This window comes from Sturnus vulgaris, chromosome Z (genome assembly GCF_052056855.1).
Source record: "Sturnus vulgaris isolate bStuVul1 chromosome Z, bStuVul1.hap1, whole genome shotgun sequence".
Classification (NCBI taxonomy): Eukaryota; Metazoa; Chordata; class Aves; order Passeriformes; family Sturnidae; genus Sturnus; species Sturnus vulgaris.
The window spans coordinates 46,953,517-47,074,929 of NC_142283.1; the positions used below are offsets into that span (position 1 = coordinate 46,953,517).

At 37.9% G+C, this 121,413-nt stretch overlaps 2 protein-coding genes across 4 annotated transcripts; both read left to right on the forward strand.

The window, feature by feature from the left end:
* Window positions 1–6,027: 6,027 nt before the first annotated feature.
* PIP5K1B (phosphatidylinositol-4-phosphate 5-kinase type 1 beta) lies at window positions 6,028–104,312 on the forward strand. 3 transcript variants are annotated; one of them, XM_088156853.1, is made up of 17 exons: window positions 6,028–6,208; window positions 9,316–9,502; window positions 10,027–10,133; window positions 41,843–41,924; window positions 42,653–42,721; window positions 54,098–54,228; window positions 64,178–64,295; window positions 67,794–67,946; window positions 69,668–69,967; window positions 78,091–78,302; window positions 79,923–80,006; window positions 80,119–80,167; window positions 80,695–80,779; window positions 85,580–85,735; window positions 86,478–86,622; window positions 93,815–93,932; window positions 103,575–104,312. In XM_088156853.1, exons 5-17 carry the CDS (start codon window positions 42,653–42,655, stop codon window positions 103,575–103,577), a joined length of 1,623 nt encoding a protein of 540 aa, XP_088012979.1. In that variant the 5' UTR covers window positions 6,028–6,208; window positions 9,316–9,502; window positions 10,027–10,133; window positions 41,843–41,924; the 3' UTR covers window positions 103,578–104,312. The 3 variants fall into 3 exon arrangements, with proteins under 3 accessions (XP_088012979.1, XP_088012980.1, XP_014725399.2); XM_088156854.1 differs by lacking the exon at window positions 54,098–54,228; XM_014869913.2 differs by lacking the exon at window positions 6,028–6,208 and having other exon boundaries at window positions 6,737–9,502.
* Window positions 104,313–108,881: 4,569 nt separating this feature from the next.
* On the forward strand, window positions 108,882–119,895 carry FXN (frataxin). Its single transcript, XM_088156855.1, has 5 exons — window positions 108,882–109,025; window positions 110,371–110,453; window positions 111,797–111,917; window positions 115,339–115,436; window positions 118,105–119,895. The coding sequence occupies exons 1-5, from the start codon at window positions 108,897–108,899 to the stop codon at window positions 118,256–118,258; spliced, it is 585 nt and encodes a 194-aa protein (XP_088012981.1). The 5' UTR covers window positions 108,882–108,896; the 3' UTR covers window positions 118,259–119,895.
* Window positions 119,896–121,413: the final 1,518 nt, after the last annotated feature.

A 121,413-nucleotide genomic window follows, 5' to 3' on the forward strand; every position in this document is an offset into this window, starting at 1 on the left:
GTATCTCTCTACATGGAAGATCTTGCAGTGGCATTCGATTCCCCTGAAAGACAGTCTTGCTCTGCCAGATAGTAAACTGGGAGTCGTATACTTTATTTTCAGAGAAATAAATACTCAGATCACTGGACTTCAATTCAGTGTCTTTAAACACAGCTTTGAGAAGGAGAAAGCCACAAAAAGCAGACAAAGTCTGCAGGGTGCATGCTACACGCTAATACCTGCTTTTGGTTGCTTGGTTTGTGTCATAATACGTTTCTTAGAATTTAAAGATGCAAGCATGTATTCTAAATCTCATTTTCCAGATTACTTCAGATACGAAGCAGAATTCTTATACTCCAAATAATGCAACTTATTGTGAATTAATGACTGTGTAATTACTGAACATGTAAAATCTTTATAAATGCAATCTCACTTTAAATTTGATAGTTTTTTAAAACGGTGAGATCAAATAATTCTTCTATCTAAAACAATATTTCTACAGTTACACTGTAGAAATACATTGTTATTTTAAAGAGCATGAAACTAGAAGACTAGTCAATAAAACATTCAGACAACATTTACTCTAATATTTTACATATTTCTTTCCCTTCTCTGAACCCATTTGCATCTATATATACTAAGCAATAAAACTGGCAGAAAATGAAAGACTGAGGAATTTAGAATTTCTCCATAATTGTTATTTTGCAGGAATTTCTAGTGATTAGATCACTTCAGGCGCATGTCCTGAGCTGGGAAGCAGAATTAATGTCACCCAGTTTTTGACAGCTAGGAGAGCTCAACACTGCTCAGTTTTCAAGCGAACCTGTGGCAAAAAATAACTAATTGACTGCCAGAACTCTGTATGGTCTCTGTTTGGCAGTGCTGCAATTTTAACTTATGTGGATGCTTCTCTCTCTCTTTCACCTTCAGAAAGGTTTTTACAACCTCTTTTGTCTTACATTCCATTTCCTTTGGGGACCTGTCTTAGATTATGTAATTTTCTTCAGGAAAACAGGAAATAGTGGCAACACTCAGACTGAAAGTCCTGTCTGCAAGTTGTCAGCATGCTCTGTAACCTCACAGTTACAAGAACAATAAAAAAAATACAGCTTATTGCAGAACAGTTCATTAAGTAGCACAATGCAGGGATATATGGGTAGCTAAAAGGATGAAGTCTTGGGCAAGGAACCCAGAAATACTGAATCTACTTGTAATCTTAGTTGCACTGAAAGCTGAAGGAAGGACATTCAGGGAGGACACAGTTTCCCATCTTTCAGAAAAGCACATCTGTTATGTTTAGAATAATAATGCCAAGAGTACAAGGATGATAGTTTCGTTCAATGGAAGAGATCAAGATGATAGATTTGTCAGCTTGTAGATGAAACTTGTTTAAATGACTGTGGCTCATGTGAGTAGCTGTATGAAGAGCTCTCTTATTTCTACAGCAAAACTGAGTGCCTAGTTCTGCTCAGTTATCTACAATGTTTGTGGAGTAAAAAAAAAGCAAATGTAAAAGAAAACTGGGGAACGACAGGATGACACAAGTAATCAGTTCTTAGATACCAGATTCATTATCATCTGAAAGCAGTCATCAGAAGTCTAGGTAATCTCTATAACGTGTGTTTTCTTAAAAGTGTTCAGGACCCTTTTTAAAGGCCTTGTGTCCTGCTTTGTTTTCAGCAAACAAAAAAATTCAGGCTTAGTGTTAACATTCTGATATGACATAACTCACCTCTCCTTGATAGTATGTAAGAATATAAATCTGTAATTACTAGACTGAAAGGAGAAAATGTCCTTGTATATTCAGACAAATATAAGAAACTAATACATTTTGACCCCCTGTAAAATGTATCCTTAATGAGCATGCTCAATATTATTTTAATACATACCCTTTTATTATATTCATAAGCTGATCAAATCAGTAGAAGTAGAAAACTGTGTTTTCTGGTTAATATAGTCTTGCTTGCTTGTGGTGAGTGACGAACACAGTAAAGAAAATTGCTTATTTTAATTAAGAGAATAAATAGCAGTCTTTGTAGTTCTATACATTTATAGGGAAAAAAAATCTCACCAAATTAACATATCACAGGACTATCTCTCTTGAAACAGCATGCTAAGTTTTACCACCTGCATAAATTATATTCCAGAGAGAGACATTTGATGCAAAAGATTTCATTACCCACTGCTACTCAGACTCTAAGCAGCAGCTCTTACTGCATTTGCAGATTTCCAGAAATCTTTTCTGATTTTTTTTTCCCCAGGCTGAAGAAAGTAGATCTTCCTATGTGTAACTTTACAACTTTTCTTCAAAAAATGATCCATGCTTACTGGATATATAAAAACAAAGGAAAGCAAAAATGAAATTACTAATGTGGGTCTAAAATATTATCTGTGTGTCTGCTGGACTCTGTACTCTGAACTCCACAGTTAGTAGCTCTGATCAACACCAGTTTATGGATTTCAAGGCAAAAAAATTATTTGGATTATCTGATCTCACTCCTCTGGTAGAGACAACTAGAACTCTAGTATCCTGCAGTGACTGAGCACTCTGTACTGCCATCCTCATGTAAAAGTTTTGACAAAGTGAAGACGCATGAAAAATGCTAAATAATCTGCATTGGCAAAATGATCCAGCTGCAACAACTGATGCTTTCATTAAAATTCATCCCAGAGCTGTGCACCGCTGGCTCTCCCGATAGCATAAACTTGTTCTGGCTTAGACATGACATAGAGTTAAGCTTCTCACCACACCATCAAGAATGTAAGTTGTGCAGGTAAAAAAAGGTAAAAAACTCATCAGCATAAAGGTAATTCCTACAAATTGTCTGAAGGAATACCAGAAAAATGTGCTTATACCAGATCATCAATCTGACACAGTGTTTTTGATCTGAAACTATAAGTCTCTAAAAACTGACTTCAGTATTGTTAATTGTATTGTTAATACATGTCTTCAGACACACACACATAAAAGTAAATAATAGTACTTCTTCTATCTCAGATATTTTGTGGAATAAAAACATTGTTATGGGATGTCATAAATGTCCTCTATAAAAAATCATCAAACCCATCAAACAGTGATTATACAAAGAAGAAAAATGTGTTTCACTACCCCCAAAGCTCCAGATTTTCTGCAATTGCCTCACTAGCTCGTATGCTATAAGCAGCAAACCATTCATTATGGAATTTTGGCTGGGGAAGAGCTAATGTTCTTTAAAGTAGTTAGATTTGTGCTGGAAACAGGTGTTGATAATTCGGGGATGTTTTTATTACTGCTGAGCAGCATTTAGACAGCATCAAGGCCTTTATTGCTCCTCACAGAACCCCACCAACAAGATGCACAGGAAGCTGGGAAGGGACACAGTCAGGACCACTGACCCAAGGGATTCAATATACCATGGTATCACGCTTGGCATATAAAGCTGCGCGAAGACAGGGGAAGCACTTGGGATGTTGAATGTGATGGGGTTTGTCTTCCCAAATCAATGCTACACCTGTTGGAGCCCTGTTTTTCTGGGATGGTTTAACACTCACCCGCCCATGGGAAATGAGTGCATTTCTTGTCTTGTTTTGCTTGCATGTGCAGCTTTTGATTTACCTATTAAACTGCCCTTAGCTCATGAGTTTTCTTACTTTACTTTTCTGGTTCCATCCTCCCTCCCGCTCCAAGGGGCACTGAGTGAGTAGTGCTTGGTTGCCAGCTGGACATAAACCATGACAAGGACAATCTACTAAAATGATAATTGCAGAAAATTAGATTGTAACAAGCAATCTACTACCATAACTAGTGGCAACTTGTGTCCTCTCTGTCTAGTTTTTGTACACCTGCGTGCAGCTGGCAGACCCCAGAATGCTATGAGGAGACCCTGGGAGTATGAGGAGAAAAACATGGTCACTGAGATTCATAATTTGTCATTTACTGAGAGTTTACTCAGATCACTGTTTACTTATAGCACTGTTACAGAGTATAGGCAGGAGTGCAAGAAAAATGTTCAAGCACCTGTTTGGTTCGGCACAAAGAAGAAAGAAGAAACTTTCTCTTACTTTAGGATGCTTAGCAGAGTAGTCAGGGGATCTGCCCATTCTTGGAACAGGGCCTAGGACTGTTCATCATATATAACCAGTGTCACCACTATCAGCAGTTCTTAAAAGTTCCTTTGCAAGAGTTCTGTGAGAGAGTTTAGTTTTGCCCATTGAGGCAAAATATAACATAAAGCAGTTCACTTTAAAAATCTGAAAGGAAATTTTGAGAAGACCTGATAGTATTAGATCATTCTCATCTTCCATTTCTCTATCTCAAAAATACTCATATAACCAGAAGGTAGCTAAAGCTGCAGCTTCTGAATACATTAAAAAAAATGCCATCCACTCTAAAGATTCAGAGCTGAGCCAGATGGCACATCTGACTGCAGTGTATATGAGCCACTGTACTCCTACTGCTGTGAAAAGCAGAAACTAAAGCATCAAAAGATGAAGCTAGTTTACCAGGAATTTCTCTTGCAGCTCTGACCTGCGGGAGACACTGTCTCTCAGTGGTGTGACCATTGCACACAGGTTTGAATAAATCTGTAATTAAGTTATTTTAGAAATACCATGGAAGATAAAAAACAGAGTGAAGTAAGGACCTTGAACAAAACAGAAGAAAAATGGAAGCATAACATTGAAATTCTATGTTATTTCTTCTCTTTAACATGCACGGGCACACAATAGTTCCTTCTGCACTTGGAATTCAATGTGCATGAGTCAGCCTGTCCGATATCAGCAATTACAGCTATAAATGCAGAGCTATTATGCACTCATGTTGTGTAGCTTGGGAGTAGTCTATTCTACCAGGAACAAAAAAGTCTTGAGCAGCTTAGGGTTCTTAACCATTCTCAAGCAGTGAGAAGGCAGTCAACTGTGCAGTCTTGCTTCACACAACATGAATCCAGCCCCAGCACTCTGCTCCCTGAGAAGAGCCCAGGACCCTGTAGGAGAGACACTCTCTTGTTCCTGAATTCCCAGTAACCTCCCATTTTCATCAGCAGGAAATCTTTGCACATGTTTTTCTCACAGCTTCCTTTCCACAGTCATTCATTTACACTGATTTATAGCCTTTCTCACTGTCCTCCTTCTCAACTCCTCCCCCTCAGTTTTTTCCTGAGGCCTGAAAAACTTAAACATGGAAAGTACATGCTGGGGGAATTTACAATCTGGATTTTTTGCCTTCTCAGCATGGATAGGAATGACCAGGTGGATGCTGCCAATGGCTATTCTTTTGTGGTCCTGCTAAGGGTGCATGTCTGCTGGTGGCTGGCCCAAAAGCAGTTTTATGTAAAATCAGAATTCAGAGTTCATATGTCACAAATGAGAAGAAACAAAGTCAGAGGCAGGGGAGGTGACCCTCTGGTCCAGGCCGACAGGCTCAGTCCTGCTCAGGGGTTGAGAAGAGGGCGTAGACAGGCCGAGAAAGCTGGAGCTGTTCAGCCTCAGGAGAGAAGGCGGCATGGAGATCTCATAGCAACCTTCCAGTATCTGAAGGCGGCCTACAGAGAAGCCGGAGAGGAACTCTCTGTCAGGAAGAGAGATAAGACGAAGAGTAATGGGTACAAATTGAAAAAGAGGAAATGTTCTTAGGAAGCAATTTTTTAGTGTGAGCAGTGGAGCCAGAGCCCCTCTGTCACAACAGGTGCCGTCACTCTCCATGCACCACCAGGACCCCGCACGGCCTCAGAGCAGCACGGAGCCCTGCGCAGCCCCTCGCAGCCGTGTCTCCTGCGGACCCGGGACCACCGAGCCCCGCTGCCCGCACGGCCCGCGGCGCAAACCAGCTCCCAGAGCGCCCTCATCCGCAGGCCGAGGGGCAGCGGCCGCTGCCGGGGCCGGGCGTTGAGGGCCCGCCGGACTCCCACCTGGGAGCGGTGCCACAGCCTCGCCCCCGGGCCGGGCAGGAGGGAGGAGCCGCTGGCGGGAGGAGCCGTCCCACGGCACCGCCTCCCTCCGTCATCTGCCGCTGGAGGGGAGGGAGCGCGGCAGTGCCGGCCGAGAGCGGCGGGGGCGGCGGGTCGGTGCGCCTGTCCGGCCTGGGTGTGCTCGGCCGGGCGCCGGCGGCGAGGGCACGCCCCGCAGGAGTGGCCCCGGTCCGGCCGCGGGCAGCGCCGAGCCTGCCCTGCCCTGCCCTGCCCCGCCGTGTGTCCCCTGCTCTAGGTGGGCGGGCGCGGCGTGCCCGGGGACTGCGGCGCGGGCTCTCCGGGTTTGTCTGATCATGTTTTTAGCGCTGTCCAGTTCTGCCCCAGGGAGAAGGGCTGGGGGGAAGGCGGGCGGCGCAGGGCGGAGGCCGGCGGGGCCCCGAGCTGGCGGGTGCTGAGCCGCGCCGGGGCCGGCGGGTCCCTGTCACCGCCGGGAGCCCCGCTGGCACCCGGGGCCTGGGGGACCGGCGGAAAACGTCTCTTTCCTGTGTTCTGACTGTGTGTGTGTATGTCGGTCTGTCTGTCTTCGTTTTGGGAGGGGGAGATTTTTTCTGTGAACTTCCACGGACTTTTAAGTCTCTTAATTGTGGGATTGCAACACTTTAAGGAAATAGGGCATCTAACAACATGTGGGGGAGTGGTGGGAGGTAGATTCTTGCATGCCTGAGGCGCTGGCCATTCCGGGATTGAGCTCTGCTGCAGCTGAAGGGCTTTTCCAGGTGTGCACAGCTCATCCCTGTGGAGGTCCGGCTGGGCGCCGCAGGGAGAGCGGTGCTGGACTGAGACGTTTCTGCCCAAGACGCTGATTTTGCTGAATAGAGTCCGATAACAGGAAAGTCTTTAAATAGTAAACTTACCTGTTAATATCTAAAGTGACTTCTATAAAGTAGCAATTTCTCCAATACCCTGCTTAAGTGATCAGAGGTTTTTGAGTTATCCTCTGCCCCTCTTTTTTCTCTTTAAAGATGTTGCCTCTTAAAAGCTAAGGTGTGGTACATGCTGTTGCTTTAGGAAAACTTGTTATCTGTCCCTGAGGAAGTGTAAACATTCTGTTTCATGTTGCTTCTGAAAGGATATTGCTTAAGGTGAAGAAACAGAGAGTTTGTTCCTTCTGTTTGGTTAGAGAGTCATGTGTTTATGTAGCTGATTTGACACTAACATTTGGATAATGTAAGGTGAAGAGGGCTTAGATCAATGTTAAAACCACAGAAATTTGTCTTAAAGTGAACCTTACATAAGTGGCATTGGAAGTTCTGAAATTTGTGAATATATTTTGTAGCAGCCACTGGGCTTTTTTATGCAGCAATATAAATCTATAGGATGTTTATCTCATGTTTTATTATGGTGGGCATGCTTTATAACGAAGTTCATAAAATTGTGTTTCAAAATTCTTCCATCTTTTTACTTTTGACACCAGTAGAATGGGCTAGAAACTATAAAAACTACTTTCTCTGTGGTCATGTAGTGTGCTCCATGTACTACTGAAAATGTGCTTACTAATTCTTCCAGTCCTGAACTTACTGTACCTAATCAGTGTGTTTATATTCTGTGTAACTAAGGCACATTAGGTGTGTTGGCATTCTTGGCTACTTTAGAGTAAAAACTGGCAACAACCTTTCCTGGGGCAGCTGGTTACAAGGCACTGCCTTCCCCTTTCCCCCCAGCTCAAGTTAAGTTTTAAGGGTAGATAAGAGCTGGCACAGCTTCCATGCCCTTTTCAGCCCTCTGCACAATACAGTGCCGTGCTAGCAATTGCTGAGAGCCTGCCTAAAGACTTGTCTTACACAGTGATTGAAGAGTATATGTTTGTTGGTGTTGCAGCGTGTTGGTGTTTTGTTATGTGATCACCTTCTATGAGAAGGTGACCTGCTTAGAGGATGAGGGAAAGGCTGTGGATGTAGGCTACCTGGACTTTACTGAAACCTTTAATACTGTCTCCCACAGCATTCTCCTGGAGGAGGTAGCAACCCATGGCTTGTCCAGCTGCTCTCTGCTGGTTAAAATGGCTGGATCAATGGCCAGGCTCAGAGAGTGGTGGTAAATGGAATTGCATCCAGCTGGTGGCTGGTCACAAGAGATGTTTCTCAGGGCTCAGTAAATCCTTAAGATTTTTATTGATGATCTCTATGAGAGGAGTATACCCTCAGTAAGTTTGCAGGCAACACCAAGCTGGGCAGGAGTGTTGATCTGCTTGAGGGTAGAAAGGCTCTGCAGAGGGATCTGGACAGGCTCAACTGATGGGCAAGGCCAGGGGTATGAGGTTCAACATGCCATACCAGGTCCTGAACTTCAACAGCTCTGTCAAGTGCTACAGACTAGTGCAGAGTGGCTGGGAAGGGATCCAGCAGAAAAGGTCCTGGGGTGCTGGTTAAGAACAGCTGAACATGAGTCAGCAGTGCCCAGGTGGCCAGTGGCATGCTGGCCGGCACCAGCAATAGTGTTGCCAGCAGGACCACGGCAGTAATAGTCCCCCTGTACTCAGCGTTGGTGAGGCCACACCTCAAATCCTGTGCTCAGTTCTAGGCCCCTCACTACAGGACAGACATTGAGGTGCTGGAGTGTATCCAGAGGAGGGATGAAGGGTCTGGAGCACAAGTCCTGTGAAGACTGTGGCTGAGGGAGCTGGGGCTGTTTAGCCTAGAGTAAAGAAGGCTCAGGGGAGTGCCAAGGAGGCTGAAATGAGGGTGTAGCCAAGTGGGGGTCGTTCAGTTCTCCCAGGTAACATGCAGTTGGGCAAGAGGAATAGGCCTTAAGCTGTGCTAAGGGAGGTTTAGATGAGGTATTAGGAAAAATTTCTATGCTGGAAGGGTGGTCAGACGTTTGAGAAAAGCGCCTAGGGGTCTAGTTGAGTCATCATGCCTGAACGCATTCAGAGTATGTGTAGACATGGATCCGTGGTGGACCTGGCACAGTCAGGTTAACAGCTGGACTTGATGACCTTAAGTGTCTTTTCCTGAATGATTCTATGATTCTCCTGCTTGTAGATGCCATATTTGAAATTTATGTATTGTTGAATCTAAAAAGCAAACTTCAATGATCAGGCAAAATAAAATGTGTATTTAGGAGCATATTGACGAGCAGTTGGGTAGGTTTTTTTGTTGATTAAAACCCCATATTGCTTAATAGCAAGCTCTATGTAAGTGAACTGCAATGGAATGCTTTTTAAGTTAAGTCTTTGTTGGCAGTAGCAAGCAGGAATTGGCAATATGATCTTCATGTCTTCTCTGCTGGATGTTCTGCCATTCAGTGCTAGGTACAGTTTGGACCATTTGTTCTGAGTGTAATTTGTATTTGAATCAGTTTTGTACTGTCACTACTTGTTATGGGCTCACACTACTGATACTCTGAATTTTATTTTCTCTAAATAGGAGTGTCTGATTTGTCATTGCAGATTCCTGTTGTGGTTATGTGGTCACATGTGTTGTCTTATTCTTCACATTTGTAAAGTCCAGAAAAAGTCTTTTTCCTCATATGTGAGCAAGAGCTTGAAGCCCTTCAGTGAGCTGGAAATTCCACTTTTTTATGTTCCCTCTTCATTCTACAGTTGTGACTAGAAAACCATATCAGCCTGTTGCAAGGTACAATTTACCATTTTACTGTTATTTCCTCCTTGCAGTAAAGCTGGTCTGTTTTATTTGTTATCAGTGAAGTAGGAGGAAGTTGCAAGTCTTGCAAGTGCCTTGTTTATTTTCACTATTACCTAGATGTGCTTGTGTTTTGTATTTTGAAATATGAAATTTTTAGAAACTAAAAGTAAGAGTAAGCTTGCAGTAGTTTTTTTCAGTGTGTCACAGCTATGATCTGCATCATAATCAAAAGCTAAGTTACTTGGAAATTTTTTTGTGGTGCTGTGCATTTGCATAGTCATATGCTTCTGTCTAGTAAGGCAGGTGCTGGATGATGGCCATTTTATTACCCGTGCTAATTTTTGTTGCTAGCTCTTGTAGCTCAAGATGCATTTACTTTGTGATTGCATATCACCTGCCAGCCCCCTGTTTAGTAGCCTTTGGTTTTTTATATGATCCTCTTTTATATGATCCTTGTTAATGCAGTATTTTAAATTCTATGGATAGTGATGTACCTTTCTAAATGTCTCTTTAAGACCAGAGAAAACACATGTTACACACCCTGGACCTGAGGCACAGAAGGTGAAAGATTCATTCAGTGCTGTATAAGAAGTGTGTGACTGCGGATCAAGACCTTGTGTTGGTAAGATGATTTTTATCTTCTTCTAAAGGAGACCAGTTCACTGTGAATCATAAAACTCATCCTATGAAAAAAAGTATCAGACTTCTGGAATCAGGTTCCACTTGCTTCCTTTTATCTTTGTGCAGACTTAGGAGTTGGCAGTATTTAGTCAAGAGAAAATATAAATTGAAAAGTCTGTCCTTTTGTGGAGCTTTTAGTTTATGTTCACAATTATATTATACATTATGAACACGAATACAAAGATCCTTTGATTGCACAAATACTTAAAATCAATACCTTTCAACAGTAGAAGTCTTGGTGTAATTTGCAGCAGCTGACAGTTATTAAGCATTGTTAACAACTCCAGAAACTTAACTGTGCCATTTGAACTGAAGAAAACTGCTGCCATTTAAGATTGCAGCTTGGTGAGCAGTGCAGTTTAATGAGATGTTGCTTCAGCACGAAACAAAGCTGACTAAAAATGCTACAAATGTTATGGCAGTTTGCCACTTTTTTGACTGTGGTTGCAGAACTGTTGGTAAAGCTTTGTGATAGTATCAGATCACTGAATGGATCTGAATTAAAAATAACTTTGCAAGAACAAAAGAAAACAATGTGAAGGGCAGTTGTCTTTCAGCTGGCTCCTTAACTGAGGCAATTTGCAGGCTCACCTTGCATTTGTGGGGTTGTGCTGTGGTGGAGGGGGTGTAAACGGCGGGAGACAGGCATGAGAGAAGTTGAATTCGTAGGCTGAGACCTGATAGTTTCTCTTGCTTATGTTTGATTATGTTTTGATATGTTTCACATTGATTCACATTGATTATGTGAAATTGCTCAGTGTTCATTTAATCTAGTCGAGAGAGAAAGTTGTTGCTTGGTTTTAACGGCTTGGTGTTGCCTTGTCCCCAGCCTGATTCTCACTTTCCGTGCCCATCAGGACGTTTTCTTCTTGTTGCTGCTACTGTGTAGCAAAATCAACTACTTTTTACTATTCTGTAGCAAAATTCATGGTCAGATCAACGCCTGCCAAGGGAGAGAATGGACTGGTTTCTCTTCACACTGTGCACAGAGATTCCCATCCTTCATTTGCTGGGAAAGTAATTTGCTTTTTTTCTCCTGGTGAGTTTGTTTTCACAAGAAGTTCTTGGCCTGAGTACCAGTGTGAATCAGCTAAATGCCAGAGGGTGCATCCATGCAGCTAGATGATAGCTTAACTACAGGAGAACTACAGGCCAGTCAGTCTCACCTGTGTGCCCAGCAAAATCAGGGCATAGATCCTCCTGAGAATGTGCTCGGGTGCATGGAAAATAAAGATATGTTGGGTACCAGCCAACATGGCTTCATTAAGGGCAAACTGTGCCTGAAAAATTTGATTGTCTTTTCTATAACAGGGTTATAGAATTGATAGTTAAGAGACTACCTGACACCACCTACCTGGACTTGCACAAAACATTGTCACTGTTCCTTGTCTCTGAACTGAAGAGACATGGATTTGGCAGGTGGACCACTTGTTGGATAAGGAATTGGCTGGATGGTCACACTCAGAGTGTTGTGGTCAATGGCTCGATGTCCAAGTGAGAGCAGTGATGAGTGATGTCCTCAGGGGCTGGTTTAGGACCAGAGCTATTTTACAGCTTTGTTGGTGACAGGGACAGGGGAATAGAGTGCACTCTCAGTAGCTGTGCCACCAACACTAGGCTGTGTGGTGTCAACATGGTGGAGGGCAGGGATGGCATCCAGTGAGACTGGGACAGGCTTGAGAACCTCATGTAAATCTCATGTAGGCCAACAAGTCCAAGTGCGAGGTCCTGCATGGGGATTGTGGCAATTTCAAGCACAAATACAGGCTGGGAGGAAAAGGGATCAAGAGCAGCTGTGGGGAGAAGAACTTGGAGTTGCTGGTTAATGAAAGACAATGTGTGTTTGCAGCCTGGACACCCAACCACATCCTGGGCTGCATCCAAAGCAGTGTGGGCAGCAGGGGAGGGAGGGGATTCTGCTCCTCTGCTCTGCTCTAGTGACCCCACCTGAAATGGTGCATCCAGCTCTAGGGTTCCAGCACAGGAAGGACATGGACCTGTTGGAGTAAGTCAAGAGAGGGCCATGAAGGTGATGTGGGAGCTGGAACAACTCTCCTATGAAGACAAGCTGAACAAGCTGGGGATGTTCAGCCTGAAAGAGAAGGTTCTGGGGAGACCTTAGAGCAGCCTTCCACTACCTAAATGGGACCTTTGGTGAGGGACTCTAAATGAGGACTCTCTAAATGAGGTCATTTAGTGATAGGACAATGGGGAATGGCTTTAAACTGAAAGAGAGTAGTTTTAGATTAGATATTGCAAATAAATTCTTTACTGTGAGAGTGGTGAGGCACTGGAACAGGTTGTTCAGAGAAATAGTGGATGCTCTGTCCCTGAAAGTGTTCAAGGCCAAGCTGGATGGGGCATTGGGTAATGTGGTCTGGTGGAAGGTGGGGTTGTGGACTGTGGCTAGTGGGATTGGAACTAGATAATGTTTAAGAATGCTTTCAATCCAAACCATTCTATGATTCTGTGATTAACTGTAGGAGGGGTGTGCCTATCACTCTCCAGGTCTCAGTGTAGTTATTCCCAACAGCAGCAGCTGGGGGAGCAGGGAGATACCACCAGCAGCAACCTAATGGTAGTTCCATGTCTGTACCGAGGCTGGCAGCCTGTGCTGGCCTCTGGTCTGTGTCTGTCTGCAGCTCTTGCTGACTGGCATGTGTAGAAAAGTTTCCCAGTCCTGGAATGGCATTGCCGTTTAGTTATGGAAAATCTTGTGAAGTCTCCTGCCATTAGCCACTGGACCATTAGAGCCAGTAAATGTTTGCTCTTGGATTCATTACAAGCTGTTGTTTCTTCCCCAAATCTAAGGCTAATTTTTTTTCAGTTTGTGAAGAGGCGTAACTGAACAAGATAGCACATCTCCAACTGTGGTTTGCTCATTACGATTGGCACTAATAAGCTTACAGGCTGTATGCCAAATGGCCTTTTGTTGGTTTTCTGAAGATTTCTGCTGGTTTGAGTATTTTGGAGGGAAGTTTGTAATCTGCTGGCTTACAAAATTTGGGAAATGTGGAGTTTTTGTTTGTCTTTTTTGTGCCCAGGTGAACTCAGTTGCTGGTAAAACATTTTAAGCACTCATGAGCCAGAAAATTTGGAAGAAGCCGTGTTTGTATTTGGGTAGTGTAAAAATCCATTGCAGCTACCACTTCTATCTCCAGTTAGAAGATTAATGAAAATATTTATTTTGGGTCAAAAGAACAGTCTTCATGACTAATATCATGAACAGTTTTCATGGCTAGTACCGTTCCCTAACCCAAGCTGTAAGTTGCATTATTAAAAGGGAGCTGAGAAATTTGTCAGGCTCCTATTAGAGCTATATTGAAAATCTTCAAAGGATGATTGAGCTAAATGTTAAGATTCTGGGCTTTCCTTTACTACTAAGATAACTTTCTGGTGTCTGCAGAAGTTCTCCCCTTTTATACCTAATAAAGTCTTGGTCTTAATGTGTCATGAGTCAGAGCTTTTTGACAAGAATAATGAAGAACTCTGTCAAGGGATGAGTCAGCTGTGTCGTGATCCTTTGTCTTTAGTGTCTGTTTCTCTTCCTCTAGGTTTTTACAAGTTTGAGAAGCCTTGCTACTGATTTTTCTGAATATGCAAATATTTTTATTTCTAACAATATGCTTGTATCTAATGAAACATCGCTAAGAAAATATATAGTCCTATTCAGCCTTTTCTCTCCAGTATGTTTGCTGACTGTATTCAAAGAGATTTATCTGAGGATAGAAGAGTGAAAATTGCCTTCTAGGCAGTTAGAGAGGTTGCCATGCAGTGTAGTCTTTTGGAGTATGAGTCAAGGTAAAGATCACTTTACCTTTACTCTCTTCACTGTGCAATGCTAATCAGCAGATCCACACCTGCAGGTGCTGATTGGGATCTCTGTATTTCTTTGTGACATGTTGTATGTGAGATTCTTCACTGAGTGGAGGGGATGGTCTGGTGTGGAGATTGCCTCTGCCTCTTACTCAGGTGACCCAGCTCCTGGTCACCAGGCTGCAGAGAGATTCCGTGGTGTTTGTGTCATTAAACAAGAAGCCTGCAAAGCAATAAGCTCATGTGTCTTATCTTGCATGAAGGAGAACACTCTTATGACAAAATTGAGTTCCCAGCTCCTGCCAAAACTCATGTCTTTGCTTGATTTTGGGTGATGTGGAAGTCAGTATGGTTAACTGTATAAGATATGTGGCAGTGCATGAAGGCCAGCACACAGAGAAGCCTTTGAGGGACTGGTACTTTAGCTCTTTACATTCTGCTCAACTTTGAAGAAAATAAACTTTCACATTCTGAGTGGTAATGGAAGCTCCTGGGAGGGAACAGAGATGTCCACCAAGTTTAGTCACTTTGTTCAACATGAAAACAAAGGAAGTATTGTGAAGAGCTTTCTGGCTAGAAAACAGTAAATCTTCTGATGGGAGTCCACAGTTTCTGGTTTTGTTTTTAGTACAAACATGATGATGTAACAAAGTCATCTTGTTAAATAATGATACTTGTATGTTTAATGTTATTGGGTTTTGTTTACACTATAAACTTTTTTTGCCAGCTATTCGCAGATTGCTGTAGTAAGACTCTTAAGTACTGCAATGGAAAGAGCATTAATATGTATTTCTTAGGGGCAGTAGAAATCTAGATTGGAAACTTACTTTTCTTAGAGGCTTTGCTGGGCTTTCCACTAGAAGAAGTTTTGAACTACTGGGAATGTGGATGAACAAGGGTCATGGTCTTTTTCATTAGTTTTTCTGTGACTGTTAGACTTCTGCTGAAATTTGTGGTGCTGCTTGTGTACAGAGATATGGTGCTTCCGAGACTAATCTTCAGCCTGTCAGTGTATGCAGAAAGCAGAGATGGCATTCTTAAAGATTTGTCTGTTTTCTAGGCAGAGCACCACACACAGGGTGTTACTACATGGGGTGCAAATAATGGAATCTAAGTATAAGATATTAAAAGTACCTAAAATTGAAGCAAAAATACCTGTGTAATTTTAAGAGATCTTCTAATATTCTGACATAACTAGACAAAACAATGCAAAGTTTTATTGTTTATTGATAATACAAAGGAGGAGTTTGAGACCTCTTTATTAAAACAATCCATCCAATCAAATGAAGGTCTTAATTGATAATGTGAATAGCAAGTTGCTTGAAATAATTTATAGAGGAATACCTGCTAAAATGTTCGCTGTTGAACACATTTTCTTTTTTAAAAAATATATAAATATATTTTCAGAGCCAGGTCTAAGGAATGAGTAGTTTAAAACTATAAATATTCAGGTTAATATGGTTCACATACTGCTTCTTATCTGAAGTGTATTTCTTATTCAAAGTTTTATGCTTAAGTTTTGGGGGAAAAAAGAAATTCCAGCAGTATGAGGGGTGTCCTACTTGTTGGCCTGCAAAACTTAATTAAGTCTTGGAGTGTTGTAAACTGTCATCTCTGCTCTGTCCCAAGCTCTCTGTCGGGAATTATGTAGAACACGGGCAACTAATTTTGACCTGTCCGTGGAGAAATATTTTAATTGTCTGCATATGAAAGAGCAGATTCAGTGCACTGTGGTGTTCTCATGTAAAATAGCCAAGAAACTTATGAGTGTCTAGCAGGACTGGGCGTTTTGGATGGTTGCCCCAGGCCTTTGTTTAGTCTTTACAAGGTTGATTCTCTTTCTTCTTTCTTTTCATCCTGCTAGAGAACATACCAGGTTTTCTTGTTTGTTGGTGTCTGTCTAGGTGTGACTTTAGTTGTGTTTTCGTACACTTATGATGGAGTCTGAAGTGTTACTGCTAACAGACAGACCCCGTCTAGGAGTGTCTGTATTATTTATTATTATTTATTATTAACACTGTCTGTGTTATTTGACTGCCTCTCTTTAGCAGAGTAGCAAAACTGGAAGCTTTGACCAGAAAATGAATACTTTGAGTCACCTACAGCCCATACAGCCTGCAATGAGGGCAGTGTTTCCTTCATTTTTTCCTTCTTACCTCAGCAGACCAGGTTGTTATTATTGTTATAATTATGTGAGCCCAGGCCTTCCTGTTGTGCTGTTACTAACAAAAGTGAGCACACAAAGCTTCAGCATAGAAGAAGAAACATATATGAAGTTATTCTTCAGTTGCTGGTTCCCAGCTTGAGATCATTGCGTTCTGCTAGCAGCTGAACTGATCAATTCACCTCCTCTTTCCAGTAGCAACCCAGTAAGTCACGAAATTAATACTTTGCTGGTTAGTATTCTGACTTCTCTTTATAGGCTTGTTTCTAAAGGGGAATCTGTGACATGTGCCTTTTCTCACTCCTAATTTTAAGAGATATTCTGCTTGGCTTGGGAAGGCTGATAGTGTTGTAAGACGAATGCAACACCAAATAAGGAGATTGCTATCTCTGTGTTTCAGCAATGTACAGTAGCAGTACTTTTGTACTATATAAATAATTTAAAATCTTGTTTAAAATGGAAACAAGAGCCATCATATGCTCAGTCTCTGGGAGTTCCAGTCTCTAGAATTAGCTGTACTTCTTGGGATCTGAGGTCTGTTGTACTAAAGCCCAAACAGAATATGTCTTGGATGTTACTGACTTCTGAGTTCATTAGTCTTTTCCTACTTTTGATAACTGTTTGAACCTACCCAGCTTCTGTTTTGTGTGCTTTATGTCACAAACGTAACAGAAGAAGCTCTACATGGTGGAGGATTGACATATCAAACTGATCATCCAAGAGCAGTACTCTCTTCACCATAGTTTCTCCAGAGGAAATATTGTGTAAGGATTTTTAGAGTAATTATCCTCTGTGGAACTCTTCTTTGAACTTGCTCAAGAAAAACTGCTGTGCATTTGTGATCAAACCATGACTTTGGTGCAGCCCCAAAAAGTTGTGTGTCATAGGAATATCCTACCTCCTATTTTTTGGTGCTTGAATTTATTTACCTGTCATGTAATAATGATAATTTTTTAACAGCTGTTTGACCATATGTGGAGGTTAATTATTAACTAGTAAGCAGCCATGACCATATGCACTATTACTAAGTGCAGTTACCTTCATCACTCGCCTAGACTCCTTACACTTTGTGCATATACACTACACAAACTATCGGTAATTCAAAATTGCCCTTAGCATCTTACCACTGATGCCACAAAGCTTTTTACTTTTTAGGCATATTTGTAACTCTGTAGACTACTATTACGTAGTTTTATAGCTCCTTAACTAACTGTAGTACTGTCCTACCCCTTCTCTTAGATTTTAGAACAATAAGCTAACCTTCCTGGAATCTTATTTAGTCTTGCCTCTATAGTGGACCAAGGACATCTCATTTTCTCCACGTACTATAGACATAATAAATGTGTGGTTAGGAGCTGGGGATGTGGTTTAAATAGGGGCAGAACCAAAAGTGGAGGATTAGTTAATAGTTAATTAACTATTTGTCTAATTGGATGATTTCTGTGAAGTATGCTATTTTTTTTTTAACTTATAAAATTGTCAAGATCCTGTATTACATGTGCATTTTACCATACTTACACCATGAAGGACCTCCATTAAAAGTAATCGCTTTTTATCATCTTAATATTGTTTGGCTTGTGATTTTAGGCATCACCACTTGGATCATAGTTCCAAACTTGGTATGAAGTGACAATCTGTGACAACAGAAATTTGAAACCTGATGAAAACCCTTTTGTGTGATCCCACTGTTGGTGTTCCCTTTGTTAGTTTGCTGTACAGGCTTATTCTCATCCACGCTCTGACCCTCTGAGATGTGTCGGAGCTGAAGGGGTGAGAACTGAATCTAGGTGTTCTTTGGACAAACAAGAGGGACCCTGCTGGGTGCAGGTGTGTGCCCTGATACAAAGGTTGAAATGGGTCTTCTACCTGGTCATGGCTTTTCCATACTTGTCTGCATTTCTGTTATGTGGGCAAGAATCCCTCCCAACCCTCACTAGCAGTTTTCCCAATGGCAGTCTTGCCAGTGCCCTAAATCAGCCTTGTGCACAGTGGTATGGGCAGATGTGCCCCAGGCACAGCTGGCAAAAGGGAGGCATCATTGCAGTGTTGATGCAGGTGGCTGATGGTGAGGAGCTTGGTGTCTGGGGGACATATTATGTGGTACCATAGAGAACTGGTGCACATCCATATTCTATGCCTGGTTTGGGTCTATGTTAAACTTTCTTTTAAAAGAGTAGTGAAAATCATCTGTGATTGAAGGACTATCTGATCTCTTTGGTTGTGATGTGACACTATAAAAAGAAATGTAGCTTTGTATGTTTCATTCTTCTCACATCAGGTTGTATTTGAGTAATTAGAAGCTCTCTTTGAACAAAAAAAGTTACTAGGAAGCAAATATCTTTTTTATTAATTAAGGCAGTGTGAATTGTAGGACAAAAACCCCATCTGTACTAATTGGTATTGGTAGCTAGTTTGCTTCACTTAATTTTTAAAAAATAGTAGCATATATTACCAAGTCATAATCCAGTTTAGATTGTATATTTGCCTTTTAATGATGATGCTCATGTTTTGTTTGGTTTTTGTGTTGTTTTTTTGTCACTCTGAGACAGGCTAGTAGAAACAATGGAGTAATTTATTTCAGAAATATAAGACATAGTAATTAAGATATCTTTTAAACTTTTTAATGCATGGCATTATTGCAGCTCTTACTGGAACTTCAGTTATTTTACCTGTTTATGACTACATCCCCTGTGCCAGGCTGATTTTTGTGGTCAGAAGGACTTTGGAAGTCATGGGGGCACAGCAATGCCAAGCAATGTCAAGCTGCTTATAGTTTTTTCCAAAACTCAGGGGGACTTCCCTGTAGTTGGTTGGGGTTCAAGGAAGAGCTTAAATCTGAAATAACCATATTCAGTTAATTTTCATCTGAAATTATCCAGTCTATTCATATGTTGTTCATCCATGTATTGTAAAACGTTGAATTGAATTTACGTAGTTAACAAATAACATCTGAAACCCCCTCAGTGTTGATGATCAGTATATTTCTGACTTAATGTGGACTATCAGGATATGGCAAGTATGAAAGCACACAAGTACATCCTCTGTTTAGTATGATTAAACTGGAGGTTAAAGTGCCAGTGACAATTTTAGATGAAGTTAGATGTATAATATCAGCCTGTTGTAGGAAGTAAGTTATAAGTTTTTGCTTGGCTTTGAGTTGTTGGTTTTGGGGGGATTTTGGGGTTTTTTTGGCTGTGGGGTCTTTTGTTCTGTTTGGATTTTTTTGTTTATTTTTTTTTAGTTTGTTGTTTGGTTGGGGTTTTTTCGTTTGTTTGGGAGCTTTTTTGGAGGGGGATTTGGGGGTATTTTTTGGCTGATTGTTTTGGTTTTGGGTTTTTTTTTTTGTCACAGCATTACATTAATGGAAGAATGTAGTTTATCTGTGAATAAATGGTGGTAAAATCCATGGTGAGAAATCATGGTTCATAAATGCTGAGTTAAAAACAAAAGATGCTTTAGGATATTTTTGTTGGCTGCTATTGAACAATTTCTTGATTTTTACATAGATCTTCAAAGCAGAAAGAGTTTAACTTCAAACTTGCGGCCTAATTATAGGGACATACATTTCTTTCAGTGGTTTAACTTGTTTGTTGAAATGTAAACATTTTTCTCTGTGTTTGCAATATTGTGCTAAAGCATCACAAGTGACATGAAATCTGCTAGAAATATGTATTTTTATGAAATACTTTGACAGAGCAAGTAGCTAGGTTTAGTAAAAAAGAAGACTTAATTTTTGCATTTGCAATAGTTTCTAGGGACCCTAGTGACAAATGACTGGCTGGAATTTAGTAACTGCTTGGGTTTAAACTTCATTTTAGTAGCAACCACATGAAATACTTGGATGTTTGCTTGGAGTGCTCTTACTATTGTTTATCTTTTTATGCAGAGTGCATGTGACACAGTGGGGATTATTGCATTTAAGGGCAGAAAAAGTTCGGCTGAAAAGGCTGGAAGAAAACAGAGTTTGGCTGAGGTGTTTTGGCTAATTGAAATGAGCAGCAGCTGTTGATACGGGGAGATGGATGTTCAGTGTCTTTCTGTGGGACCTCAGAAATACTCAGTATAAACGTTGATTCTGTGAATTTGTTACTTCCATCTATCAGCTGTAAGTGATATTTAGAATGGGTTTTCTGAACTCTGAGAAATTCTGAGTAGTATGACTCTACAAAATGAGAATGACAGTATGTCTTTAATATACTGAATTTAATATACTGAAGGTTGGGATTTGCAGGAGCATCCCCAAACTTGGAAGGGTGAGGAACAAAATCTTCAAAGCTTGTATGAGGTCTGCTGGACACAGTGTCTTCACCATTAAAATTAAATGTAAATTTTCAAACAAAATTTTTATAGAGCGCAAAACGCAACTTTGCATTTTGAAGACTTGAAGCTAGGTGTTACATGGAAATGAGTAGTTCAGCAAGATGCAACTGGTTCTTGTACCCTCAGTTGTGGTTGTGTAGCTTTGTTGTATAAGGCACTAGAGGTAAAAGCATTTCATGAAACACAGTGCATAAGGCCTGGGCTATATATGTTTTTGCATTTTATTAAAAACTTGCACTTAATTGTCAATCCTCTGCAACAAGCTGTCCCGTAAACCTTGGATATGAGGAGAGAATCAGGGCTAACTCCGTAAGACCCACTGAGTTGCTGCAGCTCCTTCTGGCAGAAGTGAGGATTCCAAAAGTCCAGCCTTTAATGTGAGAGACTCTTAAAGAGTAAATAAGTAAGTTGTAGGAGCTAACAGAACAGAAACACAGCGTAGTGAGTTCAGAGAAGGGTAAGATCCCATGATGAGGCCCATGTTCATGAGTGTTTCCTGTGATTTTTCACCGTGTTGCAAGAGAGCAGAGCCTGTTGCCTGTCTCTGTGCAGGGTGAGCAAACACAGTCTGTGAACCTCCTTGTGTGTTGTAGGGTTTCTCAGAGATTACAGCAGCACGCAGTCGGATTTCACTTGTAAAACATCTGTTATCTACTGGGCCTTGAATTTCCTGCCATATATTCTATTAGGTGGCTTTTTATTTCTGCCTGTGAAATATTGGAATATATTCTGTTCTGCCACCCACGTTCTCTTGACACACAACACTGTGCATGTAAGTGAGAATCAGACCTGGTATTCAGGGAATAATTGGCCCAGCAGTGATGCTGGGAAGTTAAAAGGTCATTTGTGATACTTCCATGTGTTCATTTTCCTTATCTTTGAGGGAATAGGGCTCTCTGCAAAAAGCAAATATTTTAGTGAACTTAGACAGTGAACCATCATTTTAGGTGTGTACAGTGAATATTAAATGTAGAGTGAGAAAAAGAATACAGTTTGTTCCAGTTTTAACTTTGTTGCACTGATAGCAGCTAGGAAAGGTGAGTGACAACAGTAGCAAAAGCCAATTTACAGGGAATATTACTCATAGGTATCCTGGGCATTTATTGTATGAGATAAAGTAATCTGAATTGTTGTGTTCTGCTGAATTAACACCCAAAAGCATCACGTGGTCATCTTTAAAAGTCAGTCTATAATGTCAGACTGTATCCCTGCATATCTGGGTTTCACTGGGAAGAGAAATTCTCATTCCTGCTCAACTAGAATTGGATTGATTTGGATGTGGCTCATAAAACATGGCTGGCACTGCAGCTCCTGTACCTCCCTATTGACAAGATTTTTTTTCTTTTTGTGTAGCAATACAGCTTAAGAATGCCAGTAATTGACAGTTATTTTGGCTTATCAAGGTCTTACAAAAATGCACGGAAAAGTAGTTTGTCTGCTTAGTTGATATGATATAGAGACTTGAAAGCCAGGAGATCACTCAGATCTAATAGTGTTGCCGTGCCACACAATAAAATTTTAATTTATTTGTATACAGTATAAGACTTAAGTTAAAATCAATTTCTCTTAATGAAAATTCACTGGTTTCCTATATCAACTATGCATTGGAGAGGCTGCCTGTTAATCACTGATTCATATTTCATATTATGCCATGAGTTAAAGAAATACAGTATTAGATTTGCTTTGATATATTCTTACAACATCTGAAATACGAAACATATCTTCATTATGCCTTATTTTATAGTGTCTTATTGCTTTTGATCCTACTCTTTAGTAAAAATCCTTTTTATTATAAGAGTTACAAGTGAACAAATTGTCCATTTCACAGTTCTGATACTATGTTCAGTTGAGAATTTTTTCAGTTTACCACTGCATGTTAGCAACAAATTGTATTTTATAAGCTTTATCTGTGTGCGTATATATGCACAGTATATGTATGTGTGCCATCACAGTCCAGTGGAAGGTGTTCCTGACCTTGACAGCGAATTAGAAATAGCTGAACTTTAAGGTCCCTTCCAACCCACACCATTCTATGATCATCATAATATAACTAAATGGTGTAGTATGTAGTGTATAATGTAGACAGAATACATAGTATACGTGTATACAAACTATATATGAATGTACAAAAGCATTCTTCAGCTTGCTTATGAAGGCTTTTCTGAAGTCAGGTAAGATTTACATTTTATGTATTTCCTTTCATCCCAATATGCCTGCCTAATGGCTTAAAAATGAGATTTTACAGAGATGGAAGTCACATCTGTTTACAAAAGTCTGCTCTAAACAGTTGTATTTTAAAATTCCTGGGTTTTTCTATTAAAATTTAAGATTGACCACAAGTTTGAGTATTTACAATATAGTTTTTTCTGTCTTGAATTAAGTTATTGGGGAGGGAATGGCTGGTAAGGGGTTAGTTTCAAGCAACATTTTTTTGGGAAATGTGTGAATTTGGGTGACTTTCCTCCCACCCCAGTCTTATTTCAATCCTACAATAACTCGAACACATCTTGCATGATTCTGTAGTATTGAATGTATAAACTTTACAGGTTGCTTGGCCTATAAATGTCTGTGCTTTCAACTACAGCAATGATTTTGTCTCTTGATACTTGTCCCACTGCTATAAGCAAATCTAGATGTTTTCGGTAAGATGCATAGTGCCTCCTTGAAGTTGTAGCTCAAGAAAGGAATTCTAACATGCTTACAACAATGTTGTACCTTTTGTGCAACTCAGACACTGAAATTGAAAAATACTCTTTCCAATTGCACTGTTGAAGCTTTAATAGAGCTTTGCTGTGCAGGCATGACACCAATAAGCACTCCCTTTTCAGATTTCCTTAGTTATCCAGAAAGGTGGGCAAAGCTGTACTCCAGATCTTTGCAAACACTGATGATTAAGCCTGACAACCAGAATAAGGAAAAATAAAGATTCCTATCTGTCATGGTGCTTCAAGAAGCATGCTTTGGTCCTGAAGCAATTGTAGTAAGTTAAAACTTCAAAATACACTGTTTTCATATGAGATTGTAAGAAACTGAGCTGCTTTTGTGAGTTTTTAAAATATATCTCCTCTGTGCTTATTGCTGGCCTCTCATAAAATGTGGTACAGTCCTATCTGGAGCTGCAGAATATTGCATATGCAGCCTCTAGGGCCTTCTCTTTTTACAAATCCATAATTTCCCAAATCCAGGACTTTGAGTCTATGCTAAATGCAGCTTCAAAAACTACTATTTCAGGACAAAAATAGTTTTTAAAAAGTTTCATGTGATATCGTTCTAGCTTTCTTTCTCAAGGAGCTTCCTTAAATGCCATTCAGAGATGAAGTGCCTGTTGTGTACTTCTGGTAACTCATGCATGTCATTTGACAATAAAAAGTTTTAGCAGTGGAAAATCTTAGAGTGGAGAGAGAGAGTACAAGGTTGAGGATGGTGGATGAAATACTTTCCATTTTCTAGTCTGTTGCAGAACCACACATCTTTTTTTCCCTGGCTTTTCTGCACTGCATAAAGATGCACCGATAACTCATTTGCCTGTACTTCATCTAGCAAGGTCGTTTTCTGGAGTGGTGAACCTACCCCACCTACTTCTTGAGTTTATTTTTGTGTTTTCCTTATTCTCTTGAAATTTGGATAATATACTTGTTTGGGGTGACATTTACAGACATCTGTGTGTAAGACGTGAAATATTTTGGGCTTTCATTATGCTCTAAAAATGGGGAAAAGAGAGGCTTCATGTATATGAGAATAAATACTGTTTTTATGTAAGTATATGTAAACATAAAATAAAAATATATTTTACAAATAAAAATGAGGGCTGAATTGTATCAGACTAGAAGATTTTGGAGTTGTACTACTTTGTGTTCTTAATAAGTAATGCAACAAAACTAAGATGTGCATTTACTAACAAAGTGATATGCTATTGCTTCCTCAGGGTTAGTTTTACTGTTCCTATTCTATGAGGTTAGTTCTGAAGCTACTGCAGTAGAGGTAGGGGTTTTGTCCAATTTGTGACACAAGTACTTCCACTTTTTTTTTTTTAATTAAAAAGAAAGAACCAGAAGGACCGGGTTCTGCAAGCAGCCAAGCACCAAAGCAATCTCAGTAAGGTTGTAGTAATGCAGGAAGTAAGGGAAACACATTTCTTTAGAAACTACTTGCTTGTCTTATTTTTGAGCCATTTCTTGTGATACTGAAACTTGTTCCTAGTTATTTTATAAATGTTGTCCAGAAACACACCTCAGGAGAGTAGATGCGGACCTTAGTAATTCTTGGCATTATCTTTGCTTTTTTTGAAAATATTACAGGCCAATGGAAATAATGGTGCATGGTGCCAAGTGATAGCAGGAAGCTATATTGGGAGAAGTGTGCAGTGACAAAGTTAGGGTGTAAGAAGGTAGTGGTGAAGCTTTCTCATATAGAAGCATGCATACTGCAGCATACTGTCAAAATAGCATTGATTTAATGAGCTGCAAAAGCAGCCCTTGGACTTGTATCCCAAATTTAACACTGGTAAAACGGTATGTTCTGCAAAAAGCCTACTTGGAATGTATTTATGGAATGTCTTCGTGTTCAAAAATATTAATACATTTCTTTTGACACAGGGTGTTGGTGGGGGGGGGGGGGAATCATTTTTTCCCCTTATTAATAAATATGTATATTCCTGGTAAGAATTATGTAACAAAAAGCTTCAAAGTGGGAAAAACAAATGTGTTTCAAGTTATCTTGAGAGCGTTAGTATAGTAAATGGTGAAACTTGGAGATTAAGCTAGAAAATGTCTAGCAGGACTGTAGATCATTTGAAATCACAAAGATAGTCTAGATTTCAAAAATAATTTTTTGCCAATTACACTGAGGTTACAAAGGAGCAAACCTGATGAATGACATATTTGTAGCTAGAAATTAGATCATCATGTCCCGGATGAGGCAGTGTGAAAAAAAATTCAGGCCTCTGTATGGTGTCTCCTCTTCTGTGAGATAAGAAACAGAGACCTCAGGCACTGCATGTTAAGTATGGTACTTCATGTTTACACCTTGCACCAGACAGCATGAGACCTGAGGTCTGTGCAAAAAAACAATAGGTGGACTCCTTCTCTTGTTCAATAAAGCATTAGTTCTGCTAGTGTAGGATGAATATAAGAGTGAGAGAATGCAAAGCTCTTTAAGTCATAGAAATACTTTCATATGAAGTATTTCATTTGTATACAAATAAGTTCTGTCAGTGGAGAAGTAGGAGGACAACAATTTCCCTATCCAGACTGCTACAACCACATCCAGTGCAAGATATGTAGAAAGATGATCAGAGGTCTGGGGCACCTCTCCTGTAAACACGGGCTGAGAGCTGGGATTTTTCAGCGTGGAGAAGAAGGCGGCTCCATGGAGGCCTTATTGCATCTTCCAGTACCTAAAGGGGACCTACAAGAAAGCTGGCAAGGAACTTTTGACAAGGCCATGTAGTGACAACAGCAAAGGCTAATGGTTTTAAACTGAGAAAAGATAGATTAGATATTAGGAAGAAATTCTTTACTATATGGGTGATGGAATTGGTTTCCCAGAGAATTTGCGAATGTCACATCCCTGTCAGCGTTCAAGGTCAGGTTGGATGGGGCTCTGAGCAACCTGGCCTACTGAAAGGTGACATGCCAGTGGAGTTGGAGCAGCATGATCTTTGAGATCTCTTCCAGCTCAAGCCATTCCATGATCCTATAAACTGCTATACTAAAATTGACACATGAATATTCTTTGCTGAAATTGTGGCCTTGAGATGTAAATCACAGTAGTGACAGCCTGTGTTTATATCTCAGGGCCTATAGTTAAGCTTGTATGTAACTTGGAAGCAAAACTTATGCATACAGCATTTACATTTTCTGTTTTCTTTAATATGTGATCTCTTTTGTGTGATATAATTGACAGAGGAAAAGAAAGGGTGTGTGAGCAGTAGGTGCCCATGGTAAAGGCTCTCTGTTAGAAACATAAAGAGGTGTTGTAAAGGTAGCTTCACACTCAAACCTTTTCTGCTTTATTGTGATTGGGCTTCTCATCCCCTTGAGGCTAATTTTGGACCCTGGTAACAGAGGTTGGTTGGAAAAAAATTCAAACTTATGCCTTTTCCAATTTACAAGGACAGTGTAACACAGAACTTTTGCCAAGTGGAGGTTGACATCTTGCTCCTTTGACTGCTTCCCTTAGTTCAGAGGTTCCTTTTGTAACCATGAAATTATCCAAACAGAGAATATGCATGTGTAACTTTTTGCTATAGATCAGCATGAACGTACACTTCCAGATGTCTGTTTTTCTTGGAAAAACACCATTTGGAGCTTCATCACAAATATAATAGTAATTCAGTCTTAATTACTTGACTGTCAGGTTTCTGAGTCTTCTATTTTGAGTTTTGCTTTCACACAACTTCAGAGAGTTTTCTACCTTTTCTCTTTCCAGAACCAGCATCTCTACTAAAGATCAATGTATTTGAAATAACCATTGAGGAGGATGTTTCCCAATATTGACAGCATGTACTTTAGTAGAAGCGGTGTTTAGTATCTTGCTGAGTTTTTCAATTTATATCATTGCTTTTGTTTTCACCAAAGCTATGCATAAATAGTTCAGATTGATCCATCTGCAAATATTGCAAGTACTGCCATACTTGATATATTCCTCACAGAGACACATTAAAATATGCCTGTGAGTTGTTTGGTTTTTGTTTTTTTTTCCTTAATTAAAGGAAGGGGAAAAGTTTGTTTTCTTTGCTCTCTTTCTTACAATATAAGTATCAGCTCTTTATTGACTTTTAAAATATATTTTTTCCCTTCCCCTCAATATCCTTTTGACCATTCAAATTTAATAGCACCAAAGGCCTGTTTTTAGCAGACCAAAGCAGAAATAATTTCCTATGCATGTTTCCTGTTAACATGTATTTTCCTTCTACTTTGATTCCCTTGCTCTTCATCTACTACTGCTTCCCATTCCTCCTTCCTTCCCGTTCAGATGTGCACAATCTCTTGTTGAGTGTCTGAGAAGCCTTCCCTTCTTACCTTTTCTGTGCTTTATTATTTTGTATCCCATCCCGAATTGCTCCCTGTGTTCACTTGCACCCTTCCTGTCTGTTTTATGCATGAAAGTCTTCAAAGTGAAAGAAAATGCTTTTTAGCTAGATTTAGTTTTCTTCTTGCTGTGAGAACATAAACAGTGCAAAGAAAATGAACAAAGTGAGAGACAGAGAGGCTTCCAGGAGTCTTGGCTGATTTCTGAGCAAAGAAAATACACACCCTCACAGAGATACATGCCATGCCCCTGGAGATTTCTATTCTGTCCTCCAGCCTGATACATGTCAGTTCTTGGGAGCTGTATTTGTTAAGCAGAGTACCTGTGCTAACTCAATGGTATGAAAGGAGATCTCTCTAAACCCATTTAAGTTTGTAATCTTGGGCCCACTGGTGCAAGAGATTTTTCAGAGATAGGTCTACAAAAACAGGCACCTACTTTAAATTTCTACCAACATTTTTTGGTAGAACAAGATATCAAGGATTAGATATAAAATATTTTTTTCTAATTAGTTTATTAGAAAATCATATCGTCTTTGCTATGATTTGGAGAAACTCCCAAGAGAAGCAACTACCAAAAAAAACATTGCTTGACTACTGCCTTACCCCTGTGACGGGAGATGGATTTGCCATCTGCTACTGTGTTCATTCTCTGCATCTTCTTTCTCTCATAGCCTCACTTCACCATCACCTAGCAACTCCTTCAGTCTCTCGAAAAAAACCTGCAAGCTCAGATCTGTAGCTCCAAACCAATGCTCTTCACTGGAAACCTTTTTCTTTGAAGGGAGATATGGATAACATCCAGTTTTTTCCAGCTTTTATGCCAGACCATTGTTAGTCACTGCTTGTTAACAGCAGCTTTTAAAAATGTGATTACACCTTCAGAGTGGCCTTGTGAGGCATCTTAGTGTCTAGCCTTCCTCTCTGTCACTCTTGCATGTGCACATATTAACTCACATACAGAAGCTCAAACACACTGGCCAGGGCTGGTAGACCTCAGGAAAGGGTTTTAGCTGATCTAAAACTAAAGGTTTTCTTAAGCTAATGGCTGCCTTTTACAAGCATTTGAGTAATACCATGCTCCACAAGAAAGTTGTTCAGGCCACCATCACCTTTTGTGACGACCTGTTCCTGCAGTGAAGGGACAGTCTGTCTGTTCTCTGGCCATCCTTGCTGGTAGAATGAGGATGAAGGGTAAGCAGGCAGGCTTGTCTGGCTGGCTCTTGTCTCACAGTATTCTTGCCCTTTATTTGGCAGTCCTTAGTTACTAATGCTGGCCTACAGCTCAGTGCTGTAATAATGCTGTGATATTGCAAGCAAAACTGAAGATTGGTTTATTTCTATAAAATAAAAGCATAGCCAGCTAGAATGAAATTTTAATGAATATTATTTTTCTCTTACATAGCTAATCATCAGGCTCCCTATTTCAGGAACAAGATAGAAGACAGAAAGGTTCAGAGACTACACACTGTTAACGACAACACTTGAAAGGCAATTTCCTGTAAATACATTTAAAATATGTGCTGTTGAGCATACCAGTTTTTTTCATCTCAGACTAAGAACCCCCAATTCAGTAGCCAGTAAAATCATAGGCTGAAAAAACATAATTAATTTGTTTAATCAGATGTTCCAGCAGATTAATGCCAGGTAAGGAATATAATAAAATAGGCTATTGTATTGTACACCTTAAATTGTAAGAACACGCTGTTCCTGGGAGAACATGTTGACTGAATTACTGGGGTTTTTTCACTTCAGTCTATGGAATCTTTATAATATTCGTAGCCATGTTTCATCTTGACAAAATTTTGTTGTTTTTATAGTTAGCAATTCACAAAACAATATACATTGAGCAAAAACTGTGATTAGTTGTGTGAGTTTTTTTCTTTCTAAATGCTGAAAGCTGTATTTTTACCTTTTGAAAACTACGATGTGGGCTGTTAACTGACTTACAGATAATACTGGAGGCCTTTTCTAACCTACTTATAATGATGCAGTGAGAGGTGGAGATATTGTTTCAAAGGGCTTTTGTGTGAAGGAAGGAGGTTCTTATTTAAGCCTCTCAAGAATTCAGAGACCTTTTAATTTGTGGGAAAACTTACACTCATTTTCTTGGAACAGCTCACAGGTTCTGGTGTGAGGTTGTGTATGGCTCTTCTACAAAGTTATCACTGGCTGCTTACTCTTGTTGCTGTGCTAAACTTTTTGTTTTAAGTCCTGTTCATGTGTGCATGGACACTTTTAAATTAAAAAGCTAGTTTACGTGAAGATGTGTTCTTTACTTACAGTGCTAGCTTAAGATTTTGAATTTTTCTGTAATATTTCCAGCTAGGTTATTTAAAGAAATTCAGCTAGTCACTTGCAAAGAAATTCCTGGGGAGGGAGACTGTCGTGGTGCTTCTATATTGTTTGTCAACTTGCATTTTTTTAATACAAAAATGTTCGAAATGGTGCAACTACATGTGGCGTATAAAAAACATCCGAAGAATAATAGTGTTTCAGAACTGGCAAAAACATCTAGTAATGACTTCATTTTACTTTCTTTCTGCCAAAACCGTTCAGAGTCAGTTTTTTCAATTTAGTTTGGCAAGTGAAAGACTGTTGGAAAACAATTTGTTTATGTCATTTGGCTGGAAATAACTAAAGGTTTATTGAAAGCATTTGTAATGCCACTTAAAAATTCTGTGACTCGGTGTCCATACCTTAAGATGACTGTACGTGTTTCTTACCATGTTGCTTGATGTCAGTAGGGAGGTATGTGTGTTGATGTGGTTTGGATTTGCATATTACAGTGCAGATATGCTCATAATTCAGCTGAGTGCCAAAGCATACTGTTGGGGGGAAAAAAAGCAGTCACTTGTCCATTCTGATCCATTCATTCAAGACATGGCTTGGAAAACAGTGATGTCTTTTCCTGGTCTTAAAAAATTGAGAGCCTGATATGGTTATGGGATAAGGGATTTTTACCTCTGTGTTGTAATAAGGATCCTTATTGGTGCGCCACTTTGACAAGTGAGTGCGCCACAATGCACACACACGATAGATTGCATATGCAGTTTATAAACCTTAAAAATTAGCATATTTAGCAAGGATGCCTCAATGAGAGGCCTGGATGAATAGTGTGATAGCCTCCCATCCCAAGGAATTCCCTCCTGGATGAGCCAAATCTCTAATTTATAGGAAATGTTCTAGAGAGAACCTTGGTTTTCCAAGGTAGTGTAGGGTTTTCTGGCCTCCTGCTACAAGGCTGTTAGGATATTTGGTCTCCTGGCCTAACAGAATACTAGGACTATGCTAATTTATCAGACTTAAGGAATTACAAGTATGCATCCTAAGAGTATTGAGGACACATAAAAGTGATGCAAAAGGTATACAAAAGAAAAGGCAAAAGATCATCTTGTCATCAACAGAAGTATATGGTTCCTTCTAAGGGCAGTAGGAACCTTTGCATTTAAGCAGCCACATTCCAGTCAGCAAATGGAATAACTTTATTAAAATTCTCAATTCTTTTGGTTCCCATATTGCAGTTTTACTCTAGTGGATGCAAAATATCTGTCCTGGTTTGATGACAGGAGCTCTGACAAATAGCACTATTTCCTTACATGCTGAGCAGTTCTTTACTGAGTTTATTTCAGAAATTCATCTTATTGTATTAATAATGTTTTTTGAGTTTTTTGTCCTATGCAGCTTCTGAAATTGTTCTTTTCTCCCTTGAAGCTTTCTCTGTGGTTTAAAAAGAAATATTAGACAGCTCCTTTAAATCAAGAAGACTCCAGCTTTTATGCTTTATAGTGCATTTCATAAAATGGGATAGTATTTTCCTTTTCTATAGCTTTGTGAGTGATTTTGAAAATGTATCTGAATAACTTCTACTCTATAGGAAGCAGAGAGGCCTTAATTTAATCAAAGGAATTTTGGTGATGTAGGATTTGTTCCCTGCTGAGGCTGGTAAAAGACAGTTTTTTCAAATCCTTTTCAAGAGTAAAGTGTGCTTTCTATTAAATGCTAACCAAAATTAAGTTGTAGGGGGCCAAGGAAAACTACTAATTGCAGTTTTAGCTTTCCTGAAGGAAAATAGTATGTGGGGGATTAATTGGTTGTAATAGATTTTGTTACTCAGTAGAGTACTTAGAGTATCTCTCATCTTGAATTTATACGCAACTTTTGAATTTGAGGCTTACATCCTTCTTCTATATCCATTCTTGAATGACCTTGTTTTTCACACAAGCTAGGCACCTGAAAAAGAAATTGCTATATAAATATACATTTGGGAACCTAACGTTAGCCATGCATTTCTATTTTCCTTAAGCTAGTGTGGAACTCGGTTCGAGTCCTGTTGCCTGGCCCATCAGGCACTGCTGCAAACAATTCTTTCCATCTGTCTCTCAGTATTGTTTCCTGATATTATTACTAGTGGACTAGAGACTCTGAGGTTATGTGAAAGTATGTGATTGATTGAAACAACTGAGGCAACTGGTGTCTCCTCCATCGTGGATCAAGGGTCTAACAGTTTTCATTACCTTCCTCATTCCCTCCCTGGTTTGTTTTTGATCTTAGGGGTGACCATAACAAAGCTGTTGTAAGGAGCTCCATTATGGTTAGTATTCTTTGGTAGGTTACTTTTGATAGTTTAATTGTCTGGATGAGTTCTCTTGGGACAGGAGTATCACTGGTGCATAATAATGATGTTAGCGAATGCATGCTTGGAAGGCAGGACCACAGCAGCACCAGCCTAGACCAGCTGAAATTGTTGCAGATATCCAGTCTGAGTGATATGTAGTGATTTAATGGAAACCAGGAGGAGTCATGGCAGTAACCAGGTCTTTTCCTTCCTTCAAAGTGGTATCAACTACTTTTTAAACAGTAGTCTAATCAATCAAAATTACCTGTCACATCTTCCAGGGTAATCTCTTGCACTTTTGAACTGTCTGTTTGCAGCTGTATGGAATGGCCTTCAACTGGAGACAAAAATAGGATTTTGAAATACTTGAATTTCTTAGATAATCTGACTACTGAACAGCTTAACTATCATTCATTAAAAGCTATATGTACAAAAGTTACACTCACAGGACCTGGGGAAGAAGGCAAACAGAACTTGAAGATCATAATGATCCCCTCATGCATTCATTCAGTGTGTCCATGGCATATTCTTCTGCAAACTTTGTTGTGAATATTTGCATGCTAATATGCAAATGGCCTAAAAATTTCCAGTAGTGTATCATTTATGAGTTACCTGTGTAGAACTGATGCACAAATTATGCCATCTGTTTTAGTGCATGCAGATTATTTTAACCACAGCTTCTCAATGCTCTTTAAAGAAAATAATTCCTATTACAATATTTTATTCCTACCTCTGTTGTAAAGTTATGTTTGCATAGCAGTTTTGAGTGTGGTTAAGCTCCTTTTGAGATGGAAATATGTGGATGAGTAAAATGATAAAGGTTTCAAACTAGAGCAATACAGCTATTGTGAAGTTCTTGTTACAAACATAACAAACTTTTCTTATCAAAGTAACTTGTCCCATGCTTTTCTGCTTTTTATCTTCCATGTTTAGTCTATTCTTTTTATATTTAGTCTTCTCAAAGTCCATTTGACCTATTTTTCTTTTCTCTGATGACTATTTCTGGAGTTTCAGATTACTAAAGTTTTTTAGTTGACCAAATTCCTCTTTTATATCTATTCCCCACCCAGGGATTATTTGCATCTCTGTTTGTATCATTCCTTTAAAAATTGACACTTTTACTGATCTCCTTTTTGAGATTTCATGAGACTTCTTTCCCCATGGATCTTAGTTCCTGCTTATATGAGTGAAGCAGCTTCCCATGCTTTCCTTTTAAAAAACATGACCACAGTGTTATGTGATCCCTGTCAGTCTATTTTGCATGTACCATGAAAGACAAATGTAGAAGAATTTTCCCTCTCCTTGTGCCTTTTGCTTTCTTTATCAACCATTTGTCTCGGCGTGCTGCAGTGTTTTATTGGACAGCATGCATTATGTGGTGGTTTTATCTCAAAGTGCAGTGTCTGGTATGTGTTAGTAACAATAGTCCGTTGCATATCAAAGTTGCCAAAGTGAAGGAGCAGAACTCTGATTCTGGGCTCTGCCAAGTCTTCGACCTGTGCCCTTCACTGTGGTACTACTCTAACTTACATTGTGTACTGTTGTATGTAGCATGCAGATGTTTCCTTCTTTCAGTTGTTTCAAAGAAAACTCCATCTTGACAATTTTTATTAATTTGTAATTCCAGATGGCTTTCTAGAAAGCTTGCTAGTGTTCTAAAAAGTGCTGTTATTGGCACATGAAATCGGAATTGTGAAAACATAAGTAGCAATTGGGAAGTCTTCTTTGGCTACGTCCAAATATGTCTTTTTGCTTTGTATGCTTTCAGACTTACAAAATAATGAGAAGTTAATGGGGCCATTTCACTTTATGAAAGGAGGGCCTGTTAACAGTTTCTGCAAGATACACAATGTGACGTCAGTTGTGTCAGAGATCAAATGTTTGTTCTTTCTGATTGCTGATCTGAGCTCACTGGTTTGGAAAAGTTCTTTAGTTATTAAGACATCGACACTGTCTAGTACATAGTAGAAAGTTTGCTCTGTTTTTACAGATGGTGTTTGGCAAGATGTAAGAAATCCTTAGGTGCTTCTGAGGAGAGCAGAAGACACAGTGTTTGACAATAAATGTTAAGTAGGCTAACAGGAAGTAGAGCAGTAAGATATATATAAGGCCCTTGGAATGAAGCCCTGAATTTGGAAATTCATTGAGGGGAAACAAAATCTAACCCACCTCTTTCTTGCAAGTTATCTGTCACATGCAGAATTCACAAAATACAGCAGTTACAAATGAAAATCTGTGTGCTTTGTTGAAGGAGCACAATATGCTGTGTTTCCAAGGACTTCTACATATTGGTTCCTTCAATGAATTTCCAGTTTTGTTTGGATAGTTGTAAAAAAATTTACATCTGAAAGAATCACAGCAGATTATTTTTTAAACAAAAGATATGATTTGTAGCTATAGTTTGTGATTTTGTAGCTGTGATCCTGTGATATTACAATGGTAATGTGTTTCACCTTGAAGAACAGGTTAGTGCACCACTTTAAATAGAAGAGGAAGGGACTCTTGTAGGTTGTCAAATCTGGGTAATCAGATGTATTCTGAGTATTTGTAAACTTTGATGCAGGTGGTATTTTCTGAATTTCTACATTTTCATTTATTTTCCCATCTGAAAGCTAAAGGAGGAAGATAGATGATCTGACCTTTGCAGTAAACCAAAAGATTACAATATGAACATATGTTTTTTATAGTAGGAATAGTATGGTAAGTTACTTTTCAAATTCAGCCAGCAAATTAAGAAAAAATTCTACTCCTATTATGACGTTTTTAAAATACATCCAAGTACTGTGCCATATTCATGGAACTGGGGGGAGGGAGGGCAACTGTAGAAATCAAACAGTATCAGAATCTTAGCATTGTGCTCGGATTAGTTGCTGAGAGACTAAAAGGATCTGTCAGGGCACTGAAACTAATGTGTGTTATTAAAGCTAGGTAAATAAAGGTGGTGTGAACAGCTGACATGACTTAGAACAGATGAGCAGTCTGAATGGCAATTTTTTGCTGGTTTTGCTTGCTGCTTTCTCTGTAGCATTTGTGCTGGTCTGATTGTATTACAAAGACCAGGAGAAGATGAGATTTTTTTTACCCCTTTTACTTTATTTGTGAATTTCATTGCTTTGCTACGTCTGATTTTCATCTTATTATTTTTGAGGCAAAATCAAAAATAAATCAGGTAGACTAATCAGGGCTTTTTTGTTTGATTTTTTTGTTTGGTTGGCTTTTCTTGTTAGGCGTTGCAGCCTACACAATTTCTGGTCTGCTTTTTTTAGCTGTTCACTCTGAAATTGTTCATCCTAGCATTAATTATCAAGAACAGCATTTTCCAGTTTTCACAAGTGCAACAACAGTACTGCCACAAATTTTACACAGAAGATTTTACGTTCAGTCACCCTTAAAACCTTCATAATCAGTTGTGGATTGTGAGCTGTTGACAACTGTTTGCGGTTTTTTCACTTTTTCTCTCCTTCTTTAAATTCGTACGATACTTTCTTTCCCCTGCCAGATAGAGAGAAAAGATAGATATTTTAAAAATTACTTCTTTAGTGGCATAAATTAATGGTATTTATAATGCAGTAAAAAGTTTGCTCTACTTTTGCAGTAATGCCTGGAAACACATAAGAGATCATTCAGTACTTCTGCAGATAGTGAAAGTCACAGCAGTTGACAGTAGAAGTTTATTAGGCTGACAGGCATTACAGGGATTGGGTGGATTAAATGCTCTCAGATTTAAAATCCAAATATTTTTAGATTTTAAGTTTTCATCACTTTTTAATGATTGTTGAGTCCATTGCAACATGTAAACATTTGCTTCATTCTGAGGATACATCAGTTTAAAAATGTATAATATATTTTACTCTTCAGATGTTTCAGATATGGGAGCATACAGGTTTGATCTTAGATGTCTGTGTGTCCTTCTGGTACAAATTGAATCTATTCCACAAACTAGTGTTTGAGATATTATTTAAAAAAAAAAAGAGAGCTGAATTGTATACATATTTTTTTTTCTTGTAACTGAGTGGCTACATACACTACCTCAATTTTTATTTGAAGGCTATGCAAATACCCAAGCACTCATGTATAAAAAAATGTTCTCTGACATTAAAAGACATAAGGTTTTTGGAGAGGGAGTTAACTTGTGATGACTGTTGAGAAAGATGTCGGATCTTTGATGTGTTGTTCCTTTTACCACTCTGTGCATTAAATTATGCTTCTTTCACTTCTTTAGATCTGTGTGCTTGAACTCTGCCTAGCAATGCTTGCAGGTTCCTAAACACCACTCTTCATTGTCTGGTAAACTCAGAAGGAAGGCAATTAAACCATGAAAATTTTAGTTAGCATTTTTTTAAATCATGGAGAAAAGCTCCTTTAAGAAGCTGAAATGTAATAAAATCAATATAAGTCCCTCTATTCACCTGAAGCTAACACATCAATTTCCTCCTGTGTCTTCTGAAAACAATGCTGATAGTATGCTGATATCTTTGGTTGGATTTTGTGTGGAAGCAAGATGTATGTAGGTGATTTTTATGTGTGTCAGAGGATGTTTTTTGTGTCCCAAACCCCTTAATTTACAAATAATCTGATAACTAATCCTACTATTCAAATTCTACTTGAGAGGGTAGGGGAAAAAAAACTATTGATAGTTTTGATTGACCTAAGTTTGTCAACTAAATTTCACAGTGGTCCAAAGTACCAGCAAGTTTCATGGAATAATAAACAATTTGGAAATCTAGTGCTGTTGTGCATATTGTATTAGTTGGCAGAGAATCCAGACTGGAGGGAGACTTGATAAATGCATGATCTGCAAGAGAAATTTGTATGAACTCAGGTCTTTATAATTTCCAAGAAGTAGGTGAGTTAGCTTTCAGTAGTGCCTTTTGATCTTGCAGCTCCCTTTAGGTAGCTCCAAGAATACCATGAATGGTTTTTGGGTACTGGAGCTTAGAGTGGGGGAAACTATAGAACAAGTATGAAAAGAGTATCTTTTTATTGATGAATATGTGTGAATGGATTTCTTCACTGTGGAGCATTTTCGTCTTAGAAGATTTGCCCCTTCTGGCAAAATTTTGTGTAACAAAGGTCTCCAGCTTCACACTGGAGCTAAAATCTGGCAATGTATGACTGTCCCTAATGTGGTGTGATGGAAGAATGCTGCCTTATAAATCTGCAAGTCCTTTTAATGAGTTGAAGAACTGACTTTAAATGCTACTCTCACAGCTTCCTTAAGCAAATACGTCTGGACAAATCTTACCAGTAAAAGTAAGTTTTGCAGTAATGAAATGACTGTGGTTTTCATACTTGTATTACAAGATGTTGTGTCAAAGTAGTAACAGAGGGGAGACAGGAGTTATGATGGAATTTGACCTGATTACTCTTTTTAATGGAGTTCACCATAAATGCTGTTTGTAGGACTAGAAATTCTTGTTAACATCCTTACAAGGTGTGCTGACAAACTGCTGTGATCAAAAAAGAATGTAGTCTTGCTGTGTAAACTCCCAGTAACCTATGACAGATAAAATTACTATTCTGATAATCTTTTTTTTCTCTGGTTCTGAGTTATTGTCATTGGTATGAATTTAATATAAGATTCTTTGTGCTTTTCTGAGAAGTCACCTGCCACATTCTGAGGATTTTGTGTCCTGGCAAAAGAGAACTATTCAAGAATTAAGAAATGGCTAAATAAATAGGTCATCTGAAATGCACAGAATTATTAGAAAGAAGTTTCCGGATTGAGTCCAAAATTGTGTGTTCCATCCCAATGCATTCACTTGCCAAAAAAAACCCCCAAAGTGTTTCCTGAAAATGCATGTGTGTTTCAGACTGAAAAATCTGTACCATACCGTCTATTTTATTTGTATGCTATTAATCTTAAACATGCATAATTGTTTCTTGTTTTCTTTAATTTCTAGTATTCTCCCTTTGCCCACTGGAAAATGTAAAGCTTCATTTAATCTTGTTTTGTCTTGTGTTTTTACTCCTCATACTTAAAATTAAAGATTATACCTGTGAGAAATTATAAATATATTTTCTTTTGCATGATGTTTCTAACTCACAGCAGAAGCCTGGCAGCAGTACACTCATACGTCTGTTTTAAAAGCTATGAAGTATATTTCAATTTTAACTATAAATCAGAACAAGGCAGTATTTGTAGAGGAGAGCTACATCGCTTATATTTGGAGTGTGATTCCTCAACGGCATGTTTTATTAGTGCTTTTAAAAAAATATTTGTTTAAGAAAATTGTCTTAAATATGCTAAGAAATGCATTCTCAAAAAAAAGGTTTTCATGATAATGGAAAGAAAGCAGAACTGATTTTTGGTTGAATAAATTAGTCATGGGCCTGTAGGAATCTAGCAATAGCATTTTTCTTGAAAGTTCGCTTTCACTGAAGATGTAGGCAGTTCTAAAGTTAGCTTGAAATTGAGCTGAGAGGCCATTCAAGTGCAAGTAGCAATACCTGTTCATGTGAGCTGGGCCTCAGCAACTTAGGTTGTGTAAAAACAAATGGTTATTTATAGTCTGGAAAAATAAATACCTTATGCTGTTAGTAAAAGATATAAGGAACATGGAATTAAAAATTCAAGAGCAAGGAATCAGAGTTGGGTAGGAAGCTCACATCTGCTGTCTATCATCTCAGTTCTCAAAATACCATCTATGTGGTGGGCAGAGTGGTGTTTACATTGTGGGCTTCTGGCTGATCAGAGAAATTAAAAAGGTGTCCCTGTAGTTCTAGCGGAAAATGCACATGGCACATTTCCCCCAGAGTGATGGAAATTGCAGTTTGTGTTAGTTTAGAAGCATGTGGTTCTATGATTCTAGGACAAGAAACTAAACTGTGAAAGAGTTTTGGGGTTTTTTTTTTTGTTTTTTTTTTTTTTTTCCTGAAGCGTACATTGAATAGATATATTTTTAAAGTCTGCATTTAAGACTAGGAGGTGTTCAGAGCAGAAGGCTGGAACTGAAGGCTGTAAACTTGTGTTTCAAAATCTGTACATGTCACAGTAGTTTTTGCTGCATGTAAGATTTGTGACCAAAATGTTGACTCTTCAAGAGTATTTGGGAAAAATACACCTTAAATTCCTACTGTACTTTAATGTTTCTCTTTCTTTGTCATCAGGTAGGATAGCATCTAGCAAGTTAGAAAGGAGATGTTACAGCCATCTTTCACTTGTGATTTAAGCCCAGCCAGCCCCTGAGCCCCACATACTGGTTCACTTGCAGATGGAATGGGGGGGAGACTCAATAGGGTAAAAGTGAGAAAACTCAGGGGTAGAGATAAAGACTGTTTAATAGGTAAATCAAAATCTGTGCATGCAGGCAAAGCAAAACAAGGAATTCTTTCACCATTTCCCACGGGCAGGAAAGTGTTCAGCCATTTTCAGGAAAGCAGGGCCCCATCACACCTGATGGTGAAAAGAAGGAAAACACAGTCACTTCTACCATCCTCCCTTCCTTCTTCCCCTGGGTCTATATGCTGAGCATGATGCCATAAGGTCTGGGATATCCCTTGGTCAGCTGGGCTCACATGTCCTGGCTGTTCCCTCTCACAGCTCCGTGTGCATCGCCAGCCCACTCACTGCAGGGTGCAGCAAGGCCTTGATGTGGTATAAGCACTATGCTAGAGTAGAAAACATCCCTGAATTATCAACACTGTTTCCAGCACAAATCTAACATGTAACCCTACACTAGCTACTGTGAAGAAAATTAACGTTTTCCCAGCCAAAGTCAGCACACTAGAATATTTTTGAAACTTAATGTTTTCCTACCTGCCATGTCTTTATTGTGACCTTTTCCTTTGTCAGGTACATACAGAGATTCAGTGCTTTAGTTACAGTAGTTTCCTGCTATGGTAACAAAAAAACCAAATATTTGTATTTGAGTCCAAGACTGTAAGTCGTGACCTGTCTTTGAACCGTTAAACCTCATCAGACCTGAGACAGTAGCTGTTGCTCTGCGCATTATAAAGCACGTGAGAGGGAACCGTGTGCCACTTCAGTAGCTCTAGGGCAGGAGGAAAATACACAAAGTAATACTTGCTTTGCAAAAAATTGTTAGCGTGGAACAAGAGATGGTTGTCGCAGCACAGATTTTCAAAGTTGTTTAACACAAACACAGTGAAGATGGAGTTGTGTGTTCTGTTTCTCAAAACATTAGAACCAAAATAATTCTGTTCGAGGTGCCTTTAGGATATAAACTGACACATACAGGAAAAAATTACCTTCTTTATGGTGTATGAGTTTTTATGCTTGGTAGTTACTGAACCTGGTCTCTCACTGGCTGTTTTCCTATCATTGTCAGTATTGTAGGGGTGTATTTTCACACGAGTGAAGTGTTTTTGAATAATTTGTCTATCTGTGCTGGGAAAAAAACAGGCTTTTCTCCCATGAATGCTTTCTTCAGCTGGCTTACTGAAAGAAAGCTTCCATGTTGCATTTATGTTTGCCTTTTGCTGAGTATGTGGGCTTCTAATTTAAGAAGTTTAGTGTGTAGTGGAACATCATACTGTATCAATAGTCTCAGGAGGTATGTGGAGGGTGGGGGTGTTTTAATCCAGCTCGGGTGAGGATTGGTGTTTTAACCCAGTGATAAGTTATTCAAAAAGTCTTCTACTAGTAATTAAAATGACATTGCTTTTCCTGCAAAAGCTGCTTTAGCAAGTTCTTGATGCCTCTGTTTGTGTAATGATGGTTGTAAGCATGGGTGAATACTAATATTAAATGTGTGAATATAGGTGAGTGAGACGTACAATTTTACAAACTGTAAAAACTAAGTCCTTGCCTTTAAGTAGGAGTTCAGCATATAAGAGATTGCTAATGCACATCCAAATGAAGGAATTATTGATTAAGGCGCATTACTTATATGGCGGCTACAATGAAGAATACAGTTAGCTGCAGGAAGAAAATACTGGTATGTAATGTAAGAAGTTGGTTTTTTTAAGGAGGCATTGTTTTCTCCTCAGAAACTCTGAATTTTTATCTCTTGTATTCCCTTCCCCCCCCCCCCCTTTTTTTTTGGCTCAGGTGCTTCTATGAAGAAAAGGATAACTGACTTTTGAAGCCTTTTATTTATATCTTCCTTGGTAGTGCTAGTATACACTTCAGATTAAAGGAAAATTAAAATCAGTGAATGAGGCCTGAGAATACTTTCTTAAAACCAATTTTTAGTTATGTACAAGATGCTATTTGTACTGCTTAAAGACAAAATGAGATTTTATTCTCATTTGGGGTATCATGAGATTTTTTTTTTATCTGTGACTTTTCAAAAACCTTGTGTCTTCCAAACCATCACAGCTATTTTTTATAAGTGATTGGAGATTATAAAGTAATAAGATGAATAAGACATGTAATTACACAACACTTCAGAGCATGTATGTTCACTGCTCCACATAAATGTTTTATTGTTGAGTTGCTTGTGCTACAGGGGTGAAATATCTAGGGCAAAAAGAAATTAATCTGCACTGTTTTCCTCCTATATAATACTGCTAGTTTCTAAGTATATTAATCAAGTTATAGTATGTTCTAAGTATCGTAAGTTCTAAATATAGTAACAACATTGTTTAACGTGATTCTTAAAAAGCATCACCTACAGCTGAATGCTTGCTTGGGCTGAAGAACAGTAGTAAAAGGAATCTATGGCTATATGCTATATATGGCTGTGCAAGATAGAAATTTATTAAGGCATAGTGATGACAGATTTTTCTAATAATAGGTTGTGAAAAGCATTAACACCATCAATGAATGGCTTGATCTTCGCTCTCAATTCCAGATGACCTGTCCTGTGGTTTGTAAGGGTAAGTATAATTCTGTTATGAAAGTATTGGTAAAATCTAGAATTATTTTAAACCATGCCATTATGCTTTTTTGTTTTGTTTGCTTTAGCAGACAAACTCAGAGTGTCTGACCAAGGTGATCTCTGTCTTAGAGGTTTATTAGTGGTCTAGAATGGGTTTACAGCTGTGGTAAGATGCAATGTCAAATAGTTGTAGCACAATGCTAATAATACCTAGTCTGTGGCTTCAATCCTTGTATGGGCCATTCACTTAAGAATTGGACTTGGTGATCTTTGTGAGTCCCTTCAACTTAGAATATTCTGTAATTCTGTGTGATTCTGTGATCTCCTTGCTACTTTAAGGAGATACAGCATATTGGTGCAGCTAAGCACCTTAGTCTACTGAGACATGCCACTGAATATCTGGCTCATAAGTTTCATAGTTTTGTCCTTTCAAGAGCATCTTTTCCAATATGCTGAAGAGCAAGATTTCACTGCATACTGGTGTGGGGAAAAGAAACAGAGTCATGTAGATTCAGTGATATACAGGACATATTCCTGGGCCAGTGCTGTCCTTTTGGTCTGTGTGGAAAATACTTACAAGAATATTGTAGATATGTCACTGATCTTGCTAATGTGCTGTTCTCTGAAAAATTTGATTTTAGCAAAAATGGATAATTATATGATTTTTATGAACAATTACTTTTGTAAAGCAAAAGCCTTCTTTATAACTTAAGCTTCTGTTGTTAGATGTCGTCTGTTACTGAAAATGGAAATGTTACTGCTGGAAAGCCAAATGAAGAGAAAACATATAAAAAGGTAAATAAAACTTTCAACCTTTTTATTTTATATTTTTCCCTTCATGTCAGTAATTCAGATCTACTGTATGTGAATATATTTCAGAACTGACTAAAACCAAGAACAAATAAAACAAGTTCCATGGGGTTTTTGAAATTACTTTATCCCATCTGTGAAATCACAAGGTATTTCTACCCACTGCAGAGCTGAATATTTAAAATTTATTCAGTCCAGCTTTAAAGTATACCATCTTGCTAGATTGATAGAAATTCTATGCTCTTAGCAACAGGTACATCTCTGGGCTTAAACACTGTTGTAAGAAATCTAGTAAGTTTCCAAATGCTTTGAATGTTTATATGATATGTCTAGACTACAAACCTGAAAAGCTAAGCAGCTTTCTAGCACTTTGCCAAACAGACCACTATTTGTTTGATAAGTATTTTTTAAAAAAGAGATGTTTAATGTAGGAGCATGCATAAATGTTCATTTATATATTGCTGACAGCGATTTGGGGGTTGTTTTTCTGATACTGATTGTCTGTGATCAGAATTATTTGGATCCACTGGCAATTTTGATGACTAAGCTGAGCTATAAATACAAATTTTTCTTGACATATTTATGCAACTAAATTGTTATCTACTGAATTTGATCATTATTTTGACAGATCACCTCAAAGAAATGGTTATTATGTTTTTAAATTAATTTCTGTAATCTAGCACAGAGGTCCACATGCTTCTGCAGTACATACAGTGATTAGGGTTTTTAATTTCTGGGTGCTGCTTACAGTACTGCTGGTAAAGTCAAGGACATTAATAAGCTCTTTCTTTTCCAACTCTTTTTCCTGGCAGTTACATTGCTAATGCCTCACAGGCCTTAGCATTACAGATAATTTTCTCAGAAATGAAAGAAAATAATGTTTGGTTTAAATATAGGTTAGTTTAAATTTCCCAACTGATAACTTTAAAATATAGAAGTCAAAATTTGTCTTCACAATTAATATGAAAAAGGAAGAAATGTTCAGTGCCCGAAGTGAATACTTCTTCAGGTTTATTTTGCTAGACTAGACTACTAGCAGCCATAGGTAAGTTTCCATTCCCCCATGTCATTCCACATACTCTTCTCTATTCCTTTTTAACTATTAATTCACAACCTTTCAGAGGAAGCTGTGTAAAGTCTTTTTCACTATGGCACAAATTCAACTGTGTATCTACTGCAAGTACCTCTGGCAAGACCTGGGATTCACAGCCACATCATACTGACAGACCACAGTGACTATCCAGGTTCTGTCCCTGAACCACCAATTGTTGTATCTTGTGCCAATTTATTTCCTTTTCATATAATTACACCTTCAGTTGTTCTGTGTTCAAGATCTGTGCTGCATATGCCCCAAATAGTTTAGTGCTATTACCAAATATTGTCATCATACTCCTTCTTTTTGTGATCAGTTTAATAAAATATTAATAATGTTGACCTCAAAATTCATCCATGCAGAGCTAACTAGTACCATATATTTGCCTGATGCCTCACTTTTAACAATGTCTCTCGTTTCTTAAGCCAAATTCCTTAGAAACTTTGCACCTTCTGTTAAATCTTGAAGACTGTGCTTGAGCAGGGAGGTTGGTCCAGATGACCCCACTGGTGGTCCATTCTAACCTAAACCACTCTGTGATTCGGTGATCCTCACCGCCTTCAGATATTCTATATACATTGTTTATTTTTTTAATAGATGTTCAGAGTCATGTATCAATAGTATATGCCTGGAAGTATAGGGTAAGCCTAGTAGGACTTGTGTTCATGAGGCATATAGGTGCTCCTTTAATTCCATGATTTTAGGTAAATTACACAGAGAGATCTTGCTTTGTAGAAGGCTTGTTTGTAGCCAGAAGCTCCCTGTCTTAAATTGTCCACAAGTGTTGCGTTTACAGTTCTCCAGTCATATATTGTTACACTTACTAGACTGAAAAATACTCAAAGTTCTTCTTGTGACTTCCTGTGCCACTTTCTCCAGAATTCTGGGCTGGGGTAGAGCTTGTTTCCTCAGCTGGTGTTTTTGCAGCCTCTTCTGCTCCAATCTGTTTCACCACAGTGGAAACACTTGGGCAAGACACTGATTCAGTGCTGAAGTCAGGCTGTGCTTGCTATCTTATTCTCATTGTTTAGTCTCATTCACTTCTTTTTTTTAACATAATAAAGGTCTAGAAGCTTGTACCTCTCAGCTTACAAAAGCAGAGATCAGTACCTTGGCTTGTGCTGTGGCCTGTAGTTCTTTAGCACATTTGGCCTTGGCAGAGTTTCCAGAGATTACTTCTCTCTTCATTGTGGGGAAAAAAATGAGTTTTGTTTATAGTGGAAAAGTTTATTTCTGACCTGTAGAATTTTTTGCAGTGCAATATGTTCTATATGTTCCTGAATCTATGTCAGTTAGTTATAAATGCTATCCGTATATTACAAACTTCTTTAGTAATTACTGTCTTTCAGTGCTTTAAGTTAACCTGAGTTGGGTGAAAACAAACTATCTCCAGGAGAGCAACTCTGACTTCATCCATGATAAAACTTTCCAGAAAAAGTAGTCTATCAGGTTTTTTTCTGGAATTTTAGATTATTCCAATTTAATGAAATTATTTTGTTAATCTCGGCTGAAATAGAGGTAGGTAACATCTTATCTGAATTAATTAAATCTCCAGCTCTTCAATTTCCTACGGTAGTCAGCTGACCTGCTATCTGCATGAATGTAAACATCTTGAAGTGCCAAGAAATTTCTTTCATTACTACAACCTTGTGAAAGGGCTTGCATGAGCATTGCTACCCTATCCTTTCAGACTCTGAAATGCATACTGGACCAAGGCAGTGCATGATTTCTATTCTGAATCATGCTGCTTCTTTCTACTGTTTTCTTTCTAACTTTCAGTTTTTCTTCTGCTGCATTCTGACATAAATGTCTTCTGACTTTTAATTCTCTGTTATTATCTAGTCAAAGTCTTGAGAGAAGAGGGAACACAACTTTCTGTTTATTGGTTTTTGGGTTTTTTTTAATTGTTTTTTTTGTTGGGTTTTTTTCCCCTCCCTTCTGAAAACCAGGGTGTTTTTCTCTCTTTTAAATGGTGTTATTTAAGGTGGGGCTGCTAAGCTGTCCATCTGCATGCATTTCTTACAAACATTAAAATCTGAAACTACTTATGAGTTTTCTGTCTATTTGTGAATTTTGAGAAGCTGTTAAATCTGCAGTGTGAATATGAACAATAAAGTGTTTCAGGCACCCAGATCAAAGAACTGAGTTAATGAAAGAGACACTTCACAGATATATATTCCATGCAGCTTTTAAGGTAGAGAATAAAAATAATCGAGATCAAAGAAATTGTAAATTGTGCAGACTGTGGTCAGTTCATTCAGGGTGGAGGTTTATTTGATGATTAGCTTAGGTTAGTCTTATATTTCTTTTGTGTTTGGTTGGGTTTGTGGTTTTTTTTTTGTTGTGAGGGGTTTTTGTCAGAGAGAAACAGGGTAAGTGATACAAGAGAGACTGGTTATTTGTTCCATTGCATGCTTTCAAAAATCAGGTCACCAGACTATAGTTTCTCTTGGATATTCGTATCCAGTCACAGGTATATGGAGTATGCAGTTGCTGCTTTTTTACATTTTCTCCCTATTTTGCAGGCTTTGTTGTGAGAAGTGGCTGACACACATGCAGTTTTTGCATTGCAATGTCATCAATCACACAAGCCCTGAGCCCGCTCCCTGTCAAATCAGATTTCAGTAGCATCCTGGTGCTAAGTAATAGGAGGGTGGCAAGAATGAGACACAGACAGGTCTGTCAAAGCGCATTAGAAATCTAGAAGAAAATCACACCAGAAAATAAAATAGATGTGAATGTGCACTTGTGAGACTCTGTTACTGGATTGTCACAATCTCTACGTTTAGTCTGAAGGCTGCCTCACAAGTGTATAATTAGAGTTTGTTTCTTGTCATTACATATGTTGCAGCTCTTCTGTTTAGAGTATTACCAGTACTTTATGTAACCTGTTCAAAACTGTGTGTCATGAATCGCTTTGCCAGGGGCAAGGGAAATTTGCCTGGATGAAGGAAGCCAGGTGCCTATTGTTAGAGTTTACAAACATGTGCAAGCAGCATTGCTCCATCACTTTTAGCACTGACTTATACCCTGCATCTAATGCCTGCAGGTAGGGTACTTTTTCTTGTAGACATGACAATTTCACCACTGGAGGTTTTGCTGCACAGGGACCTCAATGACAGATCTTATGCATCCACAAAGATACTAAAATTACTGTCTTTAGTGACTTTGCCTGGAGCTATGGCTACTTCCAAGCTCAGAGGTCTGAAATTCTTTTCCTCAAGGGTAGAACAACCAGAGTAGTTGGGTTCATGGCTACCACTGAAGCTTAAGCATAAATGTTTTGAAACAGAGGAAAAATTAATTGAAAGCCATGGAGTCACTTGAATCCAGTTTTGGAAAATGAAGGGAGATCAGATTCAGCATGGATAAGAAAATCATTCAGATTTCAGTTGAACTGTAACAGTCTCACAGACACACACAGATGGGCCGGAGTCCACCTTCATGAAGTATGACCTGCAGAAGGTGGGCAATCATTTGCTAGAGAGAAGTGTGAGCTGAAGAAAGATTGGAGGGCTACTGTGGCCATAGTGACCCATGATTATAAGTTGTGGAGAAACACTAGAATCAGTTATTTTAATGGGATTTTCTGGTAACTCTCTTTTTATGTCCCTATTTGTGATTTATTATGTGGCAGTGGCAGAAAGCATGCTGAGATGGGGCAGCCACCTCCATCCAGTGGTTTCAGTGGAAACAGTGTCAAGCAGTGTTGCTTCAATGAGACTGTAAGCACAGCAGGTACTCAAAGACAAGACAGATCTAGTGCAGGAGCAATAGACTAGGGAATAACCACATCTTGAATCTAATTGAACTTTCCTAATATTCTAATTCTAATAATATTCTAATTCTAATATTCTAATTTCCTAATATAGTGAGCTCTTTTTAAATATTGCTTGAAGATGATGTATTGTTATTAAATAGGCATTCTCCTCAGATGGTTTGGCTTAAGAGTTTACACAATTTATGGTAGGTTATGTATTCTCAGAAGTCTGGAAAAGATAAACTGTGTTTGCATGGAAGTGATAGTGTGGGTGGATTCCTGGTAGTTACGGTAACTAGTAAAACTGAAGAACAAATCCCTACTTGTAGTAGAAAATTCAGATCTGGCATAAGCCATGTGGCTTCAACTATTTTGATCAAGTGAGACATATGAATATTTTTCTTCCTTTTTTCAAAATAATTTATTTATTTCACTGAGACTTCCCTAAAGGGCGGTAGCTTTTCTACCCCAGTCCAGTTCATTGTCCCACAGAGGAGAAGGGTGGAATAGCTAGGGAGATGAAAGCAGATTTCTCCACATATAGTAGCAGAGAGAAATGAACAAGTGACAAGTACTTTGTGGGATGCATAGTTGCAAAGCAGTGTTACCCAGTGAAGGCTTCTGTTCAGATGTCTGTTTCTCCCCATCTCTTACAAACAACTGTAGTAGCTAGGTGTCTGTGGCATTTCATTTGGCAGACTTTAAAACCTGTTTGAACAACAGTAGTAGAGAAGGTGAAGAAAAGCAGCCATCATTTTGACTTTCACCGTGATAATGAGGTAGAATTTCCAAGGCAGAGTTAATTTCTCTTCATCACTTTATGGCACCTGCAATAAACCAGGTGTCTTCTGGAAAAATCACCATCTTTGCTGTAGAAAGTTCATAGGTCAAACTTCAGCTGCGATAAAATGTTATAAAAGGGAAGAACACAAAAACAAGGACAAAGTTCACATTCATGAAGTCCTAAAGGGTTTCTCTAGGATGTCTACTTTTGAAGAAACCTAGAATGTTAGAGTTACATTTCATGAGCATGTTGTGGGAAATGCATATAGATTTAGCCATGAGCAATTGGGAGTTGAAAGACGAATGGAAAAATAACTGTGAATGACACTAGAGAGGAACGTCTATTAAATTAGATAAATCCTATGTCCTCCTGCTCAGCTCCAGTCTGCTCATGGTTTGTTAAATTATTTATGCCATTAATAGTCCCATACAATTTCCATTAAATTATAAGGGCACTTGTTTAAAAGAATAAATACACTTATCATATCTAAAATCTTTGTCTACATTGTAGTCTGTACATTTACTGACACTTTAGAGGTTTGTTTGGTCTGGCAGTAATTTACAACCTTCACACTCTAACAGAAACAATTATTGGCCAATTTATAATATAATTTCTGAAATTTCAGTATCCATATTTTTTCCATCCTCTAATTTTTTTTCATTTATTTTAGGGGACAGACTTTTTCAATCCTTTCAATAGCCTTGTCTCTAACTTGTTCAGTTGTTAGATAGTTTCAGTTCGATTTTTTTTTCTTGTTATCTGGATGTGAACTGCCTCTATACACATTATCTGATTAACACCTTTATTTTATGAAAATTACAAATTTAAGTTTTAGAAAGCTACCTGAAAATGATTATTTGTAGGAAAAATTATGTCTAAATCCTGCTTAGTATATTTGTGGGATCATGTGCAAACTTAAGACCTGATTTGGGAGGATTTAAATTCTCATTTATTTTGCTACTCTGAAAAAGGATTTCAGCCTAGACTAGGGCAAGTGTAAGACCAATCTGCAGAGAAAATAATTTAAGAGAACAGTGCATTGAGTGCTAGAATATTCATCAGTGATGCAAATATTCTATATACCTGTGTTCTATCTTATATACTGCTGTTATGAGTCTGCATATAATTTTTTGTATCTATGAACTCTTTCAGGAAAGCCATATGACAAATATAGAAAAAATATATAGTTACATTTTACAAAAAGAGGCAAAGGTATGCTTTATCATAATGAGGACAGTTTCAGTTTTTTATGCAGGGATAAAAGCATCAAAGCACCTGTGCATTAGACAGTAATATCCTAAACAAGAAAAGGAAAATGGGAGAAGATCTACTTTGTGCCCCTTTATGTAACAAAGACAACTGTCATAGTGTACACCATTTGCTACAAATTCAAGCACTTCCATAACCTAAAATTTATCAGCATGGTTTTCCTGCTGGTTATTCTCATCCCTTAATATTTCTTCAGCTTCAGAAAGTTGATAACAGGTTAAATGATCTGGGAGTCACTGTACTGCCACTGTGCACTGTAAGCATTATGGTTACAAGCTAATAAGCGATTTCAGGGCTCTATTCTGTACCTCTTCATGAGGCTAATAAGAAGAAAAAAAAATTTCAGTCCCTAAAAGACTGAAAAACCCATGGAAAAGAAAGCTGATGTATTTTATTGTTTGCTTTGCAGGAGGAGAATATTCAAGACAAATTGAAATAAATAAGGGGCTTTAGGTTTGAAACTAGATTTTGCTGCCTTCATAGGCATTAAAAGAGGTGCCCAAGTAAGGAAAAATTCACAAAAGACTTCCATTTTTCCAGTTGCATTTGCAGTTTCCAAGTTTTGTAGTAATAAAATGGATGTTTCAAGGACATTTCCCCTAAAGCTTAAGAAGCAGCTTCTTTATCTTTTCCTTGGATTTAATGATGATAATAACATTATTGATAAAAATAATAAAAAAAATGATGACAAGTGATGTTTTAAAGACAAATTCCAAGGCTTGTTTTGTTTTTCTTTTATGGATTGTGAAAACAAGTATTTGTCAGTTGCTAAGGACATACTGGATTACCAGCCTTTGGTATTAGTGGTGATTGAGAAAGAGTGGACTTTGGGCCAGCAGTTGCCTTCAGCATAATGTAGTGGCTCTCAATTTGTTTGAAAGCACTTGTTAAGGCATTCTGAATGATTTTATAGCATTACTTTTCTGCTAAACCAACTTCTGTGGTTGCTGCAGAAATGATTGGTGGTTACTAATGACACACTTGAATACGAGTGGAAATTAACAAGAAAGTAACCTCGTAGGAAAGGTCTGTGTCATTGTAGTAGATCTTACATTCTGCCTTTCGAAGACTACAAGTCTGTAGGTCTTTTGAATTAAAAAAAAATACTACAGGTATTTTGGTGAGCTTGAAAGATGATCCAGAGGCTTCCTTTTGAAATCCCATTGCCAAGTTACTTATTTTGGGTGTTTTTGAAGTTTGGTGGGTTTTGTCATGGTTTATTTGGAATGGCATGTCCTCTTGTATTGTACTATGTGCTGTTCTTTCAGACATACTTGCTGGGGCATTGAACAAGATGGGCATCTAGCAATGAAGCAGAAACTATTTGCATGTGTATTGGTTTGATCAAAGTTACATAATTACAGCTTTTGTTGGGCATTAATCATTCATGAATAGAAACCTTTCAAGTAAAGAAAAATGTGACTCTTCTTACGACACAAAGCCAAATCTTTTTACTAGTCAGAGTAGCACTTTCAGAAAGGAGTGTTGTTTGTTCCCACCAAATCGCTGATTCTAAACTCTTATGCAAGTATAAGTTCTGCTTGGCGTGCAGTCTTAATTATTTAAGAGCTACACATCTGTCTTTTCTTTTCTAAAAATAAGCAGCCATTCTAGTATATGCGGCTCCAAGAACTCTAACAAGAGCAACTTTGTGTATTTGAACCACTTCTTATATAATTTCCACTCCTGAAATGGTTCTGTTCAAGTGCTGAAGTGATTCTAATCATGAAACCTCGGGTGTTCTTTGTTTCTTCTGTTAGTCTCTTGCTTGTTTGGTAGGTAGGAGGTAAAACCTGAAAAAAGAGTCCAAACACGTATTCAAACTGGTGATCATGCAAGGGAAGATACTTCCTTCCTCAAGCATTCTTTCCCTGCCCAATGGTTTTCTTTATTCACTCCTTCTGTGTTTTCTTAAAAATTCTTTTCTTGACTAGTTTCTGATTTTGACTGACTTCTGCTTTTTTTTTTTTTAAATTCATGCTGCATAACTGTCTATTCAGCACAGGAACGTTTCAGAGATGGTCTCAATTTAAACATATATATAATCAGAAATTCATGCTGTTGTTTTGAAGGCTTCTCTTGTCCTGCAAGCCCTGGCCATTGAATTTAGTAGTTGCACTTTATAAGGGCAGATTTTTATGGAGAGATTTTGCTTTCCCCATTTCATTTTTCTCTGGATTCCCCACAGTGAATGGGCCTCTTGTACTGATTGTTAGGCAGAATGTCATAAATATGTTTATTTGCATCTAGAATCACCATTTAAGCAATAAGCTTGCATTGTGATGCCTTGGCACAAATGTACAATCACCTGGAATTTGCGAATGCTTTTTCAAGAATATAATGTATGCATCACAACCTGAAGCAATTAGAGTGGCCTCTTAGTTTGCAAATGTCCTAAGCGGATCACAAATGGTTATAGGTTTTGTAATAATGTATATTAATAATAATATATAATAATTAATAATGTATAAGACAGGCAGTAAAGTAGAGGAGGAAGGGTTGTGCTCTGGGTTAAACGTGAGTCATGAGCATGTAGAAACTACAGTGACTGTGGAAGCCCTATCAAATGCATCTGGGTAAAGATCAGAAGGGACATTCCCAAGGGGGATCTTAGATTAGGCATCTGCTACTGACCTCCAAACCAAGATGAAAAGGGCAAAGAAGCACTTAATCAGGGTTGCTTAAACAACCTTTGGATAACAGATTCTGGGTCTTTCAGGTGACTTCAACTATCCAGACATTCTTGGTAGAGCAATAAAGCAGGTCACAACATCCACCAAATTCCTGAAATGCATACAGGACTGCTTCCTCATACAAATGTTAGATGTGCTAACCAGGAATGAGATATGACTGGAGTTGCTGCTCACTAACCAAGGAAACCAGCTTTGTAATATCTTGCTTAGTGATGGCTTTGTCTGCAGTGATCACAAAATTGTGGCCTTTGGGTCTGGTTGTGCACTCTGAAGGTTAATAATAAGGCAAAGGAAAATATTATGGAAAGAATCCTCCTAGGAGCCATCACAAGTCAGATTAAGCATATGATTGGGAAATGCCAGCATGGGTTCACCAAGGCCAAATTGTGCTTGACAAACCTTCTACAGCAAAGTAACCTGCTTGATTGATGTGGGACAAGCCATGGACGGTGTCTGCCTGTGTTTCTCCAAGAGTTTCTCTATGGTCTGCCACAGCTCCTGGTGAAGTTGGTGTGTAACAATCTGGACAAGCTGCCTTGCAGAGGGTGGGGAACTGACCACAGGCAGCCAGACCGGGATAAATGGCTCCTTTTCCAGCTGGCAACCTGCCACAGTGGGGTCCCCCAGGGATTGGTGTTGGTCCCGATGCTGTTTCATGTCTTCATAAGTGGTCATCCAGAGCACTTACAGTCACGCAGGGATCAAGTGAACACTTTGGAAGGGAGAGCCATGCTGCAGGAAAGCCTGTGTAGGCTGGAAGAGTGGGCAAAGAAGGACCTTATGAAGTTCAGCAAGGACAAGTGTAAGGTCTTCCATCTGAGAAAACAAATCCGGGAATGCAGCACAGGCTGGGAACACAAGGCTGGGAAGCAGCTCTGTGGAAAGGGAGCAGGGAGTCCCAGTGAGCAGCAAGCTCAATGTGAGTGAGCAGTGTGCTGCTGGAGCAAAGGAGCCCAGTGACACCTTGGGCTGCATCAACAGGGGCATCAGCAGCAGAGATTATCCCGCTGTTGTTGGCGTTTGTCAGGCCACAGCTGGAATGCTGTTGTCAGCTTTGGCCTCTGCTGTACAGAAAAGACACGGGCAGGCTGGAGAGGGTGGAAAGAAGGGCCACAGAGATGAACAAAGAGCTAGGAAGCCTGACGTATAGGAGAGGCTGAGAGAGTTGAGTTTGTTCAACCTTGAGAAATGAAGATTGAGGGGAATCATCACCATGTTACAGTATTTGAAAGGTGATTACAAAGAAGATAGAGATTGTATTTTTACAAGGGGTCACATGGAAAATGAGAGGGATAATGGGTTAAAGTTACTCCTGGGCATATTCCGCTTGAACACCAGTGGAAATGTTTCACAGTGAAAACAATCAGTCAGTGGAATAATCCTCCTAGACTTGGTGGATTCCCCAGTGTGGGGCATTTTTGAGGCTTGGCTTAACTGGGTGCTTGGCTGTCTTGTCTAGATCAAGCTTTTGTCAAGAAAGGTTGAACCTCTTGAGGTCCCATCCAACCTGCTATTCAGTGATTCTGTGCTGAGTTAGAAATCCATGTCTAAATTATTTGGGCAACTTGAAAAATTTCACTTTGTATATAGTGATTCTTTTAAATGTTTTAATTTAAAATCAGTTATTTCACTGAGGTCTAGGATGTAAAAATGATGTGTTGTTATTATGAAAATGAGCAAAGCGTTTAGCCATAATATTACTGATAGAGAACAGAAATCTGCTTTTAGCAAACTGATGCCTGAATTCTTACTTTTTACACAGACTGCATCTTCGGCTATTAAAGGTGCTATCCAGTTGGGAATAGGATACACAGTAGGAAATCTTACATCAAAACCAGACAGAGATGTTCTTATGCAAGACTTCTATGTAGTAGAAAGTGTTTTTCTACCAAGGTAAGAGCAAGCATATTGAATTTTTCTTCCATCACATTTCATAATTAAACTCTTAACTAGGTGTTTTGAACTAGGTTTGTTTTCCAGTTCTAACAAAATTGTCTTAACGTATAATGTATGAAACTTGCAAATTATCTAGTCTTCATGTTGTCATTGAAAATTAAGATAGGGAGAGAATTATTGGGAAGGTCACACTTCATCTGAAAATTTGAGACTTACCATTTATAGAAAGGGAAAGTAATTTTGACACTTTAAATTAAAGGAGCTGTCAATTTGATTTTGAAGTGATTTGTGGATCTGACATTCACATTTGATTAGTTGTATATTAGTTTCTGAAAATAATAATTATATTTTGTTGAGAGTTTTAAAAATTTATGAAAATTCAAGTCCTGCCATTTTAAGTATAATATAAAAATTTATACTACAATATCACCTTATATTTACACTATAAAATTCTTTCCAGGGTTCTAGTCTGTGACAACAGTCAGCTCTTCAAGCTATGCTGATTACTGGTTGTGCACCTTTACTGCTTTGCCACCTCAGCTTGTATCACTGACAAGTTGATGGTATAGAAATTGTAACAATACAGTTATGCTGATAAGGGAAGTCAAGGTCTTACTGATTTTTGGTGTTCAGAAGATGAAGTACGGTGCCATGTACCCTTTCCAAGTTACATATGCTAACAAGAGATGAAGAAGGTTTAGGAGAAATGTATTTCAAAACCAGGACGACTTACTCTGTTGAGTGTTTTCTGGGTTTTCAAAAGTGCTAAATATAGTCATTTCAGTAAGGATATGCGATCTATGTAATCTTTCCTGGATTTGGGATTGATTTCTATCAGTTTTTCAAAGTTTTGTTCATGTGCAGTTCTAATGCTACTTCATAAGCTGTTTTGAATAATTTATAATCCCTTAGCATTTACTAGTGTCACTAAACCAAGTTAAATTAACAGTCTACAGAATAATTGCAGACACTTGAAATTTTGGTATTTCCTCATGTAAATTTCCTTGATTTTCATTGAAGTGATATATCCTTAAGGAAAAAAAAAATCTTATGTGAAATAAAGCTTTTGCATTAGCTCCTAGTAGTTGAGGGTATTCATATCCTTGTTTCGGTGTTAATGATAGAGTTTGTGCATAGGTTAGCAGTCTTTCTCTTGTAGATTAGGTAGATATAGAGAAGCTAACCATATGCATGTGTTTTCATACACTATAATCACAAAATGTTGTTTAAACATCCAACTTACAGGTGAGAAATTTGCATATTATGTAACAAAGCTTTTATTGGTGAGAAAAACATCTGCTTATGACAGAGGCTTCTGTGGTACATCAGCTTTGTTCAGGGAAACGAAATGGAGAGCCTGCATGCTAAAATTGTTTTATTACAAAGCATGGTTTGAGAAAGAATAAATTTTCTTTCTTTTTAGACATAGTTTTAAATGTATAAGTAAAATAAAATGGTTTGTAGTCCATAGCATTGCATGTGCCTTCTTTCCTGTGAGACTCACATGCATGTACACACAGAAATGAAATTTCTTTGTTTTGTATTGGTATTACAAAAGAGCTAGGAGACGTAGCTTCTGGTTTAAAACAAAAGGCAGAAGGACAAGACTGATTGCACTAATACAAAATTTAATAGAAAAGCTTTAGTAGTACCTTTCCAGACTGTAAAAAATATATAAGAAATAAATATTTTGAAGAAAATTAGACCAAGTAATGGCCAAAGCAGTATAGTTTTGCGTTTGGGTTTTTTTTTTGCATAGCTAGGTAGTAAGCAGTATATAGCACAGTGAGATATCTTGACTGTAACAAAGAGCCGCTCCATAAAGAGCACTTGTTGAAGCATTGTCTACGGAGCTAAAAGTTGGCTGTCTGCAGCAATCTCTTCAAACAACACTTTATTTCTTCTGTTGATGCACAGAAATGTCAAATTTCAAATCCTTGCTGTGTCTCAGTGTAACATCCACTTTTATTTATCTAAAAAAATTCAACCAGAAATGTATTACTGTGCATAAATTTTAATACTTTAGGATTGCACAAAATTAATATGGAATTCTTTCTTACTGGTTCAGAGTTTTGGGATGTTGTTTCATGATGGCAATTATGTGGATTGCTCGTGAGTCATGTCTATAGGTAACTTCATTACCCATGTTTAAAGTAAAAAGCAAAGGTTGCACTTTCTTTACAGCTGGGGCTGCACTCCCAAGGTGCACTTCAGGTGCTCTTCACTTTTTCCTAGGGGGTACCTACATATGATGGCAGCATTGTTAAAAGTAATTACTGTAATGACTTTTTTTTAGTCCCCTTTGGATTAGTCCGAGTTGAAGCAATTAGTGGAAATTAGTTACACCAGCAGGTGAAGTGTGTTGACCTCTACCTGGAAGTACCCTGGAGCAAACTGAGGTTGAGTAAACTTTTTGCAGAAGTTTGCAGCTGAAGGAGAACCTAACAGTGCTGTAAGAGTGGTGCTGAAATGTGCTTGCCCAGCAAGGCACAGTACTTTTCCACTTGCTTTGGGTACAATTCATATGCAACTTCAAACAGGCTGTCAGCTGAACTTCCCCTTCATTTTGGCGTCTTCACTGCAGCCTGCCTCTTCGCATGGTGTTCTGCTCCACCTTCCTCCCATGTTTTCCCTTCCTTACCTGTGTCTGGCAGCGAGGTGAGAAGACCTTTTTTCAGTCATGGGCACACCTGCTTCTTAGACAGCAACTGGGGCAGGGTGGCCAGGGTACGATAGACCTAAGCTAGTAGAAATGCAATGCAGCCTTTGCACCAGTGAGCAGAAGAATGTTATATCTGCCCTTTTATAGTTAGGGGAAAACAGTTAACACTTGTTTATAAATTTTATTCGTTGAAGAGGATAGTCTCTGCATATCTCTCAGATCCTGAAATAAACCTCAGCCAGTATCTCTGCTTCAGTAGTCATACTGAAACATTCAGGATTCATTAAGAAGGGAGAAAAACGCCAGGGAAAAAAATGATTAGGTCAGATCTAAACATAACTGCTCTGCATATTGTGGGAGCTACTGATCTAAATCAGAAGTAACTTACTGGATTACAGGTTATTCCTGGTCCAGAGTTACTCTGTAACTGTGTTAAATTGGTCAGAGTTTAGCCCAGCTTAATTTACGTGTTTATTTCTGGAAGTGACTTTGAGTGAAGTACAGGTGTCTCTGTACAGTGGGAGGATTTGAATTGCAAAGGTGCTTGCCTTCATTTGCACATTGTAATGGTGGAGAGCCTTTCATCCCTTTTTCTTCAAGCTCCCCAGGAGTTTGTATAACATGCTGGTTTTCGAAAATGAGATACTACAGGAAGCTGCTGTAATGGTGCTCATTGAGAACCACCATCCATATGAAGTTAAAATGGTACTATGCAAATTTGCTTCTAGGATGGAGAAATACTGCACTGACCTACTGATTCTGAAGATATGTCTGGAGTCTGCACCCTACTCACTGAATAGAGTGAAACCACAAGGGAAACCACTCCGAGTAATCTCTTTTCTGGCTTTTCCACTCTGCTTTGGAAATCCAGCAACAGAGGTGCTTACCTGGTGTTGGCACTGCTGCAACAGTGGCTGGAGGGTTCAGTGGGAAGATTGTTTATCGTGCATGTGCTCTCTATGCTCTGTCCTGGGACTAGCTGTGTGGGACATATTTGTCTGTCTTCCTTGGCTGGAAGCAGTTCCTGATGGCACAATTTGCTTCCAGTTAGTTGTTTCTACAATGCGACTTCAGGAATATTTTGTCAGCCCTTTGACTTGGCTGTGATGCTGGCTCCCAGTGAGATGGCCTTGATTAGAATGGCTCGTTGCTCATCTGCAAGCCTAGCTCTGACAGGCAGTGGTGGCTCAAACTGGTCACTGGGCCATGGGGCTCTGCAACTGCTTGTAAGTTGGCAGTGTTAAGCTCTTCCAGCAGACACAGAAGGAAGTGCATTTTCTGTGGTGGTTGAGAAACCAAACAGAAGCTGCTCCATTATATCAGCTAATTTTGGCTATGAAGCTTCAGAAATACAGAATGTTTCAAGCAAGATGATATGTTTCAGCCTGCATTCTTTTGTTTTCTTAGATGGAGGCTGCTTCTGAGCACAGCTGTTGAGTTTGACCCCTTTTTGCAGCAAGTTGTTAGTCAATTTTAGGCACTTCCCTTGCTAATACACTTTCATTGCAGAAATGAAATGCACTTTCACTGCATTCAATATGCAGACCCTGCATATTGAGAACAGTTGCTATGGTTTTTAATTGAGCTGGGAAGTGTGTTAGATGCTGATGACCTGTATGCACTCTGCAGCTACAGTCTGTCTATATACTGATCTAGTTAATTTACAAATTGCCTTCTTGTGATGCTAATGAAAGATTATTCATTAATAATCTTTCTGCTCTTTAATGTCAGAAGCTTACCATTGTATTGTGATAGCATTTGAATAACAGCCCGAATAAGTAGTCAAAAGTACAAAGAAAGTAAAACCTTTACTTGGCTAGTCTGGGTTCTACTTTACATCTGAAACTGAAGCGTAGTGCTTTCTAGTATGTTTTTGAGGACTGATTGAGAAACTTGATACTTAGTCTTGGAAATAACTTTGTACCAAACCTGTATCATAGGTTAGCTGATGGGCTAAGTAGTGTATTTGTAATACAGAATGCTCTACAGGTTCAGTGTGACTAGTGTTTGAATGTTCATACTGACAATGATTTGTTGGGTAACTTACACCATGATATGTGTTTCTAGTGGGCAGTTTCACAAGGAAGATAAAGAGACCTGAATATTCTGATAAAGTGCTGCTGCTCTTCCTTGGTGCTTTGGTTGCAGAGATGCACAGAATTACTCAAGTTCTTACAGGGTTTTTATGGTTTGTGGGTTGAGTGATAACACAGAGAGGAGAATGCAAAACAAATATTAGAAATATCTGGGGATACTTTGGCGATAAGAGCAAAATGTGGTATGAACTACTGGACTCAGCTGCTTCTGTTACCAACAAATTATTTGTAAACCTCTGATAACCCAGATAGGTGTATGGTTATGTAGACTGCTTACACTACTTTTCAAGTACTCTGAGATCCTGTATTTTAATTGTATTTCCAGTTGGTTATAAAATAATCATCTCTTCGTAAGTGTAAGTAAATGTTTCTGTATTTAGCTGTTACATAGATATGATTGACTTGTTGTCTTAAAGTTACTTACTATTCCTAGCTGTATTTCAAAGCTGATTTGAAGGGAACTGCTTCACACAGCATTTGGTAACCGAAAATTTAGGCAAACGTAAGTGAGAAAAAATGATATTACCACTGGACTTTAACCCACAGTATGAAGAAAACACAGACACATCTATTTGTACAGATAAACATGATACCCACTTAATTCATGTGGGAAATGAAAGAATGCCTTCCTGAAATTACATACAGGAAAGAAACATGTCAAAACATTACCTGACCTGCAGCATGTATTTGTTTGATACAGTTTTTAGAGCTGAAACACATTTTGATGAATTTTTAAAAAACAGCTGTATTCAAGAGCAATGAAACTGCAATTAGATAATCTTAGCTTTTAATGTTTGGAGCATTTAGCTTTAGACATTTTATTTTGATTTACAATCTAAAAAAGAATTGCTTTCACTAAAGAACTGAGGTGTTCCTCCTCTTCAGTTTTTTTACAATACGCACAAGAAAGTTATACATGGGGTCACAACTACAGACTAATTCTTTTGTTAACAGCTCCATCAGAGCCTTTTAGCAATCCTTAGTGACGAAAGCTTGCTAGCAAGATATGCAGCTGGCTTTCTCTGCCCCTTCAGATAAGTGTGTATCTCCTGAGCACATCCTACCAGGATGAGGCCATAGCAAAGAAAAGCTGCCAAGAAATTTAACTGGCGTCTTGTTAAGCAAATTTTTACAGCCATGGGGTTAGCCATTAAAAATGTAATTAGTTTTATTTCACTTTTAGTTTAGTATTGCACCACCTATGCTTTAATACTCTCAGCATTTACAAAGACACAGGCTAAGATGCACTTACTGTCATTTCTAGGTGTGCTTGATTTTAAAAAACCAACACAGTTAAAGTATTAAACCAAACTTGCATTTCAAGATTAGTCTCTCTTCTTTAGTCTGCCTACGAATCTTTTTCTTTTGTGTGGTATAACACCTAAGGTTATTAAAATACCTCATAAGTTACAATTGCTTCCTAATCTTTCCAAAGCCTCTATTCTTTTGTCATAGCTCATATAGAAAGACTTGAATTCCTCAAGATTGCCAGAATCAGAGCTAATTTTAAAAGTCTTTATCTTTGTTTTTCTGGTAGACCTGTGCTTAAACTAGCTGAGAGGGAAATTACATGGTTACCTCCTTTCTTATTATGTCCAAAGCACTATTTTGCAGATTTAACTTTTTTCAATAGATCATGGGCATTTTTCTTGTTCAATTTCAAAGATGTAATCATCAGGCTTGGAACTCCCTAGACTGATTAAGAATCATGATATGTAGTGCTTTGCACATACTCTTTAATCCCATGAGAGTGAAACTGTAAAATGCATCAAGAAAATGTGAGAGAAACCACAGAATACATTTTTTCAATAGCTAATAGAGTGGAACGTGAATAATTCTAACTAGGGTAGGGATGTACTTACATCAAGCATTCTGTACAGTGGAGTTTGTCCTTTTCCAGCAAGTGCAAGATCATACTCAATTCATACTTGTTATATGAGCTTTAAATTGATAAGAAATTTGAAAGGTTTCCATTACTGTTAGAAATTTCTGGAAATGAGGGTACTTTTTCTGTTAAAAGTACAATCAAGAAAGCATTAAAAGCTATTTTGCAGAGTACTAACAAGGTATCTTAAATTTGTGTCAGGCTCACTGCATGAATTACTGAATTTACGGTTGGGATCAGTAAACTATTCGGTTAGGAAGTGAAGCTGAACTAATTAGTATGATGAACAGAAACAGTAGGGTATGGTAAAATACTCTGTAGACCTTAAACAGAAGGTGTTTCTTAGAGATGATTTCATAAAGAGTAAGAAAACTTGTCTGCACAGAGAAATTGACTGTTATATCTGTAATAAAGTATCTGATGTTTTCTAAATACATGGAATTTCCCTCTGTGTAGAAGCAGTTCCAAAATATTTGCTCTGTTTTGCAATAAATCTCCACTTGCTATGCATTACTGTGCACCTGCTGATCCAGCATTGATCATTTTACTCCATATGCAATTATGAAATGGCTCAGAATTGTCTTATTGTCATAGCAGATTTATGGAAGTACTTAGTACCAAAATGTAAAACTTCTTTTAAAAGAAGTTTGGATGCTTCATATTCCCAGGCAATTATGTGATACTTCAGTAGAGAACACTCTGTTCTATTCTTTTCTGCATCTTATGACAATTAAACACATTTACAAGTATGACTCCAGGTTTCCAGGGTAGCTATATGGCCACTGGGGCATCCTCATACTGGACAAAAATTTAGTGAGTCACAACCAGCTATATAAAACTTAATGTCTGAAAAATCTGGCAGTGTTCTGAGCAGCTGAAACACCTTATGAAAGACCATTGTTCTATCTTAACTATAAAGAAACACTACCATCTTTAGCTTGTATCCTACTGATTTCCATTTTTAGCTCTATAAGGGAACAATAATGCATATGTGGATTTGATTTTGATATCTTGAAGTTGTACTGCAGTAAATATAAAGTGATCAGAGAAGTTCATTAGGACTAGGCAGCCTTCACTACTACCTGTAGGGTTTAGCACACCAAGAAGCAGCAGTATTCTATAGTCTTTGTATGTATCGTTGGCCATCCACGAGCATCTTTTTATGTGTGAATTCTAGAAAGAAATGTTTGATTTTTTAATTTTTTTTCTCCTCATTGCATCTCCTGTTCAAGAGTCTGAAGTGTTATACATTTCGGGAGCCTGAGAAAGCTTGTTCACCTGCTGTCACGGAAATAGTTTGTTTAGTGGGGGCTTGGCAGCATGCATACAGGGGCAGCTAGGTGGGATGAGTAGGCTTCTGTCATCAAACTGTTGTTAATGAAAGGTGGAAAGTTCATATGACAAGTATTAATTATACAGGATGAAAGCTCTTAAATTCTTTCATTATATTTAATTTTTATTCTCTTTTTCAGGAATTTTGCTTAGTGTTTATTGTTTTTCGTATCTGTGTGAATTTGTAACCTTTTTTAATTTTTTGTGTCCTTTGGATATTCTTTTTGCCCAGCATAATGGTACATTCTGCATTACTGAATAATTTAGTTATGAAAAATGAGTAAAGAAGTGCTGGAAAAGTTGATTTCAGCAACTGTGTCAAGTCTTGAATATTGTATTTCTCTATTTATCGAACCATTCAGACACTGGCCAAACTGATAAGAACAGTAAAACAGAACAGCCTTTTACTCTTATCAAGGACAGTAAAACACAACAGCCCAACCTTGGAGAAATAGATAAAGGATGTAACCTAGGCAAACAGAAGTCATGCAAAACAAGCAGGATGCCGGCTCAGCTCTTCAAGGCTGGAAAAGTTGAAGTTGTGCAAAACAATGATACTGCACTTACTCAGAAGCAAGGGTCAAGAAAGAACACTGGACATTAAAGAAAGACCCTAAAAAACCATATGAGGACTTTTGATAAGGGGAATGATTGTCAAATAAAGTCAAGTAAGCGGGGATAGCTAATGAATATACAGTCAGTGAGTATGATAAAAACTCTGTTCACATGACTCTTAGGGTACTTGATTAGAGGAAAGATCCCCAGAATGACCAGCATGCTGTAATAAAGGCCTGCTTTCTAATACTCAAAAATGTTAGAAAGTTTCTATCTGACTGATTCCAGTACCAAAACTTTGTATAAAAGGTGTTTTTGTTTGTTTTGAAATCACAGTGTAGAACTTTACTCCCGCTTAAAAGACCTCAGTTTCTATCATAAATGAATCCATGGGCATAGAAAAACCATAGGGGTTTTTTTGAAATTTAGCAGCATTTTGCTGCTGACATTTTTCTTTACCTTATATCTAGTATTCATCTCAAGACTTTTGTAACTCAGACTAAAAATACAGTGAGATGATAAATATAAAACAAGGAGAAGAGTTCAGGAGTACAGGTAACAAACATAAGCCGTAGAGTAGCAGGAAAGCTGTGACATAGTCACACCACAGGAGCGTGGTGGGATGACCAGAGTGATGCACTGAATGGCTACAGGCTCTTCGGAAGGAGAGGTGGTGGGGTGGCTCTGTACATTAGGAAGTGTTTTGACTTTACAGAGCTCAAGGATAGTGATGAGAGGGTTGAGTGCCTATGAGTGACAATCAGGGGGAAGGCTGAAAAGGCAGATATCCTGGAGGGAGTCTGCTATAGACCACCCAACCAGGAGGAGGAGGTGGATGAACTATTTTACAATCAGGTGGCCGATGTTTCATGATTGTCAGCCCTTGTTCTTGCGGGCGATTTTAACCTGCCAGATGTATGCTGGAAATTCAGCATCAGAGAGGAGGCAGTCTAGGAGATTCCTGGAGTGTCTGAAGATAACTTCCCAACACAGCTGGGAAGCGAGCCCACCAGGGACTGGATCTGCTGCTTACAAACAGAGAAGGGCTGGTGGGGGATGCCGTGGTTGGAGCAATCTTGAGCACAGCGACCATGACACCAGAGTTTCAATACTCAGTGGAGTCAGTCTCTACCCTGGACTTCTGGAATGCCGACTTTGTCCTGTTTATGTTTAAACATGTTCTTTATGCAAATGCATACAGGTGGTGAAAACAGTAATTTCCTTTAAGGTGAGAAAAAGGAATTTGCTGGCAGTGTCTCTCACAGACATTTCTATTAATGGTTAATGGTGATAGAGAGCTTTATCTAAATTTATGCTCTTTCCTGAGCTGGCAAACAGTCAAGTTAGAAAGCTTTATGGTGAAACCAGCTGCTAATAATTGCTCAGTGGTTTGTTTTGTTTTGTTTTTGTTTTCAGTGAAGGGAGCAATCTTACCCCTGCTCATCATTACCCTGACTTCAGATTTAAGACATATGCACCTCTTGCCTTCCGCTATTTCCGAGAACTTTTTGGTATCAAGCCTGATGACTATTTGGTAAGAGCCTGCAGTTTTCCTTTGAGTTACAAATTATTATAAAGCATGCTAGTTTCGTTGTGGCAGAAAAGGATTCTTAAAGGGTGCCCTTTAATCATTAAGAAACTTTGTGTGTGGAGGGGTATATAACTAGTAAATATTTTTAATGTTTACAAAAATTTTAATACTTTATCTTTAAGATGATTTGTATAAAAAAACCTATTTTGTTAATTGACTAAGCAACATCCATGTCATTCAGATAATTTTTCTGGAGACGTTATGATCAGTAGTTGTGTGACTTTTATCAATTCAGTTCTAATTAAGTACTTTTGTGTGATTTGTGCTATGCAGTTCATTACAAAGTGAAGTCTGTAAATATTCCTGTCTAGCTTTGAGGAACATGGATGGCAGACTAAAAATGAAGCATTTTAGAATGCCTCCTTTGTTCTCTTTATTTCATAAATTGAAGACTTTTTCTATCATCCTTTACACGAGAAAAAAAAAATTACAAATTTACTGACATTGTAAAAGCAGGCTTTACTTGGTGGAGCCACTATATACACTGCTAGGACAAGTATCCATTATGTTATTTCTCCTGTAGTTCTGCTTTTTGAAGGGAAGAGTAAATGCTGAACAGGATTGTTTGATGTTTGCCCATCTTCTAGATGTTTGCCCAATGTTCAGTTTGTTTCATGGAGGGTCACCCAAGAAATCAGAGTTCTGATACAAATTAGCAACTTTATATATCAGGGTTTTATTGTGCACTTTTTGAGTGAGTTTTAAAATCCTTTTTTTCCATTATTGATAGCAGCTTCTTTAAAACCAAAAGAATTTTAAAAGGCTTGGGTGAATAAAAAAGAAAAAATTGATTAAATTATTCTGAAATATATACTACTACTACTACTAAATAAATTGTTTCTATTGTGTTCAAGGGCGCTATAATGCAGTTTTCTTCCTATATGGACAATAAGCCTGAAAGCAAAACTTAGCTGGTTTTGCATTTACAAAGTTGAATGTGTCTTAATGTGGGTTTTTTATTTTAATTCTTTAGTGCAATATATGGATTTTGTGTCACTAGTCCTCATGACAATAGTTGTATATAAAAAAAGATAATTAATTTGAACTATAAATAGTAGTAGCAAGGAAATAAAGTTGTTTGGGAATTTTATAAATCATAGAGTCATAGAATGGTTTAGATTGGAAGGGGCTTAATGATGATTTTTTCCAGCTTTATTCCACTTTCCCGTAGACCAGGTTGCTCAAACCCCCATTCAGCCTTGTATTGAACACTTCTAGAGATGGGGCATCTACAGCTTCTCTAGACCATACATTCCAGCACCTCGCCATCCTTAGAGTGAAGAATTTCTTTCTTCCATTGACCACAACTCTTAGAGTGTGACTAATTCCCTATCCACTGAGTGACCCATCCATTGAATCTACACCTCTCCAGTTTAGAGACAAGGACATAATGACACTACTATCACCCATTATGTAATGTGTTATTTATCTTACTTCTTTTTATGGACTTGGCAAAAGCTGAAGTATGTGGGCTGTGTTGCCAGCTACTAAAAAGACTGTGCTTCCTAGAGTAAAGCTGTTATCACCGACAACTTCTTTTCCATCTAAGGAAGTCTTTGCAGTAGCAGAACTTAAAGTTTATGGAAAGACTGCATGCTGTGAATAAGATTTGTGACAGTCAGTTTAAGTACAAAAAGGCTATTCCCTGAGGGAAGTTCTCAGTAAAGACAACTTGTTGCAGATTCTTTTTTCTCTTGGCATGGGAAAATACAAAAATGGTATGTGGTAAGTATTAAATAATTGTCCAGCTGTGGCTGAAGGGCATGTGAAGTAAAATAAGAGCAGGAGTTACAGCAAACATATGTGAGTTTACACAGTTAATTTGAAGTGACAAAGCTCAAGATTCAAAGCTTCACCTTTTCCAAGGAGGATAAGCAGTAACACACTGTAGGAGTCAGACAGGATAACAAGCATAAATACATTTGAACAGCTAGTAGAATTAAACTGTCACTGGAAGTTTCATGGAATACTGTCATTTTGCAAAGAAAATTCTTTATCATAAATAGTGAGTTGTCAGGTCCTGGGGATTTTCTTACCTTTTGGTTTTGATTTGCCTTTCAGAGGTGTCCAGTCAAAACTAGCTGGGCCCTTTGTATAGCAGCATTTGGTGGGTGGACTTTTTACAGAAATGCATACCACTGGAAGATGGCCAACACAGAGTGTAGGTCAATGTCTTATGCTTACTGTTCTATTGAGCCTTAATATTTAGGATAATTGCATTCAAGTGTTTGTTACAGTGACAGTTACTCATGAAGATTTAAATATTTTGGCAAGAAAAAATGCAATTGCTACAGTACAGCTGCTGATTTGGTCTAGAAATTTGTAGCGTTATAGGTTGGTATGGCCATTCTGTCTGTAGAAAATTGCAACTATAGGATTAACAAGAAAGGTATTTTGTATTAATTGGAATGGAGTAGAAGCAGGGAGAGGAAATATTTATATATCATGCAAAATTATCATTAAAATTGTAAGCCTTAGCTGGAGCTAGGATAAGAAGATGCATTAAGGCAATGGCATGAGTCCGTAGGAAACATGCTTCTTTAGCTCAAGTGCTCATAAAAGAACATGTTTATAAGATTTTCTGGTATCATTGTTTTGAAGTTTAATATAAACAGATTTTTCTATGGTTTTGAGCTTCATGTCTACTCTCCATTTAATTTGAATGAAGTTTGGAATAGCGGACACTTAATAAATGTACATTAGTCTCTATATGAGTATGGTTCTACTAGTAAGAGGTAGTCTTTGGTATCTTTTTCCTCCTTAATGTGATTGTAATTCTTAATGTGTCCTGTGGAAGAGGAGGCCTGTCTAAATATGCAACATAGTAGTCCTTCAAATTCCAGTTTTTCTTGCTTACTAGTATTGAGTTTTTCCTGTTTCAAGCCATTTTCAATCATAAAACTAGTAAAAGATTTTAAAAATTAGTAACTATACTAAAATTAGTAGCTATAGCTAAATCAACTTTATCAGTCTAATAGTTTCAATCCCAGTTGCACGGAATAGGATTTGCTTATTTATCTACAATGAGAAACCTCTCCTCCCATTTTGTTTTTCTACCATCTTGTATCTGTTTCTTACAAAAAATGGATGTGAAAAGCAAGCAGTTCAAGTGAAAATGTCTTCTCAAAGTCTTTTGACTCAGAATTTGCTATGCTGACAGCATGGAGATTGACTCCTTCGACCTCAACCACTGGCTTCTCTCCAAAGGAACATTCACCTGTTGCTTTGGGACATGAAGAGGGACCATATGCTCAGGTGCCAGCTGCTCTTCCATGGTTGTGCAGCATGGCCTGGGCAAAGTCACCTGCCAAACCTCAGCAAACCTCGGTTCTGTTGCTACCTGATCCTCTTGTGCCTACTTGAACCTGCAGTTCTTCATATTAAACTTGTGTTTGGGTAATGCATGCATTGGCAGTGAAAAGCAATTTTTGTCTCTTCCAGTACTCAATCTGCAGTGAACCTTTAATTGAATTATCCAACCCAGGTGCCAGTGGGTCCTTATTTTTTGTAACTAGTGGTGACGAATTCATCATCAAAACAGTTCAACACAAAGAGGCTGAGTTTCTTCAGAAGCTTTTGCCAGGTTATTATATGGTAAGTAATTGAAGACTGTATTTTACCACTATTTCTTCTGTTTTGTGTCGCACTCCTGAAGGTTCAGTTTCATTTGTCTTAAAATATTTCACTGGGTTTATCTGTACTTTTTGTAATGTTTTTTACATTTTTACCTGCCTTTCTACTTCATGCCCTACACACCCAAGAGAAAGAATAGCTATAAATCAATAATATATTTAAGATAAGAATTGGTGCTCTTTTAGCATTCAAGCTGAATGTCATAATCTAATTTGATACCAAACTTTGCTTCTAATAAGCTAGTAACAAAATAAGGTTTCTAAATTTCTAATTCAGTTTTTTTTTCTCCATTTTGTGTTTGTCTACCCTCTGCATTTCACTCAGAGTGGACAAAGAAACTAGACCGGTCAGTTTCCCTTTCGTTTCCAACTACTTCTAATTTCCATTTCTCATGTATTAAAGCAATGATGTAAAAGATATTTTAATCCATGTAATTTGTTCAATTCTTGATTTTTAAATGGAGCTTTTTGAGGGCTAATTCTAAGTCCATTGTATTGGATTTTGTGTGTCATCTGAAGGGAAAACCATTGATTAAAAAGTAAGAAGAATTTGATTTTTTTCTAACAAAAGCCACTCATACATACAAACAGACATTCTTCTGGGTGGTATGTAGGACTTTCTATTATTAGACTGTGACTGGCTTTTCTTACTTTGTCTTCTGAAGTAAATACTTGAAAAATTACCCTCTCACTTATACTAAAAATGAGGAATGTTGTCATTATTGCACTAAAGTAACATGGATACAATGTGTGTGTGTAAAAAAAAAAAAAAAAATTTAAAAAGGTGTGTACTGACACATCAAAAAGGACAACAGTAGCAGGTACTTTTTTGTTGTTCCTAATCATGATAATCCACTCAGCATAAGTTTGAGTTATTACAAGTACATATAAGGCCAGTTTGTATTGTTTCTGGGAAATTTCACACTGCTATGCAATGGCTTCCAAAGTATAAAACTTCAATCACTATGATTACTTCTGTGAAAGTACTTTGTTCTGATAGTTGTATGTTGTGATTTAGTAAGATCTGAAGTAGTCTTTTCCCTTCTTTGTTTTTCATGCCAAAGACTGAGAATAGTTGTATTCAGAATGAGGGTTTTTTCTCTCACCTGTTATCTTCTCTTACCTAATTTATTTTGCCTGTTCTGAAATTTGGATTATTTCACACTTTTCTGTTCTGATGGTCAGTTCTGATCTTGTTATGACCTCACACTCCTTTGGAAATAACTTAGTCATTTGGCACTAACTCTGAGTGTGAAAAGCCTCATGCAGAGAGGGGTTCTGTTTTTCAGAATCCAAGTCAAGATAATGAGAACTACATTTGACCCAAACTCCTTCCAGCAGGTAAAATGCAAAGGTTGTTCAGGTCAGATAAAAGAAATCAAGTCTTTGGGATATTTTTAGGTTCGGCCTACTCTGTTCTTTTCTGTCAGAAGGAGAAACCTGCCATAAATGTAGTTACTGCTCTGCTCTTGGCCTTAATAAGTTCCTGGCGAGAAGGCAGTGCCTATGCTAACTGTCTGGAACAGAAAGCCACAAAGATAATCAACTGGTTAAAGAAACTGCTGAATAAGAAAACATTCACATTTTTCTTCATGTTTGTTAATGTTCTTTGCTGTTAAAAAAAAACTCTTTCTCAAGCATCACTGAAAATAGACGTATTTAAACACATCTCTTTTGTTTTAGAATCTGAACCAGAATCCAAGGACTCTTCTTCCCAAATTTTATGGGCTGTACTGCGTTCAGTCAGGAGGCATTAATATTAGAATTGTTGTCATGAACAATGTTTTGCCACGAGCCTTGAAAATGCATTTCACATATGACTTGAAAGGCTCTACATACAAACGGAGAGCATCAAGAAAAGAGAGGGAGAAGTCCAACCCTACATTCAAAGACCTGGATTTCCTGCAAGATATGCATGAAGGGTTGTATTTTGACTCTGAAACACACAGTGCACTGATGAAAACACTACAGCGGGATTGTCGGGTGAGTATATATTTAAACTTCTGTGTTCACCTCTGCTCTAAATTTAGTCAGTACAGGTTATTAACCTCCATTTGTTTTCCGTGCTATTTAAGGAGGGATAGCTATGGATGTCAGAGCACTGATGAAGCCTGTATTTTAGTTAAGCTATTGTGATCTGAGATCACAGTCATAGAATAGAATGTCCATGTATATTTTGAACACCAGTAGACTGGGGACCAGGAGCCCTTCCCTCACTGCAGAACTGGTTCCAGTGCTTGACCACCATCTCACTGAGGAACTTTGTCCTCTATCCACTCTGAACTTCCCCAGTGCAGCTTTAAGATTTCCCCTTGCATCCTATCACCAGACACCAGAGATCAGCACTACCCTTTCTGCAACCCTCAAACCTAATATCCTCCTCTGCTCCTCACAAATCATGCCCTGTCCTTTCACCATCTTTGTTGCCTTCCTTTGGACACATTCTACTATTTGATATCCTCCTTACACTGTAGAGCCCAAAGCTACATGCAGTTCTTAAGGTGAGGCTGCACCAATGCTGAGTGTAGTGGGACAATTACCTCTTTCAAACCAGGTGGCTGTACTGTGCTCAGTATACCCCAGGATATAGCTGGACATTCTGGACACCAGGGTACATTGCTGACTCATTGGGACAATGCTAATTTCCATGGCTATCCCTCTATTTCTCTGTACATCCAGGATTTAAACTGATCCACCTATGGCAATACAGATTAATGCTGGAATGAAGTCCAGTAGATTTGATGATGATGATGATTTCCTTTAATTTGGAGATGTTCATTCCTTTCTTCTCGGGGCGTAATTTCCCATAGAACCCTTATTATGTATGATAAACTGTGTGTAGAGCTGCTGTGAATTTGTCTCTTGGTTAGCTGGGAATGGGAAGGCAGGCCTAGTGGCAGCTATCTTATTTTTAGAGAAAGGTAATTTCTTCCTCAGCTGAAAAGTCCAGCATAAAAGCTGTCCTATCATTGCTCTTTGAGAGGATGTTTGGTGAATGGAATCAATTCCTGTTATGGACAGAGAGAATTGCTGTAATTTTTTTTTTTCCTTGTTGCATGAGTAAGAAAATATAAAGTAGGAAAAGAGATACTCCTAATCTCTCAGAGCTTCCCAGGATTCTTGGGGTTTTGGAGAGAAAAAAATTACTTTCTCTGAGGGAAATCTTAAGAATTTCACAATAAAAAAGTAAAATGGATAGTCTGAACTCGCCACACAGAAGAGACACCCTGAATATCAGAGTTTGTTGTTCACTGCCACCTGTGGTACAAGATGGAAAGCATTGTTTTTGCCCATGAATAGAATTTTTTGTTTAACTATCACAGAAGTCTGCAATGCCTTGTGATTGGTTTGTAAAACTGTGTGACCTAATGTTCAGCTGCATATTCAGCATGAGACATTTATCTAACACGACACATTGTTCTCTTTGTAGCCTCTTGCAGTGAGTATTTCCTGAGCTCCTACCATGTGTGATGACACAGAATGCATCAGTATGTCACATCTGGAGATCTGGATGTCTTTCTATGCATCCCCCACTTGTCCAAGGTTACTTACCCAGTCAAAGCCTGGGGGAATCTATTGTATTGGAAATAATAGAGGGAATCTAAAAGATAGAACTGAATTGGAAAGTAAAAACAAGAATCAATTGTTTAATTGTTACATATGAAGAGACTCCTACTGATTCATTGAAAGTCTGTGAAAATTCCTACTGCATTTTCAGTGTTAATATAATCCTTTACAGTGTATATCTTAAATTAACAGGTCTAAAGTTAGTCTACAGTTCTTAAAGGCCCAGCTATATTTTAAAATATTAAAAGTAAAGAAGAAAATTATCCTATAGTAATCAGTGTATTTACATAAATACACTTATACACAATAAAGTACATGCCTGTGTGTATCTGTAGATACATGTATATATACACACTGAAAGTTATATGCATATAAAAAAATTAACTGACTTCTTTTTCTATTCAAACAAGTCTTACTCTGTTGTAAAACAGAAGGAGCAGACACTTTATCTTTCATATAGCTGAATTTGCTCAGCTAAAAAGATTGAATCTGACTACCTGCCTTTTATTTCTGCCTTTAAAAAGACTAAAAATATTCAATCAATTTTGTGTAAAGGACATGAGTGTTGCCTCTGCTTTTTTCTGCCCATGAGATATTTGGATGGGTAGTGTGAGTGATAACTGACTTGAAATTAAGAATTCATTTAAAAAAAGAAATTTTTGATCTTTCCAGTATTTCAGGACTAAGAAATTTGCTTCTATGTTGCTTAAATTTGGATCATGTTTCCATTGCTCTTTTTTGCAATCAGAATCAGGAAGCAATGCACTTTTCTTCTACTTCTTAAATACAAATGTCCCTGGGTGCTAGCTTTTCTCCTCAAAATCCATCACGAAGTTCAGAGCCCTGGCAGAATTTCCTGGTAGTGAAGGATAGTGGTGTTGGTGACCTGCTGTGGTCTGTGACTGCTGCCACTGAATCTCCTGCCCTATTTAGCAATGGACCCATGTTTTCCTTGGTCAGCTTTTCTCTGTGTCTTGATATTCCTTGCCAGGCTCAACTCTATCTGGCCTTTAGCTTCCTTGACCACAGTTGCCATCCCTAGATGCCCAAACAGTTGTTTCTCTAATCCTTCTTTCTAGTCTGTCTATCCTCACCTGTCCTGTATGCTGGCTTTTCAAATTCAAGCTGTGCTGTGGATTCCTTGCTTAGCTGAATTGGCCTCCTGATACATCTGCTCAGCCAAGACAGACCGTCTTGACAACTGACATGGAGCTCCATCCTGAGGGAATGCAGTGCTGCAGTGGTGCACCACTGCTGGAGTACCAGTTCTGGCCTGTCACACCTCCTGGTACTGCTGGTGAGGAGGTGCATGACTTGCCCAGTTAGGGAATGGAGCTGAGTGGCTTGTGGTGATCCCTCATGGGCTGTTGCCTCCAGATTATCTCTGCTGGAGCAAGGACAGATTGATAGCATTGTTCAGCTTCCACATCCCCTGCTTGTTTTGTTCACACTTGAGGTGACAGGGTCTGAAAATTATCTCACAATTCATTTTGCAGTATTTGCACCTTAACTGAACCAAGGAGTGTAATATTGCAGCATTTCTAAAGATGGAACACTCATGAGTTAATCATATATTCAATGTACACAATTGAAAATTTGAACTCGCTTTCAAATTCCAGACAACTGCTGAGACTTACTGCAGCTATCCTCTCCTTGCCTTGTTGGAGAAGCAGTAACAATTAATCAAGTTGTGGTCACGTAGTTTATAAGAGCAAAAAAAAAATTTGAACATGCTTTTACTATGGAGAAACGAATGGCTTTTGAGAGTCTGCATTTTACCTTTTTGGCAAAGAACACTGGACTTTTCTGAGGAAATTACATTTTAAAAGTGGCTAACGAAGAAGTCTGTAAAGACAAGGAAATTTAAAGAGGGTCGTATCTCCTAAGTTTGAGATTTGGGCCTTATTTTCATCACTGCTTTTTTAGCCAGTTGCTACAAAAGTTTTGTGGTATGAATGCACATCTATTTTGTGCTCTAGCAACTGTAGTGGAGACTTTGTATGACCAAATGTATCCACAGCATTTTTCAAATCCCATAGTAGCGTGTGCAGTGTGTGTTTTTTCCTTTTTTCGACCTCAAAGGATCTACACATATACTTGTTTAAGCCAAATAGCTTCAGTGACCCATTCTACAGCAAATCCTTACAAACAGTAGTGTTGGCATAACTTCATGAAATATTAATCTGCAGCATAGGACAGAAATAAGAGATGGCATGGTGTGGCATGGAGATGGAGAACACACTAATCTTAGATGAAGGGCCTCTTTGTCAAAAATGGTAGTTTGAGGGAAATGACCATAGCATGATAGTGTAGATCTCTTGTATCTTTATATATTATCACTCTCGTAGTATCAATTGGCATTAGGAATTTCTTGGTACTTTTACTTTTAAAATCAGAATCCAGATTGTTAGTTTTGGATTGTTAGTTAACAATATATTTTGAGAATTCTGTTGAAATGGGAAGTAATTCCACATCTGTTTTGGTGGGAATGTGGTGATTCATTTTCTTGGGATAGATTTTTTCTAAACCAGACACATTTTTAGGCACTGACATTTGTGAACTTGTTCCTAAGAAACGCTTATTTTGTGAGACAGTACTTTTTAATGTGTGTTTATTTCATATTTAAGAGTAATTATTGATTTGTTGTAAAATCAGTCTTCTTTCTGCTGTGTTAATTCCTATGCCACTTTTCCAAAATGCTTGTAGGAGAGGAAATACTTCCCTGCATGATTGTCCGTTTAGTACTTATCTTAATAAGCTTGTAATTTTTTTTCTTTTGAGTCGTATTTTTCTTGACCCTTTTATGAAAATTATCTGATTACATTTTTGCATGCTGTTTTGCATGGATAGCAAATATACATGCAGATTTCTCTGTCAGATAGTGAGTAGTTTGGGCTGGCTGCATATAAAATAAAAATGACATTTCATGGCAGAAATACTTGTTTTGTTGTTAGTCACTAGCTGAGATAGTGGAGTGTAACCATGTCTAAGATGATTCACAGAATACTTTAACATGGGATTAACTCTGAGAAAAGAGAATCTGATTCAGAGAGTTAATTTTTCATGTTCTGAAACAACATATTTTGTGATGCCATTTTGCTGTGGGTTTTTATGTGGTGTGAAACAATCTAGTGCTTAAGGCTACAAGGGGTGAGTGTCGCTTGCAATCTGGAAGTTTTCAGAGTAGCTGAAGTCAGCCTTGACAGCAGTACTTGGTGACCAAGTGACAATACTGTGTTGACAGAATCTGTGTAGCTGTGAATTAACACCTATATAAGTACTACCAAGAAGAACAATTTAATGTTAAGTTAATGAACTGAAGGTTTACTTGTCATTATCAAATACGCCACTTGTTAGCACACAGCATGATTAAGAGCATTCTTGCTGAAACCCCACAGTGCCGTTTTGCTAGCAAGGTACAGGTCAGAATGGTTACAGGAGCAAAGATTGGGTTTTTCCTCCCTTTAGCTACACAGATAGTGTATTTCTAGTGATCTCACATGGATAGAGTAAGGTATTTTGCAGGCCTTTTGCTATGAATATAATACTGTAATTTATTTGAGTGGGTTTTTTTCATTAGATTAGGTTATAATTTTCATGGCTTTGCAACAAAAATTTGCTGCTGCGTCTCAAAAGCAGTCCTAAAATCACCAAAAGTATCTGCAAACAAATCTCAGCACAGGAAAAGATTTGTGCCTTTTTATATTCTCATAAAATGTTACATGTCCAGAAATGTCTTGATGTTCCGCATTTTATAACTTGTCCTTGTTGAAACAGCTGTGTGTGCAAAATGTCACTTACATATTTTAAAATGGCCACAGTTTGGTATTTGAAATATTAATGAAGACACATGTGTGAACCCTTCAGATATATTCAGCTGTAAATCTAACTGATTTACTTTTATCAAGAAGTAAAACGGCTGTCTTAATACAGACTGAGGAGTTTGAGACAAAGCTTTGAGTGGTAATTTATGAGATTCTTCCTTGTTATTCTGGTTAATTATTTCTTACTAGAAGTTTCATTAGAAACAAACGTGGAGCAAAACATGCTTAGATATGGTCACAGAGGTTCATTTGCATAAGGAGTGGTTGGTTTGGTTATCACATTTCTCAGGGGAAGTAATCAGAACTGTACATCAAAGCTGTAGGCAGACAGGGCCAGATCATGTTGTGATATCCTGAAGACATTTTGTGGACAGTACAATGGCACCTCTGAGTAGGGCCATGAACAGAGTGTCTGGGGCATAAGGGTTCTTATGCTATGTGTTGTTTATAAGAATTTGTACTGCAGTTAATCCATTGGATGTGAAGGTATTTCAGTCCGGTAAGGAACTGTAATAACAAAACAGCTACTTGTTTTTATTATGTTTTTCAGTAATCCTACACCAAAATCATAAATTCTCAAGGCATAGTCTGTTGTACTGTACAAGTAGTATGGATTTAAGTGGCAGTGATGAATTGATGTAGTCAGAAGAATTAATTTTATCACATAAGAGTTCCCTGTGGAAGAAGGAGCAGCACATTACAGCACAGCCTCCCATGAGACTACATCCAGTCCTAGACGTAGATTATGTAATTAGTGCAGTAAAATCATGTGTCTAATGTGACCTAATTCAAAATGCAGTAAAGAATATGTTGAAGGCAGAGCTGTCAGCAGTAATTCATAACTGTAAAATAAATGTGGCAATGCTTTTCCCAAGCCTGACTAGCTGCTGTTCTGGTTTTGCGTGAACAGTATTGGTTGCTATACTTCTAAGGTGTTATTTTTCAGCCTATCCAGAATTTACTTTCAGCGTTTGATGGCAAACATTCATTGATTAGATATTTAATGAATACATGAAATTGTAATTTCTTTTTGAGAAAGTCTGAGTAAAGGGTAGCAATAAGTAAGCAGTAAAGAACTTTAGAAGTTTTTGGCACCAAGTTGCTTTGTACCTGTTAGCCATAGTATTTCTTTACAATTTCTTTACAATTTATGATTGTAAACCACTAACATTTCCACACAACACACAATAAAATTTCAGAATCTTGTGGTTAGAATACATTTTTTTGTTGTGTATTTTGTTGTGAGTTCTGTGATGGAAGATGCTGAGAACTACTAAGGGCATACATTAGCAGAACTTTTCATGTTCCATTTGAAGTAAGGCATCACTGTGTAGGATCCTTCTGTGTAAGAGCAAACCATGGTGTCTTAAAGTCATTCTTTGAGTCTGAAAATCAGGTCTGATTTTATGTCTTTCTACATTTAGATTACAGTGTGTTATGCTTTGTTTCATCACTGCTCTGTTTATCTGAGCAATGAGTATTTTTCCAGCAATTAGGGTAAGTGATATAAAAACCTTATGATTAGACTTACAGATCCATACGAAGTTATTGATTTACTGCCATATAGTTTTTAAACCTACACAAGTGCTGAAATTGCATTTTACTTTTTTTTTTCCATTAAGAGAAGGGATGTTTCTGCTTAACCAGAAATACTCATGCTTGGATAATCTTCATCAAAAAACCTAGAATCTGCTCTTATCTCAATAAAATCACTTTTTTTCTTGCTCACTTAAAAAGATGTACTATTACCTCTTGATTCTGTGACAAAAATTACACCATTATCTCCGGGCAATATGTGCCAAAACCTATCATGAATCACTGCTGAGCTGCATGAGTAGAGATGTGAGTGGCACAGCATACCCCTCCTGGCTGTTACTGGTGTTTCTCCCTCCACTTAGTAGTTCTGTTGTGTAAGACATTCAACACAGTTGCCGTCTGACAATAACAGTTTGGTTGTATTACTAGATATGATTGCAACTTGCTTTAGTTCATATTTGGGTATTGACTTAAGCTGCATTGCCTTTCAGTGACAGCATGCCAGACTTCGTAATGGTGTAGCTGACTAAAAACAAATTAAAGTATTTCTGTGTGAGAGAAGGCATGCTACCAGAGGCTGATTGATTAAGTCATGCTTCAGAAGTAAAATTTGTCTTTTCAGTTTAGATAGGCTCTATTTACCCTAGAAGAGAGTTGCATGACTTTTGTGCTCCAATCCCATCAGCTGCTAATAAGGGAGTGGTAGCAAATACTTTTTTTCCCATTTGAAACTTCTCCAAGAATATGGTCTATGTTATAAATAGGAGGTGGAGGGGAGATAAGAGAGGACTACAGGCAAAAACGCTCTGGGAGGTCTGGAATGTGGACTAGAGATAATATAAAAAACGTTGTTCATGAGTATATGATGGAACCATTAATTGATTGTTTGCTATAAAAGAAAAGGTGCTGCCTGGAATTATCTTCCTTGACTACAAAATAACATCAGGTTACATTTCAACTATGCAAGTTTCTTTCCCACTTGTTACAAAAGCATTCAGCTAACTATAAAAGTAGCACTTTGACTTGTGTGGGACAGTAAAAGATTTTTGCTTGACTGTAATTTCACACACTCCCTGATAAGATAAGTTTGTACCTTGAGAGCCTGTTTTCACTCAGGTTTGCAAAAGGCTGCTGTGTAATTCTTTAGTGGTTTCAGTATAGTCATTCCTTCTTTGGTAGGTTCTAGAAAGTTTTAAGATCATGGATTACAGTCTGCTCCTGGGGATCCACATATTGAACAGTAACATGAAGGAAAAAGGAGGAGAGTGTTCCCGGAGTGCATCAGATGCAAAACGCCATGGAGGGCAGAAAGTTCTCTATTCCACAGCAATGGAGTCTATACAGGGCCCTGGGAAGTCTGGAGACTCCATCACCACAGAGACAACAAACACGTAAGTGCTGTAATCTGCTTTTAAGATTGCTATTAAAACTATAAACAGGCAAAATATTAATGAGTACACTGCATTCCAGGAACTGAAAGATTGAGCCTTTTTTTTTTTTCCCAAAGATTTGCCACAGAGCATGAAATGGGAATGCTCATCAGTAGATTGATTGTCTTTAAATACCTGATAGTTCAGAGTGACTTATGTATGCACATGTGCATTCTTTTCTAAAAGAGATGTTATTAGACAGCTATTACAAGTGTCCCAACTGTAATCTAATTTTATATGAAGCAGTCTGGTGAGAGCAAAGCAAAAACTATAAGTTAACTTTGAAATTAATATTCCTACAGGGGTTGTTTTCATCTTGAAGTAGTATACTCAGTGTACATAGAATGATATCATCAGCCACTGAAGTGCCAGTCATATATTTCCTGAGATTAAGAACTGATGTTTTTCTTCCATTTTTCTGTCCAGCAAAAAGTTTAATAGAAGTTTGACTAAATAAACAATCATTATTCTGGTGTTTCCTTCATAATATATTAAGTAGTATGAAAGCATTATCATCATCATTCAGCATTGCATATAATCAGTCCTTCATTATAATGAAGATTTAATTTTAAATTAAGGATTTACTTTTCTCCTGGTTCTCAAAGGAGCTGTGTAGGTAAATACAATTAACAATATAGAAATCTGTGCTTAAGCCTACAGCAAACAAGTGAGAGATTTTAATGATATTTAGCATTCAGAGAGAGTTTCCAGACACTGAGAACTCTAGACTGCAATTAGATAGAGATTTATTTCACTTGGTTTTTACAACTCACATTCAAACAGAAGACGGCCAGTGCTTTTGTTTGATGGCAGAGGTGTTGCACTAGCTGATTTCCTACACCATCTGAGCTAATATAGTGCTACTCTGATCCTGGCAAGTGTAGTCCTTCCTTGGCTCCTTTGCACTGTCTCTCTCATATTGGCATAATGGTAGTGGAGCAAAAAACAGTGCTGAGGATCTAAAGTGGACCATTTTTCTAGGTGTTGGAGTAGGAAGAGAGGGTCTTAGAATGAAGGTTCATGGCTCAGTACAGACCCTGGACCAACTAGAGGCCCATGCAGTCAGGATTCTCAGCTTGATCCTGTTGCTTTATCTGTCACTTATCTGTCTGTAAAGAAATTGTGGAAAAACATCGGTAATACATAATTTTTAGTGAAAAATATATGAGACAACCTTTTCAGTCTTTGGTTAATGTGCAGACTCTCTGTGATTTATCACCTATGATCAATAAAGTGAGAAAATTCTCTCTTATCTAAAGTTACTTATTCTCCTTAGCAAGAAACTGATGTATACCGTCTCCCAATTTTCAGATCATCTGAATATTTCCAATCTATCTAAAACGTATCTTAAAATATTTCTCCTTTTTAAATGATGGATATTTACCACTGAATCCCAGATAATTCCACTTTTCTATTTAAAATCCGTTACCTGCCAGGTGACTCACATTTGACTAACTTTGCACTGTGGCATCTGGCTTAAATATTGTCTATTCCTTTGGGTTTCCAAGTGGGTACGGTATAGCTGGTAACTGGTGATCAGAGATGTCTTAAAAGATGTTCTAACTATGTTGTTTCTCTTAGAATGGGAGGTATTCCAGCAAAAAGCCATAAAGGTGAAAAGCTGCTTTTATTTATGGGTATTATTGATATTCTCCAGTCTTACAGGTAAGCTGAACTTCAACTTTCAATGAATTTTCACTGAGTAAAATATTCTGAAATCACTTATAAAAATGGAAGTTTTATAAAGCAGTTCTGATTTAGATTTTTATACATTTAGGTTAATGAAGAAGCTGGAACATTCTTGGAAAGCTCTTGTTTATGATGGGGTAAGTAGATCTTACTATTTTTTTAAATGGCTGATATTTTAGCTGGTAGACCTTTGACCATGTTGACAAGGAAAGAACTAATTCTGGTATATTTGCAGTCTAACCTCACCATGTGGTTTGAACTGCTGCTGAAATCTTCCCAATATGTGCTCTGATTTTATTTGTTGAGCTTTCAATTACAACTAATAATATTAGTTTGTCAACACACAGAAGTCTGGCCACATAGCAGAACACTGATGAATCTATAAATGAAAAATATACAAAATTTAAAAAAAAAAATTCAAATGTTTGGAAGATTTTGCAGAATATAGCTGTATAATTCATAACTTATAATTTCATAAATGGAATACCTAAAAAGTTCTTGAAGAATTAACCTTTAAAAGGGAAAAAAAAGGTAATGATTCACTAGTTTTGATTATGCCTAAAATGCATAATGTAGTTTGCCTGAGGTGTCCAGCTTCTTTCTTGACGCCTTACTTGTGATTTACTTGTGGAAAATGTGACTGAGATCTCTTTCAATCTTGTAGGATACTGTTTCAGTTCACCGACCAAGTTTCTATGCAGACAGATTTTTAAAGTTTATGAATGCAAGAGTTTTCAAAAAAGTTCAAGGTAAGAACGTAGTGAATTCTACTCTTTTAGATATTTTTATAATCATAATTTTATAATGCTCCTGTCTTGGTGATAAAACAAGCGTTTCTTCAAGATCATATAGCACTTTTATAGCTCCAATCAAGAAACTAAATTTCTGGCAACCTGGATTTTACTCTATTAGCAAAATTACAGACAATTATGTACTATGTATTTTTGTCACATCGGGGCTATCTAAAGTTGGCTTCAGGTGACCACCTAGACTCTCTTTCACTCCCCCTTGTCCTGGTTTAGGGCGAATTTGGGAGAAAACTTCCAAAGGCCCCCCCCCAGGAAGCAAACCTGAGCGGCCCCTCCCCCAGCTGGTTCGGGAAAGAAATTTCTTCAGAGAGAAGTGGTAAAAACCTGTTTATTCAACAGGCACAGCACTGCCCAGCACAAAAAAAAACCCCAATACCGAACAACAAAACCTCTCAGTGCTGTGAAGAGATGACAAATTCAGAAAGGCTCTCTCCTGTGGGGGTAGCTCGGCCCAGTCTGGAAAATGGCGCTGGCCAGGCCAGGCCCCGGGGGCCGCAGGTGCGAGCTCCGGGTGCTCACCCGGGCCCCCAGTCCAGAGCAGGGTCAAATAATTCCAGGAAAAAAGAAAAAAAAAAAAAAAACAAAACACTTTCCTGGGAACTTCTCTGCTTCAGCTAGTCAGAAATTAACAAAAAGCAAAGGAGAGCTCTCTCTGCTGTCCAGCACGGTGACACAGTCCAGGAGGACAAGACGATGGAACTCCTGTATCTCTGTTTTGAAAACAACAGCCTCAGACATTCCACCGCTTCTCCTCCCCCCTCTTCACTCTCAAATCCAGCCTTAAAGGTACAAAACTTATTTCTGGGCTAAACAGACAAATGGGAATACAATTCAACATGACAAAGTCACCCCAGGACACCCCTCTTCAACTAGACAGAGGAAAAGTTATAACAAAAGGCAGGTGGGTTCATATAAGGATGGTGAGAGATCACTCACCAATTGCTATGCTGACTCAACTAAGGAAAACTAATTTAGTGTCTTGCTAATTAAAAAAAAGTTTAGAGACACTTACTAACAGGCTTTTTCCATCAAAAGTTCAGATCAAGTTTTATTTTCACTACCTTTTCTACCACTGGAAGTCATACTGGCCTTTGTTGCTCTTCATGTTGTCTAAGGATGATAACACTTTTCTAAAGACCAATTGAACTTGTGAACTCTGAGCCTGCCCATGAAAGCCAGTGTAAAAGGCCTAACAGATCAAAACAAAAAACATGATTATGTGTAAACGCATATGAAAGAAGATGGAAAACTGATAATAAAACAAGAAGGCAGAAGTGTTGCTGATAAGTATTTTGTGAAATTCTAAATAAGAAAAATAATAGGATAGACAGATAAAAGGAAAAGTTTGAGTAACGATACTAAAACAATTAAGATATTTTAAGTACAATGAAGGAACCTTTAAACGAAAAAGAAAAATTGAATTTACCCCAAGTAGTGATTCTCTGCATGCATGATATGCTATGACAGCTTTCTAGGAAAATAAGACTTTTTGTGCTTCTTATAAATATTAATGAATTGATGGATAATTTCTCTACAAATTGACCATGCTCCTGAAAGGAAACTTAATCTGAAGTGTTGGTAGTGCAGAGAAGGATGGTGATGGGTGACAAAAGAGACCTGGACAAGCTCGAGAAGTGGAACCATGGGAACCTGACTAAGTTCAACAAAACCAAGTGCAAAGTGTTATATTTGGGTTGAGGCAAACCCAGATACCAACACAGGCTGGGCAATGAACAGATGGAGAGCAGCCCTGGGCAGAAGGACTTGAAATGCTGGTGGAGGAGAGGCTGGACATGACCCAGCCATGAGCACTTGCAGCCCAGAAAGTCAGTTGTATCCTGGGCTCCATCTAAAGTAGTGTGGCCAGCAGGGCCAGGGAGGGCATTCTGCCCCTCTGCTCTGCTCTCGTGAGAGCCAGCTGGAACCCTGCATCCAGCTCGGGGGTCCCAGCACAGGAAGGACATCAGTGTCTTGGAGTGAGTCTAGAGGAGGGTCACCAATATAATTAGAGGGATGGAGCCCCGCTCCTATGACATCAGACTAGGTGAGTTGGAGATGTTCAGCCCAGAGAAGAGAAGTCTCTGGAGAAATCTTGTACCTGCCTTCCAGTACCTAAAGGGGACTTAAAAAAAGGCTGGAGATGGACTTTTTAAAAGGGCATATAGTGATAGGACAAGGGGAAATGGCTTTAAGCTGAAGAAGGGTAGATTTAGGTTAGATATTAGGAAGAAGCTCTTTGTAAGTGAGGGTGATTAGGAACTGGAACATGTTGCCCAGAGAAATTGTAGATGCCCCAACCTGGGAGTGTTCAAGGCCAGTTTAGTGGGGTTCTGAGCAAACTGCTCCAGTGGTAGGTGTTACTGGGATCAGCAGGGTTTGGAACTAGATGATATTTAAGATCCCTTCCAACACATGCCATTCTGTGACAGCTGCTGAGATGCACTCAATGTATGTGCAGTAAGGAAGTCTCTAATAAATATACTGGCAAGGCAAAGATGAGTGCTTGGGGTTTGATGAGGTCCAGGCTGTTCTTTGGGGAAAAGCTGTTCTGCTTATGTGAGCAATGAGGTTTTTTCCAACAATTATCACAAGTGTTATAAAACCTTATTGTAAGACATACAGATGAAGTGTTTTAAATAGTGTGCATACATATTAACTTGCTGCTTTACTACCAGATTATTTTTTAAACCCATGGAGGTGATGCTGAAATTGCATCTTTTTGTTTGTGTGCATGTTTCCTTCTAGTAAGAGAAGGGCTGGTTTTGATTACCCTCTAGGAGAGTGTTTTCTGAGTTGAGTTTTTTTTAATGAAGCAGTGTTCTTGACAAGTAAGTATTAAATGATGGGCTAGAATTATCTGCTTTGTAGAGAAACTTGTACTTTAAAATGGGTTTGAGTTAGCAGTTTCATAGTCCTGCTCATGGAAGTGTATTCGCTTCAGAGTTTGAGTGTCAAAATGTGCAATGGATACTCAGCTCAAATACTACAGGAGGAGTGTTGAGCATATGGTACTGTTTCAAACTGATAGAAGGTGTTTTGCAAATACTTTTTGACCAGTATTATGCAGGTCTCTTAACATTTGCATTAGTTATCTGGAGTGAGAAACAAGTCTGTGTGGACAGAGAGAGAACAAAATACAAACACTAGAACTAAATAAGATTTGAATAAGCCAAAAATTACTGTGCATGCTAGAATAAATTAATGATTTAAAGTGTTGAAAGTTAAATCCCTTGGAAAAGATTGACTAATAAGAAAACTGAAGAATCTAATGTTATGCGACAAAATGTGAAGCAAAATTCACCTTAAAGGAGAAAGGAGCCTCCTGAGACTCAGTTCTCTTTAAATCTTAGAATAATTTTGCCAAAGAACTGGTAGGTGTTCTGCTGTCTGAGACAATTACCAAAGGAACTCTTCTACGTTGGTAAAGAATAAAGAGTGTCTGCTCCTTACCACTCAATACTCCTGTTTAACAAAATAAATGCCATATATTTAATCTCAACATTCTAATTCTGACTGCTAGATTTGTTCCAGGACAAGACACAACTTGTTCTGTGTTTGAAGCCTACAATGTACAATTAAAGGATATCAAGCCTAATTTTCTCTTTGATTTTAATTAATCTGTATAATTTTTCCAGGCTGTTAACCTAAGTATCCTACTCTTACTGATTAATGTACTTTTATATAGATTAATGGCTCAAATGCATTATTATTCTTTCATAAAAAATTGGGAGTGTTCCTGCCTTCAGGAACATTATTTCCAAGCTTTGAGTCAGACGTTTCAGTTTAAACACTTAAGACCTGTTCTGAATCTTTTTTTTTCCTCGTGCACAGAACAACCATGCATAATTCACAACAAAAACTTAATAAGTGGGTTTAGCCTTGAGCAGAGGCTAGCTCAGCATCTACTATGTTCTTTTTTAAAAATACCCTGGAACTATGTATATGATTATTTTCTTCAGTCTTTAGCGAAGTGACATGATGTGTTTAATTTGAACTTTGTAGTAAAGCAGTGAAAGAAGTTTTGTAGTGCATCTTAAGTAACTTTGCATCCAATGCATGTAGATCAGCAGCCAGCAGCTGAAAAACACTAAATGAAATAGCTGGCATCCTTCTGGAGAAGAACTACAGGTGGGGGTCATGCTTCAATAGAAGAGGCAATGATCATTGCTTGATTCAAACTGCTTTTTAAATAGGCAGGTCCTGCTAAGAATTATAAAAGAGGTGCTGATACCTGAACGTGTAGGCCATCAAGATTTTGGAAGTGTTTATTGTACCTAAAAGAAATATTTGACACATGAGTCTGAAGTGGAAATTCTGCAGTATCATTGCATAGAAGTAGTTAACAACTCAAAAAAATGATCATACCTCTCAGAATACTCCAAATGTCTTTTCTGTTTTCCTGTATTCTGGGGTTTTTTCCTGTATCATTCTGTCTCTGATTACATGGGTTGGTACTCCACAGGTGCTTTTTGACTTAGTGGTGCCAGTGACTTGACTTATTGTCCTATAATAAACAGCAAGAAACTGAAAAAGACAAAAACACTTCTCTTGCAGATGAAATAACAATACTTTCCGCTCTAGTTTTAATCTAATGTTTGTTAAGTAGGTTTCTGGACATGTTCTTTTCATCTGTATTCAAAACCGAGCCTTTCTATATGACTGACTTGTTCATATGCTGTTAAAGATGTGTAGGGAGATAAGATTACATCATTCAACACCTTTGTTCATTTGGTAATGCAGCTTTAAAGCCTTCACCTTCAAAGAAGCGATGCAATTCCATCACAGCCCTAAAGGCAGCATCACAAGAAATAGTGTGTGCAGTTAGCCAGGAGTGGAAGGATGAAAAGCATGGCATTCTTGCTGAAGGACAAAGTTATGCCAGCCTCGATGAAGAAGGTATTGTCTTTCTAATCAACAACCTAAATTAAGTTTTTAAAATTTTTGTGTAAGCTCTAGAAGTCCTGTAACTAGAACACCATCAGTATGGCTGAGCTCTCAAAATCAGAGTCATGTAATTCTTATGGAGAGAGTAGTTAGTAATATTTGGCAAAATGGACCTTCAGGAGCAAGACAAAGTCAGAATCAAAGTTTGTAATAAGATGTTAAACTTTCAGATTTCAGGACATCCTGAAAAAACTTATTCAGCCCATGTAGTAAATTAATTAGAGCCAATGCTCTCCTTTTCACTGACCTCTAAACAAGTGTGTCACATGAAGTGTTTTGAAGCTCAATTCCTTGTTCCCAGAGTCTTTTTGAAGAGATACAACTTTGCTCCTTTCAGAACTTGCCTGCAGCCATGATGAAAGCAGAACCGATTGCCTAATCCAATCTGATAAATGAGCCTTGGTAGCATGAGAATAGTCTCCCTGGACTGAGAAGAATTCATAACTCAGGCCTCTGCTTAATATTTGACCTTGGAGTTACTCTGTATTCAGCTGAATGTGCTTGTTAGCAGCTAAAATTCACTCTGTAATACAAAAGAGTGTGGGTATGGGCATATGAATACTACAATTTTATCAATTCAAACATTAGGAAACTTAAAGAAGCTGATGAGGGCACTGTGGGACTTGATATACTTACATGAAGAGTCCTGGGCTCAACTTAAAATGAAATTTGTTCTTTATTTCTGCATATGCAGTGCTAGGTTCATGCCGCCGGCCGGACCTAGTGCCAAGCACTCCATCTCTTTTTGAAGCAGCTTCCCTGGCAACCACACTTTCTTCTTCTTCCCTGAATGTAGATGAGCACTGTCAACGTGATCAGCCTACACTCTATTCTAGCAGGTAAAGACCGTATATATTAGAGGATTGCCCACTGTTCTGCGAGAAATTTAATTTCTGTGCTCAGCAGAAGGGGGGTCTGCAAAATAAGAAGCAGAAGGGGCAAGTGTCTCTGTAACTCAGTATTTAGCCTTTCCAGTGAAGGAGGGGTGCCAAAAGTCTGTAAGATTTATCATCTATTTGTTTGTAATTATACACATTGTAATTGGGGATCATGAAATAGAAAGCATAAACATGGCGAAAAATGTTATATTAATTTTTCTTCATGTTCCAAAATGAAATTGGATATCTAAACTTTGCTCTGGCCTTAGTCTGTACCATAAACCAAACTACATTAAGGTCAGCGTAGGAAGTACTTTTCATAACTTCGCTGTTGCCTAAAACAGCTGTAGAAAATGGTGATGTGCTAGTAAGAGGAAAAACTGTACTTTTATTCTGAATGTACAGTGCTGAATGGTCTGTTTTAAATGCTTCTATAACAACCATTTTCTGAAGTAAATCTCTGTGAAACTTCACCCATAGATGTGATTAGAGCCTGTCTGATTTTAATCCAGGAAGTATAAATACTTAATGTCTTAAGAAAAGTTGTGCAGATACTAGTGAGCTAGGCTGAATATGATTTGAGTTGTGCTTGAATGTATTTCAGCTGTGTCTGTTGAATGCCATGCTTAAGCCAGTAAGTCTTGCTGGGAGATCATCCCTCTATGTGCCTGTATGCTTCCTTGTGCATCTGAGGTGTGCTGTGCTGTGTCACCTTGCCTGCTTGCCGATCTCTTTAATATGTATTGAGCTATTCCTTTGCCTGTTTTCATCAAGAAGGGTAGCCACTCAAGCATCTTGAATATTGTTTGGAATAATTTGGAGTTCTGAACCACTCAATGTATAAATTTGACAAATGCACTAATGTGCCAAGACATAGTTCTTTCTTGTAAACTGCATGTTGCCCAAAAAATCAAGTTATTTTAAAAGCAGTCTTGAGGCAGTAGGATTTTAACTCCTATTAAATATTTGACAACTGTATTTACATAAAAAGTAAAATGACTTGCAGCATTACTTGATGAAAGTGATATAAGTCCGAGTTCTGTTTGTTTGGCCACAATAACCCCCTGCAGTGCTGTAGGCTGGGGATGGTGTGGCTGGACAGTGCCCAGGCAGAAAGGGACCTGGGGGTTCTGTTGGCAGCTGGCTGAACATGAGCCAGCAGTGTGCCCTGGTGGCCAAGAAAGCCAATGGCATCCTGGCCTGTGTCAGGAATAGTGTGGCCAGCAGGAGCAGGGAGGTCATTCTTCCCCTGTACTCAGCACTGGTGAGGTCACACCTTGAGTGCTGTGTCCAGTTCTGGCCCCTCAGTTTAGGAAGGACATTGAGATGCTTGAGCATCCAGAGGAGACAACAAAGCTGGAGAGGGGCTTGGAACACAAACCCTGTGAGGAATGGCTGAGGGAGCTGGGGTTGTTTAGCCTGGAGAAAAGGAGACTCGGGGGTGACCTCATCACTCTCTACAACCTCCTGAAAGGTGGCTGTGGTCAGGAGGGGTTGGTCTCTTTCTCCAGGCAGCAGCTGACAGAACCAGAGAACAAAGTCTTAAGCTGTGCCAAGGGAAATATAGGTTGGATATTAGGAAAAGGTTTTTTACAGAAAGAATGATAAAGTACTGGAATGGTCTGCCTGGGGAGGTGGTAGAGTCAGCATTTCTGGATGTGTTTACAAAAAGATTGGATGTGGCACTCAGTGCCATGGTTTAGTTGAGGAATTGGGCTGGGTTTGACTCAATGATCTTAAAGGTCTCTTTCAACTTTGTGATTCTGTGTGATATTTACAGCTTCCACTTCCATTAAGTTGAAATAAAGCTCTGTTGTGGCATCTTCCATATGTCTGATGGTTTGCTATAAAAATGTGAATGAGGCATATTTTCGGGTGTAATGGAGAGAAAGTTTTAATTGCAGAAAAAAATGTTTCTACACAAGCTTGAGGAAATAAAACTACTGATGAATATTCATTAGTAGAAATAGAGCTCATTCACTTTAACTTTTGTCAAGTTATCTGTAGGTCTTCAATATTCATGATCTTCCACAAAGCTTTTTCTTTGACAGAAATAAAGTTACATAGTACTGGAGGGTTTTATTTGCTTTAAGCATCAAATAAAACTACACAACTGCTTTGTATCAGCATCAGTCAGGAAAAGAGAATGGTGGAGTTGTCTGAATAAAGAGTTCAGATTTAAAGTATTTCAAATATTCTGTACTCTCTAAAAATTAACTGTACAGTAAGCCTATGAGTAATTCCATTAGATTTTACTGTAAAGATACTCCAAAATAATTCTAAAATAAAATTTTTAGCAGGTCTACACTTTGATTGTTTATCTAGACTCATTTCCTTTTCCAGTTGTGATTCACTCAATGAAATACCCTCTAATGCAGGACATGTTGCTAGCTATGTGATTAACATGCTTATCTTCACAGATTGTTAGTGTCTGCAGTCCAGGTATGGACTTCATCATTACAAGAGGGCATGTTCTCTTACACAGTAGACCTGATACCAGCATTCATAAATGTGTGGTTCTCCCCACATTTTCTGCCAAAACATCTACACTGTAGCCAAGAGATCTGCCATAGGGGCTTATCAACTAATATATTTGCTGGTCTAGGTGTGCTCTCTTCAGATAGGGCCTGGTGGCAGTTTTTAATTCTCATTAAGTAGTGGCGTGTGTCACAATCTCAGTAGGTACAATTCATGAGGATTAGCTTCCCTGCCATAGCTAGTGGTTTTCTCTTAGAAGTTAAGAAAGCTGCTAAGCATGCTCAGTATTGAATTAATTTTCAGAAGAATCTGGGCACCTGCTGTTTCGTACCCACTTCTTTTGGCATCAGTTCAGGGAGTTTGTTCCTTTTTCTTGGTGCTAAATAATATATACATCTGAAGTTTTATTTATGTTTATATGGCTCACTGAAGGAACTTCAGTTCTCCCATTTAAAAAGCTAGCAGGGAAATAAACCCACCAAAAAAACCCATGTTACAATGATGCACTGAATTTTAGATTCAGATATGATTTTTTTCTTGCCAGAGTTCTTCTTTTGAGTATTAGAAAATTATGTGATACTGGACTCCTAATTTTACCATTAGTCTCTGATAAACAGAAAGCTTGAAGCGGTCTTTGAAACAAAGCCTGAATAAAAGATTTCTTTACAAATGTGAGTCTACTTTCAATCTTTAAATATGTAATTGACTACAATATTCTTCTTTGTTATTTAATAGAATTACAGTTTGGCATCGTCTTCATCAGGCTTTTTCCTTGCCCGGCAAAATAACATAGCACAAAGTAGAGAGTTGGCTTGTAACCTGCCAGAAATTTCTGGTTTAAGGTGATAAAGGAGGAGAGTCCTGTGTACATAGTAATAATATGACATTTGTGCAGCTCCTTGACTCTTACTAATGAGCAGTATGTGCCCATACCACTTAGAAAACAGATGGTAGTCTTTTCCTCATTAAACAGAGAACAGTAATACTTTTGGATACCTTAAGCACACACCGTATTTTCTGTTTGAGTTGGGTTTTTCCTTTGGAATTACCCTCTGTTTCTGTTATCCAATGTAATACTTCACCAAGGAGAGGCAAATGGCTTATAACATAAGAAAGGCAATGAGCACCATCTCTCCTTGAGAGAGCTCAGCATTTGTGGTAGAAAGGGAGAAACTACTGCTGCTGAGGTTAAGCAGACAGAGGTGACATGCTGAGGTGGAGCCAGCTCCTGAGGCTGTATCTTGTGAGGGCTTTTAGGTAAAGCTGACTTGGTACAGATTAGAATTAGCATAACTAATAGGTAGAAAATGGAAAGCTTTTGGGGACTTGTGATTAAAGTGATGAAAAAGACTGAGCAGCAGTTGTAAACATACAGCTTATTAGGAACGTTTTTCCAGGCTGCAAGCTGATTATTTTCACCAAGTTATTCCTCAGTTGTTAAAAAAGTAGAGAAAACCCAAGGTGCTATCCAGACAGCATGAAGAGGAATTAGAACAAATGAAAGAGTAGTGTAGAGGGGGAAATGGCTGTATTTTTCAGCACAAAATGGACCAGTCCTTTTTGTGCTGAAAAAAAGTAAAAAAAGACAATCATGACATATGCTATTCAGAAAATGTAGGCTTTCTTGTTTGTCAGAAGACAGCTGGTTTCTTTTTCATGAAGCTGTTTCTCAGTCAAGTGGTTTTGACATAAGCAATGTCAAGTATTCCTTTAGTAAAATAAGAGACTTGACAATTTATTGTTTCTATTAAAATTTTCAAATATTTCCCATTCCTCAAGTAGGTTTATATTTGGTGCAGAGATATTTTAGTACCTAAAGGGTCTGTTTTCCACTAGAAAAGGTCATTATTAGTCCAAAACCACTTCTTTGAGAAGGTTTATTTGTTTTATCTTAGGAAATGTAATACGTATTATACTAGGGATTATTTTTACAGAAGTGATAACAGATTTTTTTTTTCCCCTTCCAGGAGAAGCTTTCCTATTAAGTACTGACAAATTAAATTAAAGATGACAAATCTGAATGCCCTAAGCACTATGATTCTTGTTTCACTTGACATTGCTTTTAGAATTGCAAAGAGCTGAAGGAGGTCAATGGTGCTTCTGGAAATGTTTTAAACTTGCTTTAAAATATTTTAAAATGTTTCAAATTGTAGATGTTTTAAAATTCATGTTTTAAATATTTCAAGAATACAGGAAGTCTTTTTTCAATGTATTTTTCAGCAGGTCTCATGGGACTCTCCAGTACCAAACACAAAGAAAATCCCATGATGCATAAAGGGATGCATCACCTCCCTCTTTAGAGCAATCCCAAAATACTGTGGGCTGTATAAGAAGGACTGCTGAATTCTTCTGATACACCTGAGCCTAAGGGAAAAAAATCTATATGAAATCTAATTCTTCTTTCTCTTTATGCATTCTGTGCCTCATTTCTCTAAGATGTATATGTAGTCTGGACTTCTGCTTTCTCTTTCTTCTTCTTCCTTCTCATCTGTATATTTTTCAATTTTTGTTTGTTTGTGTTGCTGTTTCTTGGTGGAGACAGACCACTTCAAATTTTGAAAGGCTTTGAGGGATTGTGGGTTTTTTCTCTTATACAATCAAGCTTCCTGCAGCATAGAGACTTTGAAATGCTGTTCTGCTTTTTTTTCCAGTGACAGAGATTTACAGATACTGGTTTTTCTGTTGTAAGGAATATTAAGCACCCCTTTTGCCAATTGATGTTCTACATAAACAAACTTTTGTGTGTTAAGTTTCAGTGTTCTGTCTGTCCACATACTACTGCTAGCTTCTGAAGCTTAGACAACTTTGTCTGAATCTGATTCAAAGTGGATTAAATTCACATATGTTTCATGATAATAAGCAGTTGGGTGGAAGAAAAGGAATGTTTAAATGCTATGAACAGATGCACTGAGACACTGAGGGTATCCCCATGGGAATGAAAATTTGACCATGATTGAAGTAACATGTAATTGTGGCTTAAAGTAAAACAAAGCTTTCCCAGTTCTCTAATGATGGAATTATTTTTGCTTCTTTTTTTTCTTTTCTTTATTAAGAACCAAGATCAAATAGAATTTTTTAGCCAGAGGAGGGCAACAGCATAGTTGAGCATGCTCCTTGTGGCTGGTCATTACTGAATGAGAGAAAGTACCTGTAAAAGTGCTTTTTTATTTTTGGCTTGGCTTTTCTTTTTCAGCCTAAGAATTAAGGATGAGAACTCAGTGCACTGTAGAAACTGTATTAAAACTCTGTTCTTCTGAACTGTTCTTTCTGAAACATTGTGTGTGGGGATTTCACTTGTTCTCTCCTGTGCCACCCCAATATGTCTTTGCCTTATCAATCTGCATTAAAACTGGCAATAAATGCAGCTATGATGATGCTATTGAAGAAATCTGAACTTCAGTTACCAGCTGCTGACAGCATGTGTATCACTGTTAAGAGATTAATTACAAGATTTTTGTTTTTACTCTTTTATACTGCTCAATAGAATTCAAGTTACACATATAAGAATCATGCTAAGTCAATGGGACCTGGGTCATCCTAGTGCAAGAGAAATAGTCTTGCTTTTGAAAAGAATATCCAGTGCATTGTATGATAAAAGGAACATTGTAATGCAGTGAATATAAAGCTCTGTTGCAGTATGACGTGGATTTATTATTTTGTTGAGCATTTGAATCTCAACTTTGCATGCTAGTTTTTGCATGTTGAACTTTGCATGCTAATGTTGCCCTTTCTGAAGTTCTATCCCATCTGAAATATACTTAAAGCAGTGCAAAGGAAAGGGGTAGTTAATCATATCTAGATTGATGGCTTGTAACCATGTTTCCATGCCAAGTTATAGTTGATAATTTTTGTTTCTCACATTGTCTGCAAATAGATAAGAACTTCTAAAATATGTCTCTGCACAACTGACAGTTGAGTTTTCAAGGCAGCCTGGAGCCCAATTTCTGGCACGTAGACAAGACATGCAGTAGGGAACATCTGACTCCATTAAAACACCTTTGAGAATTTCAGCTTTGTTGACCAACTGTGTTACAAAATGAGATTTCTGTGGAATTGCATTTGCAGTTTTGCATTATTTCTTTAAGGTAGAGAAGAAAAAAATCAATCAATGAATAAAGTAATAGAGTGCATCTTCTCTGTAAACATCACTTCCTTGCATAAGTGTATTAATTACAATACACTTGTTTTGTCCTACTATTCTTTCTGAACTTATGGCTGCTAATGATCTGTGTCTGCATGGAAAAGTTCAATATTACTAATGTTACGATGTGCCTAATTGCTTACTCTTTTTTTCCCTATTTTGAATTATAAAATGCTGCCAAAATTTACACCATGTGTAATGTGGAAGTTATGTATCTTGAAATTAATGAAATTATGTGACATTTACTGTGACATAATTTCATTCATTAAATAAATACTAAACTTCAGGAATAGCTTTAATTTCTGATAAAATTTTAATAAATACAAAAATAAAATCTGATGTTTCTGTACCATTAGTCAAATATGAGCTTCCAGTTATCTAGCCATTGCCAACATATCTATATTTATTTACATTCCTTTTTCCCAAATATTTGAAGATTTTTATGTTTAATAGAGAAACTTACTTTTAAATTTTCAGTGACTGAGCTTTGTAACTTGGACTTTTGGTTGATTGTATTCTCCTTTCTCTTTGCAGTAAAGGGTTACCTTCAAGTTCAACATTCACTTTGGGAGACAGTGCCATATATTTGACTTCAGAACAGAGCACACTGGAAATGGAAAATGATAATGCTTCAGTTTTGGATGTCTACTTAGTAAGTTGTCAAACTATTTCTGATGGGCTTTTTCACCTCTAATTGCTTTGACTCAGGTTCAGTAAGTGACTAAAATACCTTCTTAACTTCAAAATTCAGAAGTTTATTGAGGTATTTTTTATATGAAACGTGTAAGTTTGCATAGGTCTGATTTGCTAAAGCAAATCCTTGAAGAATTTATATGCCTATTAACTATTGCATTATTAATGAAATATATCAAAACATCTTTCAGTTTTTCCCTAATGGTAGGAGATCTTTTCTGTTGTTTTCTATTGTAGGAAAAAAACCCAAAAACCCAAAACAACAATAACAAGAATAACAAAATCTTTTCTTTTCATGCAGAGTACTTCACAATGTAGAAATTAAATTTTCTCAGATTGAAAAGTTCTGCATTTATGTCACTGATTTTGAAGTCAGTAGAGCTCAGTGTGAAGTACATTATTGGACCCCTTTTCTGCTTTGAAGGGTGGTCCAATTGTGATGGCTGATTAAAAACATTTCTTTGCTGTTTCAGTTCCTAGTGAGCAATTTAACTGACTACTGAAAAATAAGGTCAAGTCTATCTTTTTTTGTCTTCACATCACCTGTGTTTCAAAAATTCTCTTGGTACGCACAGCTCACATTCCACAGACATAAAGGCAGTAGGCACCCAATCCAAATTCCAGTTGAGTGAGTTTTGTGCATCGAACTTTTTAGGCTGTTCTGAGAGTGTCAGTATAAATGCAGGAGGCATGTATGTTAAGCTTGGCTTTTTTTTCCAAAGACTTATTTTCATAAACCATAAACAATTCTGACATTATTCTAGTAATATTTCTCTTTGACTATCATGGCAAGAATTGTACCAGAGATGAAGAATCAAAAGAGGGAAGTTTGTTCATGTTTCTAATAAATGTTTCACATGGTCGTTTCCTTTCTAGATAAAATTGATTGCATTCTTTATTTCTCTTATCCCTAGAGTTACCTGATCTTTGTCTTAGGAAATCCATAATATCTTAGAATTATAAAACAGCTCAGGTTGATGGGACTCAAGAGATTCATCCACTCCAACATTTTGTGGAAAAGGCACCCTGGATAAGATTATCCAACAACTTTTTCCATTGCAGTTTAGAAACCTTCAGCAATGAGAACTCTGCCACATCCCTGCAGAAGTTTTTCCAGTGACTGATTCTCTTGAGTTCAGATGAAACATGTTTGTGTCTGATCTTACATCAAGATGAAATGTGTTTGTCACATTCTCTTTTTCTGTAGGCTGTGCCACTGATGGTTTTTTCCTTCTTATTAGCCAGCAAAGCTTGAGTGTGTATAGTACAGTTAACAGCTACTAAATTAATAGTCCAGGACACTTAGGGAAGTTATCTGTCCTTCCTCCACTGACACAAAACAGTAGCAAGTACCAGTGGCCAATTAGATATAGAATTTATTTAGTTAATTGTGACCTCAAGTGTAGCCCATTGAATCAATCTACTCCTGTAGGATTTGTGTTAATTTGGCTCATTGCTAGTACAATGTGGACCTGAATTATCTGTTCAACAAAGAGGGACTCAGAAATCCTAATATGTTTTGGTAAGTGGACAAATGACTAATAACACACAACCTAACCTTGCTAGCAGATTAGCTGACTTAATGAATTATGCTTTTAACTAAGTAACTTAAGAGGAGGATCAAGAACTGTGACATCTGAATGCTCATAAGCAAAGCATGGATGAGCATGTAGGTGTACTAGCGTAGGGGGGGAATGCTTCCCAACACTTTGCAAAGGAAGAATCCTAAGTCCAACCACCTCAAGTACGTGCATGCCAAAGCATGAATTCTGGCCAAGAAGAGGAACTGCAGATTCATGCCTAGTCTGAGAGTTATGATGTGAAAGGAGTTGCAGAAGCTTAGTGGGAAGACTCACATGACTGGAAGATCACAATAGATGTCAAACTCTTTTCAAAGATAGTAAGAGGAGGTGGAGCTGTACTTCATAAAAAAGAAATCTGGGTATATGAAGGTAACCTATGGAGACCACAAAATGTTTATCAGATGTCTTAAGATCAAAATTAGATGGTTCATCACAAAGAAGAATCTTTTTTTATGTGGATGTTCCTAGCCTTCAAAGCAGGATGATGAGGCTGACAAAAACTTACTTTGGCTCTTCAAGCAAGTATTGAGCCAAAAGAACCTGGTCATCATGGGTGACTTCAATTACCCAGGCATTTGTTGGGAGAACAGTACAGCAATGCACAAGTTGTCCATGAGATTCTTAGAATACATGAAGACTTGCATCCTGCTAAATGTGCTGGTCGTTTTCACTAGGAGCAATGCATTGCTAGATTTACTGCTCACAAACTGAAAAGACAACTTCAAATTATATCTCTGGGTGCAGCAATCACAACAACGTTGTGGGTTTAAGATCCTGCTGAACATACTAAAGACCAGCATTAGGAAAAACGCTCTGGATTTTAGATAAGATAGCTTTGGTATACTCAGAGCCCAGATATGAGGGATTTAACAGGGAGCATGTGTGGAAAGCAAAGTGGTATGAGAGTGCTAGGAGTTTTTGAATAATATCCTACTGGAAGCAAAATAACAGTTCACTGCCTAAAAAAATGAAGGAAGAAGACAGAATGAGTGACTATCTAGGCTTAACAATGAGGTTTTGAGTGCTGTTAAAAGAAAAAGGAAGCATACCTGCTACAGAAGGGTGATCAGGTACCCACTGGGGACTACAACATCCTTGCTAGGGATGTAGAGTTGTACACATGAAGTTCAAGGCTCAGCTGGAACTGGAAATGGCCAAAGATAGCAAGAAGAAATGATTGATCAGATATGGAAGCAGTTGTACTAGTTTGAAAGCAAACCAGTGGGCAATCCCAAGTCAGAAATACAAGTGAAAAGGAAAATGAAAATAAATGCAATAACACAGAAACACTGACAGAATCAGGATACGATCTGACACCCCATCCATCACGGTGTTGGTAGCAGTCTGATTAAATGGTGGCTGCAATCCTGTTGAAGTGGTAAATATGGTTCTGTTGAAGCAGTGATCCTGTAGAAGGGTCTGATCTTTCTCTGAAGGTCCATTGGTGGTTATGGAGCTCTTGTCCTCTGGGAATCCATCATAGGAGGTTTGCAGCTGGACAGTGATGATTGATACTCTCATCCAGGCTCCCTTTCCTGCAAAAGGTTGAATTAGATGGCATCTTAAGTCCCTTCAGCCTGGGCTGATCTATGGTTCTTTTGGCCCCCTGTAAACAGTGAAACCATTTCTTCGTGATAGCTTTTGAATTTAGTTAATAAAGCAACAATGTTATTTAACAATAATACTGCTTAGCACTGTGAAGTCCTTTTTAGGTTTGAAGTCTGTAGGGTGGATGGTGGAATGCTCTGAAAGTTTAGTGACAGGCATAGGTAACACCTTTTTTAAAGCTATCTGTATGAGTTTCACATGTGATAACCATATCTTGAGTTAGTTTTCAGCTTGTAGAACATTCATTACTATTATGTCTTGGAGAATGCAGTAAGTATGTGTAGTATAAGTAAGTATATTCCACTGAAGTATATCAACAGAAGAATAATTAAAACCCAACTTTGGATGTCATACAAATATCCAGTGTTTATTCCCCTGAGCAAAAGTCTGGAAGAATAAATAGGTTTTAAATTGAGAGAATCATAGATGCTTTTTGGAACTAGTAGCACCCTTTCTCTGCTTCCTGAAAAAAAAACAAATTCAAAAGTCAATAATCAAGGTAATGGCACACACCTGAACTGTCTAGGTAAGCAGCAGCTGACATCTTCAAGGAAATTGGATACCACAGCTAAGCACATGTTACTTCTTAAGCAGAAGTTACTTATCCCTGCCTTCTCTCATGTCTCACACCCTGTATTGATGTCCACTTAACTGTTTTGAGATGGCTGTGGAAGTGGTCTGTAATTTAATCACATATACCCTATATGCATCCTGAGGTATTTGTGGAAGAAACAGGAATAGGATTATAATTCTGTCTACTAATTTGTTACTTCCTGATGCCCTGCAATATCCTTCATTGGACCTGGAAACAACAATTAGCCTGTGGTTGGGAAAACCTGACGATACAAGTGTAAGTGTGGAGCAGAAGGCAATTTTGCTTGTATAGGAGGATGATTAAATGCATGTTAGAAGGAAAAGATACATGTTTTTGAGAACACTAGGAACAGGATAGTCATTCTAATGTACATCTCAAAAATAAAGCAAATAATGGCATTTGCATTAGCTGATTTAACCTTCAGTTGGAAAGGTTACAAGATGTACTTTTAAAAGGGCAAAATGCAAGCAGAAAAATGTAGTTTTAAATAGCATTCTCAGATTTTCCTTTAATCCTGTGATTAATAATCTTTGTGTTTCTACCACAAGGCAAGCTGCTGTAGTCTTATCCACTATATATTTTAATGAAAAATACCTTAACTTGCTTAACTTTGGACACCATTAATCCCCCTTTTATGTCTTTGCCTTCTGCTTTAAAATGCTAAAATGCTAAACCTTTTGGACAAATTTTAGTCCACAAGTAAATTAAGGACTACAAATTTTCAGTCCCATATATAGAAAAAAAAATGTCATAAAATGACATTGTATTAATCTACTATAAAGAGCAGCTTTAAAAATGGCATTCTCTCAACAGTTTTGTGTCGAAATTCTAATATTCAAGTAAGATGAGGTGGAACAGAGGTTGTAAAAAAAAAAAATTTTCTTACAGGTAATAGTATTGGGTTTGAGGTGTTACATTAAGGGAACTCCATGCAAACTCACACTGTGCTGCTGATGCCAAAACTGAGAATGTAGCTGGTAACAAGCAATTTTTGTTCCAGGACAGAAGTAGAGATACATCTTGGGCTCACAACTGAATGCTGGTCTGAGCCCATAATTTTTTAATTCTGAAAAAATACCAAGTTCAAACTAGCATTTTGTTCACCTCCTACTCTAAGAAGCACTGTTAGGTACATTCTCAAATTAAGTTTTCTTTTACGTTAAATTGGTTTATTCTCTTATAAACCTTTTAACCCAGATAATAGCTTAAGAAATGTAACTTTTATGACTAGCATATGACTAAGCATCACCTGCAATGAGCAGTAGGTATAAGACAATCTAAATTATTTCCAATTCTTCTAGTAACATAGTTACGATACTGATTAATTCATACAAATAATTTTAATTATCAATTTAATAGAAGGAATAAATAATAAATAAAATTAATAATAAATAGTAAAATATGGAAGGAGATATAAAAAAAGACTTCTAAATTTGAAATGTTTCTCTGCATAACTTTAAACAGTAAAGGCTTCTTGCTTCTATGAAAGTGTAACACAATGATAGATCAGAGACTTTGAAACAAATTATTCTGTCTGAATAAACAGGTTTCTTATATATAAGCCAGAAACAGAGAAGGTAACACACTCCCATTTAGCACTTTGATGTAGAAATCCACAAAACACAGTTTTCTTGTTCCTCTTCTGTGAATAAATTTGATGTCTTTTTAAAATTTCCTTGAAGCTGTATTTATTGGTGTCAATTCAGGCATTGTCAGCAAATGCTGTTAAACACAACAGTGTCTCAATGTTCTTTGGAATTTAATGAGTAAAAGATATAAGTCCAACCTTACGAAAGTTCCTTAACAGTGATCTATGATCAACAAATGCAACCAATCCTGAAGGTCTTAGCCCAGGATCACTATGGAGTGCCTTAAAAGTGGTAATTCCACTTAAAAAGTAAGGAATAACTTAGAAGTCACCTTACTGTTCTGCAGTGAAGTCTTAAATTGTTTGACTGAGTTTTCTCTAGCTAAAAAAGCAACATGTACTATTATAAACTATCCTGTGTTTTCTTAGCCTTCCCATGAAATTATTTATAAAGATAGCTGACACATACTGTACTACAATATCAGTAAAATCAGAGTAGTAAGGCTTAGGTATTTAATTTATTTACTTCAAGTAGGCTTGATTTCCCTTACACTTCCAACAGAAAAAGAATATGCATGTAAATAGCAGTAAAAAACTTATAAATTTGTTCCATTGTGATGCTGTATATGTTAAGTAATCTGGTGGTAAATATAGGATTTAAATTAATAAATATATATCCTATCTATAGGATCTTAAATGTATGTCCTGCCTAGAGGATTTCATTAATGAATTATTTTTTTATTACAGAATACTTCTGTATATTTAGCTACAATGCAAAATTCTTGGGCAGTACAGAAGTTTTCACATGGAAATACATAATTACCTCTCATTGTTAAAGGAAAGGCTAATAAATTTTATATATAATATAAATATCACTGCTACTGAAGATATAGACTGATAAGGGCTTCAGTAAAATAAAATAATGGAATAACTGCAGTGATAAGCAAGTCCAGTGTATTTAGATCCTGGTTAGCGTAGCTATGATTTGTGTCAGATGAATGGCATAGGTTATACTATTACATTAAAAATTACTTAATGATGTGGTTTATTTCCAAATGGCAATTTTATTATAGGATTTTGAAGTCTTAAAATAATATTGAAGATTAATTTGGTATTTCAAATCTGCTGTAGATGCATAGGTAAGCAGATTTACAAATATTGGTCCATAAAATGCCTGTTTAGAAACTGTCAAAACTTTCTGACTCTTCTTACTCTTAAGTACTCCTTTTCTTCTATACACTCTCCCATAATTTCAATTAAATTCTAATCATAGAGTAATTTTCTTCAGGGTGTTGTTGTGGAATAGTAACAAGTGCAGCTGAAGTTAAAGTAATTCCCAGATAGAATACATGTAAAAACAAGCTAGAAGTTATGGAGTCACACTGCATAGCATAACTTAAATTTTGGTATGTTTCTCTTTTTCTGGAAGCTTCAGTTTCTCTGCCTCACCATTTCCTCTGAAGATATTGGTGAAAAAACATGGTAGACTGAACCTGAATTCTGGGACTATGAGAAAGGAATTAAGACATTCTCACTTACAAGTATCCTTCCTTTCCCCTGAGAGCATAATAATTCTTAAAATGTTATGTACATATGGTAGAGCCAATCAAGCAGTCCCCTCAAAACAGAAATTGTTTAAGGCTGAAAGGGGCAAACCAACTTGTTTCATGAAGTATGGTTAACTGCTCCTTTCCTCTGTTGTTATCTGTGTTTTCCCTGCATCCATCCATGCATAATCCTGAAAAGGAGAGGAGAAAAAGAGGCCTATGTGTCCCATAAAACTGAAACCTGGTCAGAAGGTGAAAAACAAACAAGCACTTGAATGTAGTTAGGCAGAGGTGTTCTTGCAGAAGAAACATTATGTAAGAAGGAACATTTTAGTCACCCTTGCATGAAAATCAGGCACAGGAATTAGGTGCTTTATTAGATTAAAAAGTACCAATTCAGATCACAAGCAATACGTTGCCTGAGGAAGCCGAGTGCTAAAATGCCAGCATGTATTATCACGGAACAACATGTTCTCATGCCTGGGGCATTTAAAGCACCGTAAGAGGAAATCAATCAGCTCAAAAACAGATCCATGGAAAGAGAACTGGAGCACAAAAATGCTCCAAGACAAAAAGCCTCAAGTAGGCTCAAACATAGTAAATCCATTATACACACAGTGTGAGACATCTCAGGCTGTGATTATAGGAATGATTCCTATAATGCCATTTGTGTATTATTTCTCATTTTGGACCAAATTGCTACAGTCAAACTCAGTTTTTATTTAAACAAACTCCATCGGTTCCTTTATCTGTAATCAATGTAACCCCAAAAGTTGTGTAGTGGATACAATGTTGCCTAGAGGATCATGTCCTGCACCTTGAAATAGACGGATTTATTTCCAGAATAATACAGTACTGGACTATAGCTGACATGAATATGAACAAATGAAAATAGCATCTTCTCAAAAAAGCATTAGTACCATCAACACTATTTCCGTGCTTGACTCATGCAGTTAGTAATTGCTACAAGTTATTGTCAGGTTCTCTTTTCTCCAACTCTGTTATGCAACTTTTATTGGAATTTTTCACTGAAATGCTTTGGAAGGGTCAGAGGAAAGGTAACAAGACCAAGAACAAGCTAATTCATGGTTCCATTGCATAATTAGTGGAATACTATAAAACCAGCATCAGCAATATTGACAGCAGCCTTAGTGAAAAGCAGGAAGAAGTCTAGAGATCAGAAGCTGTGCTGAGTGATCACTATATTTGTCAGAAATGGATCTGCAGTCACTCATATTTGAGCTTTCAGTAGAAATAAGATTATGCTAATGAAAAGTTTGATTAATTTGTCTTGTTTCATATAACATTATCTTGTTTATCAGTACTAGCATTTTTCAACTTTTTTTCCAAACTGATTTAAAAAAAAAATAATTTTAGAATGCCACTTTCTTTAATTTTAGTCACTTGTCCAACAATTTCACATATGAAATGGTTCTGTATTTCGTAAGTACTTTACTGCTTTAGCACATTCAGGTGCTAATATATCAGTCAACTTTACTTGCCAAACCACAGTTCCTGAGAGAGAGATCCTGAGAAATTGGCACTGTGCTCAGAGGCATCAGTGATTATGAACATTCTAACCCTGGTGCATAATAGAGTAGGAAGTTTAAAGTTTGCATAGAATAATATCGAAATTTTGTTCCTCAAGGTTCAAGGCCTAGTGCTAGAAGTCACAATAAAAATACTGACTTAAATCTATTGGTTACCTTTCTCTGAGATAAGCTTAAGAAATGCCTTCAGGGATTTTTTTGTTCATAATCAAGATTAGACTGTTGTCAAACTATTTAAAGGTTAGTTAAGGGCTTGTATCAAAAAGCACAAAGTAAAGGTAGAGTAAGGTAAAGTAAAATCTGTTTAATAAATGGAACCTTACATCTTTGAAATGTTTTTTAATAAGGTTTTAGAGTAAGGTCATTACCGATCCCTTTGTTTTGATTTTGCATCTTGCTCCATTTTGGATATATCAGCTGAGATGCATTCAATTTACTGAAATATATTCTTCAGCTGTCAGTTTATCCTTAGTTTGAGTTTGTCATAATAAGACATTCAGTAAAGAACAGTGTCTTTTCAATTCATCTCCAACTCTACAGGGATGCCAAGAAGTGATCAACTACTTCTATCATAAGAGGGCAGTGTAGAAAACTCTAATCTATTAAGATTATTAACAACTTTTTTTTTTTTTTTTTTTTTTGTGAAATAGAATGATTGCTACAACATTGACTAGAACATAACTGTGCCTGAAAGTTTTTTGATAGGTATGATTTTTCATCTGGAGAAAGAGCATCATGTGGAAGCTGACAGCACTTACATTCATGGCATATGAAGACTGCCACATTTAAGTAGTAAATGCCAAAGTTCTGCAAGATAAAAATAAGCTGTTGTGAATTGCTGAGTGTTCTCAGATTGTTCTGTCTTCTCTGACATCCAGAGTGTTCAGCATTTTGCAGCAGCAAGTAGTTCTAGTTCATGTAATGCAAGCGTACAGCAACTCCTGCAAAACCCACAGGGATTAACTGTTGTACAAGAAAAGAGACCTAATGCTTTTGATTAGGGGTCAAAGTCACAAGAGAATGACTGCTAAACCGTACAGCAGCCTGTTTAGGGGAAGATGTTACCTGTTTATAATTCTGTAAGAAAACAACTAATCTTAACTTTTAACTTGTCATTTCTGTATTTCCAGTAACAAAGAATACATTAAGAGTAAAACTAAGAGAAGTGACCGTGGTTAATGAAGAGCACTTTCTGCAGTCCTCATTTAAGAAGGAGGAATTTGCTGAGCCTAATAGACAAAGAGTAATAATCAACGGAACTAATTCTAAGTGCCAGGATCTTTGAACCATAGAAAGGATTGATGGACTTGACAAAAATGACATGAAACATTCCACACTCTGCTGTCATCTGCTGTTGCTTGCTCAACTGTCAAGAACTGTGTATTCAGGCTGCTTTCTACAATATTGCCAATCACCTTTTTTGCATTTTGAAGTGATATTTTCTTATCAGCTCTCTAGTGGTTTCATTTGCATGCATTGTGTAACTGCACAAGCAAAATCTATTACGTACTCTACCTATTTAAAAATAAACACAGTGGTGAATAAAATCAATTTCATTTTTTAGACTCCCTCAGTTCTATTGCTTAGGTCCACATCATTGGAAATTGGAAGTGATGTTGTATGAGGGTTAGGGCAAATCTCTGCACACACCATATGAAAATGAGCCTCTAAAGATACTTTCACTGTTGGTAAAAAGGAGATAAAAATGTTATTTATAACAAGGCCTTATGTTGTGTACATATATTGTCCTTGAAATAGTTTTGATTTTGCTTTATTTCTTGTAAAAGAGAAATTCTATAATTTATTTAGAAAATACTACTGTAAACTATAGTTTTATTGATGAATAAAAGATTTTATTCTAAAGACTATCACTCCTGTCATCCTGCTACTGAGCTATACTGGATTTAATTGTTCTTGCATTTCTCTGCCTTCATGAGACGGTCATAAGAGGCCTCTTGAGATATGACAAACATGGCATCTGTCTTTACTAGCTCTATAATAAAAATGAGAATCTTGAAATTAGAGCAGGAAAGCCAAAGTAACATACTCAAGAGGCATTGCTTTATGAAACCATTTCATGTTTTTCAGTATGGGCAATCATTTTAGCGTAACTACAGAAACTATTTTAGTTCCCTAATTTCCCAAGTAACAGGGAGATATTCCCAAATACCAGTGATCATCAGTCCAAGATTTCATGTTCCGATGCAGTGGTGGATTTAAAAATTTGCACAAGTGTCACTTAGAAAGCTACCAAAGTTATTGGTCATAACATGTCTTCTAGGAGAAAGCATAATAAACCTGCTAAATTGACAAAATCAGAAGTTGGTATTTTAAGTCCTAGAATTATCCTTTGTACCAGTATAGAATTTTTCTTTTAAGGATTTAGTGTGGTGGATTTTTTGTTTTGGCTTGGTGAGAGATGGTGGTGGTGGGGTTTTTTTATTTTATTTTGATATAATCTTATAATCCTGACAAGTAAGAATAATAATTCCTTAATTATGCATAGTATAGAGGAATTTAAAGCAGTTTTGGGTTTTCTGCTTTCTGAGTATGCAGAGTATAAAGCTTCACTTGGAGCCTGTATCTCATGATTACCACTTTCCTAGGCTTTAAAATTAGACTGCTTAATGTCAGCAACGTAATTTTTCTGCAGCATTCCTCTGAGAAAAACAAAACCAATCTGCACGTCCTGTGAGTAAAAATATTTTGTACATCTCTATCAAGCGTCTGCTCCTTCATGTATAGTGAACAGGATATTTAGAATTGGTCTCTGTGCAAAGCAGATATTTGTCATTAGCATTATTTGGGGAAAAATGTTTAAGTACCTGATTAACCTTCATAAAGAATACCCATGACAATTTTTCCCCAGTTGGCTAGTAACTATAGCACCTGAATAATTTCTTCTTAGGAAGAACCCAAAGGATTCACAACTTAACTGCAACAATTCTGTCCAGAACAATTCAAGAACAGAATGTCTATATCAAACGATTCTGAAACATCTTTTGTGTACAATCCCTTGAACCCAGTAATTTATAAATCAAAACAGTCGTTTAACACTTGAAAAAGGAAATCCTGTATGACTCTGGAGTCTGCTGGGGAAACCTTCTCCAAAGCATGTGCACTTAAAAGGGGGATGTGTGTATATGTGTGTGTGTGGTTAATGATCAATTACTTGTAACCCATTTTGCTCTCTAGTGCATAAAATGGTATAAATTTTCAAACATCAAAGAGCACAGGAGTTTGTATGGATGTGCAAGTTTCATGTTTAAGTATTTTGGTTCTCTTCATCTTGCATTGGTGTTTCACATTGGTAGCACTTGATGAAAATATAAAGACTTATAAATATACCTGTAGAGCTGATGAGGCAGGCCATGTCAAGTAAAAATAATGTACAGAAGGCACAGTCAACTCCTGGGAATCTTAAAGTATTGGTCTGTTTCTCCAGATCGAATTTGCCATGGGAATCAAAGAAGACTTAGGTCACAAACATGGGCTATCTGTGGGCAGTGGAATCTGAATAAACTGGCCCTGCAAGCTGCTCAGAATGAAAAAGCACTGGTTGATGCCAGCTTAGAGAAAGGTATGGAATAATTCCAAAGTTTTGTTATTTGAGTTTGTGACTTAATCATACGGCATTCAAAGGTGAAGTTTTGCCTTTGGTGGTCGTACTACCAAATAGTTGCCCTCAGTTAATAAAATATAAAACAAAAGGTTTTCCAAACAAACAAAACCCCCAGCCAAACAAATGAACCCACTTTGCGTCCTTGTACTACAATTCAGTGGTTTGAAAGCACACATATCCCAGCGTCTATTTTCTTGCTGACTGCTTATACTTCAGGCAATTTAAGTTCATATAACTCAATAGTATTTTCCCAACCTTTCCATTAGACAGTGACAGAAGAGCAATCAGTAGCACACTCCCCCTGTTATTCGTAAAAGCCATTTGCTGAAACGTTTCCAGTGATTCATACATTTGCTTAAAGTAAAAAAACTCAGCTCTTTGCAGACTGAATGTGTGAGGCCTGACCCTGCAGCGCTTCTGCATCTGGAACTCCTTCACAGGTATTTTACATCAGCACAAAAAGGTAACCATACCAATATTGTGGTACGGCCAACATTAACCTAAGGGGCAGGAATCAAGATTAAAAATATTGAGAAAGTCATTGTTTAAATTGCTAATCCCTAATTTGAGCCCTTTAGAAGCTGTGTGACTGATCCTTGCTTGGTAGTAGTATCTTGTAAAATTCACTAACTTGAACTTTACATTTGAATTAACTGTTGAACTTCACATTTGAATTAAAGTTAACTAGTTAACTTTTGAAATATTTGGTATGTGAAATTGCTAGTACTAGAGAAAATATTTAATTATTGATTTGTCATTAACTTAGAAACACATTGATTGTCACTAACTTAGAAAATCCATTGATTTGTCATTAACTTAAAAACACAAGATGAACATTTCTTATTGAGAGTTCTGTATGACTTGGATGACTAGAGAAAAATCACTGTGGGACTAGTTGGATGATATCAGAAAACATCCAAGGTTCTTTTTCCAGGAAAAGCAAGCTGTATAAATGAGCACCATCTTTAAATAGACTAAATACTACATAAAAGAACAGGTATTCCTCCGTTCTTCTAACTGTTTTCCTCCTTCCCTACCAAGGTATGAAAAATCAGTAATTTGCTTTACCAATGTATTCTGTGGTCTGATACAAGTAATTTGTTCCTACAAGCCTTATCTCAGTCTGTAAACCATTATTTCTATAGAAACGTAAGTAGCTTCTCCCAGCAGGGCTAAGAATGGGTTGTTCTTAAGGATGCAAAGAGTATCTTAAATCGTCTTGATGTATGAAAACCTTCCCCATAAAATACAACACGAATACAAACTGGGAAGACACTGGTAACAAAGAAAGACAGGAGTCTGTTGAAAAGAGACAAGAAGCTGGCTAAGTTAGATAATTTGGAACAAACAGCTTTTAGCAAAAACAGACTTCCTAATTTCAGTTGAAATTTGTGCAAGTGGCTTGAATTGTTTGAGCTTTTTCCCCTTGTGTAGAGTAAAATAATTTTGACTTATAGAAAAATATTCTAAAATTACAGATCTTGGTGAGAAACTTAATAATTTATTCCCTAATGCAGTGGAAGATTAATAGAATCAATAGAATAGTTTGGATTGGAAGGGACCTTTCAAGATCACCTAGTCTAACCCCTCTGCCATGAGCAGGGATATCTTCCAACTAGATCAGGTGGCTCAGAGCACCCAGCTGCTTACTTTAATAAAGTTTTTGAAACATAAAAATGCATCACACAGTAACTAGAAGTAACCTTCTGACTACTTGTATGCTTTTCATATTTATGGTTTTACTTGCAATGGCTGGATCTTTTGACCTTTTCCTGTTGAAGGGTCTGAAGTGAGTTGTTTGTGCTTCCACAGAAACTGTGCGGGCTTTTTAAGAAACCTTTTAATAAGAATTATTTCTTACCTCTCATCTACTTGGCAAACCTAGTTTATTTCTTTCCGTTTCAGTAACAATACGACATGTCTGGCTGAGACTCTACATCTTCACATGCTGCTGATGGTATGGCACCACCAACATTTATTGTAACTCAGTGGAAAATGTCAGGTGTGATAAATCTTTATTTTTATTTTCCCTTTACTGGCTCAGCGGAACATTTTACCTGCAGGACGTACATCAGAATACTCCCTGTCACAGAAAATAGTCCCAGAACGGGTCCCTGAGTGAATACTTGGTGCGTAGTGTGGCGTCTAATTGCTTCTTCCCAGCCTCCAGCTCCTTGTAAAAGCCTCCTCAGTGGGACTGCCGGCTCTGAGAACAGCAGCGATCACGGCCGGCTCTGAGAACAGCAGCGATCACGGCCGGCTCTGAGAACAGCAGCGATCACGGCCGGCTCTGAGAACAGCAGCGATCACGGCCGGCTCTGAGGGCCGCAGCGATGAAGGCGCTCAGCGGGGCGGCCGCGTTAAATGGCCGCCGCACCTCCTCGTCTTTTTGACACGTCAGGGTCGAGATCTCCCCGAGGGGAACCTGAGCAGCACACCGGGCCCAGCACCTGTTTCCTAGGGACAGCCAAGTCAGGCCTTGCTAATGCCGGGGGAAGAACACCGGGATAAGGCTGGCGGGGAAACCGCCGCCGCCTCGACACATCGCCGAGCAGACAGACCGTGCTCGGCTCCGGTACACCTGTGCTGTCTCGGTAGCAAAGCAGTTGTATTTGATTTATCCTAGGGCTGCTGAGGCTGGAGCCAGCAAGGGCTCAGAAGAAGACGAAAGCCGCACACGCTGCCCCTCTCCTCGGCTCTGCCGTGCGCCTGACGCAACGCTGCCGGCCCGGCCCGCGCGGCCCCGCCGCTCTCCTCGCACCGCCGCGGGGGGGCGGTAGCGCGCGCCGGCCCGGCCCCGCCCCGCCGCTTCCGCAGCGGCCCGGGCGCCATGTGGCGGGCGGGGGCGGTGGGCGCTGTGCGCGCCGCGGGACGGGCGGCGGCGGCGGGGGCGCGGCGGTGCGGCGACAGCGGGGTCGCCCCGAGGGCAGGCACAGCCGCCGCCGGCAGCGACCGCACGGTGAGCGAGGGGCGGGTGGACGGACGTGGGCGAGGGCGAGGCGCGGCCTGTGCGGCGGCGGGCGGGGCGGCCGTGGCCGAGCGCCGGCTGGGGCAGGCGGGCAGGGAGGGAACGGCGGCAGGAGTGGATTCCCGAGTCGGCCGCCGTCTCCGAGCAGGTCTGTGTCAGCAGCCAGGGCCTCCTCCCTCCTTCCCTCTCTCCCACCTGCCTACTTTCTCCTTCCCTCTGTGCCCCGGGAGCTGGTGCACACGGGAGCTGGTGCACTCGTCCGCTGCCCCTCTCCAGGCGCAGAAGGCGGCGCTGGCCGCCCGCAGCCGCGTGTGGTACGCGGAGGCAGGTGGCGGCTGTGTGCTGGCACCGCTCTTGGCAGCCTCCAGGCACAGAACGAGTATGGGTACACGCTGGTGGAATTAGAGTCTTTCAGCCTGTACAGAGCTTGAACGTGCTTGTGGTCTTGTAGCTTTTGATTCTAAGCATGTATAAAATGCTGTAGGGTAAGGGGTGTTGTCAAATATGTAGGCACCGTGGTGTATTTTGTCGGCCTGTACCGTTTTGTTGCCGTTCTGACCTTTTTGCCTGTGTCGTGGTTTTGGACTAACAGGCAACTCATTGGTAATACCTGCGGATAGATGTCACACCACATGGAGAGAGATCGGCCTGTATTTTGCTCTTCTGTGCTTGAAGAGAGGCTGACATAGCTCCTTTACAAATGTCGCTTGCTTTTCAGCTCAGTGTGAAGTTTTCAGAACGTTGCATGTGTATTCATGCAACCTTCCAGAAAGTATTCATGAGTGCTGTTCTGCAATTAAACCGAATGTTCAGTGCCAGTTGGAAGAAAATGGAAATCTTCCTTTCTTGATGGATAGCATAAGTAATTCTGCCACTGTGTCTGACGTGGGGATTAGCTTTATTTTCGCGCTTGTATTGGTTTCCCTCATCGGGATTGCCTGTTTGATTCCTTTGTCTGATACCGCTGGTCTGACAATACAGCTTTTCAATAATTTGGAAATCTGGTATCTGAAGTGATTCTTCGTATGTAAGTAAGGTTCAGGGTTTGTGTTTATTTCAATTTAATATGTTCCTGACTTGCAGCAGAGGGACACATGTTGCTGGTAGTGCAGCATTTGAGTAGTGGATACTTACAAAAATCTGAGTCTAAGCCATTTAATTGTCTGAAGTTGCTCGGTAATTCTGTGGTAGAGCAATAGAAAAGTTAGAATTCCTTCCATATGAGCCGTGTGATACTGAATATGAACATTTTACTTGATTTATATGATAAATACGTAGTTTGTAATTCTTTACATTTTAACTTTAATTCCATTTTCCTTCTGCTTACTTTAAACAGCAATTACGATTTTCTTCAGATGTGAAGAGCAGGACTCTTTGGTTCATGAATTTGAGAAATGCAGGAACTGTGAGTGACACAAGGTAAAAATGCATTTTGATATATTAGTATGAAAATACTGGTTATGTTTTTAGAATAACTTACATGCATACTAATACTACTAAACTAAAGTAATGTTGATTTGATGTAAAGGACAGCTACCATTTCAGCTAAAAGCATTTTGTATGAATTTGGGAAGTCACTTGACAAATAACATGTGTACAGAAACACAGGTGTCTAGCACCATTTCATGTATGCCAGAGGATGTGAAATTTCTGCTTGTTCTGAGAGGAGGTGACACAGCATCTGTTGGAGACTTCTCCCCTTCTGACGCAGCAGTTGGAGACACAGCAAAGGATTATGCAAATATTTGAAATGGCTCTGGTCTTTAAATGCCTAAAGTGGACCCTGAACCAGTGTGTGAATCCTGCCCAATCCAAAGGCTTTCTGTTCTCCATGCCCCAAGACATTTTGTGGTGTCCCTCACATTAGTGACATAGAGCATATTTCAGTTACTGGATAAGAAACTTTCTAAGAAGATACGTTTTCTATTATGAGTATTTCTATATATATTATATATTCAGCCCGTAGTAACTGTTTCACTGCCGTAAGTATTAGCAAAAATTGAGATTATTTTATTGAAGTATTTGTTGGTAGGGAGACCCCTTTAAACAGTGTTTAAAGGTGACACTGATAGAGATGGAACAACTTATGTGAATTAATTACATTTGGTTAATTAAACTGTTCTACACTTTGTTCTAGTAAAGAGGAAAAGAGAAGTGGTCTCACAGGTGCTTTAAGCCTTATGTAATGGCCACAAGCGTGCTTTGAGACTCTCCAGAGAAGACTGTTAATCATAAGAGCTAGTTCATAAGCATAGTTTGAATAACATCTGATTACCAGTGGGTAATTCCAGTTGAGAAAGCAAATGCTATGCATAAACATGACATGTGACAATGACATTTCTAAACTGTGTATGGCTACAGCAAGTTTTGTAGACTCAAATGACGTATATTTCTCAACGGGACATGCTTTTGTCTCTATTTGTAGAGTTGAAAACTAAGCAATTCTTAGACAAAGTCCTTTTATGAAAATGCCTTATTTTCAAATTTGATGCTCTTTACTAAATGGGGGTTAGTATATCTATGGAAGTAAGTACCTTTTCCTCAGTTAAGGGATCTCTAATACCAATTAATTTCAAAATTTCTCCTCCATTTATAAGGTGGATTGTCACCTGCATCACCTTAAAAAAAATGACTACTTGTTTTATGAGATCATTTCATGGTTACAGTTTGATCCAAAGTCATGGTCTTGGTATGTTTTTAGTATAGGGAAAATGCTGTCTTCTAATTTTCCTCCTAATTATAGACTTTTATGTGATTTGTAGCTCTTTAGATGAGACCACCTATGAGAAACTGGCTGAAGAAACACTGGATTCCTTAGCAGATTTCTTTGAGGACCTGACAGATAAACCTTTTACCCCAGAAGATTATGATGTCTCTTTAGGGGTATGTTTTAAACATTATATTACCATTGTAATTATTGTAGAGGTTTTTTTTCTATTATTTGAAGGAGAATTTTAAATTAGTCACCTTAGTGCTGACACTGAAAATGCAATGAATTTTTACACCTTTATTGTGTACTGACTGGGGCTGCAATTCTGGTGAAAAGTAGCACATACTGTTGTGTGATTTAGGGATTTAAAACTTTTCATGTTTAGAGAAAGATACAATATAAAATAATAAATAAGCACAAGAGGAGATGGAAACTGTTTTCTAATTTTACATTGGTCTATAAATTTTCCTAAACGGGCATAGATATCTGGCATAGCAATCAGTTCTCTTCTGGTGTATATTAGAACAGTAGGCCTACATGGCGTAGTACGTCACATGTAACTGTTAGACCAGTTTCTTTGATTACCCCGAATACAGAGAAGCAAGCATTTGTCTTAACCAGGTGTAGTGCATGTTTATCCTGGCTTTACTGATGACAGTCTGTAGTGGAGAGAAGCAACAGGAGGGTGCAGTGTTGGATAGGTTTTTGCAGTAGTGAGACCAGAACATACATGGGGAGGAGGCTACTGTCACGGGAGACATTGCATGGCTAGAGCCTTCGGTAGTCAGCCACTCAGATTCTTTTACAGAATAACAATGTCTTTTATTTGTTAGGGGGAATTTATTAGTTTTTATGTATCAGTTCCTGAAGTGATCTGTGTGTTACAGCGCTTGATATGATTTGGAGAAGAGTGTTGTTTATCCCTACGCTACTGTCTGCTACACAGTTTTTTCAATACTGCAGTTTTTCAGGTCACAGAACTATTGCTTCTTCTTCATGTCTTGCCAAACAAGATTGCTTTCTCCTGGCACTATCAGTTAAGGTTTTGTGCTCCAGGATGTTGAATTGGATGGTTTGGGTTTCACTGTGAAAAATACAAAACCGAAACAAAAGTCTGTAGTTTTCGACTTCCCTGTAGCTTTGTCATCATAATTTTCATTCTGTATTTCTGATAGCTACGATATAAAATAGTATATTGCCAGTAGCTTTCTGTTTAGCAAATACTACTTGTTGCTTTAATTAGTACGTAGATAATGTTGCAGCTAATTGCTTTTCTGGTAAAAAGCATTGTTTAACCATTATTCTTCACTATGTTTTAGGATATCAGCACCTATTAGCCTGATGTAACTATCCTAGGACAAGAATTAGCAATGGTTGAAATTTACCTTTCTAGTATTCTGAGACACTACCTTATGTTAAGCTGATGTGTCATGTCATAATTCTTTTCTCCATCTACTCTATGGTGGGTAATGTTTTGACACTGGCTTGTGAAGCTCAAGAGGTAATACTTTTACATCTTAACTTTTACCAATGGCCCTTTACTATATAGATGGGATGATGACAATTAATATGCTGTCATTTCTGTTGAAAGCAGGAGGTTAAATAGCCCGGGTTTTAATTCTAAACAGGGTCAGTGCTGCAGGAAGCCACAAGGTGGCGAGTGTGATAAAGGTCTGCTGTGCCTGTTATAAATTACTCAAAGCAATTACGTTTACATCTTCGTGTTCAGAAAAAAAAATCTCTTTAGGAGAATATTTTTGTTACAAGGAACTAACGAACATTCATCCAGTCGTACAAAACAGTACAGAAGTATTTCTTAAAATGTGGTAAAAGTATCTTGCAATTTAAGTTCTTAAAAAATTCAAGTTCTATTTTCTAGTATTTCAGAAGTACTGTGAAATGTATGAGGAAGTGTTTTCAATACAGCAGTAGAGGTTAGCCTCTACTTTGCAAGGATAGAACAACAGTACTCTAACAGCTGACACATGGTATAAATAGCAGTATAATTTTTGTTAACTCTTTGAAAACCTATTTATTTATATATTTATACGTATATTTACCTATATACTTATTTCTGTAGAAACATGTAGGATAACGTTACATAACATAATGTGCTGAATGCTTAATATGACATTACAAACTACAGAGAAGAATGCTGAAACCTGTATATCATTATGCAGGTCTAATCCCCCATCCTGTTTTTATTCTGCTGTATCTCTATGATTCTAGGACCACTGAGATAAGTGTGGAAAACTTGAAATTCTGACAACCAGGAAAGTGGCTTGTTCTTGTCCTTCTGTGCACTGTACTAATGTCCAATAGAAATAACTGGCAGGACAAACTTGATGGGACTTTTAACCAGGAGACTCTTTTATTTTTATTGTTTTGATCATAAAAATATTATATAAATGCCTTAAGCACAGAAACAGCATGGCAGCTAAGGTAAAAAATCAGATCCTGAGAGTATTACTTTTTACCTGGCGATACTTGAGATATATCAGAAACCAGTACACTGAGTTACTTTGTAGGGGAAGGAAGCTTTGAGTTGCCACTTGTGCTACAGAGTATGTTGGTAGGCAGTAGATACTCATGCCTGAAAGTATTGTTCCCCATAGTGAGTGTTTACACATAGCAAATAGCCCAAGCAATGATAGGTAGCTCTAGTAGTATCTTCTGACTAAAGCATCAAAAGTATGATACCCTTAAAGAAGCTTTTTTGTTCTATAGGGCTTGAAGTATTTGAGATACTGTGAGCTAAATAAATTATTATCTGAATCATCAGATTGCATTCTATGGAAATATTTCCCTTTTTAATTGGTATCATTCAGATCACCTTTAGATTAACTCCAGTCCAAATAATGTTCATTTTTCGCTCTTAAAGTCAGAACAGGAAATATTTTTGTCAGTTATAAGAAACATGAATCATGGTGTCACTAAGAAATTTGAGCAAGAAAGAGAAAATAAATGTTCGCTAAAATAATGGTATTAAGGTGGCATAAGCAAAGCAAAATCAGACTCATGGAAAATGAGAATCATGGTATTTAGAACTGAACATTTTTTCGGGTATGAATCAGAATTATCAAGAAAAAAATGTGTTTGTTCCCTATTAAACTGTTACAGTTGCTGAAGAAAAGTAAGGTAAAATTGCGTGGCTCAGAAATCTAGCAATGGCACATAAAGCTTCTTGGCTTTGAACCACACCAGTTCTGTATTGTTCATTAATATTAAAAAGTCGTTATTGGATGATGTTTTAATCATTGCAAAATGAATTGCAATGGTCTTGTCCTTCTAAGATGTCAGGTCCAAGCTCAAGAGTATTATTTAAGTAGTACCATTGTGAATGGTACAAACACTAAAATCAAACTCTGACCAGAAGGTTTAAAGTAAAGATCAGACTAAAAGATACGCTAGGTATTAACTTATATTTTTAGTATGTTGTGATTATTCTCCCTATTGTATTATTCCTGTCTATTGTTTGGGAGATGGTTGAGAAACTGATACAGGTATGTAAGTTTCTGCCTCTGCAGATGAAGTAATTGTTGTCAAATTAACAGGATACAAATCTTTTATTTCTCCCTTTTTTTGTCTTTTAAGAGTGGAGTACTAACAGTTAAATTGGGTGGAGACATGGGAACCTATGTAATCAATAAACAAACACCAAACCGGCAGATTTGGCTGTCCTCACCCACTAGGTAAGTTAGTTACATAATATCTGCAGACTGGGTGGAAATGTAATTCCCCTTATTTATGGCATGGCATAATCATGTCATACCCTTTTCATAAGTAACCATTCTACTCTGTATATTCTCAAAACATGATATAATCTGAATGTTCAATAATGGTTTGGTATAGGGGTTCAGAGCATACTGCAGTATTACTGGCATATCTACATTAATACAAGAAATGTGTAACAAAGAATTTTCATACACTGTTTCAGCCCAAAACCATTGTCTACAGGAATATAGCTTACTCATAGGAAATATAACCAGCAGTGATTAAAAAGAAACAAACAAAGCTTCTGTTGGAAAAGGGCAATGATGATGTCATCATCTGAACCTCTCTTTGTGTTTTAAACAGGATGGCTCCTTCCCTTTTAAGCTTGTGGGATTTCCTGCTTTATATGTTTATGTATGCCCACACTGGTTGTTTTTGTCAAGCATTAGTACTTCACAGGAGCCTTAGCCTTAGCTAGCTGCTTTCTCTGCCTTTTCTAATGCTGTGTTTTGATCCATTCCAGGTTTTCTGATTGGTTTCACCAGAGAGGGCAGCCAGATAAGTAGGAAAGTGCTGTAGCTGTCCCCCCTCAAAATTTGTATTCTTTGTCACTATCCCTAGAAAAGAGCCCAGGGAGCTGATAAGTGCTACTGGTGAAGGAACCGGCTTATAAGATTTTTGTGTCACTGACATACAGGCTTCATCTCTTTACAAAAACCAAAATTCAGATAATTCCTGTCTGTTTAGCTCTAGTTGAGCTAAGACATACATGGTCCAGAATATGGAGTTTGAGGAAAAAAAGCGAAATTTATTTTTTATACTCCCTTAACTGGTATTAGATAAACAGGGATATTTCCTGGAACATGATGGTATGTGTTCACTTATTTCCTAACTTCTGAAAGGCAGCTCCAGCAGGTACTATATGATCTGAACTGTCATCTTCTTAACTGCAATGTGCTGGGAAGTGAAAGAAGCGAATGTTGCTGCCAATATTGACCTTGAGTCTTTAAGAATATATCCCAAGGGAGACAAATTTGTCAAGATGTGAGACATTTTTCTTGGAATTTTTTTTTGCCATCTGTTTGCTATTGAGTATCTGTGCACCTAAGTGAAAACTTTATTTAGTTGACAGTTACAAAAAAAAGGGCAGGGCATGAGGGGTTGTGTGCAACCTGGCAGAAGTGTGATTGCAGTAATTTAATGTAGCTCCTGATGGAAAAGACTTTTCAACCTTACAGAATATTATCAATACCTTAATGTGATATTTTAATTCTTTTCTCTTATGATTGAAACGTATATGCAGACTTGCCACGAGAAATACATTTAATCTATATTTAACTTGGTAGGCAGTTTATAGAATTCACCAGATCTTTGCTTAAACTATTAATTTGAAAGTCATATTTGTACAGTGTTTTGGAGATTCCTACTTCAACTATGAAGGTGCTTCATATGCTAACCTTTTCACTGATATTTACTGCATAACATTTAAAACCAGTTTAGATAACATACATATTTCTTTTTCATTGATGAAATGGTCTGTCTTGACCTGATTTTCATGAATGACTGGATCCCATTCCATCGGTCTCTAGGTGCAGGAGAGTATAAGTGCTGCAGAAAGTGAGAAATATTTAATAAAATAACTGGAGCACATAACCCTGATTCAGTTACTACTTCTGATACAGACATTGAGATTTCAGTGAAAGTGACTTGGATTTGTGCTTGCCTTTATAACTTCTCGTACACTGATTAGTGGTTGGAAAGTTCACCATTTCACTATTGTAACTCAGGATAGTCAAGGTTCAGATCAGTGTTGCTGCTTGTAAAGAGAGAACCTGCAGATTGTTCTTATGTATGCATAGGATAGTCTGTTTTCTAGCAGACTTTGGTGTTGACTGAGTTCCAAGGCATGTGTCCTACAAGATCAGGGGTTTCTCCATTTATCCCAGATGACCATTTCATTCCTTTCTGTTTTCTTTGCTTAGCTGATGTTATCAGCAGTGAGTACCTTTCAATCATTCTCCCATTTGACATGTGGAAAACTGGGTGGATAGCAAGGTCCGGAATAGAACCCATGTGTTCAAGTTTCTTTCTTGCTACTTAGTGTAGGCCTGGAAAAATCTAGCCAGTAACAATATAATAGCATTTTAGTTATAAATCTCCCACATGCCAATGTATTTGCTTTCAGGGCCTAACTTATTTTGTTATATCTAAAATGAAATTACTTGTGCTTTGCTGTGCTTAGAATATCTGCAAGAACTAATCGGTGGCATTAATTCAGCATTATACAAATATCTGGTGTGATATTTATGTGCAAGAAAATTATATCTGTGAGGGAAGAATGGGATAAAGGAAAAAATTGTGGGGAAATCAGTGTCAAAAGCAGGAAGGGAAAGTGATTGTCTCCCCTAGGAGTGATGGACGTATCTTGTCACTTTTCAGATATATCTGTTTGATGGCTGAGTAGTTCTTGACATATCAGGCCTTTTCTGCTCCACTTCCTCAGACTGCCTAGCCCTGTTCCCCATGTTACCTATTCCTTTTCCTAGGCACTCTGTGGCATACATTAGACATACAGGCTTCCAGCAGGTCTCCCGAAATAATCTGTACTTACACAGTATGTGATGTTTTGTTGTGTTTTTTTTCTAGTGGGCCCAAACGCTATGACTGGACTGGACGGAATTGGGTATATTCTCATGACAGAGTATCTCTTCATGAACTACTATCAAAAGAACTTTCAACAGCTTTAAAAACTAAATTGGATTTGTCCTGCTTAATATATTCTGGGAAAGAAGATACTTGATTGTATTCTACCTCATGGAAGTTTAAAGACTTTAACCTCAAGCGAAGCTCTTTCTTGAGCTGAAGTACCTGAGTTTAATTCTGTTGTTTTTTCTTGGCATCAGTATGTTGTGCAACAAAAATGAAAATAATATATTTTTTCTCTAGTGCTCAGTCTTTGGATTTCTGTGTGCTGTTTGAATCTGTGCCCATGTAGTTAGTACCTGTGGTTGAGGTCACCCATCCTGTCACTTCATTTCTTGCTTTCTTTTTGCAGAAGTCTTGAGTTTTTTGTTTGCATGTAAGGACTGACCATCTAGTGACTTCTGACCAGCACACAAACACTGAACTTCTGGTGAAACATTCACCTGAAACAAGATATGCCTGTGAGTTACATTGACTATGTACTGGTACTATGAATGTATTGCCTCAAAATTTGTGGCTCTTGTACACATCATAGTCATATTTAACGTGTCATAATGCTTGTAATGAAAGTTCTTTGTTCTTCAAAGAGTAAAAATACTTCCTTTCTTTTTAGCTGAGCAAAAAATTAAGTTCATGGTAGTGAAAATTTGCACTAATTTATTCTACTGCATTTCTTAAGTGGTTTTAGATTATCTTATATTACCATGATAGAGCAAGGCTCCCACTGGCACCATGCTGATGCAGAGATTTCTTAGAATCAAGTCTTGTTCTTAGGCTGATGAAGCTGTCTTCATCAGGCTATTAAATATGTGAAGGAAATAAACTATATACTCCAGATCTTACAACAAAAACATTTTAAAGAAATCATGAATGGCAATACTTCGGCAGTTGCACTGTTGTGATATTACAACTTGCAGGTTTTAACTGCCTATGAAGTGGAAGGACCAAGTTGTTGATTAGTGCACGAGGGAGAAGTTATACCATACTCTTGCAGATTGTACGAAAAGATGTTAAGTGCACAGTATTTTTCTTCTTGGTATCTCTGATGTTGTGGTTAGTTTGGCATGATTCTCTAGCTATTTTAACAGGTAAGGATTGATTTTGTCATTGAAAAACAGTAACTGTAAAGTGTTCTTGTCCAGTATTTGCATTTAGAATATAAGCATTGTTACCTGCTATTTCCCACTACTAAACAGAAAGGTTTCAGTGGAAGTAGCTCTTGGTTAATGGTGCATGCTGTTTGCATACAATCAATATAAATTTCAGCTCTACTGGATGAGGTAGATACAAAGATTCCCAGATCTCATGAATGTAAGAGTAAAGCATGTTTTTTAAAAAAGTACAGGGAGGTAAAAATAGAATATGTTTTTGCTGTTCTGAATTTAGAACACTGAAGATAATTTATAGCATATGCAAATACATATTTTTATGTAGTTACTTTTATAATATTTAGCTCATTCTCCTGCATTTTAAGATAGTTATTTAAACACGTTTGCTTAGAAGTTAATGACTTGATATTTGAATCGAGGATACCTGGTTGTTCCTTTGCCTGACCATGTGTAATTATTTTTTCCAATTGACTCTTCCAAAAATTATTTTCTTAAGTATTTGCATGCAATATGACCACTAACATGCGTCTGATTTATATTTGGAAGTTCATTCTCCATTCTCTTACATCTGGTAGAAATGTTTATACCAAAATAAAATTGCATGTAGAATTCTTAATTCATTATATATAGGTGTGATTTGAGGATTTGTTGATAAGGGTGAGGGCCACAGATGTGCATACTTTTGAATTCTGCTTCTTAAAACATGAAACATGAAAGATTCTGTCCAAGTGTGGCCAGTCAAGGTGGATTTTATAAGAGCAGTTCAGCTTTCACGGTTTACATGCCTTGCCCTTCATCTGTAACGCTACTGCTATTTATGCAAACAATTTCCTGGGTTTAGGTATCTGAGTAACAAATTGATTTAATCTTAACTGGTAAAGATAAATAGTGTCAGCAAGTTAGAATGAGTTTTATCTTGATGTACAAAATGAATCATAGGGCATGACTCATTTTTTGCTCTAATACTTGCATCAAATTGTAAGTAGGGGCAAGGACTCCCATGAGCTGTCACACTCGTGCAATGGAGGCACCGAATGAGCTCTGATCCTAATGTCAGACTGTTTATTGCCCCAAGACAAGTAACACTTTCTGTGCTGTTTTTTACTTCCATAGCTTACAGAATAAAAATATTGTTACATAGTTTCTTACTTCACCTCTCCCAAAAGAAATAGCTGAAGGACAGTCATTAAATATAGACTATGCACAGACAGTATCAATAAGAAGCACTATGTTACGGGCATTACTTTTTCCCACAATGTAGTTCCTCCATTGTCGGTGAAGGAGAGCATGCAGAATATTTTGGAAGCATGAGTATTGCCATACATAGCTTTACTGGCTGCCCAAGCTCAGCACATAAACTGGGGTTTGTTGGGCTTTTTTTAGGTATATCAGAATTTTCACCAACTGCTAATCTGACCCTTTTTTTAAATGGTTTTGGCTTACACTCTGAAAGACCTAGTATGTCCAGTCTTTCTAAAATTCATTACTCCCTGTGTGCCAGGACTTCCTTTGGAAGTCTCAGTTCCTTCATGTAGTCAAGCCTACCGGAATTGTACACAGTCTGCATTGATCACAAAATATCACCTTTGTTTGCCAGGAGTAATGTGCCTAAGTTTTTGTTTGGTGTTTGTTTGTTTTCTTTTCCATTTGCAGATAATTTAAAAGAAAACGTTACCCCTTCTTTGCAAGATTGTTCCATGTGATAAAATCATTACATCTTATTTCCTTAAAATTCCCAGTGTCTTTTGGCAGCTTCAATAAATAGAATAAAGGCCTGTCCTGAAGGGGAGAAAGCAGAATAAGAAAAAGGGGTTTACAAGAAAGTTTTTTTGATTATTTTTAGCTTCTGGTTAGTGGTTGAGTGCCGTGATGGTGCTAATCAGCTCTGTAATATGTGGAAGTCCTGGGAAGGAAGGTAAAGGCTTGCCAAAAACCTGGAAGAACATTCAAAATAGTGAAGGAAGCATGGGAGGAGCAGAAGCGAAGGCTATCAGGAAGAAATTAGCTTTCCCCAACGGCTGATGTCATTGGCAAGGCGAGACATGGGGCAAACTACTTCATGTGGCTCTTTAGGGAATGGTGTTTTAAATTTACCCCACACCAGTATTTATAATTGTAACCAATCAAACATGTTCCAGTCCAT

What these genes read in the sequence shown, in the direction of transcription:
- PIP5K1B (XM_088156853.1), top strand. Translation starts at nt 42,653, where the DNA reads ATGTCGTCTGTTACTGAAAATGGAAATGTTACTGCTGGAAAGCCAAAT. An exon ending in AAGCTCTTGTTTATGATGGG is followed by an intron (nt 80,168 to 80,694) that starts GTAAGTAGATCT and finishes TCAATCTTGTAG; the next exon opens with GATACTGTTTCAGTTCACCG. An exon ending in CCTACACTCTATTCTAGCAG is followed by an intron (nt 86,623 to 93,814) that starts GTAAAGACCGTA and finishes TTCTCTTTGCAG; the next exon opens with TAAAGGGTTACCTTCAAGTT.
- FXN (XM_088156855.1), top strand. Translation starts at nt 108,897, where the DNA reads ATGTGGCGGGCGGGGGCGGTGGGCGCTGTGCGCGCCGCGGGACGGGCG. An exon ending in CCGCCGGCAGCGACCGCACG is followed by an intron (nt 109,026 to 110,370) that starts GTGAGCGAGGGG and finishes TACTTTAAACAG; the next exon opens with CAATTACGATTTTCTTCAGA. An exon ending in GGAACTGTGAGTGACACAAG is followed by an intron (nt 110,454 to 111,796) that starts GTAAAAATGCAT and finishes TGTGATTTGTAG; the next exon opens with CTCTTTAGATGAGACCACCT.